The sequence below is a fragment of the Chionomys nivalis genome, chromosome 13 (assembly GCF_950005125.1).
Source record: "Chionomys nivalis chromosome 13, mChiNiv1.1, whole genome shotgun sequence".
Classification (NCBI taxonomy): Eukaryota; Metazoa; Chordata; class Mammalia; order Rodentia; family Cricetidae; genus Chionomys; species Chionomys nivalis.
In genome coordinates this window covers 50,591,651-50,735,829 of record NC_080098.1, presented here as the reverse complement: position 1 = coordinate 50,735,829, position 144,179 = coordinate 50,591,651, and the positions used below count along the sequence as shown (strand labels likewise).

The following is a 144,179-nucleotide window of genomic DNA, read 5'->3' as shown; positions in this document are numbered from 1 at the left end:
TACAAGCAAATTACAGTTAAAAGCAACAGTTTTCAGAGTCAGTAGCCCTGTTGGCTTTGCCAGACAGAGTTCCTCCCTCTGAGAATAATTTCTCAGGTGGGTTGACACCTGAATTATCAATTGCTATAAGCTATAATTGTGTCATGGCCCACAGCAGGTCATGATAAATGCTCCCAACACCACTGAATGACCAAAACCCACCCAACCCCACCTCTTGAGAATGTGGGTGTCATGTTCTTAAAATCACTTCCTATTGTTTGGGGACAACAACATTTTTAGGGGAGCCTGAGAAAATTGAGATAATGGTTAAGTCCTGGACGAGCTAGCTGTATTATTTGTTATCTAGCTCATGTGTGATGGGGAAGGGAAGAAACTTTCTGAAGTCCTGGCTGAAGCAGTCTGTGAGGTTGAACCATCTTAGCTGACTGCTTTGAGGTTGCTGTGGATCCATCTTTTCTTTCTGGAAACTGCAACAAAGAAATTCAGTCAAGATTTTCAGGAGGTCTCCCCAGTCAAATCTGATCTTTGTTAATTTTGAAGAAATCCATAGCTTTTTGTTTTCTGTGGAAAACAAAGCATAACCTCTCCCCCAATGCACCACATTTCCTGCTCAAGTGCTCAGCTGCACCGCAGGGCCTCTTAAGGAGCTACACCTTGTATACCAGGAGCATCGGGGCTGCTTGAGGGACTGCAGTTATTAGGGAGCCCTGTCTGGCTCCATGTTTGGAACTTTTTTCAGCTTTCTTAGACCCTATGTTGATATGCATGGCCCCCATGTTGTCCGCCAAATATAGCAGGACTTCTTTGGACTGCCAGTTCCTAAATGATACAGAGACTTTTTATTAATATTGAATGATTGGCCTTAGCTTAGGCTTGTTCTCAATTAGTTCTTAGAACTTAAATTAACCCTTTTATATTAATCTGCATTCTGTCACATGGCTCATTACCTCTCCTTCATACTGTATGCTCAACTCCCTCTGCATCTCCCTAGCAAATCTCTCCCTCTCTGATTCTTCCCCCAAGTTCTTCTCTCTCCCCAGAAATCCTGCCTATCTTTGCCTGCTTAGTTATTTGGTGTTCAGATCTTTATTAAAGCAGTCAGAATAAAATAATGACACATTTTTACGGTGTGATCAAATATCCCACAACAAGTCCGTCCTTAAGATTGAAAGACAACTGACTCTAAGAACAAAGAATTTTAGTTTTATCATTTTACTAGGTGAACCACCTAAAATGCTATGTTTGGTTTTTACCAAATGCTGTTTATATTCTTTCTGAATTTCAGACAAACACTACCATACCAACAGGAGGAATCCTTTACAAAGAATTAACCATTTTAGTACATTCTTGCTAAATAACAAATATTTAAATAAATTTGTAAAATTTACCTTATTACACAGAACTTTCATTGTTTCTGTCATCTTTGGTTCTCTAGATTGCTGACCAACAAGACTGATGGCATTAACTGTCAAAATTGGCTAATGGTTTCAGCTCCTTAACCCAAGACACTTCCATTAGTGCTTTTAAGATCTACCGCATCTCAAAAACACCCATTAGCTTCTAAAAAAAAAGTACTAAATATTTCACAAAAATCAAGTATCCACCATGTCTATTAAAAAGAGACATCTACTACTGTAAGGGACTTGAAAATACGGCAACAATTTAGAAGTGGTTATAGGTTCTTTCCACAGTGAGCTTCTGAGAAAGGAGAAACCAAAGACATAAAAGCTTAGAACCAGATGATTTCACATACTGGAAAAGGACATCATATCAAAGACTTCTATTACTTGGAGAGAAAATACTTTATGAGATGCCTCTGACCAACACCTATGCTACCAGACTTTAGAAAATAAACTCGTAATTTTTATGTTTAAACATTAGTTATTCTATATTTTGAGATTATAATATAATCATATTATTTTCCTCTTCTGTTTCTCCCTCCAAACCCTCCAATCTACCCCTCCATGCCCTCTTCCAGATTCAGAACCTTCTTTTTCTTAATTGTTGTTGTTGTGTGTGTGTGTTTCTAAATACATAAATACCTCTTGCTCAGTCTGTATAATGTTACCTGTGTGTATGTTTTCAGGACTGACCATTTAGTATTGGATAACCAATGTTGTGTTTTTCTGGGGAAGACTATTTCTCCCACTTTCAGAATTTCTGGGTTGTCTAAAGTCTTTTGTGTGTGTGTAGGGTAAAGACCTCATAGACTTTCCCCTGTTTAGATTAATATTTTTAATCGAAATTGTGTGTGTGTGTAGTTTTTCAAGACATGGTTTCTCTGTGTAACAGCCCTGACTGTCCTAGAACTTGTTTTGTAGATCAGGCTGGCCTCGAAATCACAGAGATCCACCTGCCTTTGCCTCACAAGTGCTGGGATTAAAGGACTGCACCACCATTGCCCAACTTTTAATTGAATTTTTATTACATTTATTTATGCACTCTGTGGTGTGTGTGTGTGTGTGTGTGTATACATGCACACACTCATGTCATTTGTGCATGTGTGAAAATCAAAGGACTACTTTCAGGTGACAGCCATCTCTTTCTACTGTGTGGGTTATAGGGCTCAAACTCAGGTTATCAAGCTTGGTGGCAAGCACCTTTATCAACTGAGCAATATCAGCAGCCCTAGATTCCTATTTCTTACCTTTGTACCAACTTTTCTGAGGACATCATCTAGGTTGTGTGACACTTATTTCCAACTGCAATGACCTTAAGTACCCACAGTAGCTATGCAAAACACACCTTGTTTAAGTTGCTTTCCTGTTTCTGTGATGGAATATCCTAACAAAAAGCGAGTTAGTGAGAGAGGAATGGGGGGGAGGGAGGGAGGGAGAGAGAGAGAGAACAGGAAGTGGGGTCACTGTTCTTTCATCTTTCTGTCTAATTCAAGAAACTAAATTAAAATATAGAATAGACCTCTTGGCTGAACAAACTCCTGATTGCCTTTCCCATTCTCTTAGTGTCTGTTATACATTTCTGTTATTTTCAAATCTGCTCTGTATCTTTCTTTGACCTCCCCCTTTATTGAGCCTTCTGGTACGATCGCTATTTTTCTTGACTATAGGACTTTAAGTTCTAGATGGTGTTGCGGGATATTTGATTGCACTGTGAAATCTTGAGACTTTGTTAATAAAACCATCCTTGGATTAGGAAGCAGAGCCAGTGACTAGTTGACAGGAGTTATCCATAGAGAGAAAGGAGGAGCTGGGAATATGGATAGAGAGTTGCACATGAAGGAATAGGGAGGGACATAGTAATTCCCATTCTTTTTTGGTCTGGGACAAGTAGGAAGATGGTCTCTTGCTGAGTCACTGGCCAAAAGGAAGATCAGCTGGTTTCTTTTGAGTTTATCTTATCTAGCTGATCTAGCAGGTTTTTACCCCCAACATCTGTCTCCTGAGTCTTTATTTGTAAATAGAACAATGTAACTAAAAGCAGTAAGGTTGTGCTGGCTCAGGGACATTAGCCATCGCTTTAAACTTTAATATCTGCTTTCAGGTGCTAGGGATCTTTTTACCTAGTATCTTTCTTTACCTGATCTCTAGGCTTCTGAGACAGTTAATTTATACTTCTAAAGTGTTCTTGAGCTTTTAACCCTTAAAGTACCTTAACCTATAACAAACAAAGGTTTTTTAAAACCTATAACCATCCCAAGGTTCTTCGGCATTGCCTCTACTAAGTTTTGAAGGAGCTCCTAAAGACAGTTTCACCCTTTTTAATGATTCAACTTGGCTGATTTATTGGGGGGGAATGTGGATGTTGTTCTGGAATGATAGTTTTGTAAGTTATTTAACCTCAGAACAAGGTTGCTTTTGGCTCGGTGCAGCCTGGAGTTAGATGCAGGCCATTGATGTCTCTGAATAGGATTAGAAACTATTAACCATAACGAACTCTGCCTTCAGTCTGTCTTAGGGTGGTCTGATACAACCGTGGAGAATTTCACTTTTGAAAAAAACAGGCTTAGAACCTGAGAAGTTTGACCCCATAGTGACCCCCGCCTCTCTTGCACAGATAGCTAGTCTCAAGAAGAGAAAATAGACTGTAATACTTATTCCTCAGCAAAATAATGAGATATCTCCATGATCATCAAGATCTGAGTCCTACACAGATGTCCCACTAAATACGACATAAACACCTAGAGTACTGTGACATTAAGACACTGCCTAACTCACCATGGAAAAGGTCCCCATCCATAAAAGGAGCCCAGCGGAATGCCTTTGTATCATTTCTGTCCAGGAGCACTTCTTAAAATGCTATAAGCAGTGTGGCTAGGACTAAGACTGCTTTGCCTTTTGACTCTACTCAGTCCAACATGGTGGAGGTCCATTTAGTGGCAGCTCTGCGAGCCATGATCACAGCCCCATTTCCAGGCACACAGTGGGCCTATGTTGCCATTAAGTAAGCACTCTGCTCACAAACCCAACCCCTTGGTCTCCTGAAAAAGCCAGAGCTGTTCGTACATCAAACATGAACTAGGAAGCCTTTTTAAAGGAGTCACTCAATTTTTGTTGCTACCACTGAGTCAGGAAGCCTTCTCTTAGAGGAGCCCCACCTCTGATCACTGCTAGCAAACAAAGTCTTTCCAGAAAAAATATGTGGCTACCAAGAAGCTACACTAAACTCTGTTCTTTTCTGTCTAGAATTTCTTTTCAAGCTCTCTCAGGTTTTAGGTGGATATAGTCAACTCACATTGATGCACCATTCTGTAGGCAGAGGCACCTCATTTGTTTCTCAGCTGCCAACCCGAAATAATCAGACAGAATCTATATTAATTACATTACTGTTTGGCCAATAGCTTATGTGTATTTCTATCAAGCTCTTACATCTTAAATTAACCCATTTCTATTATTCTGTGTATTACCATCAGGCTCGTTGTTTACTGGCAAAGTTTTGGGGCACGTCTATCTCCTTCAGCAGCTATATGGCATCTCTCTGACTCTGCCTACTCTCTCTCTCTCTCTCTCTCTCTATATATATATATATATCTTGCAGCCTGATTATATTCTTCCTTGATATTGGCCCAAAGAATCTTCTTTATTAACCAATGGTAATAAAACATATTCACAGCATAAAGAGTGGAATCACACATAACCTCATGGCTAAGGATACTCTTAAAATTTCAGAATAACAGGATTCTCTAAATTTAACTTAGGTTTTACATGCGAGGGAATAATTCAAAAGAAATAATGGAAACTCTGGTCATGAAAAACATTTAGCTCAGAAACCTCTAGTACAGTAACATAGATGGACAATGTGGCTATCAACATTGGGAAATCTCTCTTCCTGTCTTCCAGGTGGTAACTTACTGTGTAGGGCTGCGAAGTTCAAATGCCCTCTGAACTGTTCAATTAGAGACAGCCTAAAATAGCAAAAAGTAATTGTCAAGACATAAGTAATCACTGTTAGTGACCTTGTCTGTGTGGGACCTTTTGTCTCTATGGGAAACACCTGAAAGAAATGGTTTCAAGAAAAAAAGATTTTGATTCTTGGTTTCAGAGGTTCTAGGTAACAGTTTTGGCTTACGGCAGAAAGAAACCTTATGGAGAAGGGCCTGACAGAGGACGAGTATTCATCTCATCTTAGCCCCCAAAACAGATGTGTAACAGGTCTAGAACTTAGCAGGCCCTGAGACCTTAGCACAACTGACTCCATGATGGACGTGCCATTCAGGATGTAAAACTCAGCACATACATAGCACCACCTGCCAAAACTAAAGGAAAGGACTGATCCATCGAAGTCCACAGTTCTGGGAAAGTCTCAAAATGTACCAATCTTCCTTTTTAGCTTCTGTAGGTCTACTTCTGGCTAAATGTTCTTGTTAACTGAAATATGTCAATCCAGAATATGGTTTCTGAGCTTAAAAGCTCATCCTGAAAGACTCCGCGCTACACTGGGTGCACCCACTGCAGTCACCAGCCAGCCAATAAAGACTTTCTCTTGGCTTAAACCCATGTCTGGGGTACCATCCCTGGTGAATACCCCACAGCAATGTATCTGCCAATCAAGGCCCTCTTTGTATTTTCCACAACCTCCTAAAAATGCCATCAGATCACACACATCAAAGAGTGATTCTGTTGATTAGGTGAAAGCCTCTCATCCCCCACTAGAGGGAGACCGTGAGCCACTGTGGGGACATTTCATATTCAAACCACAACACAGATACAGCATAGTGTATGTTCCATTTCCTCTACAGTTCCTTATAAATCCCCCTATGACTCCTTTTGCAGTTGTGACAAATTTTTTAAAAAACATATTGGTTTTTTTCCCCCGCGTGTGTGTAGTGCAAGCGGATGAACCTTGGTTCTTATGTATGGTAGATAAGCACTTACCACTGAGCTATACTCTCAGCCCTTTAGAACTGATTACGTTACTGGTTTAAATCCAACTCTCTAAAGTAAGATTTCTTTTATTTCTCAGACAGACACTGCTCAACTTTGCAAGTCTTGTGACAGGACATAATGAAGAACTGAGTTAAATGCAAAAGCAGAGCAAAGAGGAGCACTCAGGCTAAGCCTTTATTTGGTGAAGTTGGCTGAGGAAACATGCTGGATATTTGTTCAGTCTTAGAAGGGATTTGTGACAAGCACGAAACATGGGAGGAGAAAGGTGCTCACCTTGTTTAAACAGGTAAGCTCTTTTCAGTAAATCACCCATGGAGTGGGGAGCAGGAGGGGCCCCTAGCTTGTTCTCATTAGCAGAAGGGGTTTAAGGTCCATCCTAATGTCATTCAAAAGGAAATGCAGAGATTACTAGAGTCCCCTCTGCTGAGGCATCTATGGCTGGTGAGAAACAGAAAGCATCCAGTTATGGGTTCCTACTTATTGTTCCAGAAGTTTCTCTGGGATTGGAAACATTGAGACCTGAGCTTTTCAAACACTTTTCTTCTGGGCGAGGTGACCACCACTTCTACCTCTCACATTGAAGCCACCCAACTGAATTAAAAAGAAACTTTGGACTCAGGGGTGAATCTGTAGATCAGGTTGACATAGGTTGTAGCCCCAAGGTATCCTCATTCTTATCAATCCAAGGCGTGAAAGACCAAGCCCAGTTTTGTTCTCTCTTGACTCTGTTCCGTATCTTAATAATCCTTCCCCACCTTCTTCTCAGGTTAAGGAAATGGCACGATTAAAAGGAAGTTATAACAGGGATCATCTTTGTGGATTCCCGAGAGTCTCCCTGACGTCAGATTTCTCCCCAGCCCCCAAATGGGCCCCCATCAAGATACCTGTTCCATTACTCTCTCACACTCTACCCCAATCACTCCAACCTGATCCCACATGTTTCCATCCCCCATCTTCCCATCCCCAGTTTGCCCAGGAGATCTCATCCATTTCCTCTTCCCAGAGAAATACAGTGTGCTCGGATTTAGAGAAGGACAGAGCCATTGTCCAACTCCAAAGCCAGCTTTGATTTTTTAAGTGAGTCATGACTATTATTCAAGTTTATGTTCAGTGATTCTTACCCTCAGATGACCTGTTTTTATAAGTTATAATTCCTTTACTTGGTGGTCCTATCTGGAAAATTATCTTGTCCTCTTTAGGCATCTAGATGTCCAGGTCTTTTGACTTTTTGAAGATGAGTATTTTCCTGCAAAGACAAGAACAGAACCCTGCCCCAACCCTCATGAGGTTTCCTTACCACCTGTGTGATTGTCACCTCTGTGGATAAACCATCATTTCTCTTTATCAAGAGGTTTATCTTTTTCAAATCAAATCTTTATTAATCTTGATGGTATCCATAGCTTTTCTTCTTCCGTGGAAACAAGAACAAAACCCCTTCCCCAACATAGCACATCTCCTGGTTTCCATTGTGAGGTCAACAAATCCTTGAAATACACCAGCTGATTTAATTCAGAAGTTTTTTCTATTACCCACTGTCTCTCTGCTGCTGCTGTTCCTTTCTCATTAACATTAAGAAACTTCAAGGTTAATAAAGCATTATGTGATCTATCTCTAGGGGTATTTTTCATCCCTTTCTGTTTGCTTAATGTATCCTTTATAATTTGATTTGATCTTTCTATAACTGCCTGACCTGTAGGATTGTTTGGTATACCTGTAATATGCTTTATATTATAATAAGCAAAAAATTTCTTAAAGACATATGCTGGACCATTATCTGTCTATATTTGTGCAGGTATACCCATGTTGGCCATAACTTCTAATAAATGTGTGATTACTGAATCAGCCTTTTCTGAGCTCAAAGAATTTGCCCAATGAAAACCGGAATAAGTGTCAGTGGTGTGGTGTACATATGTTAATTTTCCAAATTTTGCAAAGTGGAACACATCCATCTGCCAGATTTCATTTTTTTAGGTACACTTTGGGTTACTCCCTGTAGGTAGTGGTGTTTGGTTATAGAAAGAACAAGAAGGACATCTCCTTATAATCTCCTTTGCTTGTTGTCATGTAATAGAAAACTTTTTCTTTAAACCTTTGCAATTGACATGATGTTTCTTATGGAATTCTGAGGCCTTCATCACACTTCCAATCAATAATCAATCAATTTCTGCATTACCTTGTGCTAGGGGACCTGGCAGACCCATATGGAATTGGTTGTCTGTTATGTTTATGGGACAAAACTTATTCCTGATTATATCTTGAACTTGTATGAATAATGAAGTTAATTTTGTATCATCTGGTATAAATTCAGTGGTTTCAATATGCAAGACAACTCTTTCTGCATATTGTGAGATGTTCTTTGAAATCCTTTAGTACAATGAGAACGGCATATAATTCTGCCTTTTGGACAGAATTATAACGGCTTTGTTCTACCTCATTTAAATCTTCTGATTTGTAACCTGCCTTCCCTGATTTATTTGCATCAGTATGGAATATACAGGCTCTAATTATTGGTGTGTCACATATAACGCAGGGAAGGAGCCAGGTCGTTCTCTTTATAAGGTTAATTCTATCACTGTTGGTATAATTGCTATTAATCTCTCCTAAAAAATGGGCATAAGCTCTTTGCCAAGGTTTATTGTCTTCCCATAATATTTTTTTATTTCATCACTAGTAAAAGGCACTATAATTTCTGCTGGATCTATTCCTGCTAGTTGATGAAGTCTCCATTTTTCTTTTATGCTTAATTCAGAAACATTTTCCACATAAGATTTTAATTTTTTACTTTGTTTATGTGACAAAAATTTCCATTATAAGAAAATATCTTCCCTTTGCATTAAAATTCATGTAGGGGAAATTATGGAAGGCAATATGATTAGAATGCAATTAAGATTTGGATTCACCCAATCCACATGTGCCTCCTATAATTTCTCTTCAAAGACAATCAATTCCTTTTCGCTTCCGCTGTTAATTCCTGGAACTATTTAAGTCTTTGTCACCATCTAAGGTTTTGTTTAAATGAACTATTAGATTAGGTGTTATCCTAACAGCTGGTTGTGGATTAGAAATGTCTCCTAACAATCTGTGAAAGTCATTAAGAGTCCATAATCGGTCTCTCTTAATTTGTGCCTTTTGTGTTCTAATTTTCTGTAAACCTATTTTATCACCTAGGTAATTGACAGAATCTCTTGTTTCTACTTTTTCAGGAGCAATTTGTAATCCCCATTTTGGCAAAACTTTTACTTCTTCAAACATTCTTTCTAAAACATCAACGTTTGAATCAGATAGCAAAATATCATCCATGTAATAGTAGATTATAGATTTAGGAAATTTTTACGTATTATTACCAATGGCTCATTTACAAAGTATTGGCACAGGGTGAGGCTATTGAGCATTCACCATGAGAGGATGGTCCACTGGTATCTCCTAGTGGGCTGAAAATTATTATAACTAGGTGCTGTGAAGGCAAATTTTTCTCTGTCCTTTTCTTGTAAAGGTTTAGTGAAGAAACAATCTTTTAAATCAATAACTGTAAGAGGCCATCCTTTTGGTAATAGAGAAGGCAGAGGAATTACAGATTGTAGAAGGCCCATTGAATTGCCTTGTTGGCAACTCTTAGATCTGTCACCATTCTCCATTTACCAGATTTCTTTTTTACAACAAATATAGGAGATTTTTTTTATAGGCATGACTTTTTATCAATCCTTTATGTATCTTAACAGTTTAAATTTGGTCTTGAAAATGTTTGAGCTTCTATTATTCTTTTACTAATCACCTCTTACACTTTAGTTTTTAAAAGATCAAGTCTTTGAAATCAGCTGTCTGTTATTTAAAACATTTGACACTTATTGCCTTAACAGCTTCAAAAACCACACACATAAAACTTCATGATACAGTGGCCAAGTTTTATCCTATTGTGAAGTTTACCCATTTGATTTCTGTAATTGTATATAGTTCTGTCATTTAAAATATACCACTTCATTCTTCTACACTTCGAGAATGATCTTTAGGAGTAACTAAGTATATTTTCTGTGGAGTTATTTCTGACAATATTTTTCAGAATACAGGATTATATATGTATATTTATACTCTTGTGAGTTCAAAGTCTGTTTTCTAAAACTTTCTGTATATACCTATAATTTTTTGCATGATTTTGTGATAATATAGTCCCCCCCAAAATCATTTTTAAATTATATGCTAATAGTCAATGGAAGAGTTTCAAGGAATTGTTTATATGGTTTTGCATTTGTCATTTCAACCAGGCACAGGCCCAACGACAACTGGCCGAGGCTGCTGCAGCCTCGGTGCCTTTTTCATTGACCTCCACAACACTCTTGTGAACAAACTTGGACACACACAGGTCTCTCTCTGGAGACATTGCTGATGAATCAGCCTTGCTTCCTTGGAAGACATCCACCATTCTCAAGTGCTGAAACATGGACCCCATGTCATAATTCTCTTCCATTTTAAATTTTGGAAGGAAAACCTTTACATTAATTCTCTTCATATAGTCTGGTTTGGTCCAGGCTGTTAACTTCTCAAAGGTAAGATTGTTTTCCACCTGAAAAATCAGATTTAGAGACTGTCAGATTCACAGTTGAGGTCTTACCCAGAGTTTCATAATCACTTCCTGCTCACAGACTCCGCCATCATCCCACATGGGGCACTGTCTCTTCACATGGCCAGACAGTATAAGTGTTCCACTGTCCTGCTAGTGTGTGGCTCCCCTGATGGGTATGGAGGCCATCAGCCTGAGGGTGGGAAGATCTGGCCATCTTCTCCTAAACTCACTGGAAGGGAGGTCTATTCCAGATTAGATTCTCTGCGTTTTGTGGGTTGTGTGAATTAAATGTGAAACTCCTCAAAAGACTCTCATCATGAATGCTTGCTCTGTAGCTCTTTTTACTTTTATCTTAGGCATCAGGGGGATCTAGAAGAATGAAGGAAGCAGTTCTTGGAAGTTACTTATGAAGGAAATCCTTGGTTCTTTGTCCCTTCTTATTTTTCTGCTTCCCGATTACTAAAAGGCCTATAATGTTTGCCAAATGCACCTGCATCAATGGAACTATAAGATGCAGACAGGTAATTTGAAATGAGCTCTCTCAATCTGTGAGCCTACAAAAATCCTTTCTCTCCTACATTATTTTTGTCAGGCATTTTATCAGTGATGAAAATCTAACTAACACTACAGATGCCATGCCACCGTTAGGGAGCTGGATGAGAAGAAGGGAAGCTGTTCTGATTACAAAGACCCCTTAGATCTTTCACACTGCACTGCTCTCTATCAGAGTCTGGCTGACATATTGTGGGGCACCCAGCTGCAAGGAAGAGCAAGATGTCCCATAATGGTCTTCCTGACTCTTCTGTCTGTGGATGTCGCTCCTCCTCTTCCACTTTGTTAGGTTAAAGTGCAATATTTTTCTGCATATTTTATGTTCTAGTATATTAAAATAAAATAATAACAAGGATCATGATAAAGTTCTCTTTACAGAGGGGTGTTATTTTCCAAGCACTATGCTAAGTTTGCTGCCTGAGTTCCCCTCATTTCATCCTATCAGGTAGTGATCATCACATCATATTCTTGTGATGAAGTTATAATATATGGCAAAGTCACACAACCCGCAATGGGAGTCTTAAACACACTTTGGTCCCAAAACCTCGTGCCTGGACACAATTCGAAGTTCAGTCTGTTAGTACTACCCACTCTCCATGAAGTTGCCAGGATGAAAACATTAAGTTTTCTTCTTGATGTACGAGGTGAGGTACGCTGTGAATATGTTTTATTACCAATAGTTAATAAAGAAGCTGCCTTCGACCTGTGAAGGGCAGAAAAGTGCTAGGAGGGGAAACTAATTAGAGGGTGGGTGAGAGGAGGCAGAGTCAGGAAGATGCCATATAGCCGCAAGAGGGGGAAAGATGTAAACTGCCATCTGAAAACTTACTAGTGGTCCATGAGCCTCATTGTACAATATAAAATAATGGAAATGGGTTAATACTAGATGTAAGAACGTTTAAGCTATTGGCCAAACAGTATTGCAAATAATACAGATTTCTGTGTGGTTATTTTAGGGCTGAGAGGATGAGAATGAAAAAGCAGACTCCACCAACAAATTGGCGTCCCAACATGGGGCTGACTAAATCCATGTAGAACCTGAGAATGCGTGGAAAGGAATCTTAGATCCCCCAACATCTTCTAATGAGAATAGACACTGGACTCTTCTAGAAGACATTTAGAGTCTAGAATAATACAACCTCTTCCGCCTCACCTGGCTGAGGTCCACACCATCATCCGGGAGCAGGACCACAAAGCTCAGCTCCAGGCCCTCATAGGGCATCTCCAGCACCTGTGCCTGTACTTCCTTCACGTAGGCGTGGTTGAATCTGTCTTCCTGATACATCATCTGCACTGGTCTTTTCTCACTCTGAACAGATGAATCCAGGACATAAAATACATTATTGAGAGAGGTCAAAAGGTTTCCAAATGAGCTGAAGTTAATGCCAAGAGTGTTCTCATCACTCACAATGAAAACACTAATCATGGTCCAGTGAACACTTAGTTAATGTCTACCAGTCTCTTCCTGCTTTCATTAAAAATAGTTGTAAGCAGATATGGAACTGTAGTAGATAGGATTCTACAGCAGTGGCAAAAGGCCTTGACCAAAATAGCATGGGAGAAAAAGGGTCTTTCATCTTACAACTCTCGGGTTACATTCTATCCCTGAGGGAAATCAGAGCAGGAACTCAGGCAGAAGCCATGGAGAAGTGCTGCTTATTGGCTTGTTCCTCATGGATTTCTCAGTCTGCTTTCATACACAGTTCATGACCTCCTGCCCAGGGTTGGTGCCCAACAGACTTGTCTCAAGGCCAATCTTATGGAGGCATTTTCTCCATGTAGCATCAGTCTCCTCAAATGGCTCTGATTTGTCTCCAGTTAACAAAACAGCAACCTAGCAGGGACTTACTTACGGAACATCATGTGTTATCAGCAGGAGAAATGTGTCATTCAATTATTAATATTTTAAAGTCATAGTTGGGTCTATAATGTTCCACAAAGGCTCATGTTTCAAAGCCTTTGTCCACAGGTTCACACCTATTGGGATCTGGACAAAAACCGTAGGAGACAGGGCCTATTAGAGAAAAGTTAGGTTTTGGAGAGGGGCTGCCCCTGAAGAAAATTTTGACAATACATTCCCTCTTTCTTTTGCTTCCTGACTGCTGTGTGGTGACCAAACACCACCATGCATTTTCAAAGCATGTTGTACTGTACCACCAAAACCCGGAGTGATTTGACCAACTGACCCAGACCAAAAATTCTGGACCCATGAGCTACATTAAATAATTCCTAATTTAAGTTCATCATCTCATATAGCTTGTTACTCTAAAGGAAAGATGGCTACCAACACACCAGAAATAGGATTTTCACCATTTATAATTTTCAGTCATTATACCTAAGGAAGCAGCATAATCAATTATAGATAACAGAAGAGTTTTCATAAATTAGACTGGGATATTTTCATAGCAGTGTAAATGATACTGCAGACAGATACATCCTCTCAGAAAACAGGCTGTTAACAGGAGCACACAAGCTCAAAGATTTACTATATTTCACAACCTTCTAACTCATCACAAAGTAGAAAGTTCCAGAGCACAGATACTGACAGGCATAGGTTGGAGCTACATTCTGATAGCCAATCAGAGTGAATTAATTAAATTACTACAAGTTGGAGACCCTCTGAACAGATCTCCATGTAGGTTTGTGATGCAATTATATTCTGATGACCCATCACAGGCAGAAAGTCAAATCTTTAAATGGTATATTAAACATTAAAAGATTATTAGAGAACATCTATATTAATTATATAAATTTCCAAATAAAAGAAGCCATGGTTTAAAAGACTTTAAAGTACTCCTAAGAAAAAAGAGAATGGACAGTTTAACATTGCAAAATTCATTAAATTTTATTTGTTTAAAGATTGAGCAAACTATTCCAAAATGCAATTAAATATACTGCAATTAAAATGGAGATCACTGAAATTGAATCACTATGTTTCATTGTTTACAGAGACCTGTAAATACTGTTTAGTAATGATAAACTGGCCAATAGTTTAAAATGTTTAATGTAGTTATAAAATACTTTACCATAGTAATGTTTGTATATTCTTTTCTGCTATGCATCATGCTTAATATATATTATACTAATATATTGTAAGCAGTTACATTTTGGCATTCTTGAACATAAGGAGAATTTAGGTTAGAATGAGCTAGAAACTGAAGTCACATAAGAAGTTTTCAAAAGCAGCAATTGCCACCAAAAAGATGAAAAATAATATAGGCAGTTAATGTTCTATATTCCAATCATTTGTCTACGTTTTAACCTTTCATTCAGAAATATTAGTTTCTAAAGGTTTTCTGTGCTTTCCCGTTCTCTTTCTTTCTAGGCCGAGGATCAAGTCCAGCAATTCACAGGACATTGGATCTGTTACTGAGCCCCTACACATTCACCATTCCACATTTCCATGCAAGTTCTTTGTCACACTGGCATGAACATTTGTGTATTGTTCCTTACTTGGTTTATTTTAAAGGGCATTTCCCTTGTGCATGTGTTTTCAAACTGTTGATGCCACTTTCCATTGAAGTATAAAGCATTGACAAGAACCAACCTCGTCTCTGAATCAACTGCCTCCTGACAGCAACTCTGGAATTTTCCCTTTTAAGAAAAAAGAGACTTCATTCAGGTTCATTTTGTACACATGTGAGAAATAAGTTGATGTGACATCTGGGTAGATTCAAGAATCACAGCTCCAAATTTACTGAATTTTGTTAAAAAATGAAATAAAGATACCCAACATCCATGTATGACTGGAGATCGTGTGCACCAAATGACCATCCTCAAGTTGAGGATGCTGAATGACTTCCAAGTCTCTCAAGAAGAACAGGTTTGGGAAAAGCAGAAAAAGTGACTCCAGGATGGAGAACAAAGAAGTAGGAAATGTGGAAGGGGTCACAGGGAACTAATATTTAACCTTGGATGCTCTGGTGGTTACTATCTTGACTGTCTGAATCAACTAAGAGACATGTCTCTGGGCAGGCCTGTGAAGACATTTCCCAGGAAAGTGACTAAGGGGGAAGACGCTCTCCAGACTGGGCAATGCCTTCCTGTGCTGCCCCAACTAAAGGACTGAGGGAGAAGGAGCACTGCTATTGCCTGCCTGCCTTCAGCCCTTGCTGGTGAGTGCGTCTATGCTCTTTGTGCCCTATGACTGCCAGTTTTAGCTGACACTGGGACTCAGTAATTGTGGCCTTCATGTGGACAAAAACCAGTGGCTTTCCAGAATATTCTAGGTTTTCCATGCCAGCATTAGTCTGATAAGGTCTCCAGACTTAGAGACAATGGAATAGCTCTCAGATTCCCTAATTCTCCACATGCAGTTGGTCATTGTGGGATACTCAGCCTGTATTTTGTATGCCAATCTTTAAAATCCCATCTGTGTTATATATTCATTCTATTCCTCTAGAAATCACGGAGTAATACACTAATGTTAGGCACAGAGTCTTATCTAGAATACCATGGCCATGCCCAGTTCTACCATAGCACAACATGTCAGAGACTCAAAGGCAGAAAGTAGTTTGTTGAATAGCTACTACCATTCTACACTCTCCATTGATGAAAGAAACAACATAGGCAAGAGAACAGATTCCCTTCTTCTCCATTAAGGGAGATCCCATCGATGGTCAAGAGAATCCTGCTCATTTATAATATCAAAAGTGTAGAAGAGGTAAGATTCTAACAAAAAAAATGGGCAAATAATTGTAGAGTCTTTAAGAAGAGATTCTCATTCTTATTGTCACTCTGTTAGCACGAATAGGAATGTACTTATTGGTACAGAGCTGTTTGGTTTACCTATCAGACAATGGTGTCAAAGATCTCTGAGACCAATTCTCAAACATATTATGCTTGAAATAAAAACAAATAAGGTTCAACCCAAATGAAAGGTTCTTTTAGGTCAATGTAACTGAGCAGCCCTGATAGAGTATTTTCAATGGAAATCAAGGCTGGTTTCACCAAATGTAAGTGAGGGATCTGAGGCAGGAAGGGTGAAATCAGAAACCGGAATCCTCTTAAGACACAATGGTGGTGGGGGCCAGTGCCATAGAGACTGTAGGAAGAAGGGGCCCAGGGAAGACTTTTGAGGAAGATCTCCACATGAATCTCCGAAGTAGAGTCACATGAGCTGCAGACCACCCTTGTCTTATAATGTAAGCTGCTCGACTAGAAATCAGGCCCATGAGTTCTCATGACATTTGTATCATCCCTCTGTCCTGAAGAAATATACAAATAACTCTATTTTTAAAAACTAAGTGTCTGAGTAAAACCTCCATGAATTCACTGAGGTCTGAATTATACTGCATATAATGATGTTAGTCTGAATCCCTTTGATTTCCTGAAATAACATCTAGTCCATGGGGTGGGGAGAGAAGGGAAGCTAAAAAGAAAGAGGAGGAAGGGAAGAAGAGTGAGGGGTAGATGGTAAGGACAAGAATGTGGGGTGTGAAATAACTTGAAATTCTGACCTTCAGTCTTTTTGGAGACCCACGTGTTTATGTGCTTCCTGGACTCCTCTGGATCTTTGGCAAAGGACAGCTGCTCCAGCTCCGAGTGATAGAACTGAAGACAGGACTCCTTAAAGGTCTTTGGAGAGAAAATGTTCAGGGAAATAACATTGCAAAATAAATTGTTAGCTAGCAAGCTTCCCAATCACCTGAATATAATGGCAAAGACCAAACATCTTCATGTACGTGGCCCTTGTAAGTGAGAATAATAAGACCCAAATAAATGAAAATTTCAAGTAGTCAGGCTTGAAATATTTCGAGGTATAGTTTTAAAATTGTCATCTTTGGGCAAGTTTACGGAGTTTAGTTTCCTTGTATAGCTTAGGTTGGCTTAGAACACATGACCCTAATGTCTCATCATTCTAAAAGCAATTGTTATAAATATGGATCATGACATTCGCTAGAAATTGATTTTTAATTTTCTCAAGCTCTCTAGACCTTCAATAGAAATCTATAGCAACACATTTTTAAATTCAATTTTAATCATCCCACTGATACAACTTACTGGGGGTAATTCGCAAGTGTTCTCTGCAAAGATTCTATTGGCCATTCTAAGCAAGTACTTTCTGTCTGGCTTGTTCAGGTTATTGAGAAGACACTGGAAGCCCCGATGAATGTCTTCCTCTGTGTTTAAACCAAGTGTCTGTTAATGAAAACAATGAAATAGTATGACATCAGTAATAAAACATTTTGGTTGTAAAAAGAATTTGCAAGCTAAAGAGATGGTTAAGGCAGTGATGTACATAAGGTTCTGATATAAGTAAGATTTATTACTTATATCAATTAAACAATTAAATTATAAAACAATTAAACAATTAAAAACAGGTATTAGCCTTCCTTTCCAATAAATAATTACAAAATCTATTGCTCTAAAAATTGAATTCTATCTAAGAAATTGGTGTTTCAAATATTTTCAACATCTTTTTTTTTTCCCCAAATAAAGTGTTTGGGCTAAATAGAAGGCCTTAAACTTGCTCCAAGAGTCCTACAACTGAGTTGTAATTGCAACACCCTCCTTCCATGGATTACACAAAGAAACAAACAAGCCTCATTTGGAACTGAGTTGTGCAGGTAACCTTGAACTTGTGATCATCCTGTCTCAGTCCTCTTAGAAGTTTGAATTTATCATGTGTGACTCATGACCTAGCATGAATCTATTCATGAAGCATTTTCTAAGTGAAATCTGGATAAAATTTTGAGATCTCTCAAAAAGATTACTCATGAAAAATCATTGCCTTAAAGAAGTATTACTGGAGGAGATTCTCTTCCTTCCTCATGAAACAGAGTGTGGTTTTCTGACCCTCCCTTTTCAGCAACTCTTAGGTAAGTAAAACAGGGTCAGGTGACAGGGAACTTACCTGAGATATCTGGACTGCAGTGTCTCCCTTCGCCCCCAAGAGGACCATAGCTAGAGCAGAGGAGATGCTCACAGGAGAGTAACATACATTTTTTGAAGGGTTGTTCTGACAAAGGATCTTTAAAAGATGGATGGCAAAGGTGCCGTTTGCTTCAGACAGAGTGTTCATGATGCAGAGTCTGGAGACAAAGGAGAAATGGTACTCAGTACAGCGCTGGAGGTTCACTGATCTGACTTGGGGAAATCTGGGACTCTGCTCTTGGTTCTCATTTCAAAACTCCTAAGTACTTAATATTTCAAATTTAAGTTTTATTCTCAGTCGCAGTCCTTCCAATTTTAAGGTTATTATCTAGGTGTGGTCACGGAAGCAGACCAAACTAGCATCTGTCCATCTGCATATATAGAAGGTCAGATCGTCAGGATTGCACACACAGAACACAGCTCAGAGAGGTGGACTCTCGAATCTTCCCATACAATCCAGTTCCTCTCTCTGAATATGGTGAAGTTGAAGATAAAGAGGAGGAGGAAGAGAAGAGGAGGGGAAGAAACAAAACAGCTATGTGTATCTAGGTCTTCTAGCCTGACTTCAGCAAAACTGTATTCTGTGTGTGCCTGTGAAGACTCCTCTGAGATGTCCAGGTGTGCATTAGACAGTGTCTCCACGTTTGCAGTTGCTGCAGGAAAGACCCTGAGATGTTGAATGAGACCCTAAGACAATCTGGTGTCATCAGCTCTGTTGTGCAGCAGGGAACATCACCTGCGGTGGCTGCGCAGAGGGCAGTGATCAGCTGATTCCACCAAGTCTGCTTCTCTGTTGAGCATGCCTCAGTCCCGGATAAATGGACAGCTTAGTCTAGACTAAATGACTTCTCCTAACTTCCTAATAAAGATCTGAGTCCATGCACATCCCATGACTGTGCTCTCCTTGTCATATGACCCTTGAGCATTGGAAGCTTGTTCCAGAGTACTTTCTTCTGTGTTAAAATGCAGATCACATACCCTAGGGAGATTCATAACATCACAACTCATACTTCTACCTTCTGCCTAGTCAGAAAGACACAGCATCTTGAGAGAGTGCTCAGGTCATTTTATTCTTCCTCTATTCCCCCCAAAACTCTTCAGGGAAGTTGGGGCTGCTTTGTTTCAATGACTTACCGTATGGTCTTCTCTTCTGACCTTTTTGCCACCCCTACTTACTTGCCCATCCTTATGTCCCTTTAAAATTAAATCTGAGTCCCCAAAGTGGTGTTTATTCCACTGAGAAGGTCATCTACCCCATCACTATCAGTGAGTTCAAGCTATTCAGTCATCTCTCCTTCATCCTTAGGGTCTCTGTTGTGTTAGTCTAATCCTCCTGCCTCAACCATTTCTTTCTTCACTCCTAAGTGCACTTCTTTCTCTTACTGATAGTTCTCCCCACCATGTAAGTTCTCTGAAGGAAAAGGAGATGTCTGGCACCCTGATGCTAAGCGCTTGAGGCATGCTCAGGATAAATTTTGGGGTTATAGTCAACATGTGCCATTTCAAAATGGGAAATGAGTAGCTCTCAGATTGGAGTAGAGCCTGTAGCTCTAAAGGGGCCCAGAAGTAGTAGACACTATTTTGCAGATCCTTGAGTAGAGGGCAGAGTTAGTCAAAGGGGCTAGGTAGTAGGACCTGAGAGGAAGCAGGACAGATGACAGTGGAATAGGCCACTGAGGTTCTGCTGTACCTATTCCTGACTGAGGTGGATCAATACAGCTCCAGGATCCCAGCAATAAGATCAGCATTGCTACCACTGCCCAACTGGGGTTCCTAGAGAAGTCGTCTCTATAAAGACCCACCAGACACCACCTTTCCTCTATTCCTTCTAATTCTAAGGTCCTGGGATTCCATTCCTGGACATAGTTTGGGCCTTCTAAAGGTGGCCTCTACATCACCCACAACCTTGGACTGAGCCAGAAACCCTCACCTGCCAATATCACAGTCTCTCAGAACAGTGTTCAAGGCTTGGTGTCCTAGAGTGCTGCTTTGCTGCCTACCCTGTCCAGGAAGCCTCTTTATTCTCTGCAGGGTGTGGACTTCATGATCAGAGCCCCAGGCTAGGGGAGGAGGAAATGACCTGGCCTCATCCAGGTCTGGCCTCTGCTTGGTTGGGACAGTTGGGGGTTGGGAAACACATGAGTCCTGGAGAAAGAATAATCTAGTGAGAACCTTACGTCTCTGGTGGGCAGGGTACCATGGGAGTAAGTTCATAGGATGCAGAGAGCACACAGTGGCTGTCCATGGTTGATCCCAAACTTCTGTTCAGTCCAGGAATTCAGCTGTGAAGGTGTTTGCTCCAGGTGTCCTGTTAAGTCTACCCTAGGGTAGACATACAGAATTCAGATGCTAACTTCTAGAGGGGACTGTTGTGGAAATTTTGATTGTATTCTGGTACTCCATAGCCTGGCAATAAAGCTTATGTTGAATCAGAGTTTTGAACTAGCTAATAATTTACCAAAATTAGCCATAGAGGCTTTGGGAACCAAGGACAAATAGAGACACACAGGAAAGAGAAGGGAGGTATTTAGAAAACTTCTCTTTTGAATCAAGGGTGGAGAGAGAAAGAAGCTCGCTGTTCATTTCTCTGCCACTTCTCTGATTATTCATGATTTTACCCCAGTATCTGATTTCCAAGTTTTAATTAATAAATAAAAATTAGATAAATACTTCCAACTACTGGGGTATAGACTGCTGCATTGGAAGAGTCCTCCCAGCAAACTGACAGAAATAGACACTGAGTCAAATTAATCCAGGACATCATTTGCTCTGTCCCTAGACAGGGCACATTGCATTTGAAGGTCCCCCCAAAAGGAGATCTCCTCAAATTTGGTATCTTAAGTGTTCCAACTTCTTTAGTCTTCTATTTTATTTTTATTATTTTTTAAAATATTTATTTATTTATTATGCTTACAATATTCTGTCTGCGTGAATGTCTGCAGGCCAGAAGCGGGCACCAGACCTCTTTACAGATGGTTGTGAGCCACCATGTGGTTGCCAGGAATTGAACTCAGGACCTTTGGAAGAGCAGGCAATGCTCTTAACCACTGAGCCATCTCTCCAGCCCCTTCTTTAGTCTTTTAAATTAATATAATGTATTTTATGTATGTGGGTTTTTCACCTGCATGTATATCTGTACACCAGGTGTCTGCCTGGTGCCCACAAAGGGTAGAGGATAGCATGAGATCCCCTATAGGAGATTGTTTATTAGATTCTGGTGATGTTTGCTCATCTGTTCATGCTGACAGAAGATTAGAAGTCAGTCCCAGGACAGATGCATTTATATCAGAAACCCTTGTTTTCAAGGCACTGATTCATCCTTTAAAGCATACATCCAATGGCTTTTAGTATTCTTACTGATCTCTGGTCATTTGAAATAATGGCCCCTCTGTGGGTCTGGGTGCTCCCGAGTTTGGGACCTCTGAGGGAGTAGATTGGAGCCAGAGACCCTTGCAGGACCAACCACAAGCCAGGGACCTCTTCAGGAGCTAATCCAGACGAGGGCTTAAAGAAACAGGTCACAACCAGTAACCTAGGCCAGAACAGGCCTGAGGCTACAGATTCCACTACGCCAGTGACCTGGGTCAGAGTGGGCCTGAAGAAACAAATTCCACAGGAGTGACCTGGGCCTGAACAAACCTGGAACAGTGAACTCCATGAGAGTAGGAACAGATCCAGACCAGGGTCATTTGCAGAAGCAGGACTGGATCAGTGAGTGACCTAGGCCAGAGCAGGACTGAGGCTGTGAGCTACACGGGAGTGGGATTTGCCAATTACCCAGGCCAGAGCAGGCCTGAGAAAGTGCGTTCCATAGGAGCAGGAGTTGATTCAGACCCGGGACATTTATAAAAACAGGTCTGAGTCAAAAACCTAGGCTAGAGCAGGCCTGAGACAGCAAACTCATAGGAGCAGAAACAGGAGCAGAGCAAAGCCTGGGAGCACTGAGTGACCTCCAGGAACACAGAGTGACCAACAGGGTAGTTAGAACCATGGCACTGACTGTACCTCAAGGAGCAACCATCTGAGCTCAGATTTACTGGCACCTTTGTTTATTTAAGGAAAAGGTATTAGTGCTATAACTAATGAATCTATGGAACCAAGACACATAAACAGACTTCACCATATAAAGATGCTTTGCTGGGAAACAGAACCACTAGAGACTTCACAAACACAAGATCAGCTCACACCATCTGCAGGAGCACACATCTAGTTCTCCCCAAGGTCATTTCTGAGCCTGGGAGCTTACTCAATTTCCTACTCCCTATGTCACACTCAGTCTAGAAAGCCTTCCTCTCCATGTGCTCTCCTTCCTGGTTTATGGATACTCAGCTTTCCACAAATCTCTTCCTCCCAGAAGTTTTCTGGCGCCATTGTCTTCTTCGGGGCGCTCATTTTCTGTGGCTTGGCTCCATGTTTCCACAGAGGCTGCTCACACCTCTTGTCTTCTAACTCCTGACCCAGCAGGAGTAACAGCAGCTGAAGGGACATCAACTTGAGGCTTTCTTTCTCATCTTGCTTGAGGGAAGGGTTGGGTCCTTTACGTGCAGCATCTGCTTCCTCAGTCACCCTGTGTTCTCCACTCTGAAGGAGATTTCAACTGTCCTAGGTTCCCTGCTTTGACCAAAAATGAAATCATCTGTCTTACTTATTGTTCTTGGGGACACTTTTGGTTCTGGTACCACATCGTTGAAGCAGTTGGCCCATAGTTACGGTCTATCTTTATCCTTGTATTTTCTGACACAGTGTCTCCTTCTGTAGGCAGAGAATGCTTGTTTGTTTTCCAGCCACCCAGATCTGAACAATAACATAGAAATTATATTAGTTAAAACATTGATTGACTTATTAGCTCAGGCTTCTTGTTAACTAACTCTTACATCTTAAATTAACCCATTTCTTTTATTTTTTATTTTACCACAAGTCTCATGGTTTACTGGTAAGGTCCTGGGGTGTCTGTCTGTTTCAGCAGCTATGTGACATCTCCTTAACTCTGCTTTCTTTTCTCCTTTATCTTTGCTTGGAATTTCTGACTTGCTCTATTCTGCCTGGCCATAGGCCCAAAGCTGCTTCTTTATTAACCAATTGTAATAAAATATATTCACAGCATACAGAGGGAAATCCCACATCACCCCATTTCGTATGCTGAGGCTGCTTCTTCATTTCCTGGCCACCTAGACTTGGAATAATCACACAGAAACTGTATTAATTACAACACTGCTTGGCCTATTAGCTCAGGCTCCTTATCAACTAACCCTTATATCTTAAATTAACCCATTTATGTTATTCTGTGTATCACTACAAGGCTGTGGCTTAAAAGGTAAAGTTCTTGCATCTGTCTCCTTTGGTAGCTACAGAGTATCACCCTGACCCTTCCTTTCTTCTCTATCTCTTGTGGAATTCCTGCCTTGCTCTATTCTGCCATTCCATAGTCCATAGCATCTTATTTATTAATCAGTGGCAATAAAACATTTTCATAATACTGAGGGGTATCCAACATTATCCTTTCTATTATACTTCTCCCTGTTCCTTACTTCTGCTTCCTCCATAGTCTTTCTTGCCATCCTCCTCTTCTTTTTCTAACAAGTCTACAATATTTTTGCTTCTGTTGTTGAATGCTCTCACTTTTGGGCATATTGTTTTCTATGTGTAGTCTGTTAGAAAATGGTTTTGTACTTTAAAATAGTGATCACTTTTAAAAACAGAGATCCAAAGTAATACAACCTGCCATCTATTTTATCTTCTCCATCTAAGTCATTGGCATCATGTTCACTGTAATTTCTACTTGATGGCACATAGTTCCCATCCTTTTTTATTCTAAAGTATCATTTGAATTCAGGTTTTTGTGTGTTGCTTTCACTTGGGGCTTGGAAGCTACCAGACTACAGGAACTGCCTACCCCCACCATCATCAAAGTTCTAAACATATATAAAATTCAATTCAAACTGCATCAATGACCTAAATATGTTAGTCACAAGCCAGGAAATCCTTGGAGGAAAAGATAGAAGCAGTTCTTTGTGACCTTAAATTTGGCAGTAGGGTTCTAAGCTGTGGCAGGTATAGACTGAGTGACAAAAACAATATTAAATGAGTGGGACTTCATTAAAAAAATCAATGTATGTGTAACAAAGGATATTACCAAGAAGCAAAAGAGAAAGTCTATTTAAAATGACCAGAATAGGTAAATATACAGACACTGAGAGAAGAGGTGGTTACACACAGAGAAAGGAAGGATGGAGAGTGATTGCTTGATGGTTATACAATGTGTTTGAAAGCGGATTAAAAATGGCAATGGCATGTCTCTGACAGGCACTTAAATTCCTCCCTCAATACTATTGGTTTTCTTACAAAAGTAAATGCAATAAAATGATAAAAAAGATAGAATTAATAGGTGCTATCCAACCATTAATAACAATCACAGTACTTTTTATTGAAAGTTTATTTTAAAATTTATTTGTATGTATGTGAGTCTGGTTGTGGATGCATGCGTAATGTGCATACAGGAGCCCACTGAAACTGAAAGAGAGCATCAGCATCTGTAAAACTAGAATTCAAGAAGGTTGTGAGCAGCCAGTGAATAGTAGAATGTTGACTTGGGTCCTCTGCTAGAAAACCAAGTTGCCCGAACTTCTAAACCATCCCGCTGGCGTGTGAAGCCCAAAAGTGGCTCAGTTTCCATCTGGAGTCTATTCTGACTTATAAGTCATTTGAGTTCAAGCTTGTTTGATTCAGTCTCCTTGATGGCTGTGAGAAAGTCCTGATTAAACCCATGGGAAAGAACTCGTGATCTATTACACAGGTTGGTGAATGCCAATTGGAGGCACATCCAGATAGAAAGAGAAACTGCTTGCTGCTACCAGGACTCACATGGTAGGTAGTGAGCCTGCTTGTGCTTCCTCCCAAGGAGAGTGCAGGGGGTTGGTTACTGGACTGCTTTTTGTCCGGCCTTCAGCCCTTAATCTAAATAAAGAAAAGTTCTGAAATAAACTCTGGGCTTTTTGGTGTTGGTTAACAGACCTCCCAGATCTATCCCGTGTCTCTATCTCAGTTTCTTCCATCTGCAATTTCCTCAATCCTTGCTCCTTGTGCCTTCTCCCAGGTACCCATTAACTCATTGACAGGCTCTGACAAGTGGCATCCATTGTGGGGCTAGATATGGAAGATTTTCATGAAGAACTCAGTTTCTTTCAACTTCTATTTCCTCAATACTTTTTCTCCCCCCGCCCCCCCACTGCCAGGTACCCAGGAGGCAGGCTCCAACACTCCAGCCCCATTATATCTTTCTTACATAGTAAAATATTGAAAACTTTCATGGCCTGCCTTAAACGTCTTCACTCAGGGTTCAAAAAGAGAAGCCACAATAAGCATAGTAACTAAAGTCTGAACACCATAGAAAAAGAATTTTCTCATATACATTCTTTCTATTCATGTGCGCTTTATTTTTTCTCCTGATTCTACTTGATTCTACTACTTCTATCATAATTATTTTGCCATAATTATTTATAATTTCTTTGCTCTAATTCTCTATCTCAATTCTCATTCCAATTCTCTGTTACAATACCGTTCCGATTTATTATTGTTCTAATTACTCTACATTTTTTTCTTCTTCTTTTACTTCTCCATCTTATTTCTTCTCAATCTATTTCTTACACATTTTGATTTCTGTAACTATATATTTATTCTACTTCTGCCATTACAAATTCCCAAGCATGTGTGTGTGTGTGTGTGTATATATATATATATATATATATATATATATATATATATATATTCATTAGCAACTTGATAGTAAAAAAACTACAAGGAAAATTCTCAAGGACATAGGTATTATTTGAAGATATGTAGCAAAACTTAACAGCTAGTTTGTAGCTCTTCTCCTTTAAATAGGAGACTATAGCCTTTAGGAGCATGATTATTCATAAAGTATTATAATTTATCCTGACAAAAAAACGCAGCTCCCAGATACAGAGCCCAAAATGTATCTCTCTCCATTAATCTCTCTTCTTTACAGAGATCAGCAGTCAGTGATGGGTTTAAAGATTCTTCTTCCCAGATGCCTAAGACAGCAGCTTGCATATATGAATGCCTGTTCCAAAGATGGGAAAATTTGGATAAATGAAGAGGTCTTTGCCCAAGCCAGGCGTGATATGTCTGTTATGTTGCAGAAGCACAGCTTTTATTAAAATTAATAAGAGAGAGTGGATTGTAGGCCCATATTTCTATATGGCATGGCAGCCAAGCCATTAAGCCATAGGCCACACCTGAGATTGGTCATGTATCCTGCCAAGCAGGCTGTCACTGCCCTAACAAAGGGTCAGGGTGTTGCTGCTCCTTTATTTGTAATTTGGAGGATGTGTTATAGAGATGCTGATTCAAGCCTGCATGACAGATAGCACACAGAGCAGACAGGTAGATGCAGACATGACAAAAAGCCTCTCACCTGGTTACCTAGGAGACAGAATGCTAATGTATTTCCCCTAAGTTAAATTTTGGAATAAAAGGCTGTTTGGAGAATAAATAGAGAAATTCTTCAGGACCCAAACTCAGGACTTCATGAGGGACTACTGAGAATCTCCCTCCTGATAAAGCCATGTGAGTCATGTCTTTGTTCCTCTCTCCTCCAGGCCAGTCCAGAGAGAGATAGTTTATGTTGGGGTCTGGTAGAGAAATAATTTATGGTCCGGGCTAGCACTGGACCCTGACAACCATCCACAAATATGTGTGCCCATAAGATTGAGATATAATCATGAGATTACATTTACACATTACATGAAAATGCATGGTAATGGGGAGATATCATAGCTATTATTGCACAAGCAAAATTACAGATGAAAACAACCATTTTCAGAATCAATGGCCCTGCAGGCTTTGCCAGGCAGGATTCCTCCATCTGAGAATAATTTCTCAAGTGGGCTGACATCTGAATTATCAATTGCTACAAGTTGTAGTTGCCTCATGGCCCACAATAGTTCATGATAAACACCCCTGACAGTGAAATCACTTATGATTGCCTGCAAGTGCCACAGCCTGGGTTATGTGGCATAGTTAGATATAACCATGGACACTGATGACCATGGAGTCTAGTTGAGAGAGTATTCAAAGTACAGAAAGTTAACAGGTAAAGAAAACCACCTTAAGAACTCCAAAGAAAATTCAAAATGCAACATGCTTGGTTGAGAAAACAAAATTTACTTTGAAATGGCCTTTACATAGAAATCAGTTGTCACAGCTGGTGTGGGAGAAGCACAATAGTCTACAGAATTACAACTTCTGCAAGGGAAACATGTAGTAATCTAAGCTAACTGTCAAGACAGCTAGATAAGTTGAAAACAAGACCACACTATTTGTATCTGTCTCCAAACCCAACACAGTGTTGGGCTCATAGCTGCTGAGTAGTGGACAGCAAAGAAGACAAATTGAAAATGTGCCTTACAGGATAATCACTAGGAACTCTGCACTGGCATCCACAAAAACATTTTTTATGATTCAGACAGGTTATGGAAGGTGGGAGCTGGAGTGGAGGAGCCAAGAAAGCACAGTGTATTTAACTGGCATGGACTGTCTGTGCAGAGAACTTTGTTGGTTAGCTTGTGGAATTTGTTTGTCTCCTAAATACAACAGGGTATGCAAACCTGCCACAAAACAAGAGGCTATTGGTTTTCTTGTGCTTGATGAAGAACAAGAAGGGACGGTCCACACAGAAAACTGGGACAGTGTCTCCCAGACACAACACTGGCCTAATTACTTTGACCGAGGTTGCTGCAGCCATGCCGTCTTCACTGACCTCCACAACACTCTTGTGTACAAACTTGGACACACACAGGTCTGTCTTTGGAGACATTCCTGATAAGTCAGCCTTGTCGCCTTGGAAGACATCCACCATTCCCAAGTGCTGAAACACGGACTTCATGTCATAATCATCTTGCAGCTTAAATTTTGGAAGCAAAACAAAAACTTTAGTGCTCTTCATAATGATTGGATTGGTCCAGGCCGTTAATTTCTCAAAAGTAAGACTGTTTTCCACCTGACAAAGAAGAATTAGATACCATCAGATTCACAGCTGAGGTTTTACCCAGAGGCTTATAGGCATTCTTCACTCACAGAACCCTCCATCACCCTACAGGGGCACTGCCTTTTCACATGGCCAGGCAGTGTGAGGATCCACTTTCCTGCTAGCTTGTGTGTGGCTTCTCTCATGAGCATGGAGGCCAAGCAAGGAGAGGGGTAGGAAGATCTGGTTGTCCTCTCCTAAATCCCTTCTAAGACGTCTCTTATTCTGCTAGTTGATTATGGTTTAGATTGTGTTTGCTTTTGTTTCTTTACTAGACTTAGTTTTGAAGATGTAAATCATTGCTGCTAAAATAACTATTGGAAATTGGGGAAAAAAAGATTTGATGTGAGCAACACCAGAAGGGATATCTATCCAAGGTTTGTTCCTTTGTCTTACTGTTTCTTAAATATTAAATTACACCAAAAGCATCATATTCTGAAACCTTGTTTGGGAGGCAGCTAAAATTTTAGGTAAATTTAGCTGCATGAGCGAAGTAGTTATTATTGGTGTTCCTCTAAAGGTCATTATTGGTGTTTTGTCCTTTTCCCTGTCTCTGCTACTGGTTTATGTCCTGTAGACTCTCCCACATGTACCTGTCACCATGGAAACCATTGGTGGGCCAGGTAACTTGAATTGAGCTCTCTGAAATTGTGAGCCAAAGGAGATACTTCCTCTCTTATGTTATTCATGTTAGGCATTTTGCCAGTGATTAAAACTAACTAACACAAGAGAAGCAATGCCACAGTTGGGGAGCTGGATGGGAAGAGCCAGGGGAGCTGTTCTGCTTACATAGACCCCTTAGGTCATGCACATTCCACTGCCCTCCATTCGTCACATAGCTGACACAATGTGGGACACCCTGATACAAGACCAAGATGTGTCATAATGATGTGCCTAACTCTGCCCTCCCCAGCTATATCCCTCCTCTTCCTCTTTATTGCCTTAATTTTTTATCTGTTTTATGTTCTCAGATAATAAAATAATATAGTAACAAAGATATGAATCAGTTAATATTTGTGAATGGGGGTACCAATTCCAAGCACTGTGCTGAGTTTACTACCTGAGTTGCCTCCATTTCATCCTATCAGGTATCCATCGCCCATTCTAGGATGATGCTATGTCACATGGCAAGATCACACTGCCCAAAATGGGAATATTGGACACAACTTGGATCACATATCCCAGTGCCTGAACACAGCTTCGAGTTGAGTGTAGAGATATTTCATTTGTACTTTAATAAATGAAGCTTACCTGAAGATTAGAGAGTAAAATGGCCACACTGGTCAACCATACAGACCAGGCAGTAGTGACACACACCTTTAATCCCAGCACTAGAGAGAAATACATGATAGGAGGAGACAGGTCTCAGTCAGTCTCTTTCTGAGGCTTTATGGAGGCAGGATTGCCATTTCAGTCTGAGGTAGAGTTAAGAACCAATGGCTGGCTGTTTTACTCTTCTGATCTTTAGACTGAACCCCAATATCTGTCTCTGGGATTTTATTATTCATGCTACAGCTGAGTTTATAAATCCATGCTCTCATATGGAAGTTGGAAAAGTAAAAGCATTGAATTCTGTTGTAATGAGAAAAGACAATGGGGGCATTGCAGTCTTCTCACAGACATTCAGAGTGGTGACTGCTAAGGACTCTCCTGCCTCACCTTGCTGAGGTCCACACCATCATCCGGAAGCAGAATCACCAAGCTCAGCTCCTTGCCTTTATAGGGCATCTCCAGCACCTGTGCCTGGACCTCATCCACATAGGCGTGGTTAAATGTGTCTTTCTGACACATCATCTGCACTGTTCCTTCCTCCCGCTGAACACATAAAAGATCATTGAAAGAGGTCAGAGTTTTTCCAAATGAGCTGCGGTTAATGTCAGAAATGTTTTTAACACTCACAATGAAAACAGTATTCACATTCCAGTGAATCCTCAGTCAATGTCTGCCCACTGCTCTGTGCTGTTATAAAAAGTAATTGTTGTAAACAGATATGGAACTGTCGTAGATAGGGTTTCTACAGTTTTGATAAAACACCATGGTTTGGGGGAAGAAAGGGTTTATTTTCTCTTACAACTCTCAGGTCACATTCCATCCCTGAGGGAAGTCAGAGGAGGAACTCAGGCAGAAGCCATGGAGGAGTGCTTCGTATTGGCTTATTCCCCATGGATTTCACAGCCTGTTTTTTTTTTGCACAGCTATAATCACCTTCCCAGGGTTGGCACTGCCCACAGTGCGATGGATTCACACCAATCGTTAAATAAGAAAACACTAAACAGACTTGCCTTTAGGATATTGTAGGATATTTGAACCCTATATAAAAATGTATTGTGGTGATTAGTGCAAAAAAAAGCTAAATGGCCAATAGCTAGGCAGGAGGTATAGGCAGGACATCTGGGCAGAGAGAGAGAATTCTGGGAAGAGGAAGTGGTCACTAGCCAAGAGAGAAAGGAAACAGGAGGTAAGAGATGTAAGAGATGCACCATCACGTGATAAAACATACATAAATGGGTTAATTTAAGTTACAAGAGATAGTTAAAAACAAGCTTAAGATATAGGCTGAGCTCTCATAATTAATAAAAAAGTCTCCATGTCATTATTTGGAAGCTGGCTGACAGGACAGAGAAATACTTATTACACTAGACAAATCTTATGGAAGCATTTTCTCAAAGTGGAGTCTTTCTTTTCAAATGGCTATTATTTGTGTCAAGTTGCTAAAACAATAACCAGGACAGTGATTTACTTGGGAAAAATGATACATTATTCAGAAAAAGACATGTGTCATTCAAACATTAATATTTAAGTACTAGTTGAATCCAATGTTCCACAAAGACCTTTCTCTACAGGAAAATTCTCTATTGGGAATTGGACAAATCTTTAGGGTGTAGGATCTAATGGCAGAAAATTAAATATTGAAGAAGGGGAACTCCTGGAGGTGATATTGACACCATGGTCCCTTCTTGTTTCTTTCTTTTGCTTCCTGACTGCTGTGAGTTGAACAAGCCCCCATCATGCATTTTCACTACCACCACAACTGGTTGATTAGACCAACTGACCCAGACTGAAACCTCTGGAACCATGAGCCAAAATAAATATTTTCTCCTTTTACATTGACTAGCTCAGATAGTTTGTTACTATAATGGAAAGGTGACTATTATATCACATGTAGGATTTTGATCATTTAATAGGGTCAACAATTATATCTAATGAAACAGCATATAAATAACAGAAAATTTTTTCTCAACCAGACTGGAACACATTCATAATGGTTTCAGTGGGACTGCAGGCAGAAGCATCCTCTCAGAAAATAGCCTGGCAAGAGGAGCACACCAGTGCAAAGGTTCATGATGGCTCAGAACCTTCTAATCCAACACCAAGCAGAAAGCTCCAGAGCACAGAACTCACAAGCTTAGGATGGAGCTACATCCTGAGAGCCAATCAGAAACAAAATCCCAGTTAAATTACAAGCTGTGGGCTGTCTAGACAGATTTTCATGTATCTTTGTGAATGCTTTTACAGTCTGATGGCCCATCACAGAAAGAAAGTTCCTGCCAGCCCTTTAAAAGTTAGTGAACCTCTGGAAGAACCTCATGTGTCTTTCTATGATTTAATCCAGTTCTTTCCATTCTTATAGTCCTTTGGCATATTTTAACTATAGAAGTGGTACACATGGAAAGATTTTAATTACAGTGGTATATTAAATACACAAATTTGATACAGATAATCCATAATAAAGATTAAATTAAGAGAACCACTTTTTTTTAAACAAAGTTTTTTGTTTTGGTTTTGATTTTGTTTTTGGAGACAGGGTTTTTCTGTAGCTTTGGAGCTTGTCCTGGAACTAGCTCTTATAGACCAGACTGGCCTCTAACTCACAGAGATCTGCCCGCCTCTGCCTCCTGAGTGCTTACAAAGTTTTAAAAATACTGTTGCTATTAAAAAGGAAATAGGGATTTTAACATTCATAAGGTTCCAGTTATACTTGTATAGATATTGAGCAAACTATTCTAATATCTCCTTTAACTCAACTTAAACTCTAATTATGACTGAAATTTAAATCACTATGTTTCAATATTAGAAAGCTATAATTGATAATTAATAATGATAACTTGACTAATAAGTTATGTTTATTTTAATTAAAATTACTCTATCAAATACATTTTTGTATATTTCTTTTTACTTTGCATATCATATTGCATACATAAATTGTACTCCCTTAAATTTTGACATTCTTGAAGCTAATGGAAAACTTTGTTTCTAGATGAGGTAGAAACAATGGTTTTATAAGAAATTATCAGATGCTGTACAAGCCAGCAACAGAAAGCAAAAAAAAAAAAAAAAAACCATGGACAGTAAATATCCTTTATTCCTAACATCTTTAACTGAGCTTAACCTTCCATTTATAAATATAAGTTTCAAATGATTTTATATACTTTTTTGTTTTCTTTCTTTCTGGGCTAAAGGTCAAGTCCAGCACCCAACACAGAACATATGATTTCTACCAACGAGCCCCAGAGCTACAAATTCATGGTTACACATTTTCATGCTATTTCTTTGTCACACTGGCATGCACTGTTGTATACTATTCCTTACCTGGTTTATTTTAAAGGGCATTTCCCTTGTGGAATCTAGGTTAAACTGTCGCCGCCACCTCCCTTTGAAGTACAAGGCATTGACAAGAACCAGCCTGGTTTCTGAATTAACTGAGTCTCTTGACAGCAACTCCAGAATTTTCCCTTTTGAAAAATCAGAGACTTCATTAAAATTCATTTTATACACATGTGAGAAACAAGCTGATGTGACACCTGGGCAGATTTGAGCATCATGCTTTCAAATTTGCTGAATTGGGATGAACATAGGTTTTAAAAAAACATAACAAGCGACAGCGGCACTCCCTAGAGGTCTACAGCAAAGCGAGGGTGGCGAAAGACTTCCATATCTCTCAGGAAAAGTGACCCCAGGATGGAGAAGGAAACAAGCAGAAAATGTGGAAGGGATAGAATGCGGAGGGGGATAAAAGGGGTTGATTACCCACTGGGTGCTAATGTTGGTTGTCTGCTTTATTGGAGTTTATAATCAACCAAGAGACATGTCTCTGGGCAGGTCTATGAGGACAATTCTCAGAAAGAGTAACTAATGGAGAGGACGCTCCCCAGAGTGGGCAATGCCTTCCTGTGCTGCCCATCCATAAAGGACAGAGAGAAGCAGCACTGTTTTTTATCTACCTATCTTCAGTCCTTGCTGGTCAGTGCATCTGTTTTTTTTTTCCTCACATCATTGGACCTGCCATTTTCATCTGATATTGGAACACAATTGGTTTGGCCTTCTTGTGGACCAAGACTAGTGTCCATCTGGACTTCTCTTGCCTTATAATGCCAGATTAAAACTGATAAGGTCTCCAGCCTCATAGACTAGCAGCTACCAGTTCTTGGCTTCTCTCCATGCAGATGGCTACTGTCTGACTACTCAGTCTGTATGTGTACGCCAGTCTATTAAATCACCTCAATAACGTGTACTCATTCTGTTCCTCTATAGTACTCTGATTAATACACTAGTGTTAAATACAACATCTCATCTAGCACTCCCTGTTATGTCCAGTTCTTTGGAGGAGGTATTACTACTCTATACTTTGGAGTGCTGTCTATCCCTGGAAGAGATAATTCAGTAAAAGGACAGATTCCCTTCTTCTCTAATGAGGGGTAACTATTCAATGACCAAGAGAAACCTTACTAACTTATGGCGTCAAGACTGCATAGGAGGTAAAGACTCCAACAAGAAATTCACAAACAATTGCTGAATCTTTAAGAAAAGATTCTCAATCTTACTTTCTCTCTATTAGCAGAAACAGGAATGTACCTAATAGTACAGAGACATCTGAAAGGCTTAAGTATCAGACAATGATCCAAATGATCTCAAAGACAAATGCTGGAACATGTCATCTCTGAAATAAAACCAAAAAAGATTCAACCCCAAATGGGAGGTTCTTTTAGGTCAGTGTAACTGAGTTTCCAGACAGAGTATCTTCAGTGGAAGTCAAGGCTAGTTTCACCAAGGAATCTGAGACAGGATATGAGGAAGCAGAAACAGGAGTCCTCTTCAGTGGTAAATGTGGTAGGGACCACAGGAACACATTGTAGGAAGATGCAACCCCAGATCAAGATTATGGGGAAGGTCTACTCGTGAATCTCCATCTCAGAGATGGTGGAATCCCTTGACCTGCCACCAACTTGTGTCTTTTAATATAAATTGTTAGACTGGAATTCAAGTCCATGAATTCTGATGAGATTTGTATCAGCCCCTCTGTCCTGAAGAAATATACAAATAACTCTGTTTTTAAAATCTAAGCGTCTCAGTAGAACCTCCATGAATTCACAGCTATCTAAATTATACTATGTGGCCTAGCTAGTCTGCATCACTCTGACTCTCTGAAATAACAGTGAGATAAGTCCATGGTGGCAGAAGGGAAAAGTTAAGAGAAAGAAGTGAAAGGGGTGGATGGAAAGGACAAGAATGTGAGTGTGAAATATCTTGAAATTCTGACCTTTAGTCTGCTTGGAGACCCACGTGTTTATGTGCTTCCTGGACTCCTCTGGATCTTTGGCAAAGGGCAGCTGCTCCAGCTCCGAGTGATAGAACTGAAGACAGGATTCCTTAAAGGTCTTTGGAGAGAAAAGTGTTCAGTATGCTAGATCTTTGCAAGGGGTTAAACTAGACATGAATAAATAAAAATTAACAGCCGTCAATTTTAAAATATTTCAAGGTATCATTGCAGAATTTGTCTTTGAAGAAGTTTATTTTAGGTAGTTGAGTCTCACTATATAGCCTAGGTTGGCCAAGTACTCATGGCCCTGCTGTCCCAACTCTCTAAATGCAGATATTATAGATGTGTACAATCACAATAACTAGAAGTTTCTTAATTTTCTCAAGTTCTATGGGGTCCTTCTCCTGGATCTATAGCAAGAAGTATTTGAATAAAATGGTTATCATTCTACTTGATACAACTTACTGGGAGGAATTCACAAGTATTCTCTGCAAAGAGCCTGTTGGTCATTTTAAGTAAGTACTTTTTGTTGGGCTTGTTCAGGATATGGAGAAGCCACTGGAAGTGCTGATGAATGTCTTCGTCTGTGTTTAAACCAAGTGTCTGTGAAGAAAAAGAATGAAATATTATGAGTGCAGTGATGAAACATTTTGGTTGCAAATGGAATTTGCAAGCTGAAGAGATGGCTCAGGCAGAGATAGCTCAGGCAGTGAAGTATACAAGACTCTGATGCAAGATAGGTTGGTGTTGAAACAATTAAAGACAGGAGTTAACTTTCTTTGCTATTTTAGTTAGGATTTCTATTGCTGTGAAGAGACGCCATGACCACACCAATTCTTTTAAAGGAGAACATTTAATTGGGGGTGGCTTGCTTACAGTTCCGAGGTTCAGTTCATTATCAACATGATGGAACATGGCAATGTGCAGGCAAACATGGTACTGGAGAAATATCTGAGTCCTACATCTTGCAGGCAACAGGATATGGACTGTGACAATGAGTGAAGTTCAGCAAAAGAAATCTCAAAGCCTGATCCCACAGTGAACTACTTCCTGCAAGAAGACCACACCTACTTTAACAAGGCCACACCTCCCATTAGTGCCACTTATAGTGGCATACTTACAGTGCCACTCATATAAGTTTATGGGAGCCAATAACGTTCAAACTACTACAGTTGTCTGATGTGGGATCCTCCTCTGTATGCTGTGAATATATTTTATTATCATTGTTGAATAAAGAAGCTGTTTCGGCCAATGACTTAGCAGAACAAAGCCAGTTGAGAAATCAGAACATTGATATATAGAGAGTAGGCAAAGTCAGAGAGATGCCATGTAGCCACCAGAGGAGCTTTGCCAGTAAACCATGAGCCAACATGGTAAAATGTAAAATAATAGAAATGGGTTAATTTAAGGTATAAGAGCTAGCTGGAAATATGATTAAGCTATAGGACAAACAGTATTGCAATTAATATAGTTTCTGTGTGATTATTTTGGGTCTGCGCAGCCAGGAAATAAACAAGCAGTCTTCATTTACACTTGCCAATGAATAATTACAAAGTCTGTTCCTCTAAAAATAAGATAGATCTCAGCAACCTGTATTTAAATAAATTCAACAACTTTTTTTTTCTCATTCAGTTTTTGGATGAAATCTATGGCCTCAAGCATGTTAGCTCTACCACTGAGTTATAATCACAGCACACTTCCTACACACACACACACACACACACACACACATTTATTAAATCTGTGTATCACCACGTGACTGTGGCTTACCGGCAAGATTCTAACCTGAGTCAGTCTCAGGCAGGAGATTCATGGCATCTCTCTCTCTCTGACTGCTTTCTTTTCCCCAACCTTCAGTTCTCTTTTTCATGCCTACCTAAGCTCTTCCCTATCAAAAGGCCAAGGCAGTTTCTTTACTCAACCAATGAGAACATCACAAATACAGAAGGACCTCCTACACCAATAGGAGACTTTTTCTTAAATCCTCTTTAGCCTCTGGCCCATGAAACAGTGTGTGAATTTTCCTACCCTCCCTTCTCAGCAACTCTTAGGCAAGTGAAACAGGGTCAGGTGACAAGGAACTTACCTGAGATATCTGGACTGCAGTGTCTCCCTTCGCCCCCAAGAGGACCATAGCTAGAGCAGAGGAGATGCTCACAGGAGAGTAACATACATTTTTTGAAGGGTTGTTTTGACAAAGGATCTTTAAAAGGTGGATGGCAAAGGTGCCGTTTGCTTCAGACAGAGTGTTCATGATGCAGAGTCTGGAGACAAAGGAGAAATGGTACTCAGTACAGCGCTGGAGGTTCACTGATCTGACTCGGGGAAATCTGGGACTCAGCTCTTGGTTCTCATTTCAAAACTCCTAAGTACTTAATATTTCAAATTTAAGTTTTATTCTCAGTCACAGTCCTTCCAATTTTAAGGTTATTATCTAAGTGTAGTCAGGGCAGCAGACTCAACTAGTGCTTGCCCCATCTGCATGGGTAGAAGGTCAGCGCATCATGTCTACACACACAGGACACTTCTGAGAGAGGGGGACTCTAGTCTTTTCTATGCAGACCAGTTTCTCTCTCTGAAGATGGTGAGGTCAAGGATGAAGAAAAAAAGGGATAAAAGAGAAAGGGAAGAAAAAAAAACAGTCATGAACATCCAGATCTTCTGGCCTGGCTTCAGCAAAGCTGCATTCTGTGTGTGCCTGTGAGGACTCCTCTGAGATGTCCAGGTGTGCATTAGACAGTGTCTCCATGTTTGCAGTTGCTGCAGGAAAGACCCTGAGATGCTGATTGGGACTCTAAGACAATCTGGTGTCATCAGCTCTGCTGTGCAGCAGGGGGCATCCACCTGCAGTGGCTGCTCAGGTGGCCTTGATATCCTGCCCAGACTGCTTCTCAATTGAGCATGCCTCATTCCCTGGTGAATGGACGGCTTGACCCAGACTAAAGGACTCCTCCTAACCCCCTAACCGAAATCTGAGTCTGTGCACATCCCATGACTGTGCTCTGGCTGTTATATGACCTTTGAACACTGGGAGTTTGTTCCAGAATGATTTTTTTCTGTGTTAAAGTACAGATCACTTACCCTAGGGAACCTCAGAACATCACAACTTATACTTACCCTCTCCCCAGACAGAAGGACACAGGATCCTGAGAGAGTGCCCAGGTCATTTTATTCTTCCCCATAATTCTCCCAAGGCTATTCAGGAAACTTACCCTCTGCTTGGTCCTTTCTTCTGACCTTTTTGCCACCCCTACAAACTTTCCCATCCTTATGTTCCTTTAGCCTTAAATCTGAATCCTTAATGTAGTGTTTATTAGCCTGAGAAGATTTATCCATCACTGTCAGTGAGTTCAAGTTATCCAGCTGTCCCTGTTTCAGTGGAAAAAGACAACTTCAGGGTCGCTGCTGTGTGACTTTAATCTTCCTGCCTCAACCATTTCTTTCTTTACTCCTAAGTGCACTCCTTTCTCTTATTGATTGTTCCCCCCCCCCCATGTAAGTTCTTTGAAGGCAAGGGAGATGTCTGGCACCCTGATTCCAAGCACTTGAACTACACTCATGATAAAGGTTGGGGTTAGAATGCTCAGACAACATGTGCCATTTTAAAAGTGGGAATGGGCAGTGCTCAGATTGGAGTAGAGCCTGTAGCTCTAAAAGGGCCCAGAAGAAAGAGGCATTAGTTTGCAGATCCTTGAGTAGAGGGCAGAGGTAGTCGAATGAGCTAGGTGGTAGGATGTGAGAGGAAGCAGGACAGAGGACAATTGAGAAGGCCACTACGACCCTGCAGCACCTATACCTGACAGAGATGGATCAGTGTAGCTCCAGGACCCCAGCAATAAAATCAGCGTTGCTACCACTGTCCAGCCGGGGTTTCTAGTCTGCTCTATAAAGACCCACCAGACACCACCTTTCCTCTAGCCCTTTCCTAAATCCCAGGTTCTGGAATTTCATTCCTGGACTCAGTTTTGTCCTTCTAAAGGTGGCCTCTACATCCCCCACAACCCTGGACTGAGCGAGCACCCTCACCTGCCAATATCACAGTCTCCCAGAACAGTGTTCAAGGCTTCATGTCCCAGAGCGCTGCTTTGCTGCTACCCTGTCCAGGAAGCCTCTTTATTCTCTGCAGGGTGTGGACTTCATGATCAGGGCCCCAGGCTAGGGGAGGAGGAAATGACCTGACCTCATCCAGGTCTGGCCTCTGCTTGGTTGGGACAGCTGGGGGTTGGGAAACACACGAGTCCTGGAGAAAGAATAATCTAGTGAGAACCTTAGGTAACATGGGAGTAAGTTCATAGGATGCAGAGAGCACACAGTGGCTGTCCATGGTTGATCCCAAACCTCTGTTCAGTCCAGGAATTCAGCTGTGAAGGTATTTGCTCCAGGTGTCCTGTTAAGTCTACCCTAGGGTAGACATACAGAATTCAGATGCTAACTTCTAGAAGGGCCTGTTGTAGGATATTTTCATAGCACTCTGATACTCCAGAGACTTCCAATAAAGTTTACATTAAATCAGAGGTTTGAGTTAGCTAATAATTGACCAAAATTAGCCAAAGAGGTTTTGGGAACCAAGGACATATAGAGAGACACAGGAAATAGAAGGGAGGGATTTTGAAAGATTCTTTTCTGGATTAAAGAAAGAGAGACACTTTCTGGTCATTCAGGTTCTTACCTCAATATCTGATTCCTGAGGTTTTATTAATAAAGAATAATTAGACAATTGCTTCAAGAGACTTTGCCAACTGTGTAGGGATGGGGGGTGTAGACTTTTCCATTGGAGGATTCCTCCTTGCAAAATGACAGAAACAGACAGACACCGAGCCAAATTAGTACAGGGCATCGTGTCCTAGACAGGACACACTGTATTTGCAGGCCCCCAGGAAAATAGACCTCTTCTAATTTGGTATCTTAGGTGTCCCAACTTCTTTAATTTTTAAAATTAAAGTAATATATTTTATGCATTTGGATGTTTTGTCTGCATGTATGTCTGTGCACCAGCTACATGCCTGGTGCCCAGAGAGGGCAGAGGACAACATGAGATCTCATATGTGAGAGTGTTTCTTAGATCCTGGGGATGTTTGTCCACCTGGCCATGCTGCTAAAAGCTTAGAACCCCAGTGTCAGGACAGATGCATTTAGATCTGAAACCCTTGTTTTTAAGGCACTGATTCATCTTTTAAAGTATATATTCAGTGGCTATTAGTTTACTTACTCATCTCTGGTCGTTTGAAAAAAACAGCCCCCAGAAGGAATGGCATTATTAGGAGGTGTGGCTTTGTTGGAGTACGTGAGGCCTTGTAGGAGGAAGTGTGTCACTGTGGAGGCAGGCTTTGAAGTCTCAGATATGCTGAAGGCATGCCTAGTGAGACAGACCACTTTCTGTTTCCTTCAAGAATCTCAGCTACTTCTCCAGCTCCTTAAATGGATGCCTTCAAAGTATTGCTTTTGAGGAGAAAATGAACACCAGGAAGTGGAATGGAGCTAAAGCCCATGTTTAAAGAGCTAGATAGACTAAGAAATATAAGAAACCGAGTGGTGAACTTAAGGCAAGATCCTGTTCAGCTAAGTTTCCAACTTGTGAAAAGGAATTAATGAGAATCTTAGAGCTGGGTGTGGTAGTGCATAACTTTAATACCAGCACTGCAGAGGCAGAGGCAGGCAGATCTATGAGTTCAAGACCAACCTGGTCTACAGATCGAGTTTCAGCCAAGCTTAGGGAGTAAAGATGGAAACAGAAAGCTGGTGAAGCTGTAATTGAACATGTGGCTGTTTTTATCCCCATCAAACAGCAGAACTTGTCACCTTCAGCCTCGTGGTTCTGCCTTTAGAGTTAAGGATAGAAGAAAGGGGATATGCCCCAGAGAACAATGAAAACCATTGAGACCAGGCATGTGTTAAGGATGTCCCCGAATGGACGCCTAGAGAGAGAATTGTATGAAGCTTTGAAGGTGAAGCCTGGATTGCCTTCGAAAACCCAAGATACTGGAAATGCCAGAGTTGTGGGATACCTGATGAAGAGAGCTTCTAACAGTGAGTAGAACCAATCCAAGAGAAAGAAGTGTGTTGCAGTCAACAAAGCTGGATGGAGTTGGAGATTTGAAGAGCATTGACATCAGACATGGAGATGCAATTTTTCCCAAGTGGTTTTCAGTCTTGCTTTGGTCCAGTATTTACTCACTCTGCTCCTTTGCCTGTATTTGGAAGGGTAATGTATATCCTGTTCCATTATGTGTTGAAAGTATGTGACCTGTTGTTTGATTTTGATTTTATAAGATATTACATGAATCTCAGAAGATACTTTGAACTCTAGACTCTTAAGTAAGTTTGAGACTGTTACATGCTATGGAGACTTTTGAAGTTGGACTGAAAGCATTTTTGCATTATGATATAGCTATGAGCCTTTGGAGGCCAGGGAGAGGGATGTGATGTTCTGAAAGAAAATGGGCCCCATAAGGTGTGGCATTATAGAAGGTGTGGCCTTGTTGTAGTAGGTGTGGCCTTGTGACACACTCAGTCTAGAAAGCCTTCCCCTCCACGTGCTCTCCTTTCTGGGTTATGGATGCCCAGCTTTCCACCAATCTCCTCTGCCCAGAAGTTTCCTGGTGCCATTGGCTTCTCCAGGGCGCTCATTTTCTGTGACTTGGCTTCATGTGTCCACAGAGGCTGCTCTCACTCCTTGTCTTCTAACCCCTGGCCCAGCAGGAAGTGACTTCAGCTGAAGGGATATCAGCTTATGACTTTCTTTCTCATCTTGCTTGAGGGAAGGGTTGGATCCTTTACGTGCAGCTTCTGCTTCTGTCACCCTGTGTTCTCTATCCTAAGGGGATTTCAACATTCCCTGTCCTGTCTGTACATGACCAACAATTTCTGACTTCTTCTTCTTCTTCTTCTTCTTCTTCTTCTTCTTCTTCTTCTTCTTCTTCTTCTTCTTCTTCTTCTTCTTCCTCTTCCTCTTCCTCTTCCTCCTCCTCCTCCTCCTCCTCCTCCTCCTCTTCCTCCCCTTCCTTCTTCTTGCCATTGTGCTTTCTTTGTGGCAAAAGCTAGTCATTAGGGCAAGAAACTGCCCCCGCCTCACCCTGACAGTATGCCTACCCAACTGGGCAAGCAGACACAAATAAAAGTGATTGCTGAACTTTGTCAAGACAGGGTATGACAGTCCTTAAAATTTTCCTGTTTCACAAAAAAGTCTATCAGATGTTTTAGGCATGTAGCCCAAAGACGGATGCCCCAACTTTACAGAGGAATTCTGTCATTTCTCTTAATTTTGGCAGTTGATTGCTATGCATTTCCTACTTACTCAGGTAACACTATATCCTTCTCAGGACTTTGATGGGGTTGAAGGCTAGATAGTTACAGTCATAGTTGTTCTGAATCATGGACAAATGTATTTTAGGTACAAAACTTTGGGTTCTTCTGGAGAAGACAACAAATGGAGTAATCTTTCTAAATTTGCCAGTTACATATGGACTAGACATTGATTATGTCTCTCTTACTTGATAATTGCTCTTGTTGTATGCAGTTTCATTTGTTAAGGTTATTACCTTTTCTTTCTATTTTGACCTATTTGATAATAATTCTTATAGTATATAGTTTTACTATGTTAGAACCTTTCCCTTTTTATTAGACAAAAAGGGATAATTGTTACAGGATTACTGTTTATATAGCCAGTTCATTGTTCAATTAAGAAGAGTTGGAATTTCCATTCAGCTGGCTCTGGAATGGATCTGTGAGCCTTGGAGGACCCAGGAGAGAAAGAGTGTGTGACCCAAAAAGAAGAGGTGGGACTGGAAAGTGGCATAGGTCCTTTTCAAGCCTGGAAGCAAGTATCAGCAGGTATTCAGGGTAACTTGTGATTTGGTTCAGGTTTTTCAACATAATCTTGTATATGAAACTCTACATTGAAGAGCAAGCCAGCTAGTGTGACTCAGCAACTTCTCAAGCTGACACAAAAGGATATAGCACATCTTTCTAACTCCTCTTCAGCTTTCAGTATAAAACATGCTTCCTTACCTACTAGTGAAATGGATACCAGATTCCATTTTTTTTACTGCTACAAATATGGCTATAGACAGCATCCAAGGCACTGTACTTTCTTGGACTAGAGGGTGGCATCACTAGTATAGTGACACATTATTTGTGCTTTAGTAAATAAAGCTTGCCCAACTATCAGCGGGCAAAAGCAGTCACACTAGCCAGCCATACAGACCAGGGAGTTGTGGCACACACATTTAATCACAGGATGCAGGAGAAAGAGGCAGATGGATCTTTGTGAGTTCAAGCCCACCCAGGCAGCACAAAATTGATTCTGTCTAAAAGAGAAACAGAGCTCACACAAAAGTTACCCCAACACTTGGGATCACATGCCTTTAATCCCAACATTAGAGAGGTGGAGACAGGAGCTGTATGACCAGGTGGAAAGAGGAAGATAACGGGGGAATAAACAGTAATGCAGTGGCGTGTAAAGTCCGAGGATTCACGGAGACAGGATCTCGTCCTTTCGGTCAGAAGATTTGGTAGAGGTAAAAGGTCTCTCTAGTGGTTGGCTGCTTTGCTGTTCTGATCTTCACATTGAACCTCAAAGTCTGTCTCTGGATTTTTATTATTCATGCTAAATTTGGTGCCCAATATTTGGGGTACAAATTCACAGGTGGTGGCGCACGCCTTTAATCCCAGCACTTGGGAGGCAGAGGCAGGCGGATCTCTGTGAGTTCGAGACCAGCCTGGTCTACAAGAACTAGTTCCAGGACAGGCTCCAAAACCACAGAGAAACCCTGTCTCGGGGAAAAAAGAAAAAAAAAAGCTGTTTCCCTGTGGCTTTACAGCCAGCAGCACAGGCCAGAGCTAAAAGCAGCCAGGGTCACTGCACTACTGGCTAGGTTTTCCTTTTTTCTCTCCTGGCAGGCTCTTCCTGAACCCTCTTCTCAGGCTGCTGCCAAACTAGGTAGCTGTCTTGAAATCTTGTCAGGCTTTTGGTATATATTGGTAAGACAATTGGGAATTCTTTAAGAGAGAAATTATTTAAAAGAGAAAGTTTTTCCCACATTAAAAATGGAACAAATCTCAACTATCCCACTCCCCCAAGCTCTCCCCAATACTTCCCTTCTCCCCCTCCCTCCCTCTCTCTGTCTCCCCCAGGACAGATATGGGAGCAGGGAAGAAGATATCTTGGTTGAGGGAGCCATTTTGGGGTTGGCAAGAGACTTGGCTCTGGAGGGGTTCCCAGGAGTCCATGGAGATGACCCCAGCTAGGACCCTGGGCAGTGGAGGAGAGGGTGCCTGAACTGGCCTTGCCCCATAGTCAAACTGATGACTATCTTGAATATCACCATAGAACCTTTGTCTGGCAACGGATAGAGACAGAGACAGAGACGCATATCAGAGCACTGGACTGAGCTCCCAAGGACCAGCTGAAGAGAGGAAGGATGGAGAATAGGAGCAAAAAAGTCAGGACCATGAGGGGTTCACCCACTGAGACAGTGGGAACTCACCAACTCCAGCTGGACTCAGAATGAATGAGCATGGGCTCATACTGGTCCCTCTGAATGTGGTTGACAGTTGGGGCAGACTTAGGGGCCAATGACATGGGCACTGGGATTTGTCTCTACTGCATGTACTAGCTTTTTGGGATCCTATTCTCTTTGGATGCATACCTTACTCAACCAGTATGTAATGGGGAAGGCCTTGGACTTCCCACAAGGCAGGGTGCCTTGCTCTCTCTTAGGACTGGAGGGGGTAGGGTGTGTGGGGAATGGGAGATAAGAGGGAGGAGGGGAGGAAGTGGAAATTTTGATTTATATTATTTTTAAAGTAATAAAAATGGAAAAAAATCATTACAATGGAAGGATTTAGGTTTCTATATGATAATATGCTAGACAGTTTGAAACTGGCACAATTAAATGAGAGTATAACTTGTCTAGATGGATTTTATGTAAAGTCAATTATAAATATTATTAGCATTATAATTTTTGTTTTATCATTGAAAAAGTGAGTTAATCTCAGTGCTAAAATATAGACCTTGGGAAAACTTAATAAAAAAATGATAGATATATTCAAATCCAGACAGGGATTTAATGGAGAACCAACCTGAGTGTGGCATAAGAAGAATAGGGAGATCTGCTGTTATGCCCCCATTTTTATTTCTGATTTTGTTAATTTGGATTTTCTCTCTCTACCTTTTGATTAGTTTGGATAAGGGTTTGTCTATCTTGTTGAACCAGTTCTTTGTTTCACTGATTCTTTGTATTGTTTTCCTTGTTTCTGTTTTATTAACTTCAGCCCTCAATTTCATTATTTCCTGTCTTCTACTCCTCCTGAGTGAGTCTGCTTCTTTTTGTTCTAGAGCTTTCAGGTGTGTTGTTAAGTCACTAGTGTGAGATTTCTCCACTTTCTTTATGTGAGCACTTAGTGCTATGATCTTCCCTCTTAGCACTGCTTTCATGGTGTCCCATAGGTTGGGTATGCTGTGCCTTCATTTTGTTGATTCTAGGGAGTCTTTAATTTCTTTTCATATTTCTTCCTTGACAAAGGGGGTGATTCAATTGAGCACTTCTCAATTTCCATGAGTTTGTAGTCTTTCTGCAATTAGTGTTTTTGTTGAATTCTAACTTTTTAACCATGGTGCTCCAATAAGATACAGGGGGTTATTCCAATTTTTTGTATTTGCTTTGATATTTTTGTATTTGCTGTTGAGATTTGCTTTGTTACCAAGTGTGTAGTCCATTTTAGAGAAGGTTCCATGGGGTGCTGAGAAGATGGCTTTGACACATACTGAATCTCTTACCCAAGTATTGTTGATTTTATTACATGAAAGAATACAAGCAAAATATTTAAAAATGCACAATAGTAGGTATTACATAAACATTGATAAAATGTTACTGCATTCTTCACTTAAAATTTCTTTATTTTTAAATTTGTCTGTCTGTATGTGAGTCTGAATAAGTCGCATTCACCATATGCATACAGGCATCCGATTTCAGGAGAAAGAGGGCCTCAGTATCCCTGAAGCCTGAGTTAGAGGAGGTGATTATCTGCCATATAGAGAGTGGAAAGTGTTCCTGGCTCCTATGCAACTGCAGCAAGCTCTCCAAAATTCTGAGCCTTCTCTCAAGCCCAATTATGGCACTCTTATATAGGAGAATCATTTATGCCACCTATAAGTGGTATAGCCTGGGTTATATGGCATCCTTAGATATGACCTTGACCATTAATGACTATAAGGTTTAGTTAGGGGAGTATATAACATGTAGAAAGCAAACAGATAAATTAACCACTGTAAATGACCCAATTAAAATTCAAAAACCAACATGGTTGATGAGAAAACAGACTTTATTTTGAAATGACCTTTAAGGGCTTCAGAGAATTATTATTACAGTTGGTTGTGGTGAAGCCCAATTGTCTACAGAAGCGTGACTCCTGTGAGGGAACATGTGGTAGTCCAAGCTAGCTGTCAGGACTCTTAGATAAGTTGACAACAGATAGAAAAGGCCCGCTGTTAGAGGAGCACACTGTGTGCACCTGCCCCCAAGCCTAACGCAGTGGTGGGCACACACCTGGTGACTGATGGACAGCAAAGAAAAGTAAAGTTAAAATGTACATTAAGGGCCAATCACTAGGAAATCTGTGATCATCATCCACAGAAGTATTTACTATGATGTGAACAGGTTAAGGCAAGTGATGGCAAGAGTTGAGGAGCCAGGAAAGCACAGTGTATATAGCAGGCATGGCTTTTCTGTGCAGTGTATAGGATGCTTATTAGGGTCACCTTAGATAACCCTATAGGCTACCTTGTTGGAATTGTTTGGCTCCTAAAGACAACAAAAAAACAAATCACTCTGTGGTCCCGTAACCTGGCAAAGGGAACAGATGAATGTCAAGATAGGCAGAGAGGAATATGGGCATCATTAGATGAGGCTGGCAGGAGGATAGTGCTTTCGTACTCCTACATGCCCGTCCTCACAGAATTGTAAACTGTTTCCCAAATGGTAACTGGGCCTTTATGGAGAGGAGAACCTGCCACAGAACAGAAGGCTATTGGTTTTGTTGTGCCTGATGAAGAAAAGGAAGGGGTGGTCTGCACAGAATGTTGGAACATCATCATCATAGTCACAGTAAAGTACGTCTTTTCCAGCAGAAGCTGCTGCAGCCTCGGTGCCGCCTTCGTTGACCTCCACAACACTCTTGTGAACAAACTTGGACACACACAGGTCTTTCTCTGGAGACATTCCTGATAAGTCTGCCTTGTCGCCTTGGAAGACATCCACCATTCCCAAGTGCTGAAACACAGACTTCATGTCATAATCCTCTTGTAGTTTAAATTTTGGAAGGAAAACCTCAACCATAGTGCTCTTCATAAAGTCAGGTTTGGTCCAGGTCATTAACGTCTCAAAAGTGAGATTGTTTTCCACCTGATAAAGCAGAATTAGAGACTGTCAGTTTCACGCCTGAGGTCTTACCCAGAGGCTCATAGTCACTTCCTGCTCAGAGAACCCTCTATCATCCTACAGGGGGTACTACTTATTTACATAGCTAGTTTGTGTGTGGCTTCCCTGATGGGCATGGTGGCCAAGGAGCCCAGGAGTAGGAACACTTCGTTGTCATCTCCTAAATCTCTTCTGAAACATCATTTATTCTGATAGGTGTCCATGTCCAGGTAGGTGATAATGGTTTAAGTTGTGTTTGCTTTAGTTTTGTTTTGTTTTAACTAGATTTAATTTGGTGCTTTGGGATAATGCTCTTGTATGCTCTAAAGATTTGTCACTCATATTAGTTTAATAAAACACCGTATGCCCAGTAGCCAGTCAAGAAGTAAGAGCAGGGCAACCATACTAAGAGGATTCGGATATGAGGAAAGGTAGAGAGTCAGTCACCAGTCAGACAGTGAGGAAGCAAGATGAGTATGCCTCACTGAGAGGAGGTACCAAGCCACGTGGCTAAACAGAGACAAGAATTATGGGTTAACTCAAGTTGGAAGAATAAGTTAATATTAAGCCTGGTTAACAAACCAAACAGTTTATAATTAATATAAGCCTCTGTGTGTTTCATTGGCACTCTATGGCTGAAAGACTGGATAGGACAGAAGTTTTTATCTATAGTTTTGAAAACAATAAACCATAGAAACTAAAGCCATTAAAAAATGGTCAAGATAGGAATTGGTGTGAGCCATCCTGGAAGGAATGTCTATCTAGGATTGGGTTCTTTGTGTTTTGTGGGCCGTCGGGGCATGAATATAAAATTACACCAAAAGCCTCGTATCTGAACCCTTGTTTGGGAGGCTGCTAAGATTCAGGCATGAGGGGTTCTAGCTGAATGAAAATAGTGCCTGGAGGTATATCTCTCAAGGTCATTCTCAATCCATATACATTCTTTCTCTGCTGCCGGCTTACTGAAGGTCTGAATTATCTGCCACGTGCACCTGCCTTAATAGAAACCAAGGATGTGCCAGGTAACATAAAATGAGCCCTCTGAATTTGTGAGCCTACATAAATACTTCCTCTCCTAGGTTATTCATGTCAGGCATTTTGTCAGTGGTAAAAAACTAACACCAGAAGTGATGCCACAGTTAGGGGGCTGGATGGGAAGAGCCAGGGGAGCTGTTCTGCTTACAAAGACCCCTTATGTCATGCACACTGCACTACCCTCCATTCAGAGGGTGGCTGACACACTGTGGGTATCCTGCCCCAAGGAAGACCAAGATGTGGCATTATGATGTGCCTGACTTTGTCCTGCCCAGCTGGCTCCCCTGCTCTTCCTCTTTCATGGGTAAAAGGGCAATACTTTTCTGTCTATTTTATCTTCTCCAAAATTAAAATAAATTTTTAACAAAAATCATGATATAGTTATATTTACAGGGAGTTAATTATGTTCAAGCACTATGCTAAGCATCTTGCCCGAGTTGCCCTCCTTTCATCCTTTTGGGTACCATCTCCCTAGTGATGAAGTTATGTCATATGACAAGGTCACACCACCCACAATGGGAGTCTTGGACACAGATCTGATCACAAAATGCAGAGCGTGTACAGAGCTGGAAGCTGGGTCTGTAAGCACTAAACACTCAAATGGCAGTTGTCAAGTTGAAAACATTGAGTTCTGCTCTAATGAGAAAGGACTCCAGGGACACTGGATTCTCCCTGAAGACATTTAGTGTAGTGACTGCTAGGGACTCTCCTGCCTCACCTTGCTGAGGTCCACACCATCATCCGGGAGCAGGACCAACAAGCTCAGCTCCAGGCCCTCATAGGGCATCTCCAACACCTGTGCCTGTACTTCATTCACGTGGGCGAGGTTAAATCTGTCTTCCTGACGCATCATCTGCACTGGTCTCTCTTCCTTCTGAACACACAAATAAAGGGCATAAAAGATGTTATTCAGAGAGGTCAGAATGTTTCCAAATGAGCTGCAGTTAATGTCAGGAGTGTTCTCAGCACTCACAGTGAAAACACTATTTGTGGTCCAGTGAACACTTAGTCAATGTCTGCCAGCCTCTTCCTGGTTTCATTAAAAATAATTGTTAGAAGTAGATATTGGATTGCTCTAGATAGGGTTTCTAGAGTTGTGATAAAATAACATGAGCAACAGCAGCATAAGGAAAAGGGTTCATTTCATCTTACAACTCTCAGGGCACATTGCATCACTTCGGGAAGTCAGAGCAGGAACTCAGGCTGAAGCCGTGAAGGAGTGCTGCTTATTGGCTTGTTCCCCATGGACTTCTTAGCCTGTTTTCATACACAGCCATGACTACCCACAGTGGGCTGGGCCAACACCAATAGCAAATCAAGAAAATACCCAACAGAATTTCCTCTAGGTCAATCTTATGGAGGCAATTTCTCAATGCAGAGTCCTTCATTTCTAATGTCTCTAGCTTGTGTCAAGGTCAAAAAAACCACAACCTGCACAGGGGTTTATTAGGGAAAGATGATGAATTATTCAGCAGGAAAAATGTGCTGTTAATAATATTAATATTTTAAAGTCATAGTTGGGTCTAAAGTGATTTACAAAGGGTCATGTTCCAAAGCCTTTGTCCACATACTGGCATAATAACACAGACAGTAAATACTCTGTTTTGTATCATTTTTGTGGAGTTTAACCTTTCATTCAGAAAATTAAATTTCAAATGGTTTCTGTACTTACCTGTTTTCTTTCTTCCTGTACTGAGGTTCAAGCCCAGCATCCCACAGGACATGCGATCTCTGCCACTGAGCCCCACAGTGATTACACAGCTGATTACAACTCTAAATGTTATTTCTTCATCCCACTGGCATGAACTTTTGGATGATGTTACTTACCAGATTTATCTTAAACGGCATTTCACGGGTGTCTTCTGTGTCAAACTCTTCATGCCATCTTCCTTTGAAATATAAGGTATTGACAAGAACCAGCCTGGTCTCTAGATCATCTGAGTCATCTGACAGCAACTCTGGAATTTTCCCTTTTGAGAAAACAGAGACTTTATTCAGGTTCATTTAATACACGTGTGGGAAATAAGTTGATGTGACAACTGGGCAGATCCAAGCATCATGTTTTCAAATTTCCTGCTTGTGGATAAACATATTTTTTTAAAAAAAAAACATTTAAAATACAATACCCATGTTTGACTTGATGTCATGCCCACATGGCCAAGATGAGGATTACAAAAGACTTCTAAGTCTGTTGGGAGTTGAGGACACGGGTTAAAGAATCTAAGGCCAACTCCAAAATAAACCAATTATATTTTCTTTATTATAAGGGACAAACTCACGAAACAGAAATGAGAAGTCCAATCTCAGCTGCGTAGTGTGGGAACCAGAGAGAGAGAGACTGCATGCTGGGTGGGTTGGCAGTTTTCTCTAGGTACCCAAAAGGTTACACCCTAACTTGATCCAACCTCTTAAAGGTTAGTGGCTGACAGCGGTTCCTCATCACCTCCTCTTTTGTCTAAATAAGAGAGTTCCAAACCCAATACAAAACTCTATACACTAGGAACAGATATCAAGTTTATAATTAGGATTACAACCAGCATAAACAATATTAAGCAAGAAACACATGCTAAATGTTTTAATAAACATTCTATCCTGAAGTCTTGCATCAGAAATGGCTTGGCTAAATCAAAAGAGGAAGGTAACCATGATTATCTAATCTTCAACCCCACTGAAAGCCTGAGAAGGGAGATAATATTACTTGAGTAGGCAGGAAGTACAATCAAACAGCTTCCAAAATATGCGGTATATGACAGAGACAACTGGCTACCTGAGCAATCACCTAAAGTCTCACTATTGCATTTGGGTATTTGGGCACTGACCCTTCCCACCTGCGGCTTCAGCCAGCTACCACTAAGGATCTATAATTTGCACTGACAGAACACTCTGGATTTTCTCTTTATCCAGGTCACCAACTTTTGAAATCACTTTGATTGCCTTAATGACTACTCTTAATTTAAGCATTTTTCAGTATCTAATGTGCTAAAACCAATTCAAACTATTCAAGGCTTACATTTCCTGGGCACACGGCCACAACTGTGCCACCACAACCAGGAAGATGAGCCAGGAGAATCACTTGAGTCCAGGAGTTCTGGGTTATAGTGTGCTTTGCTGATTGGGCGTCTGCACTAAGTTCAGCATCATAAGTCTCAAGGAGAGCAGGTTTGGGAAAAGCAGAAAAAAATGACTCTAGGATGGAGAACAAAGAAGCAGGAAATGTGGAAGGGGCCACAGGAGACCATGGTTTTCCCTGGATGCTAAGGTCAGTTGCCATCTTGATTGGGTTTGGAAACAACTGAGAGACGTGTCTCTGCTCAGGTCTGTGAGGACATTTCTAAGTGAAAGGACGCTACCCAGAGTGGGCAATGCCTTCCTGTGCTGCCTCGACTAAAGGACTGAGGGAGAAGCAGCACTGCTTTTGCCTGCCTGCCTTCAGCCCTCGCTGGTGAGTGCATCTGCACTGTTCACACCTCTGCACCTGCCATTTTCAGCTGACACTGGAGGCCCGTAGCTTTGGTCTTCATGTGGAGCAAGACTAGAGCCTCTCTGGAATCCTCTAGGCTTTCCATTCCAGGCTAAGACTGCTGAGGTCTCCAACCCCATAGACCGAGCAGCTACCAGATTCTCAGCCTCTCCACATGCAGATGGTCCTTGTGGGACTACTCAGCTGGTATTGTATATGCCAATCTACTGAATCCCTCTAGTAATACGTATTCATTCTATTCCTCTAGAATACTCTGACTAATGTTAGATACAGTATCTCATCTAGCACTCCAAGGTCATGCCCAGTTTTGAATAGCACAACACATCAGAGACTCAAGGACAGAAAGTAATTTGTGAAGAAGGTATTGTTATCATATACTTTGGAGTGCTGTCCATCCCTGGAAGAGATAGTGCAGGTCAGAGAACAGATTCCCTTCTTCTGTTTAAAGAGCATCCTTTCAGTGTAGAAGAGAATCCTCGCTAACTTACGATGTCAAGTGTGCCCAATAGGTAAAGACTACAATAAGAATTGTCCAATATTTGCTGAGTACACGTAAAAGAGAGATGGCTCAGCAGTTAAGAGTACTGCCTACTCTTCCAAAGACCCTGAGTTCAATTCCCAGCAACCATGTGGTGACTCACAACTATCTCTAATGAGATCTGGTACCCTCTTGAGGAAGAGACCTGGTAAATGGTAATCATCAATTTAGACCATGAAATCTCATATGGACAAGTTCAACGAACTGCTATATAATGGGCTGCCCATACATGCTTCAGCATGACCAGGGTATATATTTCATTTCAGAAAAAATAATGTACCCAGAGGCATCTGAAATGTTCAACTACCAGACAATGATCTCAATGATTTCAAAGACCAATTTTGGAGCATGTCATCTCTAAATTAAAAACAAATAAAGTTCAACCCCTATTGGAAGATTCGTTGAGGTTAATGTAACTGAGCAGGCCTGACAGAGTATCTCCAAGGGAAGTCGTGTCTAGTTTTACCAAAATATAAGTAAGGGCTTTGAAGCAGTAAATGTGAAAGTAGAAACAGTGGTAGATGTGGTGGGAGCTCAGACAACACAGACTGCAGGAAGAACCAGCTCAGGGTAAAATTATGGGGAAGATCTCCACATGAATCTCCATCTCAGAGGTGGTGGAGTCACATGACCTGCCAACAGTAGGACCGCTCCTGTCTTCTATTTTTTATTGTGACATCAATATATATATATGATGAATTCCACAGATAGACTGATTCTAGATCCATACCAACAGCTCCTCTCCAAATACATTTTACTTAGGTAAAATGAAATTCACACATGAACCATTAACAGCCACACACAATGATATCTTTACACATGCTAATCTCTTCTGGCAAACACCTAAACCACTACTGCCACGTGTTAACTGATGGACTTTTTCCCAGAGTGCCTTCTTTCTGGGAGAATGCCAAGCTTGAGTGGTAGGAGCATGTTTTTCTCATGTTCTGCACTGCACTGGAATTGCAAATTTAACTGTTTTCATGTCAAGTGTGAGATCTATGCCCTAGTCCACAGGGCTTCAGACTACAAGTCCTTTCCCTGTCCGTTGACATCCCTTTTCCTCTTGACCTCATTGAGAAGCCTATCCCAGCTTCCCGAATGTTGGGATTATAGGCATATCCTACCACAGCCAAATAACCCCTTCTTATCACTGCTGACCCCACAGCCACCCCTGCCTTCTAATGCAAACTGCTAAGACTGGAAAGTCAGGCCCGTGATTTCTTACGACATTTGTATCAGCCACTCTGTCCTGAAGAAATATACAAGTAACTGTATTTTTTAAATCTAAGAGCCAGAATAAAACTTCCATGAATTCACTGAGGTCTGAATTATACCACACATAATGATGTTAGTCTACATTGCTTTAACTCTCTGAAATAACATGAGATTAGTCCATGGGGGTGGGGAGAAGGGAAAGGTAAGAAAGAGGAGGGAAGGAAGAAGAGGGAGGGGTGGATGGAAAGGACAAGAATGTGGGGTGTGAAATAACTTGAAATTCTGACCTTCAGTCTGTTTGGAGACCCACGCGTTTATGTGCTTCCTGGACTCCTCTGGATCTTTGGCAAAGGACAGCTGCTCCAGCTCCGAGTGGTAGAACTGAAGACAGGACTCCTTAAAGGTCTTTGGAGAGAAAAGTGTTCAGAGAGGTAACACTGAAAATTAAAGTGTCAGCAAGAATCCCAACACTCTGAATACTAAGGCATTAAGAAATAAACTAAAGTGAGTGTAGATATATCACTTTAAGTAACAAATGTCTTCATGTACAAGGCCTTTGTAAGTGGGAATGACCAGACATAAATAAATAAAACTTATAAGTGTCAGATTTAAAATATTTCAACGTATCATTATAGAATTGTCATCTTTGGGGAACGTTATGGAGTTAAGTACCCCTATATAGCCTACCCTGTCCTGGAATTCATGACTCTCCTGTCTCAGCCTCCTAAATGCAGATGTTACAGATGCACATCATAACACTAGCTAGAACTTGTCTCTTAATTTTTTAAATTTCTCTAGAGTCCTTCAATAGGAATCTTTAGCAATAGGTAATTGAATAAAATTGATGTCATTCTACTGATACAACTTACTGGGAGGAATTCATAAGTGATCTCTGCAAAGAGCCGGTTGGCCATTCTAAGCAAGTACTTTCTGTTGGGCTTGTTCAGATTACTGAGAAGCCTCTGGAAGCTTTGATGAATGCCGTCTTCTGTGTTTAAACAAAGTGCCTGTGGAGGAAAAGAATGAAACACTGTGAGCTCAGTGAGAAACATTTTGATTTCAAAGGAATTTTCAAGATAAAGGGATGGCTCGCATAATAAATTACATGAGTATAATACATAGTAATTTACATGAGTATCTAATGCAGGGTGGTTTGGGATTTAAAGAGATAGGATTATGAATTAACCTTCCTTGCCAATAAATATTGAAAATATATTGCTCTGAAAATAAGTTAGAACACAGCAACCCATGTTTCAAATAATTGTAACATCTCTTTTTCTCATTAGTATTGTGACTGAACCTATTTCCTCAGTTATGCTAGGCAAGGGAGTGGAGTTATAATCCCAACACTCTCCCTCCATAACTAAACAAACAACCAAGAAACCAATAACACAAAGACCATTTCTTTTGAAACTGACTTGCCCACACTAACCTTGGCCTTGGGATCCTCCTGTTTCAGTGTCCTTGGCAGTTGGGATTAAAGTCTATGCCACCAGGTCTTAGCATGAAATTATTTATGCTCCATTTTGTAAGAGAAATCCACATGATCCCTCAAAGTTTTACTCTGGAAAACTCAATGTTCCTTAAAGAGATCATACTGGAGGGGACTATGGTTCCCTTCATCTTTGGTTCCTGCCCCATGAAACAGGGTGCACTTATTCTGACCCTCCCTTCTCAGCAACTCTTAGGCAAGTGAAACAGGGTCAGGTGACAGGGAACTTACCTGAGACATCTGGACTGCAGTGTCTCCCTTCGCCCCCAAGAGGACCATAGCTAGAGCAGAGGAGATGCTCACAGGAGAGTAACATACATTTTTTGAAGGGTTGTTTTGACAAAGGATTTTTAAAAGGTGGATGGCAAAGGTGCCGTTTGCTTCAGACAGAGTGTTCATGATGCAGAGTCTGGAGGCAAAGGAGAAATGATATTCAGTACAGCGCTGAAGGTTCACTGATCTGACTCGGGGAAATCTGGGACTCTGCTCTTGGTTCTCATTTCAAAATTCCTAAGTACTTAAGTGCATTTTAAAATTCTATTCTCAATCACAATCCATCCAGTTTTAAGGTTATTAGCTAAATGTGGTCATGGCAGCAGACCAAACTAGCACGTGTTCCATCTGCACAGGTAGAAGTTCAGACCATCAGGACTGCATACAAAGACACAACAGAGAGAGGTAGACTTTAGTCTCCTTTCATACAGTCCAGGTCCTTTCTGAAGATGGTAGAGTCGAGAATAATGAGGAGGAAGAAGAAAAGAGGAAGGAAGAAGAAAACAACCATGAGCATCCAGGTCCTCTAGTCTGGCTTCAGCAAAGCTCTGTGTGTGCCTGTAAAAACTCCTCTGAGGTGTCCAGGTGTGCATTAGACAGTGTCTCCACGTTTGTAGTTGTTACAGGAAAGACCCTGAGGTGCTGAATGAGACCCAAAGGCACTGTGGTGTCATCAGCTCTGCTGTGCAGCAGGGGGTATCCTCCTGCAGTGGCTGCTCAGGTGGCCTTAATCAGGCAATACTATCCAGACTGCTTCTCTATTGAGGGTGCCTCAGTCCCTGGTGAATGGACGGCTTGACCCAGAATAAGTGACTGCTCCTAACACCCTAACCGAAATCTGAGTCCCTGCACATTCCATGACTGTGTTCTCGATGTCTTATGACCTTTGAACACTGGGAAGTTTGCTCCAGAGTGCTTTCTTCTGTGTTAAAATACAGATCACTTACCCTAGGGAGCCTCAGAACATCACAACTCATACTTCTACCCTCTCCCCAGACAGAAGGACAACACATCCTGAGAGAGTGCCCAGGTCATTTTGCTATTCCCCATAATTCCTCCAATGCTTTTCAGGAAAGATGGGGCTGATTTATTTTAATGACTTACCCTCGGGATGATCCCCTCTTCTGGCCTTTCTGCCACCCCTGCATTCTTGCCCAACTGGACTGATGCCTCTTTAAAATTACATAGAATCCTTGAAGTGTTTATTTCACTGGGAAGTTCATCTACCCCTTCACTGTCACTGAGTTCCAGCTACTCAACCATCCCTCCTTCATAGGGAAAAGACAACCTCAGGGTCCCTGCTGGGTTACTCTAATCCTCCTGTCTCAACCATTTCTTTCTTCACTCCTAAGTGCACTCCTTTCTCTTACTGATTATTGGGGACAATAAGAGGCAGAGCTCTCTGAAAGCAGTGGAGAAGTCTGATACCCTGATTCTAAGCTCCTGAAGCATGCTCAAGATAAAGTTTGGGATTAGAGTGTTCAGTCAACATGTGGTGGCATTTTAAAAATGGAAATGAAGAATCCTCAGATTGGCCTAGAGCCTGCTCACCTAGAAGGGCCCAGAAGTAAGAGACACTATTTTGCAGATTCTTGAGTAGAGGGCAGAGTTAGTCAAATGGGCTAGGTGGTAGGACCTGAAAGGAAGCAGGACAGAGGACAGTGGAGAAGTCCACTGAGCCCCTGCAGCATCTATGCCTGACTGAGATGGATCAATAAAGTTCTAGGACCCCAGCACTAAGATCAACATCATTACCACTGCCCAAATGGGATTTCTCAAGAAGTCACCTCTATAAACACCCACTAGACATCACCTTTCCTTTATTTCTTTTCCTAATTGTAAGGTCCTGGTGTTCTATCTCCTGAACTCAGTGTGTGCCTTCTAAAGGTGACCCCCCACAAAACCCACAGTCCTGGACTAAGCCGGGCGCACTCACCCGCCAATTTCGCAGTCTCCCAGCAGAGTGTTCAAGGCTTGCTGTCCTGGCGTACAGCTAAACTGCCTCCCCGTTCAGGAAGTCTCTTTATTCACTGCAGTCTGGAAACATCATGATCAGAGCCCCAGGCAGAGGAGGAGGAAAAGGCCTGACTTCATTTGGTCTGGCCTCTGCAGGGTTGAGACTGGTGGGGGTTGGGAAACACATGGGTCCTGGAGAAAGAAAAATCTAATGAGAGCCTTGGGTTTCTGGCTAGTAGGATACCATTGGAGTAAATTCATAGGATGCAAAGAGCATATGGCAGCTGTCCATTGTTAATCTCAAGCCTCTTTCCAGGCCAGGAATTCAGCTGTGAAGGTGTTTGCTCCAGATCTCCTCTTAAATCTACATTAGTGTAGCATGCAGATTTCAGGTGCTAACTTCTAGAAGAGACTGTTGTGGGATGTTTTGGTTGTACTCTGACACTCCTGAGACTGCCAATGAAGTTTTCTTTGAATCAGAAGGCAGAGCGAGCTAATAATAGACCAAAATTAGCCATAGAGGTTTTGGGAGAGCAAGGACATATAGAGAGACACGGGAAGTAAAAGATTCTCTTTTGGATCCAAGAAAGAGACAAAGGAGGTCACTGGTCTTTTCTCTGCCACTTCTCTGATCATCCAGAGTCTTACCTCAATTTTTGACTTCCGAATTATTATTAATAAAGAATAATTAGATAAATGCTTCAAGAGACTTTGCCAACTGCCAGAGTTTAGATTGCTCCATTGGATGAGTTCTCCTTGCAAAATGACAGAAGTAGACACTGAGTCAAATTAGTACAGAATGTCGTGTCCTCCATCCCTATACAGGACACATTGCATTTACGGACCCCAAAGAAAAGAGACCTCTTCTAATTTGTTATCTTAGGTATCCCACCTTCTTTAGTCTTTTAAATTAAAATAATGTATTTTATGTATGTGGGTTTTTCGCCTGCATGTATGTCTGTGCACCGGGTGCCTGCCTGGTGCCCACAAAAGGCAGAGGGCAGCATGAGATCCCCTATACGAGACTGTTTCTTAGATCTCGGTGATATTTGCCCACCTGGCCATGCTGACGGAAGCTTAGGAGTCAGTTCCAGGACAGATGCATTTATGTCAGAAACCCTTGTTTTCAAGGTGCTGATTCATTCTTTAAATCATACATTCAGTGGCTTTTAGTATTCTTACTAATCTCTGATTAGTTTGAAAAAAAGACCCACCCCCCAGGGGGAGTGCCATTATTTGTTGGTGTGGATTTGTTGGAATATGTGTGGCCTTGTAGGAGAAGTGCATCACTATGGAGGCAGGCTTTGAAGTCTCATATGTGCTCAAACCATGCCTAATGAGACAGACCACTCCTGTTTTCTGCAAGAATCGCAGCTGCTTCACCAGCTCCTTGAATGCCTTCAAACTGTTGCTTTTGATGAGAAAATGAGCACCAGGAAGTGGAATAGAGCTAAGTCCTCTGTTTAAAGAGATAGAAAGATTAAGAAATGGAATAAAGGGAGTGGTGACCTCAAGGAAAGATCCTGCTCGGCTAAGTTTCCAATTTGTGGAAAGGAATTAAGAGCTTAGAGCTAGGTGTGGTGGTGCACACCTTTAATTTTAGCACAGGAAAGGTAGAGGCAGGCAGATCTCTGTGGGACAATGGTCTTGTACCCTGTAAAGATTTGTCATTTGTTTTGGTTTAATAAAATGCTGATTGGCTAGTAGCCAGATAGTAATTATAGGTGGGGTGTCCAGAATGGGAGAATTTGGGGAAGATGAAAGGTTCAGTCTGCAGTCATTACCCAAATGCAGAGGAAGCAAGATGACAATATCTCACTGATAAAAGGTACCAAGTCACATGACTAACACAGACAAGAATTATGCATTAATTGAAGATGTTAGCATTAGCTAAAAATATGCTTAAGGTATTAGCCCGTGTTGTAATTAATATAGTTTCTGTGTTTTTGTTTGGGTCTAGATATCCAGGAAATGAACAAACAGTCTCCACTTACAAAAGGCGACAATTTGGGCAACTACATTCACATAAAACCTGAGAAAGCCTAGGAAGCAATTCTAGACACAGAAGAACAAAGTTAAGCATTGCTTCTTAGTAGCAGCATTTTCTCAGGTGGGCCCTATTTGCTAGAGGCAAGCACGTCTATTTAAGAGAGACTTCCTGACTCGGCTTTAGCTGCAAAATTCTTGTAGCTCTTTTAAGAGGACCCACCACCAAGCACTTAAATGGTGTTCATGAATAGCCAACAGCATGCTTCTTGGTGGCAGCAGGGACCTTGAAACTCGATAAAGTTGTGACAACAAACATGGTTCTCACCAGTACCTCTGCCATGAAGCTAGACTCTCAGAAAGGTAAGGAATGGGGTGAATCCAGCTGTCAAAGCCATAGCTTTAATCTTGCAGCTTTGGGTCTGCAGAACTGGCCCCTTCACATGCTCCAGCAGATCATAGATGGGTTGGATGTTGGGGTGGGTCAACTCAAAGTCCTGGTTCTGGTCAACCTGCCCCCTTTCCGTCATCCTTACCATCAGGGCAATCTCTCCAGGACTGCCCCCAGTTAGCTCACCCTATACAACAAGCAGCAATGGGCAGGGTCAGTTTTCCTGCTCTCGAGTCCTCAGGGCCAACTCACCCACATCGACACCACCAGGACTAACTGTTGACCAGGTAAGGTCCAGTTGTAGTCAGATTTTTCTTTGGGCCACCAACCCACAAATAACAACAAGGAGACTTATTATTAATTAGGAGAGTTCAACCTTAGCTTAGGCTTGTTTCACTAGTTCTTTTTTTTTTCTTTTAGTTTGTCATCAATTTTGTCTTTTTTTTTTTTTTTGCTTTTTTGAGCTACCCATTTTTGTGTGCTCCTTTTTCTTCCTCCCCTCTCTGCTTCTACCCTTTCCCATAACCACCATATTCCCAATTTACTGAGGAGATCTTGTCTTGCTCTCCTTCCTATGTAGTTCCATGTATGTCTCTCTTAAGGACCTCTTTTTTTGTTGTCTGTATTCTCTGGGATTGTGATCTGTAGGCTGGTTTTCTTTTCTTTATGTCTAAAAGCCTCTTATGAGTGAGTACATAATATATTTGTCTTTCTGGGTGTGGGTTATCTCACTCAGGATGGTTTTTTTCTAGATCCATCCAATCTGCCTGAAAATTTCAAGATGTCATTATTATTTACTGCTGAGTATAATCCATTGTGTAAATGTACCACATTTTCTTTATCCATTCTTCGAAGAGAGGGCATTTAGGCTGTTTCCAGGTTCTGGCTATTACAAATAATGCTGTTATGAACATAGTTGAGCAAGTGGTCTTGTGGTATGGTTGAGCATCTTTTGGGTATATGTCCAAAAGTGGTATTGCTGGGTCTTGATGTAGATTGATATTTAATTTTCTGAGAAATCATCAAACTGATTTCCAAAGTGGTTGTACAAGTTTGCACTCCCATCAGCAGTGCAGGAATGTTTCACTTACTCCACATCCTCTCCAACATAGGGTGTCATTAGTGTTTTTGATCTTGGCCATTCTAACAGGTCAGAGTTGTTTTGATTTGCATTTCCCTGATAGTTAAGGATTTTGGGCCCTTCTTTAAGTGTATCTTGGCCATTTAAGATTCTTCTGTTGAGAATTCTCTGTCTAAATCTGTATCCCATTTTTAATGGGGTTATTTGGTATTTTGATGTCTAGGCTTTTGAGGTCTTTATATATTTTAAATGTCAGTCTTCTGTCATATATGGGGTTGGTGAAAATCTTTTTCAATTCTGTAGGCTGCTGTTCTGTCTTTTTGACCATGTCCTTTGCCTCACAGAATCTTTTTAGTTTCAGGAGGTCCCATTTATTAATTATTGATCTCAGTGTCTGTGCTACTGGTGTTATATTCAAGAAGTAGTTTCCTGTGCCAATGAATTCAAGGCTATTCCTACTTTCTCTATGATCAGCTTCAGTGTAACTGGATTTATGTTGAGGTCTTTGATCCACTTGGACTTCAGTTTTGTGCAGAGCAATAGATACGGATCTATTTGCATTCTACTATGTGCTGCCATCCAGTTACACCAGTACCATTTGTTGAAGATGCTTTCTTTTTTCCATTGTATATTTTTGGCTTCTCTTTCAAAATCAGGTGTTCGTAGGTGTGTGGATTTATGTCAGGGACTTTGATTAGATTCTGTTGATCCATGTGTCTGTTTTTATGCCAATCCCAAACTGCTTTTATTACTATAGATGTATAATAGAATTTGACTTCAAGGATGATGATACCTCCAGAAGTTCCTTTATTGTACAGGGTTGCTTTTGCTATTCTGGATTTTTTGTTTCTTGCATATGAAGTTGAATATTGTTCTTATGAGGTCTGTGAAAAATTGTGTTGGGATTTTAATAGGGATTGCATTGAATCTGTAGATCGTTTTTGGTAATATTGACATTTTTACTGTTAATCCTACTAATCCATGAGCATGGGAGATGTTTCCATTTTCTGATCTCTTCCCCAGTTTCTTTCTTCAAAGACTTAAAATTCTTGTCATATAGGTCTTTCATTTATTTGGTTAGAATTACTTCAAGATATTTTATATTATTTGTGGCTATTGTAAAGGGTTTTGTTTCTCTGATTTCTTTCTCAGTCCATTTATCATTTGTATATAGGAGGGCTACTGATTTTTTTGAGTTAATTTTGCATCCAGCCACATTATTGAAGGTGTTTATCAGCTGTAGAAGTTCCCTCATCAAATTTTTGGGGTCACTTAGGTATAGTATAATATCATCTGAAAATAGTGAAAGTTTGACTTCTTCCTTTCCAATTTGTATCTTCTTAATCTCCTTTTGTTGTCTTATTGCTCTTGCTAGAACCTCAAGTACTATAATGAATAGATCTGGAAAGAGTGGACAGCCTCGTCTTGTCCCTGATTTTATTGGAATCACTTTGAATATCTCTTCATTTAATTCGATGTTGGCTCTTTACTTGCTGCATATTGGATTCATGATGTTTATGTATGTTCTTTGCATCCCTGTTCTCTTCAGAACCTTTATTATGAAGGGTTGGTAGATTTTGTCAGAGCTTTTCAGCATCTAATGAGATAATCATGTGGGATTTTTTCCAGTTTGTTTATATGATGAATTACATTGATAGATTTTCATATGTTAAACCATCCCTGCATCTCTAGGATGAAGCCTACTTGATCATGGTGGATGATTTTTTGATGTGTTCTTGGATTTGGTTTGCCTATATTAGTGACAATATTAATGCGTATTTTTGCATCAATGTTTATGAGGGAGATTGGTCTGTAATTCTCTCTCTTTGTTGCATCTTTGTTTGGTTTGGGTAACAGGATAACTGCAGCCTCATAAGAAGAATTTGGCAATAATCCTTCTGTTTCTATTGTGTGAAACAATTTGAGGAACATTGGTATCAGCTCTTCTTTAAAATGCTGATAGAATTCTTCCCTGAAACCATCTGGCCTTAGACTTTCTATTGTTGGGAGTCTTTTAATGACTGTTTCTATTTCCATAGGAGTTATAATTCTGTTTAAATTGTTTGTCTGTTCTTGATTTATTTTTGGTATATAGTACCTTTCAAGCAAGTTGTCCCTTTTTTTTTTTTTAGGTTTTCCAATTTTGTGGATTACAGGCTTTTGAAATATGACCTAATAATTCTCAGTATTTCTTCTGTCTGTTGTTATGACCCCCTTTTTTCTGATTTTTTTAAATTTGGATATTGTTTCTCTACCTTTTGATTGGTTTGGATAAAGGTTTGTTTATCTTTTTGATTTTCTCAAAGAAGCAACTATTCGTTTCATTGATTCTTTGTATTGTTCTCTTTGTTCCAATTTTTACTGATTTCAGCCCTGAGTTTGATAATTTTCTGCGTTCTACTCCTCCTGGATGAGTTTGATTCTTTTTGTCCTAGAACTTTCAGGTGTGCTGTTAAGTCGCTTATGTAAGATTTCTCCAAATTCTTCATGTGGGCACTTAGTACTATGAATTTTCTTTTTAGCAATGCTTTCATTGTGACTCATAAGTTTGGATATATTGTACATTCATTTTCATTGAATTCTGGGAAGTTTTTAACTTCTTTCTTATTTCTTTCTTGACCCAGTGGTAGTTCAGTTGGGAGTTGTTCAACTTCCCTGAGTTTGTAGGCTTTCTATAGGTTGTGTTGCTGTTGAATTCTAATTTTAACCCATGGTGGCTCAATAAGATATAGGGAGTTATTCCAAATTTTTGCATCTGCTGAGATTTGCTTTATGATTATGTGGCCAATTTTAGAGAAGGTTCAATGAGATGCTGGGAAGAAGGTCTATTCTTTTGTCTTTGGGTAAAATGTTCTGTAGATATCTATTAAGTCTACTTGAGTCATAATATCTGTTAGTTGCCTTGTTTCTCTGTTAAGTTTCTGTCTGGCCAACCAGTCCATTGTTTAGAGTGGAATGTTGAAGTCTCCCACTATTAGTGTGTGGGACTTGATGTGTAATTTAAGCTTTACTGATGTTCCTCTTACAAATGTGGGTGCCATTATTTGATACATAGATGTTCAGATGACCAAATTTGTATTTATGCACTGCACATTATTCTAGTCATGATACAAGAAAAAGAAAAGTCATGGCTCAGAATTATATGTGCTACAAGTAGGAGAAAAAGCATCATAAATCTTTGGAACAGGAATGGAGGGAAGGTCACAATTGAGGGATTCAGAGTGGGGACAGCCTCCAGGATCTTTATATATCTTCACAATCCATGTTGCCTGCCTGCCTGGAGTTAGCTTCAGTCCTCTGAGACCAATCCTCCTTTCCATTTAGCCATAGGAGAAAAGAAAGGACCCAGAGGAGTTTTTACTTATCTCTCTCTTCTCATACTCTGGCCTGTCTGCACACACCAGTATTACAGAGTTCTCTTTTCTCTGGCTTTTTGTTTCATGACCATGAGGAAGGAAGCACACACACAAACAGGAGCAAGTTTTTCTTCAAGCAAATGGCCTAGGTGTTTCCATGTCAGTCAATAATGTAGAATATTTATCACAAGCTTACAACCAGTCCAGCCACCAAAGCCAGATAACTGAGACCCTGATGGGGTAAGGCAAGGAATCAAAGGAGAAGCAGGTATCGGGGTAGATGATGGACAAATTTAACCTATAAAGAGAATGATTGAGAGAGAGAAGGGACAGAGGGAGAGAGGAGGAAGAAGCTATAATAAACTCAAAATTATAATGCAAAAGTGTAACTGGGTATTACTTAAGCCAGACTAGTGGCATCTCATATCACACTCTTCTGAAATCTTCTTGTCTTTTTAAAAAATAAGTAAACATTATTTATATAGACAAAGTTCCCTCCATTAAAGGCTTAGTACCCAGTAGTTGCTACAACCACCTATCTTCCTTCTGGTCATTTTCTGGCTTCCAGGAACTTAGCAGTTTCCCATACTACACCTTCCCTGCCATGATATGGCATGCTGTCACAGGCTCAAAAGTAATTGAGGCCAGTGAACCTTAGCATGACACCTCCAAAGTCAACCCAAATAAGCCATGTCTCTTTATAAGTCGATTAGCTGGAGTGTTTCTTTGTAGGCATGGAGAGCTGACTAACACTGTGAAGTTGGGAGACAAAGTTAAGCCTGCTTCAGAATTTACAGGTAGCAACAAATTGATAAAATCAGGGTTGGAGCCCATGGATTGTTAGAGAGCCACCTACATTCCCAAGTAAGGCATAACTCCCACTGCTGTCTAGTTCTTTCTGCTTGATGTTCTTTTTTCTCTGATGAGGTCACACAGATGGACAATGAGTTACTACCCTCCCATTTGCTTTTCTGTAGAGAGCACTTTAGCCATATGGTATCCAGGGACACGGTCATCTGCTCTGTTGAAAACACTGACTCTTCCTTGACCCTTCAGATAATGGGTGACAGGAATGGATGCAAAGGTTTGGTCATCACATTGCGTTATAACCTTTGCTGCCTTAACCTTTGAGTAGAGACTTCTGCTCAGTTCTGCGTGTAGATGTGCTGATCATCGCTGGGAGCGCTTCCTTCTAAAACTGTGAATCAAGGTTAATCACCTAGACTTGACCCTCCCACTTCAACCCAATGACACCAAACAGCTGTCTGACAGGAAATGACAGGCCACAGAAGGAATGTGGAAAGGTTGCAGGAAGATCTTTTCTATTCCCAGAACACACACACACACACACACACACATACACACACACATACACACACACACACACACCTCCTTTGTTCACTTGCCTTCTTCCCTCCCTGATCTTCAAGAGACTGATTTTTAATTCATTAATCAGGTTGTAAGTATTTATAATGTTTCCATGCTTTGTTTATTAGTGAATATGCTGCCATGAGCTTTGTGCACCTGTTTTGGTGTGGATAAATACTTTGAGCTTTCTTGAATACATACCTGAACTGGGATTGTTGGGCACTATGAAAGCTCCTTATTTAACACTCTGAGGACCTCTTAGATACTTCTCTAAAGCCAATGTGGAATTTGACATTCTCATGGAGACATCTTTCTAACATATATTATTAGATACTCCCATGTCATATTTTACTTTTTGAATTAGCATACCATGTAGATAGCATCAAGGTATATATAGTACATTACATAGCATTATGCTGCTTTCAAATAAAGTATGTTTTAATACTTTCACCTCTTTTCCTCCCTCCCCCACTTCTCTGACCCCTTAATGCAAAGCACCCCCATCTCTTTCATGCTTTTACCTTACCTATGTCCTTGAGGCCTCTCTTCCTTAGCACCTCTTTTTATGCCCCTTTATTTCTTCTCTACCACCCATAGGCTTTACCCACATTTACAAACATTCATATATAGACACATTTATATTTCAAGCTGTTTTGCTTTTCTGACCTTCAGGTTGAACTCCGATTTCTGTGTCTGGTTCTTATTAATCATGCTACACCTTTTGGGTTACTTCATGCAGGTAGTAGAGTGTGGTTATACAAAGAACAAACAAGACTTTTCCTTATAATTTCCTTGGCTTGTTGCCAAGTGATAGAAAAATCTTTCTTTAAGCCTTTGCTATTAATATGGTGCTGCTTACACAATTATGAGGCTTCTATCAGATTTCCTACCGATAGCTGATAAATTTCATCATTGCTTCATGTTAGAGGGACTGGTAGACCCATATGGGATCTGATATGTGTGTTATACAAGGGATGATTTCTATTTCGGATTACTTGCTGTAGTTGAATACATACCAAATTTAATTCTGAATCATCTGAAATAAGTTCAGCAGTTTCACTATGTAAAACAACTCTTTCTGTGTATTGAGAGTCAGTAACTATATTAAGAGGTTCTAGAAAATCTAATAATACCATGAGAATAGCATATTATTTTGACTTTTAAATGGAATCCTAGGGCTTTGAGCCACTTTGCTTATTGTTCCTGACTTATAACCTACCTTTCATGATTTATTTTCATCCATATAGAATGCAGGGGTTTAGAAATAAGTGTTCCTCACGCCAACTGAGGGAGAATCCAATTAGTTATTTTTATAAACCAAAGTCTCTTGTTGAGAATAATTTTTATTAATTTCTCCCAAAAGTTACTGCAAGCTTTTTGCCAATGTTCATTTTTTTCTCAAATGAGAAAAAAAATTCATCGTTAGTAAAAGGTACCACAATTTCTATTGGGTCACTTCCCATTAACTGATAAAATCTCAAATATTTAGAATTTATTCAGAAACTGTTTTTATATAGGTTCTTAATTTTTTACTCTATTTTTGTGACAAAATATCCATTCTAAAATATTATCTCCTCTCTGCATAAGAGTCCCTGTGAAAGAATGCATAGAAGGTAAAATAACCAGAATACAACCAAGTTCTGGATTCAAGAGATCCACATATGCATTCCGTTATTTATTTTCTACCAGAGTCAATTCTCTCGACCTCAGCTAATAATTTTCTTGGACTACTTAAATCCTTGTCACCATGTAAGGTTTGAAATAAATTCCTTAGTTCTTGAGTTGTTAATCTGATTCTAGGCCATAGCCAGTTAATATCTCCCAGCAGTTTTTGAAAATCATTAAGAGTTTATAATTGATCTCTCCTAATTTGTACTTTTTGTGACTGTGTTTTCTATAAACCTATATTATCTTCTAGGTAATTAATAGACTCTCCTCTTTTTATTTTTTTCAGTAGCAATTTGCAATCCCCAAGAAGGCAAAATTTTCTTTACCTCTTCAAACATTTTTTTCCTATGGTATCTGAGTCTGAATCAGCTAATAAAATATCATCAATATAAAGGTAAATATAGATTGAGGAAACAGTTTACAAATTATTTCCAATGACTGTTGTATAAAACATTTGCACAAAGTGGAGCTGTTTAACATCTGTGGAATAATTTGCAATTGAAACCATTTAACAGTCTGGGAATTATGATAAATATGCATTATCAAGGCAAAATTTTCTCTATTCAGGTATAGTAAAAGTATAGTTTTAAAAAAAGACATGTTCTCTGAGAGAATCTGGGGTATGGGCAATGCTCTACCACCCATTATCTGACTTGGGAACCTACACACCATGATGGCCTGTAACCAAGAAGTGTGAGCTGAAAACATACCCTTCATCATGGTTATCTGTGTATTATATTATAACTAAAAGAAAGAAACTAAGGCATTTGGTAAATTACAGGCAACAAAACTCACAAGGCCTATGAATTTTTCTATTATTATTATTATTATAATACTTAAAAAATATCAATCCAAATTCCCACTCTGTCACTCTGGAGGAACACTAGTGAGTAAAGCAATTAATCCTACTTGATTAATTAAAGTAAAATAAATGCCCCTGTTGTGTGTCTGTCAACGATGGAACTCTTTAGGGTGAGAGAGCTATTTTGGCACCCGTTAAGTTAACCAAATGATTTAAGCTTTTATTCTGTCTAAAAGAAATGTGACATTGATTTAATCATGTTGTATCAATTTTATATTCCTGGGATAAACTCACACTGTCATGTGATCCTTAGATTGTCAGGGCTAGGCTTACTGTACGTAGTGAATTAATTAGCATCCCTATCACTGTGACGAACCTGAGGCAGTCACCTCATGAGGAGGAGAGTTTGTTCCAGTTCCTGGTTTAGAGGTTTCTGTCTATGATCAGTTGGGACAGAGAATCATGGTGCAACAACACAAGGTATAGGAAGCTGCTCAGCTCCTCTCAAGTGGTGGTGGGGGAAGAGAGCTTGAAAAAAAGGCAAGGTGAGCCATCACTTCAAGTGCATGCCCAAGTTATCTAAGCTTCTTCTACTAGACCCCAACTCCTAAATGTTTCAATACCTCTCACAGGGGCCTCATTTGAGACTGAATCTTTAACACATGAATCATGGGAGAGGGACTGGGCAAAGGTGGTGGGCTGACTCAGCAGCACCCTCTCTCAGGGAGAGGAGAACCGGCCACAGAACACAATCCCCTTGGTCTTGCAGTGCTGGATGAAGAAAAGGAAGGGGTGGTCGGCATAGAAGTAGGGGGGCATACACTTAAAAACTACACTGGAGGTGGCAGCCGCAGCCTCTGTGCCCTCCTCATTGACCTCCACAAAGGACTTATGCACAACCTTGGACAGAGACAAGCCTTGCTTGGAAGATATTCCAGAAAAGTCTGCCCCATTATCAAAGGCATCAGTCATGCCCAGCTTGCACAGGAAGTCCTCCATGTTATAATTCTCCTCCAGTTTAAACCGTGGGAGGAAAACCTCCACCTCTTCTTCATCCATCTTGTCCAGCCTCGTCCACTCTATGAACTTCTCATAAGTTATTTCCTTTTCCACCTAGAAGAGAGTTGAACACTTTAGGACAATGTTGTCACCCGGGGCACTTGAAATGATGGGGAGGCTCTACACTGCCCAGGGATGTGTGGCTTTAAGTTAATATAATAGCTGGGAGGGGCTAGGATTCAGTTCAGTAGTGAGTGTTTGTCAAGCAGGCTCCAGGCTCTGGGTTCCACCCCTGCCTCACAAATGAATGGAAGATAAAAATATGATCATGGGAGCCTAGGAGAGTCGCCCCTGAAGAAACAGAAATGCCACTCTTTCTCCCTCACAGTTCCATCAAGATCTCATGATCATTACCATTTTCAGTTCAACGTGCTCATCTGGAAGCATGATGATCATGTTCAGCTCATTGCCAGCATAGGGAAGCAACAGAATTGCAGTGGATAGCTCTTCCACATAAGTCATCTTAAAGGAAGACTTCTTAAACATCATTTGCACAGGTTTCTCCTCATTCTGTGAAGGATGGATAAATATTAAGTTGAAACAAGATACAATGAATACTTTGGGCAACAGAGGCAGCCACTCTATGCCTCCAGGAGCACTTTGATAAAGCTTCCAGAATATTCCATCAGCCCCTCAACCTTTGGAGTAATTTAGAACTTACATGTGCCTCAAAAAAAATTTTTTTTAAGGCTTGGTCCTCAGAGTAGAGTTTTGGGAGGGAGTAAGATATGGGGTCTAGTAGGGGGTATTTAGGTCATTGGGATGCGCCAAAGGGATTGGACAGATCCTGACCTCTTTTTCCTCTCTTTCACTTTCTGTCCTTGAGGTTAACCCTTTTGCTCCCTATCTGATCCCACCATCACTAGTCAGAATTCCTATTACAGGCTTAAATCATGGATTCATCTCATTTCTCAGGAAATGGAATCCCTAAAAATGAGTCAAATGAACCTTTTCTCTTCTTAAACTGATTATCTCCATATCAGTTAATACAGTGTCAGGAAACTGATCAGCCCAGTCTCCAAATAAATCTGTTGTCCTATGCCAACAATTCTTTTCTATGGGGGATCTCATTTATTCTCATGACTTTGAACATAATTCCCAAATTCACTGTTTTAGCCTAGGGCTCCACACATACATTTACTTCCTGTCTGACTTTTTCACTTAGAAAGAAAATCCCAACTTAAGATGTCACCACAAGCTCTGTACTTTCCTTTGCAAATCTGATCTCCCTACAACTATTCTCTGTCTTAGTCAGTGTTTTATTTCTGTGAGGAATAGAACTGCAGCAACTCTTATAAAGGAAAATATTTCACTGGGTCCTACAGGTTCAGAGGTTTAGTCCATTATCATCATGGTAGGAAGCATGGAGGTATGCAGGCAGACATGCTGTTGTAGACAGAGCCAAGAGTGCTACATCTGGGTCAGCGAGCAACAGGGAGAGAGAGAGCCTCTGGGCCTGGCTTAGGTATTTGAAACCCCAAGGTGACACACTTTCCCCATCAAGGCCACACCTACTCCAACAAGGTCACATCTCTTTTTTTCCAGTTCCAAAGTTTTTATTGGTTTAGAAAATATGGTCCATTCATTCTGGGGAATGAAGAGCTGAGCCTAGGGATCCACCAGTAATGCTAAAAAGGATCCAGAGCTATCCACCTCAACTCATACACCCAGTCATGAGCACGAGACTTACAGTCAATCAGTTCTTCAAGCTTAAACCATAGACTGATCTCCTTCTCTGCATCTTACACTTGAATCACTGCCATGAATGATGATTCTGCCAACCTAAATGCAAAAAATCCCTTGAATGGTGCCTGGCTTAGAATCAGCTGGATTGGTCTCTCCCAGCATCATTTGGCCTGACTTCACCACATTGAGCCCCTCCCAGCTCATGGCCACCACAGGCCCCAAGTTCATGTACTTCCCCAGCCCCAGGAAAAAAGGATGGTCTTTCAGGTCAATGTGGTGCTGCTTCAGGTGTTTCTCAGAAGCCCGAAGGAACGTCATGGCCACCAGGAAGAACCCCTTTTGTTCGAGGAACTTGATGCTTTCACTCACCAGGTCATGCTGCATGCTGTCTGGCCTAATGGCCACAATGGTACACTCGAAGTTAGCCATGGTCCACAAGTTGGCTTCCGCCAGTGTTAACAATGAGCAATGGGAGCAGAAACCAGAGCCAAGGCCACACCTCTTAATAATACTCCCTAAACATTCAAATTTGAGTCTGAGAAGGCCATTATTATTAAGCCACCACACTGTCCCTCATAGTCCTTCTAACTGACAAAACCATTATCTGTCTGTTGTAGGAATTTAGCAGAGTCACCGTATCAAGTGCAAACACTAGAACAGAATACTTGCTTCTTTCTAACTGTATCTAAAATAAATATCAGAACGAACAGCTGTTTTCTAGAAGGACTTTGACCTTGAAGAACTCATGGTGGAAATCAGTGATTGCTTTCTGTGATTTATAAAGATACTTTTCTGAAGCAGCGTTACAGCCGTTGCATGATTTTAGTCACAAGACAGCCCTGGCGCACCTGGGGCTCTTGGATTGTTGGATGCTGCAAACAGTACACAATAAAGACTAAAGGGGAAGGGGTGTGATGCTTTCCTTCAGAAAAACATACAGATTAGATCAGGGACTTTGCTATGATGAACTTGTTTATCCAAAAAACAACTCTGTGTAACCATCAATAAATATGCCTTTGAACGGAGGGTCAAGGTTCAGTACATCAGAGGCCGTTCCTCCTTGCTGCCAAGGCCTAAAATTCATCTTGGAGTGATCATCTTTCTTTTATCATCTCATGCAACAAGGAACATATGACATCATAATGTAAATATCTGATATACAAATATCATTCCCTTCTCACACTCTGCATCTGCCCCATTCCCATATTACAACATCTGTCCTTTTGAAATAGAATCAAAATCTGACATTTTAAAAAACTTCACTGTCATCAGCACAGCCCTTCTTGTCCCTGACCTCAGCACATCAGCCAGAGGTTCCAGCACAAGGCAAGGGTTTAACACCCCAGTATGGCAATGGCTAGTGCAGTGGGTCTCAACCTGTGCGTTGGTACCCCTACAGTGGTTGCATACCAGATATCCTGCCTATCAGATATTTCCATTATGACTTATAGCAGTAGCACAATTACAGTTATAAAACAGCGTCAGGGGCCATGAGAGATACAGTAGGTGATAACTAGTATTCAACAAGCCAACCTACCAATGGTTGTTCTCTAATAGGGAGGCCCACCTGGTAAGGTCATGGACTTTCTGGCTGTGAAAGCCAGTGTCTCCGTCTGTAGTTTCTCTCATGAGTCACTTTTTTCTTCCCTAAGAACTTTATTTCTTCCTTAAGAAAACCTTTGGGTGTTTTCCCACTGTGTGTGTGTGTGTGTTTACCTCATGAAAATGTTCCCTCTACTGGGCACATATATCTGTGGGTGATCAGGAAAATGGCTTTTCATTTGGCTGTATCATTTTGATATATAGAAAATATACTAGGACATGCTTCAGAACTGGATCTATTTGTCCTATGAAGACTGTAGACACATAAGAACCTGCTTTGTTCCTTTTTACTCAGAGTAATGTCAAAAATTAACAATGTCTTCTCAGTCTAACACAAACTTCACACAGTTAGCTAACTTCTATCTCAGAACAAGTTTAAACTAGACTAAAAGGTTTTTGTGACTAGATCTGTAAGTCCCAGTTTCTGGCCTCCATCTTTAGAGGCCCTGTCCCTGTGCCCACCAAACCTTGACCCCTCCCCGAAGGAGGGTCAAGGCAGCCCGCCAAAAACTTGACCACGTCCCCAGTCTATTTAAACTGCTCCCCTGGAAAGTCCCCTTGTGGCCTTGACCCCCTTCACCCACTGTGGTCACATTTGTGGCTTCCTGGTTTCCCTTGGGGCCACCCAAGAGCACAGGAATCCCATTAAACCTGGATACTCTTTAATTTGGCTTGTTAAGATTTGGCTTGTTGGAATTTTTGTGTTGGCAGAGAGCTCATGTTAGGAAAATCCCTAGCAATAGCAAATGTTTGAAACCTTACAACTATGTAAGGTCAGAAACGCAGATGTCCAACCAAGGTTACTAAGGAAAGCCTGCCGAATCCTTTGCTTGCCAGTCTGTTAACAAAAGATCTCTGTCAAAGCTTATCTCACTGTACCTCCGTCCGCTGGTCACTGTCTCATTTCTGTAACCTTGCACTCTTGTGTTGTCATGGCAATGGCTCACCTCCCTATCACTTGCCTTAGGAATGTGCTCTTGACCAAAAGGGAACAACTCTTGTAATTTCTTTATTGCTTCAGGGCTCCTGAAGAAGAGTTTTTAGAGTAGAATAAAAAGAAGCTAAGAGAAGAAGCTAGGAAAAGTTAGAAGTAGGATAGAAGGATTAGGATAGAAGCAGAACAATAAAGAAACTGATATAGAAAAGTATGCAGTGGAGAATTCATTTGCCCTCAGATTTTTCTAAGTCCCTTCACTTGTCATAGCGTTCTCTCTGAACCCTGAGGGGCACTGAGACTGGAACTTAAAAACCCTTCTGAAAATAGCAACAACAAAAAAAAATTTATGGATGTCAGTCACCACAACATGGGTTGTATTAAAGATTCAAAGCCTTAGGAAGCTTGAGAACCACTGCTCTAGTGTGAGCATAAGTTGATAACCTTAGACCAACCTAGAATCCCAACACAAGCTTGCCCTGCTTGCACTCCCCCTCACCTCGAAACACGGAACCTCAGATCCTTATATCCTGGTATCTGCTCATCCATCTTCCCAGTGAAGGCTTCCTTCGTATCTTTCATCCGTAACCACACCCTATTCTAGCTAGTTTGATGTCAACTTGACACAAGCTAGAGTCATCAGAGAGGAAGGAGCCTCAGTTGAGAAAATGCCTCCCTAAGATCAGGCTGTAAGACATTTTTTAACTAGTGATCAATGGGGGAGGGCCCAGCCCATTGTGGGTGGTTTCATCCTGGGCTGGTGGTCCTGGGATCTAGAAGAAAGCAGGCCAAGCAAGCCAGGGGAAGTAGGTCAACAATCAGCCCAAGCACAGCATCCTTCTAGCTCCACTGTATGTCTCAGGAGCCCTTCCATCAACCACAGTGTTCTTCCTTATTTTTACCTCTTATTGCTCTGCCTCAGGAAAAAGAACTTCATGTGTGTGGGCATACTCAGCCAGTTAATGCAGGCTCTCAGGTCACACCTGATGACTACATTAGTGACAACTAGTGAGCAACAATACTGAGGGCCAGGCAAAATGAACACCTTACTAGAAAAAAACAAAAACCAAAAAACAAAACGAAACTGCAGTTGAACCAGAAGTGACCATGCCCTCTATCTGTCTTCCTCAGTTCTTGACCATTCTTGTGATCTAATGCTAGAAACAACTACAAAATTTACTGAATATTTTGTGACCAACACAGCAAAAAGCTCTTTGCAGTTACAGTTCTCTGGCATAGCACACTCTTCTGAAACAAACGGAGCAAATGTTCTATCTTCGCCATGTCATGTCTGCCTGAGCTAGCCCAGAGTCAAGCAGCTTCCTGGTCTTGTATCTTCTGTCATGTCCCTGGCCTGCAGCTAGAACACATTACCAGGATGTTTGGATTGTTGATCCTGTGGCCCACACAGTTTCTGACACAACCATGCTTGTCTGCTGCTGGAGCATCCATCAATAACAAGCAGGACTGTGTCCTAAAGAAATTCTGGGAAAATGGACCTGGAATGGCTTTTGGCCATAACCCACAAGGAGTTGATCTCTGCCTTGTGCAATTTCTCCCCAAATGTCTCCAGTACCTAAAGCATCCAATATAAAAGTAATTTAATGATTCACTGATTTGTGTCTGTAATTCCTATCCATTTAGTAATGTGTGGAATATAAACAAAAATCTGTTTCAATACAAAATCTTGTGGTTTTGGTCCTGCAGCTACTGCAAGTACATTATACTGGTAATTATCATGTGCTGTTTGAACTTACTCTCTGGAAGAGATGTTGCCTCTCCCCTCCACCCATGTTTCCAAACCAAACATGTTTATGTCCAGTATTCTCCTAGGCTCCTGGTGTATGATCAGCTGTCCCCTTCCTCCCAGATCTGACAGGAAATGCAAAACAGTCTGGGAGTATAAACACTGTGCCCCTGAGAACAGTTAGAAGGTAAGCTGCTTCCAACAGATGTTTCTAGTATTTGTTCCATGATATAAAAGTACCCACAGTGGGAAAGAAAAGTTCTGACATGGGAACTTCAGCCATGGAGAGAAAGCTCAATTGGGGTTCAGATGACTGCTTCAGCTTCCCAGGAGGCTTCTACTGGGTGTTTTAAGCCCTTATTTGGTGGTGTTATCTCCATCTGTTGTTACTTAATCTTTTACTGTAAAGCCTTACAGAGGGCACATTCTGTTCTGTCTGGGACTCTCAATGAGGAACTCTAGCCGGCTAATTTATGGGACACCCTGCTCCATCTGCAGTTCCCTCTCTTGGAAACGCCAGCTGATTGCTTTATTTAGTGGGGGCTTTCCCAATCAATTTCTACATGATGTTTTGAGTTCCTGATTTGATGGTGGCCATTCATTCGTGCATCCATTCACCCGTCTACATCTATCTCTTGTTTTTTGTCCTTTTACTTTAACTGGCTGTTAAGCTCATTCATTCAAAATAAGAAAAAAAAATATGGCTATTATAGCTTATTCACTAGACTGGCAGCATGCACATATGGATTGCAGTCAATCTTCACTGTAGCCACAGCTGCGTCTTTCTCTACTGCAGAGATAAGAAATGAAAATAGAATAAAATGCATTAGAAAGATTTCCTTCTGAATGAAAGAGCAGGGGCTCAATGGAGAGACTTCCTGCTCTCCTTCCTCCCTCTGTCCTTTTCTGTGTTCATACAACATTAAGGCCCAAGCCATGGTGTCAGCATGATAAGAAAGATCCTCCTGGAATGGAGAGATGGCTCAGCAGTAAAGAGCACTCGCTGCTCCTACAGAGGACCCAGCTTCAGTTCCTAAAACCCATACACCAGCTCACAACCATTCATTTTAGAGCCCTTAAATGATGTACTCTCTGAACATCATGGGCTAGAGGTAAGTGCCCATATGTGCATGCATGCAAAACACTAATAATGGACAGGAAATAAAAATTACGTGTGTGTGTGTATGTGTGTGTGTGAAGGCCATATGTTGAGAAAGCAGAACAACAAAGGAGAGCCTTCAGCAAGTGATAGCCTCCAAGACGGAGGTTGTTAAACTTAGAGTCTATCTTGCAGACACATGCCTTTGTTTTCTTATTGTAAGCAAGAATCTGTACCTGCCCCATCAAATCCGAACTGAATGTCATTCACGGTTACAGTGTTTACTGAGTAATGTTTATAAACTAGCCACTATAAAACAATTGTCTCCCTTCAAAAGTAGTGACAAAAGTGGTTGACTGCTGTGTTGTCTTGTAGAGACAGGCAGGAAGTGTGGTAACAGCTTGAAGAATAGGGATATACAATGGGAGTTTTGTGGAGGACAGTGCTGGGAATACAGGGAATCGGGAAAGATGGGCAAGATCCAGGGGTCTAAAGAGCCTTATACACTGTATGTAGAAAGTTGAGGAGTGCCACAGACCCAAATGAGTAAACAGAGAGCAGTGCCATAGATTTGTCCTGTATGCAGACACCAGCAAGAACATAACAGGTCACAGTAGCAGGGTACTGACAAGAAACTGGGGAGCAAGCAGGTATGCAAGTGGTACCCTACAAGATGAAAAGGATGAGAGAAAGGCCCCAAAGGTTAGCAAGGAGTCCTTGCCAAGATACCCAAAGCCATATGAAGCACAGGCTACATGAGACAGCCTTCTTGTACGGTTTAGAGGCCAGTAAAGGACCAATCAGCACTCACCGTGGAGACTTTGAAAGGCATCTCTTGGGTATCCTCTTTGTTAAACTGCTTCTCCCAATTTCCTTTGAAGTAGATGGCATTTACAAGGACCAGCAGAGTGTCTGAATTCACTGTGCCTGGAGACAGCAGCTCTGTAATTTTATCTGAAGGGAAGAATTAAAAAGCCATTGAACTAAGAGAGTTGGCAGATGCATGTAAAGGGGCCACCTGCTTGAATGGTCAAGCATACATTTAAGGGAATTCACTGTCCCTTAAATATAAGTCAAGTATTTGTCCCTAAAGCCATCACCACAAAAAGAAGACACTTTTCAAAGGTTATAAGAAGAAGAAAAAATTAGACAAAAGAAGATGTTCAGGAAATAAAAATATCGCTGTTCCTATGAATGCATAATGTATGAGTCAACGCTAGTGCATCCAGTACAAAAAACTCTTAACACATGAGCTAGAAGGAGACCACGCATGTCTTAAAGAAGAAACTTAAAGGGCTTTTATTTTTTTAAAAAAATTGAGGAGGTGCTAGGAAGATAGCTCAGGGGTGGAGTGCTTACTGCTCTAGCCAAGGACACTGTTTCTGTGTCAAGTGGCTCTCAAATACCTGTGACTCAACTACAGGGGATCTGATGCCCTCTTCTGACCCCCTCAGGTGAACACATTTACACACAGTCATAGACATACACATAATTAAAAAGTACATCTTTAAAAAGTGTTTTGTATATAAACTCAAATCACTCAGTCATTAAAGGGTGTTCTTTGCAAGCACAAAGACCTGAGTTCAATTCCCAGAACCCACGTTAACAAATAAATCCAAACAAGTAGATGTGATCTTGCATGTCTGTAATCTCAACCCTTTGAAGGTAGATTCAGATGGATCTGTTGAATTTATTGAGCATCCAGCATAGCCTACTTGGTGAGTTCCAGTCCAATGAGAGACTTTGTCTTAAGAAAAATAATGGAAATGATGATGAGACGAACAGTGCCTGAGAAACAACATATATGCACATGCATCCACACGTGAACACACAGGTGGACCTGCACTGCACACACACGTGCCCACACGCACGTGCACGCGTACACATACACACACGCAATAATATCTGGATCAATAAATATATTAACCTCCTATCTGAGGAAGATTATATGTGTTACAAGTAACACAGAGCCCCATACATATGCATTATTTCCTGTGTCGGGCTTTTAAAATTCGATTTAAAAGTAGATGAACAGCTATGCAGCGTTCCTAAACAGCTTACGATTGCAGTGTTGCATAATAATCTTTTTGTACACTGTGAAAACTTGTCACTTGGATTGGTTTGACAAAAAGCTGAATTATCAATAGCTAGGCAGGATTTGGGGGGCAGAGAGGATGTTGGAAAGCAAAAGGGCAGAGACACAGAGAGTCACCAGTCAGAGACGGAGGAAACAGGAAAGCAGTATGTGCAGAGCAGAGCAAAGATGATAAAATCACAAGGCAGAAAGTAAATTAATAGAAATGGGTTGATTTCGTTATAAGAGCTAGTTAGAACCATGCCTAAGCTGGTGGCTGAGCTTTCAATAGCTAATGATAATTCTCTGTGTGATTATCTGGGAGGTATGACAGAAAGAGCCACCTGCACCACAGGTGAAGGAGGGCAGGGCCAACCCACCTGTAGGGATGCACTAGAACTATAGAATTTGAGCCACATTAGAGCAGGATCCTCCTAACTCAGAGTACAGACTGTTCTTCAGTCTATTCCTAAAGAGACTAAAAAAAACGAAAGGAGGCAGAGCGAGATATAAATGGGAAGGAAGGGAAGAAAATGGGGTCTGGAAAAGCAATCTAAGATACTGGGAGACATCACAGACACACTGGTTAGAACAGGATAAATCCAGACAGCATGTCAGATACTGTTAATTTATCAAAGGCAGGACTATAAAACTTGCATCAATTTAGAGCAAAGATTCTTCTCCACCCTCTCACTTTGAGACCAGTCTTCAATAAGTGGCCCCGTTTAGCCAAGAACTCATTATATGTAGATCAAGTGTATAGACCAAGTTGACTTCTAAACTCACAAAGAGCCCTCTGTCTCTGTCTCTGCCCACCAAATACTGGGAATAAAAAACTACACCACTACACCTGGTTGTAGAGCAAAGTTTCTTAAAATGGGGGCCATGATCCCATCATGTAACCGAATGAAGTAGTAGCCAAAAAATTGCAACAGTAAAAGGTATTTGAATGTACAAGGACCAAAAATTACTTTGAAATCAAACATATCTGGTGTATTGTGGCATTAATGGACTGCATTGCATCACATGGATTCTCTGCAGCCATGGTTTTGAACACACATATGTGCACTGTACTATGCACCTTGTCATTCCTATGACACAAACCTGCACTACCTAAAGCACTGTGGTTCAGACTCAAGACTCTTGAGTGCTGGGAACTGCAGTGTTTTCCCACACATGCTTTCTGCTCTTATACAAACACAATGGCTTAATCATAAAAGATACAGGCTTCTCATATTTTCCTATCATCATTCTTCAGTGACTAAATACCAAATTATTATACATATATTTGGATCTTGTTGGGTTGGACAATACAATCTCATTAGTATGCAAATGTGTTTTAATCTTAATAAATGATCACATATGTATACAAAATAATTGTTTTAAGATCTAAATGTCCGCTTTGTTAGACACTTGATGCTTAGTCACGTAAGAATATCTTAAGTGAAAAGAGTCACAAACAAGAAAAGCTTAAGAGGCTCCACTTTAGGGCTGGGCGTCGTACTAGTTCAGTAGTGCAGGCCTTGCCATCTTGTGCAAAGCCCTGGAGTTGATTCCTAGCATGGCAAAACCATAAAATAAAAAGGAAGTATCACTGTGGTGGTTTAAAAGAAGATGGCCCCCAAAGGGAGTGACACTATTTGATGTGAGCATGTTGGAGTGGGTGTGGACTTGTTGGAGGAAGTGTGTCATTGTGGAGGCTTTGAAGTCTCCGATGCTTAAGCTATGCCCAGTGAGACAGTTTTCCTGCTGTCTTTCAATCAAGATGTAAGGACTCTCAGCTCTAGCACCATGCTTGCCCACATGCTGTCTTGCATCCCACTATGACGATAATTCACTAAACCTCTGAACTGTAAGCAAGCCACCCCAATTAAATGTTTTTCTTTATAAGAGTTGCCCTGACCATTATCTCTTCACAGCAATAGAAACCGTAACTAAGACAATCACCTTAAAAAACAAAGAGTTGATGTTCTTCTGAATGAGAGGATAATAAGACTATTAATAGTGGCTGACCTTGACTAGGAAGTAACTCCGTAATAGAGAGCCTTCTATCGAGCATGCTTAAGGTCCTGGGTTCGATTCCCAGCACCAAAACCAAACAAATGAACAGAACAGAACAACTCTGTGTTCACCTTCTGTCTTTTTGGCGACCCAGGTGTTGATGTGCTCTCGGGACTGTTCTGTGTCACCCTTAAAGTCCAGCTCTTCCATCTCTGCTTCGTAGAACTTGCGGCAGGAATCTTTAAAAGACTGAGACCACAGAGCAACGTGATTACACAGCCACGAAAGTGATCAGCACCAGCAGCCTCCTTCCCTACGCACAGAAGCAGGAAAGCATGAATTCAAGGATGTACAGAGGCACTTGCTATTAAACAGGAGGGGAAATCAAAAATACATTCTGTATTCAACTCTTGAATTTTAGTTTTGATTGAGGTGGGAGAGTGGTCTTAAAATGTCACAAGCTGAAAATCCTGCAGGCAGTAGCTAAGACTGACTGAGCTCACTGGGGAAATCCTCAGATGCAGTAACTGTAGGGCCTGCAGAGTGACAGCCTCACAAGAGCTACAGCAGCACTGCAGTGTTGCAGGGACACAGGACACGGGAAGTCACTCTGCACCAGTCTTTCACACAGCCTCCTGTGAGAACAGAAAGCTGAAATTGGCACTATTCAAGCCTGATGTCACTTAGGGCCACAGACTGCTTCAATACAACAGAGGAAGTGAGGAGACAAATTTATTTTATTTTAAATTTTATTTTACTTGATGACTTGAATTGTGAATAGCTACATGGGTCTAGTGCTTACCACACTGGGTGGCTCAGCCTCCCACTGAGCACATTATATGAGATGAGAGTGATGTTAATGATTGCCCACAATCTGCCATGTTAGAACAGAAAATGATGCAGCACAAATGCGCTGGAACATGCATTATGTTGATAGCGTATAAGGAATGATAGTAAGTAATAACAGTAAAGCAATAATGAAGAAAGAAAGACTAGGGAGTCTTTCTTCCAAACTGCTCATGGTTATATATTTCATTTGTTTTTCAGGGTACTGGTTTTATAATAGAACTTCACAATTCTCTTTAGGTGTGAGAGGGAGACAGCTTCTAAGAGGGTCCCTGTAGGTCCAGTGGGAGAACAATTAACAATGCATATTACAATCTCAAAGCTTCACTTTCTTTCTTCTACAAATACATCTGGGAGCAAATAAACAATGCATAAAGTCATAATCAATATCACATGGTTGGTGATGGCGCAGACGGGGTACAAATTAAAATCCCTCCGTGAGAAAATGGCCTTTTATGCCATGAAACATGTATGCTCGTGACTGTCAAAGGATGGCTAATCATGGGGGATGTGGCTCAATGTTGGAGTATATGTATGCTTAGCATGTGTGAAGCCATGATTCCAACACCAACATCAGTAATAACAATAAAGTAATAGTGGGACAATAATAAATAATGACATAATAAGTTGTAGTACAACATAAATACAAAGAATGAAAGAAACAAGTTGTGAAACAATATGTATATTCTAATAGCTGTATGCAGAAAAAATATTCACAAATAAATTTCTGTATATGCAGGAAGATAAACATCAACTCTATAGTCCTTATCCTTGGTGACATGGAGATTGGGAAACAGGTTGAGGAGGGCTTGTGCTTTGCTGACTTAATTTGTATTCTGTACAATCCAAAACAACACAAATGCACATGACCATATACAATTGCACCGGTGCCCAGATAGTTGGGGACACCCAGCTCACACACTCCCTGCTGTACCATATATTTCCTCTCTCATTCATGAAAACTGCGAAGACTTACTGCTAGGATATCAAGAGTCTTTTCACCGAAGAGCCTGTTGGCTGTTTTGAGCAAGTACTGTGTGCCAGTCTTGTTCACTTCGGTGAGAAGTGACCGGAAGCCCTGGTGGACACCTCCACCGCCATTGCCGCTGCATTTATCCAAAGAGAGTGCCTGAAATCAACACAGAATTCCAGTAAGTACAGCTTTAGGAAAAGAGTCAACAGTAAGCTCATCCTCAGAATTTTACCGATCCCTGCTGCCACTTAAATCATCACCTAAAAAGACGACAAAGTTGCTTTGAAAGTTCCCTCTCTAATGTCCTTTTTGAGATTCTGTTGTCCCTGGACTGAGCAGAAATTGACCTCCAAAAACCTCAGCTCTTCATGCTCACTACTTAATATCTGGCTAAAATCATTAGTGCCAACCCAACCTCTAATGGCTCAAAGCAGGCAGCTCCCGGCCTGAGACCTTGGCAGTCTCTCCTCTGCCTTTGGGGCTAGGCCGGCTTTCCTACTGCCTGACTGTGCGAGTTTTATGTCAACTTGACCCAAGGTAAAGACATCAGAAAGGAGGGAGAAACTCAGTCAAGAAAATGTCTCTAAGTGGGTAGTGGTGGTACACATTTAATCCTAGCCCTTGGGAGTCAGAGAAAGGTTGTTCTCTGTGAGTTTGAGACTAGCCTGATCTATAAAGTGAGTTCCAAGGTAGTACAGAAAAACATTGTCTCAAAAAAAAAAATGCCTCCATAAAACTGGGCTGGAAGCAAGCTTGTGCAGCATCTTTTCAGTGATTGATGTGAAAGGGCATTGTAACTAATGCCCAGCCCTTTGTGGGTAGGTGCCATACTTGGGTTAGTGATTCCAGGTTCTATTAGAAAGCGGGCTGAGCAAGCCATGTGTAGCAAGCCAGTAAGCAGCATTCCTCCATGACCTCTGTATCACTTCCTACCTCCAGGTTCCTGCACTGTGTGAGTTCCTGCTTTTACTGTTCTTGTTGGCAAACTGTTATACGGAACTGTAAGTGGAAATAAACCCTTTCCTCCCCAAGTTGCTTTTGGTCATGGTGTTTCCTCACAGCAATGGCAACCCCAAGACACTTACCAACAGTATTCGGAGGTGATACTCTTCCAGGCGTGGGTCTTTAAAGACCCAGCACCTTATCTGTGTCCAGCTAGTCTCATGGAAAGAAGAACAAACTCTCCTGCTGCTGTCTGCGTGGAAACCTCTGGAGTAGGAACTACCATACATAGTGACTTGGAAGAGAACCAGAGCTATAGCCAACAGCTGGCACCCCAGACATGAGATCAGCCTCAGGGGATCTTTCAGCCCTGCTAAACGAGCTCTGTCTGGTTCCATCCCCAAGGAGAGAAACTCCTCATAGGACCCAATATTCTGAGAAGCATTGTTAGTGTTGCTTCCATGCACTGCATGTCGACTGACTTAGCTCGTTCTAGAACAATCGATGAGGCTCACAGCAATCCAGAAATCTAGTTCATGTTATTGACTTTAGACTCACTAGCTGGCAAGGCAGGAGAGTGAAATAATGACCACTGGGGTCTGGAGAACAGGGCCTGTGGTTTGGTGTCTATGGGCTGAAGTACTTTTTGTGGTAATAAGACATATGAGACCTTGTCCCTGTGACCTTTGTTATCTGTCTAAATAATGGTGACCATATTTGGAGATAGGCCTGTGCAGGAATACTAAAGTTAGAAAGAGGCTGTAAGGGTGAACTCTAAGGCAGTCTGATAAGTATCACTATAAGAAAGGAGATCAGATCGCAGAAAACAGGAAATACACAGTGAGAACATGGAGAGTAGCTGCTATCTGTAAGGCATAGAAAACCAAAATGTCAACCTCTTGGTTTTAGACTTCAGCCTGTAGAATAGTAAAAATAAAACTGTGTATTATTTAAATCACCTAACCAGTGGTGTTTGTTACATACATGTGCCTACTAACACATGTCCCCATCCCCATTTCTGAAGAAAGGGGGCAACCCCGCATCCCTCACTGTCTCCCCATGTTATTCTGGGCAGATTGTCTTTCACAAACCTCTGCACCTAAAGTACTATACCCAGAAGGAGTTGCAGTTGCTTCTGTTCCTGACCCAATGTGGGAAGAAACTTTAGGGTCATGGAAGGGATCAGCCCAGTGTACTTTCCTTGGAGGAAGGCTGAGGCCCATAAGGAGTCAGAGAACAGATAATGGGGGAAAGGGTGGACTTGGTGCTGAACCTTTGACGTTCCTGGCCCAAGTGATCCCCAACCTTCCTATTAACGCTACCAACATTCACCCCACTAGCACTAATGGGTCAAGGTGCTCATGCCAGGGTCCCAGCAGGGATAGCAGATACTTTCATCACATATACCCACATCCTGGTGTCACCAACAGTTGTTCATCAAGAGCAGTCACTTGGAGATTTGGACCAGCTCGACTGACACTCCGTGGTATTCAGCTGCTGTGAAACGGTGCTGCTTACCTGAGCCATCTGGCTTGCAGTATTTCCCTTTGCCCCCATGAAGACCATGGCCAGGGCTGAGGAGATGCTCATGGGTGAGAAAAACACATTTTTCGAGCTGTCTTCACCCAGGATTTTCAAAAGATTTAAGGCAAAGGTGCCATTTGCTTCCAGGAGAGGATCCATGATAGCTAGCCTGAAAAGAGGGGTTAAATCAATATCCTAAATAAATACAGGCTGGTGTGCAGGATGCGTCTTCACTCTCACTCACACAGTGATGCTGGGGCTCAATGAACACGGCACACACAGCATGAAAGGTAAAGGTTACATGCATCGAATGATACCGTCCTGCTGGGAGCAAGCAGGTTAACTCAGGGCCAGCGCCTTGTCTTTCTACTGTGCAAGAAATCAGTAATTACATGACGATCCAAGAGTCAGGAGAGAGGACAAGAGGCAGCAGTAGACTCACCAGCCCACAAATCTACAAATGTAGCAGAAAAGGCAGGAAGCTTGAAAATGTAGGAGCCGGGCCTGTCTGCTCTGACATCAGCCACAGTTACCAAACTCCCATTTCTGCAGCCTAACAGTCTTGACATTCTAAGAGGCTTCCAGTGAAACTCTGAATAGTGTGTGAGAAGATACAGAACAAGAAAAGAGGAAAGCAAGTGCCTACCAGCAAGGGAAGGTAACCCAGCTTCAGCGCAAGTGAAGAGAAACAAAGAGAAACAATACAATCTGGCTGTTAGCTGTGCTTAGCCTGACACAGGTGCTGAAGATATAATCCCAGGTCCCAACCCTTGAACTTACATACTCACAGCCTTTACAAACTATTTCAGTTTTTTTTTAAAAAAAATTATTGATGCTCAGAACTATCCAGTTTTGGTTAGTGAGGTTCTCTTTAAACTGTTTACTTTTCCTTTTTTTTTTTTTTTGGTCTTAAACATCCTGGCTTTGTAACAATAAAATGGCCTTCCATGCGATGCTCACCTCTCTAGCCCAGGGACACAACATCGCTCATCTCTTCATTCCTGTTGATAGGAGGGTTGTGAGTGCAGCTGTAGCGACAGAACTGAGTGAAAACCCAGCTGCTGCTATTGAGCACACCAGCACCAAGCTGGGAGGCACACTTCCCTTCACTGCCCAAATGGACCACGCAGTAAAGGCCATCTTGAAAGCTCCCATGCACTTGACTCTTCTGAGACACACTGACACTCCGGGGCAGTCACCAGCGCCCAGTACATCATTCTTCTGTTTTATTATGCAAATATGTTACGCAACGGGTATTCTTGGACCGCATGATTTACAGGACTCCATTTTGGATGCTTTTGCTGTAAGTGCTGCACAGCTCAGTCCCCTCCACCCGTGTCATCTGTGCTGGGCCCTAAGAACTTGCTACTTCCTGCTTCACTCCCTCACTCTGATGGCACATGCTGTCCAATCCGGTGATTTATTGATTTTCTGACAAGATCACTGTCCTTCCTTTCCACAGAGACCTTAGCAGCGGCTATAATAGGCCGGGTATGGTTTTTGTATTTGAATCTTGGAGCCTTTGCTTAACTATTTACAGCCATCAGCTTTGCTGTTGAGAAGTCGGGTGGCATTTGACCCTAGATTATTGCCTTTCCTTCCCTTGTGCTGCACTCACCCCTGACTCTGAGGGACTTCTCCTTCCAAGACTGCACCTGTGGCCCCTTCTGAGCTTCTTCTTCCCTCTACTGAAACTGAGAAACTTCCTCCAGCAACATGCTCCCTGAAAACATCTGCAGGCCTGGCCTGCCCCTCCCTCTCTTGTCTTGACCTTGTTCGAATGGCTTAAGATTGTCTCCTTGATTGTTAGTTTAACATGGCTTTCTGAGAACAAGGAGATAAAGTGCATATAGGACAAACTATTTCTGTGACCAGAATAACTAAACATCTGAATGCCTAAAAATCCACACATTTTTACTCCCTCTTATTCCTCACATTTTTAGTGAAATATGTCAAAACCTTAAGTAAAATTCTCACTCATCCATCGCTCTAAATTTGAAAAGAATATATTGCAAAATAATGAAACAATTTTCACTTCCACTTTGCAATATATAAATTTTTAGCAATCAAGTACTCAGAGACTAAAAATTTTTAATGCATACCCCTAACATGTGCTAATCCTTATATAATATGAAAGTGTTCACTACCATATAAATACTATTCCTGGAGCAGACAGCACAGTAGTGGCAAAGCCCTTGCCTGGGATATTTCAGACTCTGGGGTCAAAACTCACATTGTACAAAAAAGTCAGTTACTATCAAAAATGAAAACAATTTTTAATCAGGGATATAAACCATATTATTAGTGTGGTAGTATTGCACAGTTTCCTGTGCTGCTAAGAGCAGCTCAACAAGCCTATTCCAGAATCATCTTCACTTGCAGCAGCGTTGCCACCTTTGGGTACCAACTGGGTTCTAGGCATCGTATGTTCGTAAGGCAGGAGTCTCCACTTCATTGTGCTTCTTGATCTCTGTAAGCATAACTTCATTTCCTCACAAACTTTGACCATTTAAATGCTGGTTTAATGGGTCCTTGGACTTTTGTTTGGTTCCCACCTTTCCTTTCCTGGTCGGCCAGTTTCCCAAACCATAACCACCACCATAACCACCACAATGCCCTTCTGTCAGATATGGAGAAACTGTTGATTCCAAACCCTGCTCTGATTTCATCTGCTGTTTCTGCAGTGAACTAGTGGAGATTCACTGAACTGTAATAAGATACTTTGGACTGGAATAGGCCTGGTAGAAATTTAAATAGCCTTGTCTACGTATCTGAAGACCATTAGTTTAAATCTGAATATTTGATCAATTCTTTTTATAAACATAGTAGGCTGGGCATAATGTTAAAGGGTAAAGCACTTGCCTCACAAGCAGGACAGGAGCTTGGGTCCCAAGAACCCACATGAAACCCAGACAGATGCCGTAACCTCTGGATTCCCAGTCCACTGGAGGAAAAGACAGTGACTGCCCAAAGCAAGCTGGCTAGTCAAAATAGCCAAAATGGCCAGTCCTATGTTCACTAGAAGTACACAGCGGGGAAAGCATAATAAAGATGTCAGACATCAACCTTGAGACTTATGTGCCAAACACCCCCTCTCTGTGCGATGACAGAAGGCATAGCCGATGCCCTTACTCAGGGAAGTCCTCAAACACTAACAGCCATTCCTGTAGCCACATGCATATATCCACGAGCCTCAGCACTGCTCGCAAATGATAGTCAGAACCCATACCACAGCTATCCACAGGAGGAAGGGGGCAGCCGTGCGTACAATACTATCACAAGCAATGACTTCCCGGGCAATTTGAAACCAGTGAAGAGCCAAACCTCACCAGCTTCCTAACACCAAGTGAATGTTAGATTTCCATATTTCTAATTATCAAAACAAATTCAAGGAGGAAGGTGGAACAACATGCTTGTGGCTGGGGCTGGGGGTGCAGAGGGAGGGGTGAGCAAGCGTCCAGTAGTACAAGGCTGGGAGTCCATCGACAAAACAAAGAGGAAGAGAGGAAAAACAAACACACATTCCAATTTCATCTGGCACAGAAATCATATCAAAACTTTGCCTATGTCTTATTAGTCCCGCAACATTTCCCAGACATGAGTTAAATTTTAAAAAGAAAGAAAAATCTGTAATTGTCCTCAGTGTCAATCCTCTCAGGCATATGAGTTTATAAGTTCTGAGGGTCTGGGCAACCTGAGAACAGTCCAGCCCAGAAGGAGACCTCGGGGCTCCCTCCTAACTCCACGCCCACTCCTCCCATCTACGTGGGTGCCCCCAGCGCCCCGCCCCACAGCCCCACCACAGCGGAGCTTACCCCGGGATCCTAGGTTCAGGCAGGCAGCAAGTTGAACCTAGGGGAGAAAGAGCCGGGTCTCTAATACCGGCAGGGCGGAGTGGTGTGAGTCAGGAAGTCCCTAGTGGGAGCGGGAGAGGGGGTGGGGGGTGGGGGGCGACAGAGGTGGCTGTGGGCTGTCGAGGTGAGAAGGAAAAGCTGGAGGGCGGAGGCGAGATAGTCTCTGCTCTTTGATCAGAATCTGCAGTAGGGACCAGCAGCAGCAAGATTCAGGCGGGTCTGGTATCGGTTGCTCTGACTATACAAGCTATGGGGGAAAAAAAAAAGGAATTGAACTAAACCAGGAAGGAGCTTTTAGGACGATGTCCACTAGGGGAAAATGTGCCAGCTCTTAATGGGGATAAATTAGACAGAATTGAGCAGGAATTTTAAAAGCGGGGAGGAGGCATTTAGGATTATGGCAAGAGGTCAATGCCTGCCCAGAAAGCACAAAAACAAACAAAAAAGCAGAAGCCACCATGGTCAATGCTGTGTCAGACTCCACTACTCTTCGAACCCTCAGGTATTGACATTTTATGTAAATGGCACTGAAAATTCTGACACCTCACATCTCTCCGGGGGAGCAAGATGACCCGGTGGGGAGATAACTGGCCAGGTATAAAAGACTGTGTCGTCGTCCCCCCGCCCCCCCCCGCCCCCCCCCCCCCCCCGTGGTTCCTCACCTCCCATGGGTATGTATGTTACACAGACTCACAAAGTCCAGGATGGTTTCAAGGAGCCCTAGCTGAACTTAAATGTGCTTTGTAGCTGGGTATGACCTTGAACTTCTGATCTATCTGCCTCTATCTCCCAAGTGCAGGAATTACAGGCCTGTAATATGAGGAAACACGGAGCTGAGAGAAGGCCAGCATGAGATCCAGAAACAATGTGGTATCTATGTACACAGACAAGGCAGAGTTCTTCTGGCTCAACTGTTGCTACTAACGTGGATCCAGCTGCTGCTTTCTAAAGCCCAGGACAAGACCCATCTTGAAAGCAGCAATCAACACATGGACCAGGGTACAGTGGCACAGCTTGATCACACAGTCCCATCTCCTACCTCTCCTACATTCTGTTTCCTCTGTTCTCCGGCAGCCGCTGCTCTGTGGTCTGTGGCAGTGATCTGTGGATGGCCCAGGTGAGCTTCTGTCTTCCTGCCTGAGAGGCTGAGCAGTCTGCGGTCTCCCATCTGGCCTCACCATGTTAGCCATACTCACAGGAAGCCACACAAGCTTCCTCCCCAGCTCACTATCAAATGACTTTTTTTTACATACCGTGAGCACACAGCTGACTTCCAAGTAAATATTGATATGAGGTCCCCTCACTGAGAGCTTCACATTTGATCCCAGGGCATCTCGTCTTTGCACTCTATAACACAAATGCCCTTTGAATAGCTGTCTGAGGAGAATGTGTGGGAATACAGTTAGACCCTGGGCTCTACAGCCCTCCCTGTTCCCCAAGAGGAGGAGGAGGGGCCTATGCTTCAAGGCAGAGCTGGCTTTTTAGACTAATTCTCCTGCTTTTTCTTCAAGGACAGATAAATGATGGTCTCTGACCTTCTTTGTGATGAACACGGAGTTATCTGTGGGAGGAATTGGCCAAGAGACGCCACAAAATAAGACATGAAAACCAACAGGAGGCAGTAGTCGCTCTAGCTGAACCCAAGATATTGTTGTTGCCAGGTCAAAGGAAACTCCAAACTTCCCCACATTCCAAAAGACTGATGGAACAGATGGCTATCGTGGTATCTATTAGCATACCAAAGTACATGCTGGCCTCTCCGTATCATAAGTACCTGTTCCACATTTCAAAGTGCATGCTGGCATCCTGGCTATTCTCAGCTGTTTTCCCTTTCCTCTTCCCCTAAATTCCGTCCAGCTCAGGAGTGTCCCTTACCCCAGTCACTTACCCTCCTTAATTTCAGCTATGCTCTCTCTTTTACACACATTCTCTCTGCCTTTCTCTCTCTCCCTCCACCTCTGACTCTCCTGCACTCTCCCTTTCTCTGTCTCTGGGCTTTGTTCCTGTTTCTCACATGGCTAGGTCCATTCTGGTGTCCATGTTCAGTATATACTTTCTCATATCTGCAATAAAAACAAAAAGCCTTCCCCTCATTTATACTAAGGATAACGGGTCCTCTATACAGTAGAGACTCGGGGGCTCCGGTAGTGCAATTGACTAGTGTGAGGTACTGATACAGCAGAGACTTGGTGAAACAGAATACATGGAGCGCTGCATGGTGCTGGTTCGGCTGTATCAGTCGCAGGGACTTGCTGCCAACCTTGCAGGATGTCCCACTCTAGAACTCCAAAAGGTCCCCGAAGGCCCTTAGTCGTTGTCTCAAGCCTGCAATTACCTTGGATTCCAGAAACAACAAAACAGCTAAACATTTTCATGAGAAGTGACAAAAACCACCTCAGAAGCCAGAGCACTCAATTCTCTATTTCTAGGCTGCCCCTGGAGCTGAAACGGATGCTGCGTGCCTAAAGCAATGAGAGCTTCCTCGAGGCTACTTTCGAGATAAAGAGCAACTGGCCTCACCCAGGCCAGAACTGATGAACTATGTGGCCCTCTCGTCCTCCTGTTTAAATAGGGTTCATGTCAGTCCCCTGAAGAGGAACTTGAGGTCACTGGAGCTCCTTTTCTGTTCCTCTCCCCTGCTTTGATTAGTTAAATCTCTGTTTCTCTGTGTTTCACCATGACTGTGTCTTCCTTAGTTCTCTTTTTACGACCCTTAAACCTGGGCTATTTGTCATAACACTCCAGTAACATTTGCCTGCGTCAGCCCCATCTATCACCGTGAGCTGGGACTTGAAATGCACACTGTATATGTGTGTGTGTGTGTGTGTGTGTGTCTGTCTGTCATCTGTTGATTCTGAGAGAGGAAGCTAGTCCCAATTTCCTTCAAACTTGCTACTATCTGGCCAGCTGAGAGACAATCGCAGGCAGTATGTCTGCAAGTGGTTCCATCCTGGAATCCACAGTGAAGGTACCAAAGTAAAAAGGAGCCAAGTGTCTGAAGAATTTCAAGGACATTGTAATCAATGGACTGTCAATGATGTGCTTTTGAAATACACAAATGTACACATTCACATACAGCAACACATACATGGCCATGCACACACAGATACACAAACACATCCAATACACATAAACATATTCATACACTCACATTCTTTCACATATACACCAGTACAGGTTTAAGTATGACTCACCTGAGTGGCGAAGCCCTCTCTCTCAGAGTCAACAAATTTAAATTTACTGGTGTAACTATGATCTCAATTTTATTTGACTCTCTTTACATGGGTATCTTTTATTCCTGCCATCTTCTATTGGGTTCAGAGCCTAAATAACATTGTTTGGCCCCTAGCTTTTAAGTTTCTTCCCTTTCTCAAGAATGAGGTAAGATGGGAGATTGAGCACAGGGAGCTAGATCTGACTTTCAACAGTTACTAAGTGACACTGTTAGTCCCACCAATTAAGACTAAGACCACTACCACATTTAAAGCCAAATTCTCAGGAAGCTTTGCTTAAATACTGGCCAGATAGATGGGCTCTAGCCAGGTCCATATCCAGGCTCCTGGGAAATAATTCAAGAATCAAGTACGGCGAGGGCTTAACAAGGAAAACCTATAATGCATTGCATTCCCCATCGGGGTCAAGCATACATCCTAACGTACTTCCAGTCTATACCCAATCAAGGGCAAGCATACATCCTGACTTATTTCCTGCCTGGGAACCTCCTACCCACCACACGTGATCAAGAGAGGTCCAACAAACTTGTCTAGGGAAGTAAAAACCACGTGACTTGTTATCTCCCATAAATAATGGCCTCCAGCACTTCAGAAACTATTCGTCCTTGAGCAAGAGACTTGCAGATCAGAGACATTTTGTTTTATGGGTCTCTTAGTCATAATAATTAAAACTTAAAATGTAACTTTGTCTCTCACAATAACAGATACATTTTAAGCATTTTTGTTTCCAGAATAAACTGTTCGTTATGAGTTACAGAGTTAAAGACCACCAGGAAAGGACCACAGACTCAATTCAAATTATAATTAGATGAATTTATTAATACTACTAGCAGGTGGAGAGCCTTAAGGCCAAATCGAAGGGTGAGCACCCAGAAGGGGCTGGGGGAGACCCTGACTGTCTCTTTTCTGTGGAACTGGCAGCTATAAGAGAGACTACTTAACTCCCCTTGGCTACAGGAGGAGCTGCCTCTCTCCTCTGCACAGTGATAAAACTGTCCTCTTCCCCTGCATACAGTGATAAAGGGAGCTGACCCCTCTCTCTGCACACAGTGTAAAGAAGCTGTGCCCTTCTCCCCTGCACATAGGGATAAAGGAGCTAGGAGATGTCTCACACACTGCTGCACAGCCACAAGCAGGATTACAAAAGCCTAAGAAAGGGGTTAATTATCTTGCAGGAGGTACTTCATTCTGGGGAGAGTTCATCTTTCAGGAATTTAGGTTAAATGTCCATGGCCACTAAGAGACTGCTTGGAACAGTGAGATTTCTTAGCCATCACAATGTGTAGGGAACCGTTGTGAAATTATACTGTGATTATTTTTTCTTGGTTTATGTTTTCATCCATTGTGGGAAACTTAACAGAATGTCCCTTGTTGGGCTATTGTTCTATACTCAGAAAGTGACTTTGATCTTTTAGACGTCTATATTTTGTAAAATGTGGGGTACTCCCTTAATAAATAAATAAATCCTGTTTTTAGGTGGGATCAGTGGATTACCATCTTGGTGAGTGTAAAGACAATGTCAAGACAGAGAAATCAGAGAAACCCTCATTGCCTATAGCAAGGACAGCCCAGGAGACACAAACAAAGCATTGCCCATGACACTGGTCTTCAGAGAGCCTGTGCAGATCTGAATGGGAAGGTGTCTACGGTGTGGGCACATTCCCAAGCAGGCTCGGCTAAGGAGTTATATTCCTAAATATGTTCAGCTGAAGGCCATAACGTAAGCAAGAGAGATGACAGACACACAACGTAGGGCATTCTTTGCTCAAGGTGATAGAATACACTGTTGAAAGGTTAAGATGTCAGGAATGCCTGTGATCATGTTCAATTTACGTCATACTGTTTTATCTGAAAATGAACAAAAGGACACTTTGAAGGCACATTTATGTAGAACTTTAGTTAGGTTTCATAACCATGGCAACTCTTATAAAGGAAAACATTAAACATTGGGGACTGACTCACAGCTCAGATATTTAGTCTATTATCATCATGGTGGGAAGCATTATGGTATGCAGATAAACATGGTCCTAAAGAAGCAGCTGAGAGTTCTATATCTGGACTGGCAGGCAGCAGGAAGAGAGTGACACTGGGCCTGGCTTGAGCATCTGAAACCTCAAAACCCACCCACAGTGACATTCTTCCTCCAACAGGACCACACCTATTCCAACAAGGCCACACCTCCTAATAATGCTATTCCATATGGGCCTATGGTGGCCATTTTCATTCAAGCCACCAAAGAGAGAGAAAGACTGGGCCTAGCATGGAGTTTTGAAACCACAAAGCTCAACCCAAGTGATATACCACTTCCAACAGTTCTACACCTACCCCAAAAGTCATACCTCCTAATTCTTCCCTAAGAGTTTCACTAACTGGAGACCAAACAATCAAACATACAAGCATATGGGGTCATTTTCATTCAAACCACCACGTATGCCATACATGTACAATAGAAGTTTATTCTGTTATAAAGACAACTTAATATTGCCAAAACATCAACAGATCTCAAAAGTACCATATTAAGCAAGGTGATCCAGTCTCAGAAAAGCAGAAACATATTCCTTCTCATATGGCTATCCTAGCTTGAAACATAAATGTTTGTGTATATAAATAGATTTAAATGTGGGCAAATCCAAAAAACAAAAGTGACACAAAAAAGAGATAAAGAGGCAGATAAAAAAAAAAGAGTGCTGAGGAGGTGGGGTCTCAAGGACATTTGTAAAGAGAAAGCATAAAGGAAACTGGAGGGAAGTTATAAAGAGAAAGGGTGAGAGACATGGGGAGAAAGGGAGGAGGTGAACATACTAAACCACAGTTTGCTGAAATAATGATACCTAATGCATTGTATCCACCATGATGCAATAGAATACATTGCATGCTAATTTAAAAAGAAAACTGGGGTGGGGAGTGTAGGAAGACAAATAATAACATGTGTAGAAATAATGTCTCCATGAAAATGTGAGATGGTACATTGGCCTTAGAAACTGGCCTTTTGAGTACCTGGACTCCAAAACTTCTTCCTCAAGAGTTAAATACATTCCTGTCATTAGTGCTACTACATTGAAGCCCAGGGATTAAATTCCACTGGAGATAATTGTGATTATCAGACTGTCTTTCTTTGATGTTTTTGTTTGTTTGTTTACTTGCTTGTTTGTTTGGCAACTTGACAGAACACAAACCAAAGTTATTTGGGAAGAGGAATCTCAACTAAGAAAAATGCCTCCCTCAGACTGCCTAAAGGGAAGTCTGTACTGAATTTTTTTTTATTATTACTAATGATTGATATAGGAAGACACAGTCCACCATGGGCAGTGCCACCCCTAGGCAGGTGTTTTGGCTGTTAGATAAAAGCAGGCTGATCAAGCCATGGGGAGCAAGCCAGGAAACATGATTCCTCTGTAGCTTCTGCTTCAGTTTCTGCCACCATGGCCCTGACTTGAGTTCCTGCCTTGATTTCCTTCAGGGATAGAATGTGACTTGAGAGTCGGACGCTCACACAGGTTGCTTTTGGTCATGGTATTTTTTCCCGTGATAAAAGCCCTTACAAAGGCACTGTTCTTTAAGGAAGATACAGCAGAACCCAGACACAGTACGATGTGGTCAAGAAGACTGTTGGTGAGAAATAGTACTTTCCATTAACGTGAAGTTTCACGGAAAGCATGGTGAGGTAAGGCCTGACCGACGTTATCACTATGACATTTTACGTGCTTTCCTGGTTCTGACGTCAGCGATGCTGCTCCATTGTTCTGATCTTGAAGTTATGATTCTTGTCAAAACACACTTTAATTCAGTGTCATGAGCCCAGATTCCTGTTTCTCCCCTGGAAAATACTGGGAAGTCAAAGAAAATTTCTCCTTTGACCTCAGTTTATCTACCCTCTGAAAAAAGTCCTTAAAAACAAGCCAGAGAGGGAAATGTTTTTATAGATTCTGTGATGTACTGAGGATAATACAGTAGGGGGAGATTTTGAATGGAATGATAAAAAAATCTATTCTTATTCTCTTAAATTATTCATTCTTTGTGAATATGCTTCATGTCTCTTGTGTATCACTTTTATGAGGGGCATAAGAGATAAGAGAAGCTAATTATTCTTGTATTACTAATCTATTTTATTAACCTTTGGCCAGATCTAGTTTCCAGCACTAGTCATAAAATTTGTAATAAAAGGAATTTCCACTAAGCTGTGTAATGCAGAGATAGCCAACATATTTATGTTATTGTATTTTTCTATCTTGGGGTAGTTTAGAACTTGCGGGCTCCAGTGACCCTCCTGTCTCCAGGTCCCCAGTAGCTGGAACTCCGGGCAACATCACCACAGCTGACTTCACACCATATTGCAATGATCGACATTTACTAAGCCCCTTTTTTCCAGTGTCAGCAGCAATGTTAGCTGTTCGTTGCCTTAAAATCACTATCCCACAGTTCTGACCACAAAAACGTACTGCTGGATATTAAAGCAAACTCTAAAGACTTCTCTATACTTCCTGTGAATGTCAAACAATGAAGGTCCAGATGTGGAGTGGTTTGCCATCAATTTATTAAGAGCACATATCTCAGATATGCTAAAGGATGGCATAAGCTGGTCATGGTGGTCACAATCACAGCACAAGATAGTTGGATGCTTTGGTTTTGAGATGAGGCCTCTGTTTCACGTAGGCAAAACATTGAACTCCTCATGTCAAGGTCTACTCTTACTACATCACGAGGAATACAGACACCTGCTGGCACTTTACCTTGAGGTGAAGGATTCTTTAGTGCATAAGGCCTCATGAAGGTGTTTACCAACCTGTTTTCTTTCCCATTCATGTTTGAACTGTTGGGGAAAACAGACAGATGTGATTCAGGTGATGGAACTGCTGCATGCAGGTAGAGAGCTGAGCATGGCTATTCTCTCTTTCTGGACAACAATCATTTATCTGTGATGGACCCTGAGCAAAGGGACAGAAAGTCTGTGGGTCCCAGCTGGGGTGACTCAAGAGCACATCAAGAATTCCCAAACTTAGGGTGATCACCAGGAGAGACTGAGGATTTCTTAGCTGAAATTATTGACACCAGAAGGGTTGTGTGTTGTTGGTTGTTTTTATCTTTGTTCTTTGGAGGGGGGGCTTGCCACCTAGCCCTCAAATAAATTACACATAGAGGTTTATTCTTTCTTAGAAATGGCCAGTACCCCATTTACCTTTTGCCTCTGGGCTTTTTTTACCTTTATTTCTGTATAGCTTTTCTTTCCTTCTTATTTATCATCTGGCTGGCTGGCTGTGTGGTAGGCCCCTGAAGTCTTCCTCTCCTCCATTTCTCATTCCTTAATCTCCTTTCTCTCTTTTTCTCCTTCTGTTTTTCTCTCTGCCTGCCAGACCCACCTATCCTTTCTCCTACCTTGCTATTGGTCATTCAACTCTCTTGTTAGACCAATCAAAGTAACACAGCTTCATAGAGTTAAACAATGCAACATAAAAGAATCCAATATGGCCCCGCGATGGTGTGCACTCAGAAGGCAAAGGCAGGTAGTTCTCTGTGAGTTCAAGGCCAGCCTGGTCTACAAGACCTAGTTCCAGGACAGGCACCAAAGCTACACAGAGAAACCCTGCCTCAAACAACAACAATGACAAAAACAAAAAAGAATGCAATACATCTTTGCATCATTAAACAAATGTTTCACAGCATAAACAAATGTAACACATCTTCAAATACTATTCCACAAGATGTGGTTTCTAGTTTTTTGAGATGTTGGAATATTTGCATATATCAAATGCAAATGAAACAAATCAAATAAAAATGAAATCAAATCAAATACAAATGAATATTTGCATATATCAAATATTCAGACCTTGGGGTCTGAATATGAAATTAATTTATGATTCACATACATCCTGTGCCCATAGCTGGTGGCAATATTGTGTGGTGTTTTAAATGATTTTGTAAAATAAATATGAGTTGGACATGAGAGGTTTTGTCTTTCAGAGAAGGGATGCTTATCCTTTGGTGCTAGATGAACACTATCAAGTATCTCTGGTGAGCAAGGGTGTGCATGGACATTGAATACCTTAGTGAGGACCAGTGTTGATACTTACAAGAAAGAGTTCCACAAATACACAAATATCATTCTACATTCTGAAGGGAGGGACAAGTTGAGGTACTCATAATTATTGGACATTATCATGTATTTGAATCACCATGAGCTCAGTTATGTCCCTCCATATTCATATTTCTAAGGCCAAATTCTTGGTAACTCAAGAAGAGAATGCTGCATTTGGAGATGGTCTTGGTGGAAGTGGTTAAGTTTTTTGTTTTGTTTTGTTTTGTTTTAAAAAAAAAGGCAGGATGGAGGAGTCTCACCCAGCATAAGTAGTGAATTTACAAGATCGTTGACTCCTATGGTGCTCCAGAGTTTAAGAATCAGTTGCAATTCCTGGTAGGACCTGCTTCCAGCACATCACAGTGCAGGACGCAGATTCCTGGTTTTTGTTGTTAGTTCACAGGCTCTTGCCATTAAGCCGAGTGATGAGATCTGCCATGGTTACTCGAAAGAATTAGCAGAGGCCAGCAGAGCTGATGTGCAGGGTAGCTATGTGCTGGTGAGGCAGAAGTCAGGCTAAGTCTCACAACAGGGCGTTTAAAAGCACAACGGCTTGGCATCAGCGGAAATGTTGCCACAGGAGTCAACCTAAAAGTTATGCCTTAAACCAAACTTCCCTATTTCCATGGTGGATAGGCGCTACAGTCCCTGGATTCTGCTATCTTATGGATGATAGGCTGCCTAGTTTTGTGTCAACCTGACACAATGCTCTCACTGGATTTGCCTGTGAGCAAACTTGTAATGCATTTCCTAAGTTAGGGATGGATGGAGGAACACCTTGGCCGTTTGATTGAAGAAACACTTGCTCCTGTTTGTGTGTGTGCTTCCTTTCGCATGGTCATGGAACAAAAGGCCAGAGAAAAGAGAACTCTGTAATACTGGTGTGTGCAGACAGACCAGAGCCTGAGAAGGGAGATAGTTGAAATCCCTTCTCCTTCCTTTCTTTTCCCCTTAGAGCTATTAAATAGAAAGGAGGATGGGTCTCAGAGGACTGAAGCTAACTCCAGAAAGTCAGGCAACATGGCTCTAGAGGATAGAGAAAGATCCTGGAGGCTGTCCCCACTCTGAATCCTTCAACTGTGACCTTCCCTCCATTCCTGTTCCAAAGATTTATGATGCTTTCCCCCTACTTGTAGCACATACAATTCTGAGCCATGACTTTGCTTTTTTCATATTATATTATTTAGAGTGATGTACAATGCATAAATATAAATTTGACCAGTTAGTCATATGAAAACAATAATTAGGTACCCAATTTGGTGACCCCAGTCTTTGATCCCAGTACTGAAGAGGCATAATGTTTCACTATGTAGCCCTGGCAAAGTGAATTCCAGGCTGCCAGGGCTACATAGTGAAACATTATTTCCAAACAAACAAACAATATACATATAAATATATATCTGCATTTAAAAAAGAAAAGTAGGGCAGAAAATATTTTTTAACCATATTTGTATTAGCTATTCTCCAACTCCTTTACTATGGTGCCAATAAAACAGAAGAGAAAATGAAACTTAAGGCACATTTATACCAAAAACATCTACAGACTGCCTTGAGTCAGAATTCACTATGTATTACATGGGCATCTGATTCAGCAAGGGAGAGGTATTGTGGACACATGATGTCATCTGGATTTTAAGATTTGACTCTGCTTTTCAATAAAGAAAAATCACTAACAAATGAGAAGCTGAGCCTGGTAAATATAGGAGAGATAACAAAATGAAGTTTCCTTTCCATTTAGAGGTTAAACTTGAGAAAAACTAATATGGATGATCTTATAACTCTGATCTTTCCAACCTCTTCCTTCCTAGTGCTGGGATCATAGGCCTGTACCACCATACAGCTTAGGGAGCTCTGGGGATAGAATTCAGAGACTCTGCATATGCTAGGTTACTGTTTGACCAACTCAACAGCATCTCCAGCTTGGGTTTTTTTTTGTTTTGTTTTGTTTTGTTTTTTTAAATATTGAAAGCCTGGTCATTCTGAGGAACCTAAAGCCAGCATTTCTGGAATGCAGACTGGGACCCATGTTCATCACCATGATCATGAAGAGGTGCTTTTCAAAGCCTATGAGGAAAGCCCAGGACAGAGAGCTACGGAAGTGGACAAAATGCCCAGAGGCAGGAGAATAGAGTAGGGTTTGGTAAGATCACCTTTCCTCCATTTGGAAACTAACTTCTGAGCAAACCGGCAGCATCTTCTACTGTGGTAGGTTCTCTTCTCCATCAAAAGGTGAGTGCATTCATGGGTGTCCTGCTCCCTCACTTCTTGTCAGAGCCCATGGATGTGGATCTGTTCCATCTTGACCAAAGGTCAGAGAGTTCAGGTCTATTATTGCTCCTTCAAGGTTATGACAGGAGGTTTGACCCAGGGAGTAGCTGCCTACAGGATGCTTGGCCTAAGGTGTGGCCACTGAATGTCCTGCCGAAACAACAGAATACTTAACTCAAGATACAGTCACTCAATGTTTCAAGTATTGAAGAGGTAATTACTTTGCTCGTCCGTTGTTTGCATCACGGTAAATAAGTCTTGCCTTTCCCCCCCTTTGTGACTGGGGTATATAAAACATATGGAAAATAAACACAGGTGAATTCAGTATTCACTGGGTTGCCCTCCTGACTCTATTCTGTGTTTCTGTCCTTTTCTTTTGTATCTCTGTTTGTTCTGCCTAACATTTCTAATCCATACGCCCCTATCCTGGAATGCAGGACCCCAACAACTTCCTTTGTTTCAACCTTGTACAATCAACTTTTTGTAGTTTGAATGGTCTAATGAGTGTGTCCATTGTGTGGTTTGTTGGTAGCTGTACCAGCATCAGAGCCCTGGAGAATAATAGAGGCTCATATGGCTGAAGTTTCAGAGTAAGGACATTTGCAGCAGTCTTGAAGGGCTCTGTCTTTATCTGTACACCCTGACTGTAGGCACATTTGTATGCATCCTTGCAAGCTTTCTAGAATGCTGCTCTATATGCTACTAAGCGCAGCAAAAATCTCTTGATTTTGCTCTCAGGGTGTCTGGGGTCGCCACTAGAGTGGTCTGTCTACCTCCTCTTGCTTACTGTGGAGTACCTGTTTTCTCTGAATTGAAGTACCTTCCTTTGGGAAGGTTCATAAGGCTTAAAAATTATAAATAAAAATTAAATATTAAAATTGTTAATCTTGCTTCCTTTCATTATCCAATGTTCTTTATTTTGATTTAATAATTGACAGTTTATTGGTTGTTTTGAGCAAAGCAGAAGACAGTCTTAAAACATGGAAATGGCTGTGATCCCATCTTCTCTTTAGCCCCGGCCTTTTTAGGGAAACGTTTTCTAGTAACTGGAAATGGGGTGCAGTTACAGTTGCATGGTGTGATGTGTTCTAGGAAAAGAAAAGAAAAAAGCTTTCTATACACCCCAGCTCCCCGTGGCTTTCTCTGTGCTCCATGCTCTTCACATTGACCATTATTCCCTAAGGCTGGGTGACATTTTCATGACTTTGGCCTTTTCAATGGTTTGGAAGTTTTTCTGAATTTGTGCAATGACCTATGTTCTCATCATTGTGTGTGTGTGTGTGTGTGTGTGTGTGTGCATGTGTGTGTGTGCTTTAGGAGAATTCAGTCGCAGTTATAAAATAATCCTTTGCGTTTTCAATTTTTCGTTATTTTAAAAACAATCAATTTCTAAGACAGTGATAAAAGAAAACAGTAGATTTTTCTTTAAAGCTATTTAAAAATAATTATAGGATAAAAATGTAGGAGCCAGTGAAAGAACTAACAGAGTTGGTCTCTGACCACGGTAGAACTCCAGCCCTTAGAAAACTGACCTCAAACTTATGAGTCACCTGCCTCAAACCAACAGGAAGGTGTTGTTCAGGCAAGCTCTTGCCCAAAGTGACTAAAGTCAAGAGGTTTCCTGGCACTAACTGGATGTGTTCTAGTCTTGGTCTCTACTTTTATTCTTTTTATGACTTTTGTTTCAGACAGAGACCTATTTTTTTTTCCAAGGTTGAGGTGTTAGAACCAAGAGGAAGACTATAACTGGCCCGCCTGCCAAAGTTCATAAATAAAGTTTAGATTATTCTAAAAAGACATTTGTATTTCACTTTGGCTAACAACTATTTAAACATCGTTCCCCAAAGAACTTCCATTTATGCAGGAACATCATGCTGGTGGAAGCAAAAATCCCAGAGTCTTCCAGAGGACAATTCAGCTCCAAAGTGAGAGCATTTTCAGTCTTTGGAACCAGTCAATCCTGAGAGAGATTTTTCAGGGGCCCAATCACGTCTCCGATAATTAAGTTTCGTTAAAGGAGCTCAAGTGAGAGGTATGATGGCATGGGAGGAAGTTTTCTTAACAGAGGCCATACGGGTTCTAGGCAGGGCAGACAAAGGTTCTCACTAGGGATAGGAGGATGTTTCCATTAATCATTTGTCACGGAGATGGCAGAGTCACCTGACATGTGCCATAGGGAGGATTTAGAATTTACCATAGAGATGAAGACATTAACCCGAACAGAGACAGAATTACAATTTGGTGTCATGCTCTTTAATGGCAATGATGATGATTATGGTAACCATCTAAATAAAAACAGGAAAAGGAATTTACATAGACATTCTTGTAGAAGAAGCACATGAATTTATGACTGACATCAGGGAAATAAAACTCAAAACCATGAGTAACCACTTCACACCCATTGGCTAAAATAAGAAGCGATAAACCACACAGTGAGAAACTAAAACTCATACCTTGGTGGTGGGACCGTGAAATTGCAAAGAAGCTTTTAAACTCATTAGGTAGGTCTTCAAAATGTTAAATGTGGAATTGCCATATGACTCAGACATTCCATTCCTTGGGCTATATCTGGGGTAATTCCAAGAAATCATATGTCTATCCATAAATGTTCATTGTAAACTTAAGAGTAGATAAAAGGTAGAAACAATCCAATGCTGGCCAATGGAATAAAATTTATTATAGACAATATCGTTAATAATATCTTTAGCGGGGAAAAGAAATGAATGGCTGACAAATGATGTATTGACATAGCACAGAAAACCCAAGAAAGTTAGGGAGGTTCAGGAAAGAAGCCCTTCACCCCAAGTCTGATTGAAGAGTCTCATCAGCCCAGATAACACTTCCTGTGAAGGTTGGCAGGATACACACAGTGCTCCTTCTATACAGAGATAGTTCAAATGAGAATATTAAAACAGCCATCATGTTTTAATCTAAGCATGCATGGTCTTCCTCCTCTTCTAGGTATAAACCTGCAGTTTCCTAGGAATCTTTCAAGAAACCTTATTTGTCTAACAGCTTTGTAATCCATGCTTTTATCGTCCCATAATACGGTTCTCTTGTAAGGCATCCCTAAAGTCACGCTCAGGTATGAAAACCAGGACTAGGTAGATCTTTAGTGTGGGGGTAGAGGGAAATTGCTATAGCCTTGAGGGTTACAAGCCCCAAACAGAAGCAATATGGTAGATTTTGCCTTCAAAGGATTCTCCAGGTGGGAGAAGAATGAGAACCATGTGCCACCAAGCAGAAAGTACAGTGAAAATGATGCCAATGATTTGCTTAAGAAAGACGAAGTAGATGGCAAAGATCTGTGGGGTGTGTGCTCATAAGAGTGAGCATTGTGAGTGAGAGAGAAGATGGCAAGCCCATCTTCTGACAGACTACACATGGAAAATGAAAGAAAATGAAAAGGCCAGAGCGTTCCAGCCAGGAAGAGAAAACAACATGGCTTCTTGTTAGAAGATGTAGAGAAAGATGGCAGGGAAGACTCTGGAGGGAGTAGGGGTGAGGAAGAAGAAGCAGAGCAGGAAGAAGATACTGTCAGGGGACACAAGGACAAAGAGGGACAATAACTATGAGCCAGCTGCGTCAGCGGTGCAGGGCCAGAGTGAAAAGTGTCCCCAGGAACACAAGACAGGATGTGATCAGAAGTTGTGTCAGAGCAGAGGAACTAGAGAAACCCTAGGGACAAAGGAGGTTGAAAGCCCCTTAGGGTGGAGAACACAGGGTGACTGAGGAAGCAGATGCTGCACGTAAATGATCCAACCCTTCCCTCAAGCAAGGTGAGAAAGAAAGCCTCAAGCTGACGTTCCTCCAGTTGCTGTCACTTCCTGCTGGGTCAGGGGTTAGAAGACGAGAGGTGTGAGCAGCCTCTGTGGAAACATGGAGTCAAGTCACAGAAAATGAGCGCCCTGGAGAAGCCAATGGCACCAGGAACCGTCTGAGAGGAAGAGATTGGTGGAAAGCTGGGCATCCATAAGCCAGGAAGGAGAGTACATGGAGAGGAAGGCTTTCTAGGCCCAGTGTGCCACAAGGGAGTGGGGAATTGAGTGAGCTCTCGGGCTCAGCAAATAAAACCTTGAATCTTGGGGAGAACTAGATGTGTGCTCCTGTAGATGGTGTGAGCTGATCACGTGTCTGTGAAGTCTCTAGTGGTCCTGTTTCCCAGCAAGGCATCTTCCTATGGTGAAGTTCTGTTTGTGTGTCTTGGTCTCAGCTTCATTCATTGTAGCACTAATATCTTCTCCTTAAATAAATAAACAAATAAAAAATTGAACCTCTATTAAATAAAAATGGAAAAGTGTGTGTGTGGTGGGGGTCCTAGCAGCTTTGTAAGATGTAACTTTTGAGAGTCACCAAAGCCACGTGTGTAGCTACCGCTAAGACACCGAAGCTGTGCTCTCCCTTGAGACACCTGCATGCTTAGGTGTGTCTCATCTTACTAGGCCTCCTTTTGCGTGTTACTTGTGTTTAAATAGATATGTTTTTGCTTCTTAATAAATCCAGCTCTACTTCATACTAGCTAGTCTTGAAGTCCCTTTTTGGGGCAGGGTCAAAAATTGTAGCTTCACCTGAGTTGAGGTCTCTGAAAAGAACTCAGACCTTGCAGGAGACCTTGGGTAGCATGAATGTGGCCCGTGCCCCAGTCCTTGATGCCTTAAACCCTTATGCTAAGCCTTGGAAAAATCAGGCTCATAAGAGGACCTCACAGAACCACACATTTCATTCACAAGAAATGCTCGTGACTGGGAAATACAGGCAGAAAAAGGACTGTTGTTTTTCCTCCAGAAAAGGAGGGTGGGGGTAGGGAATGAATATCGATAATAGGCACCCCGCTTCCCGCCCCTCCCCCACGCGTGCCCCCTGCCCCAGGGAGCTGTTAAAATCCCAGTAAACCTCCTCCCCTTCCTCCTCTCCCATCCCCTCCCCTATCCTCCTTCCACCTCCTCCCCAGCGGACTCTACTTTCATTTTCATTTGCCTATCCTCTTCCCTGCAGAGGCCAGAGACAGCTGCTGTTGTCTCCCCGCCCTCCCTCAGAGAGCTCTGAACAAGAAGAAATCCCAGCCAGCGGAGTCGGCCAGGCTGCTCAGCTAAACCAGCAGGACGTTCAGGCTGCAAAAGCTGCATTGAGAGGCCGTGAAGGTGCTAAGTGAAGGCTCCTGTCTCAGGCTGGGACCGTGGGACCCACAGAGGTGAGCGAGGTCCAGATTGAGTTCAGGAGGGAAGCCCAGGATTGCAGTTAGGAAAAGAGTAAGCAGGTGGTATTTGTTATGCCCAAATCCGCGAAGTCCCCCCAAAAGCCAACAAGGAGACCGAGTCCCCGTATGTAAAAGCAAAGAGCCTTTATTTTATGCAAGTTTGCAAATTCGGTCTCTCCGCAGGTCCAACGTATTGGAATAAACGGAGAGCCCCGATCTCATTTAGAGTTGAGTTTTTATAGTAGTAAAGGTGGGGATGAGGGGTTTCTGAGGTTCAGGACCCCTGATTGGCTGACATTTGTCTAGGGGTGTCCTGGTGAGTGTGTGCTGGCTGGTGATCCTATCTACAGCAGTTGGAACGTTAGGCATTTCCTTTGGATGGTCTGTTCTTGGGTGGTGCTCAGGTAATCTAGTTTGTGGTCCTTCTGAAACCAGGTATTGCTTCAGGGTAAACTACTGAGACTCAGGCCTCTATTAAACTTATTGAGAGCTGAGTCCTACACTGGCAGGTGATAATGGTTGGAAGTAAAGAACTTCCTTTGGGTGATCTGTTCATATTTAGCTTATCATGGCTGGTTCCTACAGTATTGATGGACATTTAAAAAGGGATCTTTAGAAAACCCAAGCTGGCCAATGGCAGCAAGGCTGGTCCTAGGTCTGGTGTCCTAGAGCTGCTTTGGCCTCTCCTCAACCGCTGCTTCAGGGGTCAGCAGCATCCTTCTCTACTGGCCTCTTTCCTGCTTCCTTTCAGGTTCTACTACCTAGACATTTGACTGCCGCTGCTCTCTCCTGGCGGATCTAAAACATGTGTCTATCCTACTTCTGGGTCCTTTAAAGTGAGCAGTCTCTAGATGGAGTTGAACACTCCTCATTTCCATTTATAAAATAATTCACTCCGTGTTGATAAAGCCCCCCTTTATCCAGAGCATGCTTCCAGGTGTTTAAAATCAGGGTGCCATACATCTCTCCTGCCTTCAGAGAGCTCTGGGTGTGGTGGAGACCACAGTCAGTAAGAGACAGAGTGCACTTGTGAGGGATAAAAGGACGGGGCTGGGGCAGCTGCCCTAGCTTAGCAGAGCAGAGGCCCTGAAGTTGTCCTGTCCCAGTGAAGGACGGAAGGGTGAGTAGTTTGAACTCAGTGACAGTTATTGGGTAGATGACCTTCTAGATAAAATAAACAGTTCTTCAAGACTAGAAACAACTTTAAAAGGACATCAGGATGGGCAGGAATATAGTGGTCACAAGCAGATTTAGATGAGAGGACCCTCCAGAAGGGAAGTCGTTGAAATAAAGCAGCCCCACCTTTCCTGAAGGGAGTTAAGGGGAGGAGTCACAGGATCTAGGCACAGTCCTGGGATGCTGTGTCCTTCTGTCTGGGGAGTAGGAAGAAATGTGGGTTGTGATGTTCTGAGGCTCCCTGTGCTATTTGATCTGCATTTAAGCACAGTAGAAAAAATTCTGGAACTCACTAAGGTCATACGACAGCGAGAGCACAACATTTGGATGTACAGGGACTCAGAATGGGGTTATTGTGCCTGGGGCAGTCAGATAGTCTGAGCCAAACTGTCTATTCACCTGGGAGAGAGGCAAGCTTTACAGAGAAACAGCCTAGGAGCCACCCCCTGATCCAAGGCCCCCTGAGCAGCCACTGCAGGTGGACACCTCCTGCTGCACGGCAGAGCTAATGACACCAGCCTGTCTTGGTGTGTCGTTCAGCCTCTCGGTGTCTTTCCTGGAGCAACTGTAAATGCAGAGGCACTGTCTAGTGCACACTCGGACATCTCAGAGTCTTCGCAGGCAGACACAGAACACAGGTTTGCTGAAGTCAGCCCAGAGGACCTGGATGCTCATGGCTGTCTTCTTCTTCCCTTCCACTACTTTTCCTCCTCCTCTTTAGCCTCAACCCCACCATCTTCAGAGAGAGGAACTGGACTGTATGGAAGGAGACTAGAGTCTCCCTCTCTCAACCGTGTCCTGTGTGTGCAGTCCTGATGATCTGACCTTCTACCTACACAGATGGGACAGACGCTAGTTTGGTCTGCTGCCGTGACCACACCTAGATAATAACCTTAAGATTGGAAGGACTGTGACTGAGAAAGAATTTGTAAAATCCAATTTTAAGTATTTAGGAATTTTGAAATGAGAACCAAGAGTAGAGGCCCAGATTGCCCCAGGCCAGATCAGTGAACCTTCAGCGCTGTACTGAGTACCATTTCTCCTTTGCCTCCAGACTCTGCATCATGAACACTCTGTCTGAAGCAAACGGCACCTTTGCCATCCAGGTTTTAAAGATCCTTTGTCAGAACAACCCCTCGAAAAATGTATGTTACTCTCCTGTGAGCATCTCCTCTGCTCTAGCTATGGTCCTCTTGGGGGCGAAGGGAGACACTGCAGTCCAGATGTCTCAGGTAAGTTCCCTGTCACCTGACACCTGTTTCGCTTGCCTAAGAGTTGCTGAGAAGGGAGGGTCAGACTATGCACACCCTGTTTCATGGGGCAGGTGCTGAAGAGGATGGGACAATGAGTTTCCCTCAGTAATAACTTAAAGAAACTCTCAAAATTTTGTCCAGACTTCACTTAGAAAATGGTGTGTAAGTAATTTCATGCTAGACCTGGTGGCACAGGCCTTTAATTCTAACTGCTAAGGAGACTGAAACAGAAGGATGCAAGTTCAAGACTAGCATGGGCATCTTAGTTTCAAATAAAAAAGAGTTTTTTAAAAAGTGGGGGCAGCCCCAAGTACAGCACTGGAAAAAATAGGAGTTGAGATTATTTGAAACATAGGTTGCTAAGATTTATTTTTACAGCAGTAGAGTTTGTAATTATTCATGGGCTAAGAAAGGTTAATTCCTCTCTTAACTGTGTCTAACCTGCCTTGTGTCAGCTGAGATACTGACTGGACAAATGTCTGTGGCTGGTCCTCATCCTGACCAGGCACTGCGTTGGTGGCTTTATGAAGCATCCTATAAGCATTACAGGTGATAAAGGATGGGTCTCTGACCTCAGGGGTTCCAGGGCAGGCAGGAGGCATTGGCCTGAGAAAAAGCCCTCTGCTTCACTGTCACAGTGGGAAGCAGTCACTGTTGCTTTGAGGTTTGCCAGAATTTTCTTTCCCATGAAGAGCCTTTCAGGTATAACTGCTCATTTTTATCATTTCCAAAGGTAGTGAGTGCATGAGGACATGAAGGCGATAATGTAGAGGGGTCTTCTTCATAATTATTCTCTCTAATATTTTAATAAACACAGAGAGCTTGTGCATGCATATAGCAGGTATACGTGTGCGTGTGTGTGTGGACGCACGTTTGTGTATGTGTGTTTACATGCCCATGTGTGCTTCTTTAGACAGAGGACAGGAGTAAATGCAGGTGTCTTCTTATCCCAGTGCTGGGATTACAGTCATACACTACGGAACCCATCTTTTTATGTGCATAGTGAGATCTAGCTCAGAGCCTCATGTACTTCGCCACCTGAGCCATTCCCTCAGCTTGCAAGCTCCTCTTTGCTACCAAAATGTTTCATCACTGCGCTCATAATGTTTCATTCTTTTCCTTCGCAGGCACTTGGTTTAAACACAGAGAAAGACATTCATCAAGGCTTCCAGGAGCTTCTCAGTAATCTGAACGAGCCCAGCAGAAAGTACTTGCTTAGAATGGCCAATAGGCTCTTTGCAGAGAATACCTGTAAAATCCTCCCAGTAAGTTCTGTCAGTAGAATGATATCAATTGTATTTAAAATACTTGTTGATGTAGATCCCAGGAGAAGGATCCTAGAGAACTTGAGAAAATTAAGGATCTAGTTCTAGTCAGTGTGATGATCCACATCTAAATACCTGAGACAGGAGGATCACAAGTTTTAAGCCAGCCTTGGCCAAATAGTGAAACTCAACTACTCAACTCCTTAAACTTTCCCCAAAGCCACAATTCTATAATGATACTTTAAAGTATTTCAAATTTGACTACTTGTTATTTTTATTCAATCATGTCTGGTTATTCCCATGTACAAAGACTTAGATATTTGCTGCTTAAAGTGACATCTACACTCATTTTAGTTTTTTCTTGTTTTGTTTTTGACATATTATCAGAGAGTTTGGAAGCTTGCAAACACTTTATTTTCCAATGTTAATTTTCTGAACATTTTCTCTCCAAAGACCTATAAGGAGTCCTGTCTTCAGTTCTACCACTCGGAGCTGGAGCAGCTGTCGTTTGCCAAAGCTCCAGAGGAGTCCAGGAAGCACATAAACACGTGGGTCTCCAAACAGACTGAAGGTCAGAATTTCAAGTTATTTCACACCCCACAATTTCTTCCCTTCCACCCACCCCTTCCTCTTCTTCCTTCTCTGTTCTTTCTCTTAACTTCCCTTCTCCCCCATGGACTAATCGCATGTTATTTCAGGGAGTCAAAGGGATGCAGACTAACATCATTATATGTGGTATAATTCAGACCTCAGTGAATTCATGGAGGTTTTATTCGGAAACTTAGATTTGAAAAATAGAGTTATTCGTATATTTCTTCAAGACAGGGGGATGATACAAATGTCACGAGAACTCATGGGCCTGATTTCCAGTCTAACAGCTTAGATTAGGAAGACAGGGGTGGTCTGCAGTGTTGGCAGGTCAGATGACTCCACCATGGAGATTCATGTGGAGGCCTTCCTCATTCTTCACTGGGCTCCTTCTTCCTACGGTCTGTGTTGCCCTGGCCCCCACTATCATTATGTCTGAAGAGGATTCCTGTTTCTGATTCCACCCTTCCTGCCTCAGATCCCTCACATTTGGTGAAACTAAACTTGATTTCTTCTCAGGGCCGCTCAGTTCCATTGATTGGCCTACAAGAACCTCCCATTTGAGGTCAAACCCTATTTTATTTCAGAGATGATATGTTCCAGCATTAGTCTTTGAAATCATTGAAATCACTATCTGATAGTTGAACTCTTCAGATGCCTATGTACCACTGGATACATTCCTATTCTAACAGAGAGTATAAAATGAGATTTTTTTAAAATAAAGACTCAGCAATTATTTGACAATTCTTGTAGTCTTTACCTCTTGTGCACTCTTGGCATTGTAAGTTAGCGAGGATTTTCTTCTCTACTGAAAGGATGTTCCTTAAGACAGAAGAAGGGAATCTGTTCCCTGACGTGCATCATCTCCCCTAGGATGGACAGCACTCCAAAGTATATGATAGCAATACCTCCTCCACAAACTACCTTTTGTGCTTGAGTCTCTGACGTGTTGTGCTATGCTAGAACTGGGCATGACCATGGAGCGTTAGATGAGATACTGTATCTAACATTAGTCAGAGTATTCTAGAGGAATAGAATGAATACATATTACTAAGGGGATTTAGTAGATTGGCATATACAATACAGACTGTATAGTCTAACAATGGCCATCTGCATGTAGAGGCCAAGAATCTGGTAGCTGCTCATTCTATGGGGTTGGAGACCTCAGCAATCTAAGTCTGGAATGGAAAGCCTAGAGGATTCCAGAGAGGCTCTAGTCTTGATCCACATGAAGACCAAAGCTACTGGCCTCCAGTGTCAGCTGAAAATGGCAGGTGCAGAGGTGTGAACAGTGCAGACGCACTCACCAGCAAGGGCTGAAGGCAGGCAGGCAAAAGCAGTGCTGCTTCTCCCTCAGTCCTTTAGTTGGGGCAGCACAGGAAGGCATTGCCCACTCTGGGGAGTGTCCTCTCCATTACTTACTCTTTCTGGGAAATGTCCTTGTCGACCTGCCCAGAGACATGTCTCTTAGTAGATTCCAGACCCAATCAAGTTGTCAGCTGACATTGGCACCCAGGGGGAGCCCTGGTCCCCTGCGATCCCTTCCACATCTCCTGCTTCTTTGTTCTCCACCCTGAAGTGCCTTTTTCTGCTTTTCCCAAACCTGCTTTCCTTGAGGGACTTGGAAGTCCTTCAGCACCCTCACCTTGGTCATGTTACTCCATGGCCATGACATCAAGTCAAACATGGGTGTTGGTATGTTGTTTTGGCTTATTTTTTTCCATGCTCATCCACACTCAGCAAATTTGAAAGCATGATGCTCGAATCTGCCCAGATGTCACATCAGCTTGTTTCTCACACGTGTATAAAATGAACCTGAATGAAGTCTCTGCTTTCTCAAAAGGGAAAATTCCAGAGTTGCTGTCAGGAGGCTCAGTTAATTCAATGACCAGGCTGGTTCTTGTCAACGCGTTATACTTCAAAGGAAAGTGGGATCAACAATTTAACAAGGAAGACACAAGGGAAATGTCCTTTAAAATTAACAAGGTAAGGGACAGGATAAGAATTCATGCCACTGTGACGAAGAACCTGCATGGTGATGTGTAACCGTGAATGTGTAGTTCTGGGACTCAGTGGTAGATAGCGCATGTCCTGTAGGGTGCTGGGCTCGATCCTCAGTCCAGAAAGAAAGAGCATAGGAAAGCACAGAAAATGTTTGAAACTGAAAGAAATGCTAGCTCCATAGAAAAATGATAAGAATAAAGAATATTTAATACTTGTGTTATTTTACGTTGTTTCTGGCTCTTACATATCCTGATAAATCCTCATAAAATCATTGCTTCTAACTCACTCTAGAAACTAAATTTTCCTGTAAGTTCAAGAAAACAGAAACTTATGTGTTAAGGTAAAATAATGCATGTATGGATTATGAGGTAGAGTAGAAAGGAATATACAAACATTTATGTAATAGAGTAATTTTTAATTAAAATAATCATTTAAAATTGTTGGTCAATTTATCATTATTTAACACTATAGCATTTTAATATTGAAATTGAGTGATTAAGATATTCATCTTAATTAGAGTATAATTTGAATTAAAGTAGACATTAGAATACATTTCCCAATCCCTATAAAATATAATTTAATGCCGTTTGGAGTCTTGTGAATGTTAACCTTTCCCATTCCTTTTTATTAGTAATAACTGAAAAAAATTGTAAAAGTATGAGTTATTTTATTGGGAAATTTAGTATGTATTATGTATGGTCTATAGCAAATTTTTATGTTTAATGTACCACTCTAATTAAAATCTTCCCTGATGACACACTTCTATATTTAAGAAATAATGTTGGACTCATAGTACTGAGCCAACTGGATTAAATCACATGAGGTTCTGTCCAGAAGACCCCTAACATTTAAAGGGTTTACAAGAATTGTAAATGATAGGTTATCAGATTGTAATTGTATCACAAAAATCCATGGAGATCTGTCCAGACAGTCCCCCCACCCCACTTGTAGTAACTTAACTGGGATTTTCCTTCTCTCTGATTGGCATCAGGATGGAGCTGCATCCAAAGCCTGTGAGTGTCTGTGCTCCTGAACTTTCTGCTCTTTGATGGGTTAGAAGGTTTTGACCCACTGTGAACCTTTGAGCATGTGTGCTCCTGTTTGCCAGGCTGTTTTCTGAAAGGATGTATCTGTCTGTGGGCCCATTCACACCACTATAAAAATGTTCCGGTCTACTTGATGAAAACTTTTCCATTATTTATATGCTGTTTCCTTAGATATAATTCTGAGCATATTAAATGATCAAAATCCTACATCTGATAGGATGGTCCTTTTTCCATTAGAGTAACAAGCTGTCTGAGATAGTCAACTTACAAAAAGGAAATGCTTTTTTTGACTCATGGTTTCAGAAGTTTCAGGCTGGGTCAACTTGTCCGTCATTCCAGGTTGTGGTGGTGCAGTACAGCATGGTAGAAATGCATGGTGGGGGCTTCGTCACATCACAGCAGTCAGGGAGCAAAAGAGGAAGCAGGAAGAGGTTGCAGAGCCCATATCCCCTTCAGGGCATTTTCTCCCCAGTACTTAACTTTGTTCCATTAGGCTCTACCTCTAAAGGTTTAGCTAGATCTCATTAGCGCCCATCTGTGGAGAAAAGCTTTGAAACATGATCCTTTGTGAAATATTTTAAACACAAGTAGGACTTTAAAATATTAATATTTGAATGCCATATTACTTTTTCTGTATAACGCATCATCTTTCTATGGTTAGTCCCTGTCCTGGCTGGTTGGGGGTTTTATTTGTTTGGTGTGTGTGCGTGTGTGTGTGTGTGCATGAACTTGACACAAGCTAGAGTCATTTGAGAAGAAGTGGTGTACATTGAGAAATTGCTTCCATAGGATTAGCCTAGAGCCAAGTCTGTAGAACATTTTCTTCATTAGTGATTGGTTTAGACCTAGTCCACAGTGGTTAGTGCCAACCCTGGGAAGGTGGTCATAAACTGTGGAAGAAAGCAGGCTGAGAAAGCCATGGGGAACAAGTCAGTAAATAGCATTCTTCCATGGCTTCTGCCTGAGCTCCTGCTCTGACTTCCCTCAGTGATGGAATGTGACCTGAGAGTTGTAAGAGCAAAATTAACCCCTTCCTCCTCATGTTGTTTTGGTCAAGGTGTTTTATCACCACTGTAGAATCCTATCTACAATAGTCCCATATCTGCTTACACTCAATTTCTTAAATGAAACCAGGAAGAGGCTGGCAGGCATTGACTAAGTGTTCACTGGACCACAAATAGTGTTTTCATTGTGAGTGCTGAGAACACTCCTGACATTAACTTCAGCTCATTTGGAAACCTTCTGACCTCTCTCAACAACATCTTTTATGCTTTGGATTCTTCTGTACAGAAGGAGGAAAGACCAGTGCAGATGATGTATCAGGAAGACAGATTCAACCACGCCTACTTGAAGGAAGTACAGGCACAGGTGCTGGAGATGCCCTATGAGGACCTGGAGCTGAGCTTGTTGGTCCTGCTCCCAAATGATGATGTGGACCTCAGCAAGGTGAGGCAGGAGAGTCCTTAGCAGTCAGCACTCTAAATGTCTCCTAGAAGAATCCAGGATCCCCATTATCCTTCCTTATTAGAACAGAACTCATTGTTTTTACCTTTCCAATTGCCGTTTGAGCAAGTGGTATTCCCAGACTGAGCCTCAAGCTGTGTGCAGTTTCTGTGTTTGGGGACCCCCCCATAGTGGGCAGTGTGACCTTGTCATATGACATAACTTCATCACTAGAACAGAAGATGCTACCTGATAGGAGGAAATGGGGGCAACTCGAGCAAGAAACTTAACACAGTGCTTAGAAAATAGTCCCTCTCTGTAAATAGAATGGTATCGTGATCTTTGCCAGTGTTTTAATGTCTGAGAATGTAAAACAGGCAGAAAAAGTATTGCAGTTCACCGAAGACAGAGGACGAGGAGAGATGCCAGCTGGGCAGGACAGAGTCAGGCACACCATAATGGCTCATCTTGGTCTTCCTTGCAGCAGGATACTCCACAGTCTGTCATCCATCCTCTGAAAGGAGGGCAGGGCAGTGTGCATGACCCAAGGGGTCTATGTAAGCAGAACAGCGCCCTTGGCTCTTCTCATCCAGCTCCCTAGCTGTGGCATCGCTTCTCTGGCATTAGTTTTTCATCACTGACAAAAATGGCCTGACATGAATAACCTAGGAGAGGAAGCATTTTTTCAGGCTCACAGATTCAGAGGACTCATTTTAAGTTACTTGGCACATCCTTGGTTTCCATGGTAACAGGTGCATGTGGCAGAGATTTCAGACCTTTTAGTGAACAGGAAGCAGAGAAAGGAGAAGAGATATGGACTGAGGACCAAGGATGAATTTCATGGGCACACTTCCAGTAACTACTTGCTTCATTCAGCTAGAGCCCTCATGCATACATTATAGAATCCTCCGAAAATGTTGTTACCAGCTTCAGAATAAGAATTTACTATGTGAGCCTTTAGACGGAATATCTCATTAAAGCCATAGCAGTTCACAAAATACATAGCATCTCAACCTAGATAGACTTTCCTTCTGGTGTGGCTCACACCAAAAGTCTTTTTCAAGTTTTATTTTATTATTTTTGTTTTAGCATCTGTGGTTTATTGCCTTCATAACTAGGTATAGATCAAGAGAACAAAAGCAAATACAACCTAAACCATAAACACGTGGACATAGACGCCTGTCCGAATAAAAGATATCTTAGAAAGAAAGGAGTTAGGAGAGGAGAGCCAAGTCTTCCTACCTCTGGGCTGTTGGCCTCCATGCCCACCATGGAAGTCACATGCAAGCTAGCTAGAGTTGGACACTCACACTGTCTGGCCCTGTGAATAGGCAGTGCCCCATGTAGGATGATAAAGGGTTCTGTGAGCAGGAAGTTATTATGAACCTCAGGGTAAGACCTCAACTGTGAATCTGACAGTCTCTAATTCTATTTTATCAGGTGGAAAACAGTCTCACTTTTGAGAAGTTAATGGCCTGGACCAAACCAGGCTTTATGAGAAGCACTGATGTTGAGGTTTTCCTTCCAAAATTTAAACTGCAAGAGGATTATGACATGGAGTCTGTGTTTCAGCACCTGGGAATGGTGGATGTCTTCCAAGACAGCAAGGCTGATTTATCAGGAATGTCTCCAGAGAGAGACCTGTGTGTGTCCAAGTGTGTTCACAAGAGTGTTGTGGAGGTCAATGAAGAAGGCACCGAGGCTGCAGCAGCTTCTTCAATCATAGTTCGAGCTTGCTGCGCCTCCATTGTTCCAACGTTCCGTGCAGACCACCCCTTCCTTTTCTTCATCAGGCACAACAAAACCAATAGCTTCCTGTTCTGTGGCAGGTTCTCCTCTCCATAAAGGCCCAGGTACCATGTGGGGAACAATTATCTCTTCAGCATCTCCACCACTCTTACAGCTAGCTTTGTGAGGATGACGTAGGAGGGACACCAAGTTCCAAGATGAGGGCTCTTTCCTCCCCTGCCAGTCTCATCTGACAATGACAGCATTGGTCTCCCCCTCTCCTGACTTTCATCTGTGCCCTTTGTGGAGTTGCAGGACTTTAGAGTGCTTTGGTTTTTGTTATGGAAACAACAAAGAAGGCAAACTAATCCCACAAGATAGCCTATGAAGTTCTCTAAGGTGACCCTGAACAAACACCCCCACTTCCTGCAAGACAAGCCATGCCAACTATATAAGCTGTACTTTCCTGGCTCCTCACCTCTTGCCATCACTTGCCTTAACCTGCTTGCATCCTAGTAAATGCTTCTGTGGATGATGATGGCTACTGCAGTTTTCCTAGTTAGTGGTCCTTAATGCACATTTTAACTTTAGTTTGCTTTGCTGTTCGCTGCTCACCAGGTATATGCCCACCACTGTATTAGGCTTGGGGATGTGTGCGGACAGTGTGGTCCTCTAATTGATAACCTTGAATATCTGCTTTCAACTTATCTATCTAGCTTTCGTGACAGCTAGCTTGAACTACTACATGTTCCCTTGCAGAAGTCACGCTTCTGTAGACTATTGTCTTTCTCCCTCACTATCTATTATAGTTAAATTCTATGAAGTCCTTAAATGCTATTTCAAAATAAATTTATTTTTCTCACCAACCATGTATGCATTTTGAACATTAATTGGACCACTTAGAGTTTTTGTTTTATCTGTTAGCTTTCTGCATCTTAGAAAACCTCCCAGCTAGAAGCTATGGTCACCAAGGGCTTGGTGGAACACTCATGGAGGAAGATGAGAACTGATTGCAGCAGGCTGACCTCTGACCTCACTGTGAGCACCACAGCTTGCACACACACACACACACACACATAAATAATTACAGTAAGTCAGATAAAATGAATCAGTAAGTTCATAATCAGAAAAATACACATAAAACACCATCAGTTTCCTGTCAGGAAGTTAATCTTACCAGAAGCCAGAAAGTAGGGTCATAGAGGCCTATGGGATCATGAAAGTGATAAGGCTAACCCACGACATACTCTGGCACTATCCTCAGTCAGCATGTGTCATGGGTTCCAGAAGATTCACTCTAGGACATATCCCAGTGATGTCTCACACAAGTCCATGAAAAGCTAGTGAGTTGGATGCTCTCTGTAGCCACATTTGTAGCAGCAAATAATGGACCCAGGTGTCCAACAAACACAGTTGATACAGAAAGATGTACACTAAATACTGAATAAGTGCTGGAAAATTGTTCTGATTGAATCACTGCTGAGTTCTTCCAGACCCTCAAAGAACTGGAACACCAGTGTTCCTCAAACTATTATGTAAATAAAAAAGGAAGGAACTCTACCAAGCTTTTACTTAGCGCTAGCATTATCTTGATACCAAAATGAGATCAAGACAGAAAACAGATACAAAAAAGAAAATTATGGACGAATAGGTGAATGCAGATGCAAAGAAAAACAAAACAAAACAAAAAGAACAAAACAACAAAAACCTGAACAAAATCCTTGCAAACAGAAAATATCAAGAAGACCATTTATGGGGATTAACAGGTTTGTTCCAGAGATTGGTGATGGTATGCTGCTTAGTTTACATCAACTTGACAGAAAGCAGAATCACCCAGGAAGTGGGACCCTCAGTTGAAGAATTACCCCCATCAGATAGGCTTGTGAGCTTCTCTGTTGGACATTTTCCCCTTTTAAAATTGTTTTTATTGAGTTATTGAGCTGTATATATTTCTGTCCACTCCCCTCAATGTCTACCCTCTCCCATGATCCCCATGATCCCAATTTACTCAGGAGATCTTGTCTTTTTCTACTTCTCAGTTATATTAGATCCATGTATGTCTCTCTTAGGGTCCTCTTTGTTGTCTAGGTTCTCTGGGATTGTGAATTGTGGGATGGTTTTTCTTTGTTTTCTGTCTGAAAGTCACTTATGAGTGAGTACATATGATATTTGTCTTTCTGGGTCTGGGTTACCTCACTCAATATGATGCTTTCTAGATATATCCATTTGCCCAAAAATTTCAAGATGTCATTATTTTTTTCCACTATGTAGTACTACAATGTGTAAATGTACCACATTTTCCTTATCCATTCTTCAGTTGAGAGGCACTTAAGTTGTTTCCAGGCTCTGGCTATGACAAATAATGCTGCTATGAACATAGTTGAGCACATGTCCTTGTGGTATGATTGAGCATCCTTTGAGTATATACCCAAAATTGGTATTGCTGGGTCTTGAGGTGGGTTGTTTCCTGATTTTCTGAGAAATTGGCATAGTGATATCCAAAGTGGCTGTACCAGTTTTCACTCCCACCAGCAATGGAGGAGTGTTCCCTTTACCTCTACGGGACATTTTCTTAATTAAGAATTGATGTGGGAGAGCCCAGAGCACTAGGGGACATGCTACCCCTGAACATGTGGTCCTGGATTGTATAAGAAAGCAGGCTTAGGCAGCTATGGGTAGCAAGCCAGTGAGAAGCTTAGCCAGTCATGGGGAACCAGCCAGTGAACAGTGTCCCCCATAGTTTCTGCTTCAGTTCCTGCCAGAAGGAACTTCTTTGAGCTCCAGCTCTGGCTTCTCTTATGATGTAACCATGTAACCTATGAACTTTCCCCCAAATTGCTTTTGGTCAGTGCTTTATCAAAGCGACAGAGAGCAAACTAGAGCAAGTAGTTCAATACATTCAAATCAACAGCTATAATCCATGACATAAATGGACATGAGGACACAATCATGTGATCATCCTGATAAATACAGAAAAGGCTTTTGACAAAAACCTATATCCTATCATGATAAAAGTCCTGAAGAAACACGAAATAAAGGAAACCTATCAGAATATAATAAAGCCTATATCTGCTGGACATGTAACTAGTATTATGCTTGAGAATATTAATAATAGCATGGGAAAAAAGTATTTGTACTCAAATCAGGAATGTGGTGAAGGTGTCCACTTGCTGCATCTTGTCAATATAGTATTGACAATACTAATAAAGCAATAGAAGACAAGCAAATAGAAAGACCATAAATAGGAAAGGAAGAAGTCAAAGTACTAATTTTTTTTTTGTTTGTTTTTTTTTTGTTGTTGTTTTTTGGTTTTTTTTTTTTGGTTTTTCGAGACAGGGTTTCTCTGTGGTTTTGGAGCCTGTCCTGGAACTAGCTCTTGTAGACCAGGCTGGTCTCGAACTCACAGAGATCCGCCTGCCTCTGCCTCCCAAATGCTGGGATTAAAGGCATGCGCCACCACCGCCCGGTGTGTCAAAGTACTATTATTTGAAGATGAAATGATTCTGTATGAAAGAGATCCTAAAGAATCCACTAGAATGTTCGTTTTTAAACTTGTTCATTGTTTGTAGGTGCATGAGTGTTTTGCCTGCATGTATGTCTTTGCACCAAGTACATGCCTGGTGGATTCCCTGGGACTGCAGTTACAGACAGTTGTGAGCTACCATGTGGGTGATAGAAATCAAACCTGGGTCCTCTAGAAGAGTATCCGGCGTTCTTAATCATTGAACAATCTCTTCGGCCCCCAGAAAGTTCCTAGAGCCTGTGCATACTCTCAACAAAGTGGCAGATTAAGAAATTAGCATTGAAAATCAGCATCGTTCTTATCTGCCAATAACAAAGATGCTGAGGGAAAAAACCAAGCAAACGATCCCATTCAAAACTGCCTAAGAAAATGACTCGGAATAAGCCCAACGGAAGACGTCAATAACCTCTCTAATGAAAACTTTAAAGCACTCAAAAGGGAAATCGAAGAAGACACGAGAAGATGTCTAGCACTCTTCCAGGCTCTTCGGAAGCATCAACAGTGTGAAATGTTCATCTCCTATAGGCTTTATTATGTCCAGATAGGTTTCTTTTATTTTGTGTTTCTTCGGGACTTTTATCATGAAGGGGTATAGGGTTTTTTGTTGTTGTTGTTTAGTTTTGTTTTGTTTTTATCAAAAAGCCTTTTCTGCATCTTACTGAATGAATCATACAGATTCACTGAAATCCCCATCAAAATGCCAACACCACTCATCAAAGAAATAGAAAAAAATTATCTGAACAATTTGGAAACACAAAAGACCTATGATAGCCAATGTAATCTTGAACAAAACCAGTAATGTTGGAAATATCACAATAACTAATATCAAGTTGTACTACAAAGGACAGGGTGGTATTATCCCCCCGAGACAAGTAGATCCACAAATAAAATAAAGTACCATGCAGCTATAGCTACCTGATTTTTGATACCCAAAGCATATGTTAGAGATAGAGAATGCTGGGGACACCTGGCATCTTCATGTAGAAAGGAGACAGCAGATTTCTTTGACCTTACACAAAAATCAACTCCAAATAGGCCTTAGTGTAAGACCTGATTCTCTGAAACTTCTGGAGAAGAAAGTGAAGATTGCCTTCAGAATGGGAGGCAGAACATTAATACCTAGAATAAATAAAGAACTCAAAAGCTAAACAAGAAAGGATTTTTTTTTAAAAAAAAAAAAAATCAACTAAGGAGCTGAATGTGAGTTTTCAAGAAAGTGAAATGAAGAGTCAGTGAATACATTTGGGGGTTTTAAACATACTTGGATAGCAGGGAAATGCAACTAAAACTACTTTGAAATTCCTATTCTTATCGATTTGACTGCCATGAATAAAACCAATGCCAACAAGTACTGGTGAGGATGGAAAAAGAAGAGCCCATATGCCCTCACTGTTTGTGTGATTAGAGCAGCCACTATAAAAATTAGCACAGCTTCCTCAAAGAGCTAAACAGAGCGACCATGCAACTCCCGGGCATATTCCTACAGGACTCTATGTATTCATAATATCAGGGAAATGGAATCAGCCTGGATGCCCATCGAGAGATAGGTTGCCAGAACTATGAAATTCCCAGTTCCTCTTATGTTACTTTCTACAGCAGTGTTATGTGCTCTGGTACAGAGGTCACACTACCACTGACAAAGAAGTTGAAAGTCACAATCATTCCTTTAGGCTTTTCAGTGCAAACCAATAGCTAAACACCAGAGCCTGACTTTCCTTTGGTGGTGTCATGTGAACATCCTGAGTCAAGTTCATGTTTCAGGGAGTTGAACTTTCTACCTTTTCCTTCTTGTTTTCAGTGACATCTGCTTCCTTTTTATATTTTTTTATGGGATGTCTTCATTTTTTTAGCATGCAGTTTTCCTCTAGTCTTTAATAAATGGTATTTTTTAGTCTTTATTTTCTTTTTTAATTGTTTTCTTTTTATTGAGCTATATATTTTCCTCCTCTCTCCTCCCTTCCTCCCCCTCCCCTCTGTCCTCCCCCCTGCTTCCTTTTAAAAGAGCACTCCAACCCAGATGACTTGTCAAGGGGCTCAGGTTTCAGGTCCCTACACAGGAGACTTCCTTGGCACTGTGCCCATGTATCCCCCTGGAAAACGCTGCCTTCTCGCCACTTGCTCATGAAGATTAGGAGTAGTTTGCTTAAAAACGGAAACAATAAACCACAAAGCACATTAAAATTTTAGGGAGCATATTTGAACCTTCATGAACTGGGGTTAGACCTCACCTGGAGAGACTGATGGGAAATACAGAAAGTATCTGCAGAATCCAAATTTTTTTAAAAAAATTAGTTTCCCTGGATTAGAGTGGAAAGCTCTACTTAGAGGTTAATTAACAGCTAATAAAATTCCAGGTTGTTGCTTATTGGAGAGGAGTGAGTTCTTGGTCTAGGCCCTAACTATCTTCACCTGAGTGGCCTGGGTCCTGGAATGTAGACTTGGGACAGCAAGAGAAAGAAGAAAGGACAGAAATATAGACACATGTTCATAAAAGCTGGTGTCCAGTAGGGTACGGATACTCTGATGGAGCCATACCTGCTACCATGGCAACCCAGAACCTCAGCATCTTTATCATGTACAGCACAGGGAGAGGGTTGGCTAGTGGAGGTATGAGATCTCTGCAAGCAAGCAGTCTCAGGCTGCAATTCCCTGGCAGGAAGAAGCTGCCATTGTTTGTTTTTGTACGCAGTGGTCTTATGCTTGCACACAGGCTCGGGAGGAAAGCTTTGCCGTCCCTCCGAGCCTCATCCAGGTAAAGCTTTGCTCCTGTCATGGTTCTGAGACACTGGGGTCCTTGACACATAGCCATGCCTATGTCAACAATACTCATTCATTCGGGGCTCTACTAACACAAGACTTCCTCCAGTCCCCATCCTAACAGAGCAGATGAAAAATCTAGATGGGGTCCGCCACAGTAATCAAAGCTACTAAGCCAAATTTAAGTTGCCATCTGACCTTCAGACAAAGCAGGAGAGAAAGATAACAGCCAAGCTTCCCAAATGTGCACAGCCATAAAGTCCCTCTGCTTTGAGTCTTACAAAAGGAAGTCAACTTTCTCTGCTGTGACAGAATCAACAATTAAAACAAAAACAAACAACAAAACTACCACTGTACTTGAAGGCCAGGCTCACTGTGAATCGCAGTTTCAGAGGTCCGGATCTGTGATTGCAATAGTTTGGAGGCCCGCAGTGCAGGAGAGCATCATGGCAGAGGTGCAGGGTGTAGGAAGCTGTGCCTCCACAGTGAGATCTAACAGTCCTTCCAGCATACCCCCAATGACCTTCAGATTTTTTCCTCTAAAGGTTCTGTCATTGCTCAGTTGTGCCACAAGCCAGTGACTAAGCCTTTGGGGTAGAATTCAGGTTCAAACCCTAGCACTGGGGTTAGCCTGTCAGTTAGTTTTCTACTTTTCTGTCTCCTTGTCCCTGGCTTATCAGGAAAATAACTTTGAAATGACTAATTTGCTTTTAGTTCTATGTTTATTCATTTTTTATCTTGTTCTTTGCCCAGGAACCCAACCTCCTCTGCTCAGCTTTTCAAAATTCACGTGACTTCTAGGAATGAGGAAAGCTGGACAACGTGGAGATAATTAGAACATGTGTTACTCTTCAAGGAGTATGTTGTCTATTTCAAAAGAAAAACATGCCTGTCTATCATACGAGCTGTGGCACAGTAAGGCTGTGTGTAGAGCATGTCTACAACAGGAAGTGCAGGTCTCTGAGGACAATAGTCGGGCTCAGCTCAGATGTTCTTCACCCGAGGACTCAGGTACCAGACAAGCAACTGTCGCCAAGTCAGCCTGGACAGTTGATTTGAGTGTGTTATCTGCTGCTCGTGATGACTAAGAATGAACACACCACACACACACACACACACACACACACACACACACACACACACATACACACACACCCTGGCAAACTTACTTGTACAAATAACTAAAGGAAAATAGAGGAACTCTGCAGTAGAAGGGCTTCCAAACTGAGGGAAGCACTGAATTGCTTGTGTGAGAAAATCTTTAAAGGGCTTACGGCAGGAACCAGTCACAGACTGGGATAATTCCTATCGAGGTTATTTAGTTCTTTAATCAACTAGCTCATGGGTGGAGCTAATGGGAGCCAACAGACTCTGTGCATATTCCTCTGGCCCAGGCAGGAAGATGAACAAGTGTTGTTTATACACTGCTCATCCAACAGTAATCACACAGTTAAGCCCCAGTCTGACTGTCTCTGGATTGCTCTGCCAGCTGCTATTTTGGCTCTCTGTTGGCTGCTATCCTTGGCCAACATTGCCAGTCACTGCCTTGCAGTTCTGGCTGGTCTTTGACCTTGGCTGGTGTCTTGCTGATCTTTAATTGAACTAGGCTTTCTTTGCTCTCACATTTATGCACCAACTTGTGCTCTTACTGTGGGCCTTTCCTTTACTCCCATGGGGACAGTGATTCCTGCCCCAATGGACACCAGAGTGCATGCCTGCCTGTTGTAATGATCTCTTCTGTCTTTTTAAGAAACAAGCCATGCCCACTCCCTCCCCCATCTGCTGAGACAGGCTGATCTTCAGCCTCCACCCTGAGTTTCCTCTCTTTTCCATGTCTCCCCCTCAAAGAGGCAGCTTCTGCCTCTCCCCACTTCTTCTCTTCCCCTTCTATCTCTCCTCTCTCTCTCCCCCCTCCCCTTCTCCCCTTCTCCCTTCCCCCTCCATAACCCACTGAATAAATATCCAACCTCACTCTGCATGGCGTGCCTATCCATGTCTCTGTCTCTTGCCCGCCGCCACGTGTCTCCCTGCCCTGGACCAGCCACCGCTCGGGGACCTGCAGCCACTCGGGAACCTGCAGCTGTCCCTACCTGGGACTGGACTGGCTGCTCTCAGGGCCCGCTGCCTGCCACCACGTGACCCACTGCCTGCCACTGTCAGGGATCCTGCAGCATTTTTAATTTTTCCATTACACCTGTCACCACAAACTCCAGAAGATAGAGAGCACGGAATGCTTCTTCTTCATTACGGATTGAAATGTTGCCTGATTCTAGCTTAAAAATAAAGCGAGTCAAGATTTTTTGAAGTAAATTTGCTGAAAGTTTGCTTTTGACATTGACTTTTGTTTGGTGAGGCTTCCAATTTTTACTTGTTGCTGTTGGGCTTTGGTTTGCTCACACAGAGACATAAAGGATGATATCTATTGGACTCTAATAGCCACTCAATTAGATTCTTTTCAACAGTTTCAAACTTCTATATAGCTTTTAATTCACAGTGTTTGATTTTCTGATTCAACTTAGCATACTAGCTTCTGGGTCCCATTCATGGTATTAAAACATGCAGGGTTTCTTTCTCTTTAAGGCTGAGCAGGGTTACATTGTTCCTCTGCACACACATCATGCACTATTTTCCTGCATGCCACCATGCTCCTCATCATGACAATAATGGCCTGAACCTCTGAAACTAACTATAAGCAAGCCACCTGAATTTAATATTTTCTTTATAAGAGTTTCTATGGTATCTTCTTTATTTTAGAAATAAAAACCCTAAGAAAATACGGTAGCCCTACTTTCAATTTTTGGAGCCCACTCCATATTGTTTTCTGTAATATCTGTACAGATATATGTTCATACATATAAAGGTTTTATATGTAGTAAAGGTTTTCTTTTCTTCTCATCCTTAAAAACATATTATCTCTATCATTTGGGTTTTATTTTTTATTTATGTATAAATTTTAAAATTTTTATTGTACATGGTACTGTGCTAGACAAGGACACTTTCACACATATGTATTGACCATTGCGCACATTCTCCCTTCTCCTTGTCTTTATAGCAACTTGAAATCACAAAGGCAGGATTCATATCTTCTTTTTTTGTATGTGAGGAACTGAACGGGGAAAGGAGTAACTTGTCAGATCAAACTAGACACTTGTCTAAAATCATATGGATTGTAGGCAAAGGTTGGGATGTAAGTTTAGGCATTTGACACAAAAGATACAGGCAGGAGACAGAAGAAGGAAGTCAAATTCCAAACTCATGGAAAGCGTTGATTGTTACAGAGAGGAGCTGGCTGCACCCAGGGTCAGCAGGAAGACTCAGGGGGAGTTGGCAGGCGCCACACAGGCTGTGCTTGCATTGAATTTCCTGTGCCAACAGGGTCACTGCACAGCCTCACTGAAAACTGGAACAGTACTCCCCAATTCCAGGCCCCAGCTAGTTTTCCTGGCATGTCCACTGAAGTATTTAATGAATAAACAATCCACATGCTGACTCACAGAGGGAAGAGACTGGAGGGCAACTGGGAAGCAGAGATGAGGGTGTAGGAAATGGAAACCGATAGAAAATGAGGTGTCCCACCTACTCAGCAGGATCGCAGTGGTTTGACAGAGAAGTCACATGCAGTCAATTAGTGAAACAGAAGTCACATGCAGTCAATTAGTGAAATAGAAGTCACATGAGTCAATTAATGAAACTAAGTGAGTTTTTGTAGGCCTTGAAGTGGAACTGATTCTTTTTCTAGTTGTCTGATGAAGGAAGAAAATAGAGAAAGCAGAAAAGAGAGAACAAGGGAGGGGAGGGTGGATGTAAACTTCTTCCAATTTCCCTTTAGTCTTGCCTTTCTGGTCATAAACACACCTGAGTCTTTAGGAACATCACCCTCCCCCATACTTCTTCAGGGGTAGTCTCTCCTGTTTCTGAAACTGAAGTCTGTTCTGGGAACAGACTTCACAAAAGGGAAAATCCTTCACAAACCCTTGTCTAGGTCTGCTGTCTGATATCTTGAGTTTCCTTTCCTGAGGAAGGCTACCACACCCTGCCTGTCCTAGGCTCTTGACCATGTATCTCCTTAGCCCTGAGTCCCCCATTCATACACATTGCACTCTCTCTGTTGTTTTTCTGATTTGTGAAGCCCTACTAACTGAAAGCGTATTCCATGGCAGCAAACGTAGGGCCCACTCCTGATGATGCTGCAGAAGCCATCTTCTTGACATACTGGCTTCACTGACTTTGGCTGTGTACCTAAGGGTGGCATTGCTCGATCACATCAAAGCACTATTTTTAGTTTTTGAAGAATCCTGTATTGTTTTCTGTAATGTCTCCATTGATTATATTATCCCCCCAAATACACAGGAGATTCTTTATGTCATGCCTTTCCTATTTTTTTTAGCCAAATCATCCAATGTTTCAAAAACTGCAGACCATCACCTTGTCTTCTTCTTCTTTTTTTTTCTGTTTTTTGTTTGTTTGTTTGTTTGTTTTGTTTTTCGAGACAGGGTTTCTCTGTAGCTTTGGTGCCCATCCTGGAACTAGCTCTTGTAGACCAGGCTGGCCTCGAACTCACAGAGATCCGCCTGCCTCTGCCTCCCAAGTGCTGGGATTAAAGGCATGCGCCACCACCGCCCAGCTCACCTTGTCTTCTTATGTAGAAAAATGTCTTCCCATCCATAAGCACCTTCCCCGGCAGCAAACCTCAAAATTCCCTGTGGCAAGAGGTACAGAAGGCTGCCCTTAGTGAGAGGGTATGGTGGTTTAAAAGAGAAATGTCCCAGAGCTCATGTATTTAAACATTTGGTTCTTAGTTGGTGGCTCTGTCTGGGGATGGAATGGAATCTTTAGGAGGTGGAGCCTTGCTAGCGAAAATGCTTCACTGAGGGCAGACTTCTAAGGTTTATAGGCATACTTCTCTTCCTATTTTCTCTCTACTTCCTGGGTTTGGGTCATGTGATCATTCAGCTTCCTGTTGCTGCCACCATGCTGCAATCCATGTCCTCCCCATCAATCTAGACACCATACATTCCTCTAGAACAGTGGTTCTCAACCTGTATGTTGTGACCCCTTGGTGGTCACATGACCCTTTCACAGGGATCATCAAAAACACAGTTGTAGGATCTTCTTTCTGTCTCCTGGCAGTTCGACCCACATGCTGATGTGCCCACATAAGAGTATCTACTTGATGACATCATCACACCATCCCCATCACATGCACCTGGAACAAATATGAGTGTATGTGACAAGATTGGTGCCCTAATGTACTAATGCGGACCAGTCACACAAGTTTTGCAAGCAGCTGCTGTGTTGAAAGCAGCAGTATTGGAGGTAAAATGACACCTTATGGATTATGACTACTGGGTAAATGTAAAATCATGTACTGTAAAATCATTAATTACTGCAAAAAGCAAGATGCTGATGGGTCTTTTTATATTCTGCTGTGGTTGATCTGAATCCTGCCCCCTTGAGATAGTAACAAAAACGTAAAAAACAAAAATCATAAACAACAGAAACACCATAGCAAATGGTAAATCATAGGAAACTTTAATGAACTATGTTGACTGAACTATGCCATGTATCATATTTTGTATTATTAAAACTAGTTTTATATATTATTTTTATTATAAAACCATCCTATGACAACAGACTGTATAGAGAAGAACATTAAGAAAAGAAAATAAAGTGTAGATTTTTTTGCAGTATAGTTTTGCCCCAATAATTACATCAGAAATTGAAAAACAACAATCTGTTATTTGTTATGGTTTTACCAACTGAACCTATGAAGTCAAACAAGCTAAACCGCCATTCTGATAGCAAGCGTCCAAGCTTTACTGGCAAGGATACCAACTATTTTAGAAGCAAAGCTGATGGACTAAGAAAGCCAGACTTGACACTAGTGGCAAATAAAATGTAGCAACTATTGAAGCTTAATATTTGGAGGCACTCAGAATCATTAGAGCTAAGAAACCTTGCACCGTTGCTGGGGATTTGCTGTTACCAATGGCCAAAGACATTGTTACAGTTATGATGCTAGGTACTTTGTTGTGCAATTCTTATCTAATGACTCTATCCATAGAAGAATGGATGGCATGTCTGCTGATGTTCTTGATCAGGCAATCCAGGAAATTAAATCTGCTCCACTTCTAATGTTTAGTATCCATCTTGATGAATCTACAGATGTTTCAAACTGTTCCCAACTCCTGGTTTACGTGAAGTACATTAATAATGGTGACTTTAAAGATGATTTTCTTTCTTTTTCTTTTTCTTTTTGAAAACCTCTTGAAACAACAACTAATCCATACAATGTATTTGACACAGTTGGTTCATTTCTGAAAGAGCACAAGAGCTCTTGGGAAAAGGTTTGTGGTGTTTGCCCAGATGGCGCTCTAGCTATGCTAGGGTGTCCGTCTGGATTTCAACGTTTGGTACTGAATGAGTCACCAAATGTCATCAGAACCACTGCTCTAGTACCATAAGTCCACATAAACTGTTAAGGTATAGGTACAGCAGGATGACAGTCACGTCACACTGAATTCTCAGTCCTCCTCCAAAGGTCCTTTATAGAAGACTCAGGTATGGAAGGTCAGAAGTAATGAAGTTATGATGTACCCCATGACCTAAGAAAAATGCTTTTAGGGTCAAAAGAAGGTATTGCTTCATGGACAGTGTCCAAGGCCAGATGTGGAATGTGTGTGTGTCCTTCTTTCTTTGTGTTTCATGACCAGGACCTCAAAGCCTGGATCTAAATTATAGTCAGTAGATCCTGCTCCTAAATCTCTGCCACCTGGCTTCCATGAGTCTGCAACCTTCTCTCGCAGACTAGGTCATGAACAGCATGCCTACCTTTCTCTGGGCCCAACAACAAGCCACAGGTTTTTATCTAATTCAATCAATGTTTCTTCCATCATATAATACCCTTTAGATACTGTTTAATTCATTTTTTATATCTTCTACCTCACCCTTTGCAGTGAAGGTAGAGGGATAGCAGAATAGCTTCTAACTCTGAATTTGCAGTGAAGCAGCCCTCCCTCCCCCACCAAGGATTCTTTTCCTGTGCCATATGATGGCAGAAGGTCTCCAAAGATATCTCCACCGTAAGTTCCAATGACCGTGATCTCACCTTTTCCTGTTCTTGCAAGTAGGTTGAAAATAAAGCAACTGGCTTGGTTTTCTATGGAGACCACTTGGTTTCTTTTTTTCAAAATTGGACAAGGCCCAGCTGATTCCACTTCTGCACAAACTATTTAGACCAATCGGCCATAGTCTAAACTTTTTGGTCCAAGTTTCATTTTCATTTTGAGGTGAGAGAAAACACAGTAAGAACAAATCCGCATGGCTGGAGATGCAGACCACTGCAGAGCACTTACCTAATGTATACGAGGTCCTGGATTCTTTCCCTGTCACTGAGACAAAGAGCATCATTTCAAGAACAAAGCTTCCTCAAGCTTCATAATTTCTCAGATACGGGATGTAAAACTTCTCACACATTGAAGATGTGGGCTGAAGAGAGAGACTCTTTCCATTCAGTTATCAAACAATATAACATAGATTCAGGGTTCCAAAAATACACAAAACAGAGCCAGTTAACTAGCTAGTGACTAATCAAATCAACTGGATGCGCATCTTAAATCAGTTTCAAGGTACAAGGGAAGAGAATATTCTTGAGTTTTTGTTCCCTTTTCACTTGTGGTTTACAACAAAATGCACACCTCCCTCTGTGGTTTACAATGAAATTTGCACTTCCTTTCACAGTCCAGACCAGGGCAAGAGGAGTGTTACTGTCAGGATGAGCTGTGGCCCAATGTAGGGCCCAAGCATTGAGTGGTGAGAGAATCAGGGCCTGTAGTTAGAGATGGGAGGTTGGAACTTACTTTAAGTCTCAAAAAAGATTTCAAGGATGGCTAATTATCTAAGTGTTTGCTGTACAAGCACAAGGACTCAATTTTTATCCCAAGTAATAAAAAGCTGGACTGGTGGCACAGACTTATAATCTGGTGCTAAGGAGAAAGTGACAGGTAATAATTCCCTGGGGCTTTTTGGCAGGATAATTTAGCCAAATATGGAGGCTGGGATTCTAGTGAAAGACCCTATCAATGTTGCTGTTGTTGAGGAGGAGGAAGATGAGGATGTTCCCAAGAGGGAACACTTGAAGATGTCCATTGACCTTCACATGAATAGGCATTCCCCACCACCATACATACATACATACATACATATATACATATATATGTACGTACCTATACAAGGACAAAATTAGACTGGAGATTATCTCACAGTCCCAGAGTCAGATGTATTGAAAAGATGAACAACTAGGAATGATAATGCACGTCTATGATGTCAGTTACTTGGTAGGCTAAAGCAGGTCCTTACTTGAGTCCAGCCAGGGCAACAGTCTCAAAATCATATAGCACAGAAAATACTTTCACTGTAAAATTAAGAATGCTCCATGGCAAGTGGAAGAGCTGGCCCCAAGATCACAAAAGCAGGAGAGCTGTCCCTGCCCCTCATCACCTACAGCACTCTGGCGAATGATCCCTATGCCCACGTCCAGGAAACACATTAAAGCTGCCCATGAAGGTGTAGGTGTGGGAGATATGACCCTGGGGACATGAAAGAAGGAGAACTGGTCCCACCCCTTGCTCATCAATGCAAAGGGTGAACTTGCCCAGAGCAGTGTAGGAGAGCTCACCCTGGAGGTGAGGACAAGGGAGAGCTGATGGGATGACCAACGTTGCAACTACCCAGGTCCAGAACCAGGGTGATGGAGGAAGGTCATTGGTTAAATAATAAAGAAACTGCTTGGCCCTCATAGGTTAGAACATAGGTGGGTGGAGTAAACAGAACAGAATGCTGGGAGGAAGAGGAAGTGAGCAGATGCAGGGCAGCTCCTCTCAGAGGCAGACGCGATGAAGCAAGCCACCAGGTCAGACATGCTGAATCTTTCCCGATAAGACTAGTGCTACACAGATTATTACAGATGGGTTGATCGGGATATGAGAATTAGCCAGTAAGGGCTAGAGCTAATGGGCCAAGCAGTGTTTAAATGAATACAATTTGTGTGTTGTTATTTCGGGGCATAAGCTAGTCAGGCGACCGGGAGCTGGGTGGCAGGAACGCAGCCCACAGCTCCCACTACACCAGGGTTATGTGTTGACCCATCCCAACATCCATTTCATCTGTGATTTGCTGGAGCACATAAAGGGACCAGTCCTGCAGACATACTGGGATCCAGCCTCAGCTTGGGTTCAAGTCCTAAGGAGGGGATGAGGCGTCAGTGCAAGAAAAACTTGTGACCACCAAGTGAATCGCACTCAAGTAGCTCCAAATAGCTTGAATTGTCTTTATGTGTACTTAAAGTTTTATTTTAACCATGGCTACAGTTCTGAGTGCCTTGCCCTGAGGAAACCTGTTGGACAGGTAGTCATATTCTGATCTTAGACTAGGTTGCACAGCTCCCAACACAGACCTGAAGCTGCAGAATTTCCACAATACAGAGAAACAGCAGGATACCCAAGAGGAGTTCCTGTGGGAGTCCAGCATTGAGAGTACAACAGAAACCAGAGGCCTCGAACCAGACCAATGACTCTTTGCAATGAGCACTTGCAAGTAAAGATATATGGAGATAAATGGATAAAAGTGTTTATTAAATGACTCACTGTGTCATACAGCTTCCATAATGAGACTGATTTTTCTTTCCCCTTTTTTTCTTTTTTCCTTCTTTTTTTCCCTTAAATTTTATTTTATTGCAGGGGAGGTTGCAATGGCAGAGGGTGGGTACAGAGAGATGGGGAAATGAATAGGATGGAGATGCATGATATGAAAGACACAAAGAAGAAATTTAAAAAGTAAAAAATAGAGAATGCCCCATAAAAAACACTTCATAGCAATGTTTTATAAATCTTATCTTTGGAGATAGCACAATGTTAAGTAATGAATATAAAATTTTAAAACTATGCCACATGGTTGGCATTTATTAAGTCAGCTCATTTTAAAATAATGGCCTTAGGATCTGGAGAGATGGCTCAGTGGGTAAGAGTGCTTGCTTCACAAACAACTGTAAGCAGTCTCTTTGGCTCTCCGTGGGATGCACGTTCCGAAGATGGCATATAGTTCAACCTAAGATTGGTGTTTCTAGCCCTCTGAGAATCTACATGGGCCCAAGTGAGAAGCTGATGGGTTTGACAGAAGTAGCCCTGTGTTTATGCACATATCCTAGGTATTACCCTCATGAGTCACAGACCACACGTGCTATCTACAGCAAAGGTAATAAGAGGCTAATGGCATATAACTCAGCTGTATGCATTTTAAAGCCCACTGAAAGGTGTAATGAATTAAGCCTTGAAGGCTTTCTATAGGCTTTCTCTTGATTTTTCTTAGGTCTCTGGATAAAGATCTTCAACTCAGATGTCCAACCCCTCTAACTATGTCTCAATCATATTGCCAACAGAAAGAAAATAGGTGAAGAGATTTGGGGAAATAGAGCAATCTGTGTGTTTGGAAACTTTTGGAGAATGTCCTTTCCCATTAGGATTGAGCTAATGTGGTTGGTTGGTCTATGCATCTTCTCTTGGATCCCATCTATCTTAGGTACATGCTTCTAATTGGCATTATGGCTTCTATAGTTTAGAACTTAAATAGTGTCCCAAAGCTCATGGATTGAAAGTTAGAGCCTGAGCCAAATACTTGGAGAGGTAGTAGAAAATTTAAGAGGTGGAGCCTAGTTGGAAAGAGGAAGCCATTAGAGGTGTGCCCCTGAAAGATACATTAGCACCTGTCTCCACTCCTCCCTCCTCTTCTCTGTTTTATTTTCCCCTCCTCCTCTCCTTCCTGGATTTCATTAAGTGAGCAATTTTCTCTGCCATGTTTTTCTTGATATGTGTACTTTGTCACAGGCCCAAAGACAACAGGGCTGAGCAACCACAGACTGAAAACAGGAGACCAAAGAGCCTTCTTGTAAGTTGTTTTGCTATAACAACAAAGAATTCTCTCTCTCTCTCTCTCTCTCTCTCTCTCTCTCTCTCTCTTTCACACACACACACACACACACACACACACACACAGATTGGTACTGAGAAATTGAGTCATTAAAGCAGCTAGACCGTATGAGGCATTTCAGAAGCCCTTGGAATGGGCATGCAATAGGAGTTTAGAGGTGTTTAGAGAAATCAGATAGAGAAAGTTCAGGATTTTATAATCAGAGATAAATGGAAATTCTAATGGGAGCTCAGAAGATCAGAATACTGATGCAGAATGTGGAAAGTCAAGGTTGTTCTTTTGCTTTATATAAAAAAAATGAAGATTCTGTTAGGAATTAGATCATATGTCATTCACATGGTATCCTGACAAAGAACTTGTCTACCTATTGTACAAGCCATGAACCTTTGTGTGAGATTACGTTCAAAGGTGGTGTGTACTATTTGTTTTGGGGGAAGACCTTTCATGCACGATAGCTACCAGACAATATTGCTGGCTTCTGTGGACAAGATTTAGAGCGAGAACTAGGAAAGCATAATGGAAGGATTTTTCTTAACTTGCTGCTTTATCAGAAAAGGTGGTGTAGTTGTTGTTAAGGTAATTCACATCACTAAAAAATCTGGTAGGGACTGGGGAGATGGCTCAGTGGCTGGAGCATTCACTCTACAAGCGTGAGGACCTGAGATCAAATCCCCAGCATCTGGGTAATACTTAGACACCGAGTGTGCATCTGTAACCTCTGCCCTGGTGTAGTGGGAAGACAACAGATCCCCAGAACTCACTTACTAGCCAGTAAATACTAAGAGATCCTGTCTCAAAAACCAAATGGAGAGCAACAGAGGAGGACACCAAATGTTGACCTCTGCAGCTAGGCTCTCCCCGATCCCATCCAGCTGCCATTCAAACTACTATCTACACCCCGCCCCCAAACCCACCTACTCTCCTGCAATCTCCATGGAAATCTGAAAGACAGCTTGGTCCAATACTGAGGGGCCTTAAGAGGTGAGTGAACAGTCACACGGCAGGACACCCCACTCTCTAGGACCTCCCCAGTGGGACAAAACTTGGGGGCTCTTATCCAATTTCCACAGCTTCTCTAGCCAGCCAGCAGGGACTTTCCAGCAGCTAGGCTCCCTGAAACCCAAACCCATCCACTGAACCCCCCAAACTACTAACCACATCCCGCCTAAGAACTGAGAGCTGGCTATAATACTGAGGGGACCAAGAGCGTGCTACTACATTGAGAGGATTAAGAGAGAGGACCAAGAGAGCAGCTGTATAGAGACCTCAGAGGCTTTCTGAGACAGACATTGACAGTACAAAACAGACCAAGGAAAACTCCCAAATATCAGACAGTCATAGCAAGGATTGGACCAAGACTCAAAGACACTGCCTGCCTCATTTGAAGGAAGAGATGGGTAGGCACCAATGCAAGAATTCCTCCAACAACCTAAAAAAGAAACATGGTAACCCCAGAACCCAACGGTCACACATCAGGAAGACTTGATCATCCTAAACCAGAAGAAGTAGAAGAAAACGACTTTAAACATAACTTTATGAAAATGATGGAGACCGTTAAAGAGGAAGTGAAAAACTCCCTTAAAGAAATGGAAGAGAAGACAAACAAAAAAAAAAAGGAAGAAATTAATAAATCCATCAAAGAAACCCAAGAAAACCAAGAAAAAAACAAACAGATGAAGCAAACAGTTTAAGACTTAAAGACTGAAATAGAGGTAATAAAGAAAACACAAATCAAGGGATTTCTGGATATGGAAAATCTGGGTAAACAAATAGAAACTACAGAGACAAGTATAACCAACAAAATACAAGAGACAGAAGAAAGAATCTCAGGTGCTGAAGATACTATAGAGGAAATAGACCCGTTGGTCAATGCTGAGGGACCTAAGAGGTGAGTGAACACCCACATGGAGTGACACCCCACTTTCTAGGACCTCCCCAGTAGGACAAAACCCTGGGCCCCTCCCCCAACTCCCTTGGCTTTTCTAGCCAACTTTTTTCTTTACGGTTCATTTCCTCGTGTTTTAGCCATTCCAGCACTTAGAGAACACCACAGCCACGGTGTGCGTTGGCCTTACTCCCACTACTACTGGCTGGCTTCGTACATGTGAGAGGGTGATGGGGTTGTGTAGGCTTTTACTGAGATTTCAAAAGAAAGCTTTGGAGGCCAGTGTGTTAAAGGATCAGTGCCACTTCAAGAAACCAGTCAAACATGGAAGAGCGACGCTGGCGTTCCATACTCCTCCAACTCCCTGGTGCCTCCGCTGCCTACCAAAGCTGTGGACAAAGAGTAGATTCAGCCTCAGAGAGCAAGAGCAGGTGAACTGCGGCCAGCCAGGCCACAGGAATGTGGCTGCTCAGGCCTGTTAGTGCTTGTGTTGTCCAACACATACTCTGGATGCCAGACAGAGCTAAAGGATTTAACCTTTGCCGTGCTGGGTTTTGTGCTCGTTCTAGTCTGAGTTCTCCTTACTGTTTCCCAACCCCTCTTTTTTTGGAAAGGAGTGTGCACTTGTCGCTGTACATTGGACGCATGTGCAATGTTCTTCGTGCTTTCCCACAGCTTCAACACTAAGTGTGTCTTGGGTCTCAAAGGAGACTATGTACTTAGACATTTCCACTGTGTTGGAACTGTGGGGGATTCTTAGTGATAGATTGAACTCATTTTGCGTCGTATGGGGGACATCAGCACTCAGGGACCAGGGATAGATTACCATTTAGTATTTTAAATGTTTTCCCCCAATTTTCTATGCTGAAGTTTGCCTGAAGACAGCGATGTTGGAAGGCAGCGGGACCTTTAGGAGGCAGGGCTTTGCAGGGAGAAGGAGCGAATGAGGTATGTCTGTGAGAGAGGAAGGTCTGCCATCCAGACCGTTCCATTCTGCATCTTCTCCTCTGGTCTCCACAGCATGAGAAGTGTTGCACACTAAGCACCCACAGCCATGACGTTCTGTCTCGTGACAGCACCCAAGGAAAATGAATGAGTAACCACAGACTGAACTTCTGAGGTCACGAGCCCAAATAAGCCTTCCTCTTTTGAGTTGCTATTGCAATCACTTTGTCCCGGTGCTAGAAGTGTGACAGATACAGAAACAGCCCTCCCCCCACCCCCAGGGTGTGCATGCTGTATGTAGTTCACTGTTGAAGCGAGGGCTGGGGGCGGGGGGGGGGGGAGCAGGGAGTGTTCTGCTTGAATTGGTAACCATTTCCGGTTTCCTTGAAAGGCAGAGGATGCTCATACAGAAGTTGACAAAGAACAGAAGTTGGGCCTTTGGTCCACCTTCACAAAGTACAACAGAATGTTTCTTATAAGAAGAAATTGCAGGGCTGGAGAGATGGCTCTGAGGTTAAGCACACTGGCTGCTGTCTCAGGCTTTCTTTTGGGCCACCCAACTAGCTCCCAAATCAAGACACAGAGACTTCTTATTAGTTAGGGATGCCCAACCTTATCTTAGCTCTTATTTTAATACGTGTCTCTCTATCTATGTTTTGTCTTAGGACTTTTTACCTTTATTTCTGTATGTCTGATTTTCCTGCTTCTTGTGGTCTGCTGTCTGGCAGAAACATGGCTTATGACCACGATGGCTCCCTCTTTATTCCTCCTTCTCCTTCTTCCTCTCTCTCCCTCCCCTAGATTTCGCCTGTGATTTATTCTCTCTGCCCATCAGCCCAGCCTATTCCTTTCCTACCTAGCCACTGGCCATTCAACTTTTTATTAGACCAATCAGGTGCCTTAGGCAGGCAAGATAAAACAAATGCAACAAATCTTTGCATAATTAAACAAATGCAGCACAAACAATGTAACTCACCTTCACATAGTTAAAGTAATATTCTTCAGCATAAACAAATGTAGCACATGTTTTCCTGGTTAAATAATATTCCACAACAGGCTGCTCTTCTAGAGGACCTAAGTTCAATTTCCAATATCTACATTTTGCCTCAAAACCATGTGTAACTCCAATACCAGGAAATCAAATGCATTCTTCTGGCCTTCTTAGACCAGGCACACATATGGGACACATGCCACATGTCAGCAATATACACCAAAGCAAAACATAATTAATTTTCTTAAAAGAAGACATTGCAACAGTAAAGATTATTTTCTGTAGAGCTGATATCTCTTTATGGTTTGGGTTTGCATTCCCAAACCGTTATTGATTTTGAAATTTTTTTATAATTTGTCTATTGTAATTTCTTATTTTTCATTTTTATTGTATTGAAAATAATTCTTTTTCATAAAATATATTCTCATTATGATTTCCCTTCCTTCAACTTCTCCCAGAGCTTCCCCACATCCCCTCCTATCTAAATCCATACCCTTTGTTTCTCTTTCTCATTAGAAAAGAAATAAGCACTTAAAAGGCAATAATAAAATAAAAAATAAAATAAAACAACAAAAAAAAACTGGAATGGGACAAAACAAACAGACCAAAGAAAATGCACAAGAAACACAGACTCAGAGACACACACATTCACACACACACAGAGAAATCCTATAAAAGCACAAAACTGGAAATCATAATATATGTACCTAAAATGAGGTTAAAAAAACTGAAACTAAAAATGCCCATACAAAGCACTATGAAACAAAGAACCTCCAAAAATGCCATTGAGCTTCTTTGGTGTTTCCCCTTCTACTGCTTGACATGAGTCCTACCCGTAAAAGTAGTCATATCCCTACTGAGACTCTGCTGAAGAAAAATCATTTTTCCTTTTCAAGTAGTTACCAGTTGGAGATGGTTCCTAGTACATGAATGTTATGTGATATTTTGATTGCATTCTGACACTCCCGAGACTGCCAATAAAATTCGTTTTGAGTCAGAGGGCGGAGCTCGCTACTAGCTGACCAAAATTAACCATAGATGTTTTGGAGAACTGAGGACAGAGAGGCACAGGAAGTAGTAGGACAGAACTTGGTGTCTCAACCGTTTTGGATCAAAAAATGAGAGAGAGAGAGAGAGAGAGAGAGAGAGAGAGAGAGAGAGAGAGATCAAATACATTTTGTCTGTTTGTTTTGTCCCTTTCTCCTTTGAGAGAGAAAGAGGGAGGGATTGAGGGAGGGAGGGAGGGAGGGAGGGAGGGAGGGAGGGAGGGAGAGAGGGATGGAGGGAAGGAGAGAGGGAGGGAGGAAGGGAAGGAGGAAGGGAGGGGGGTTACTGGTTGTTTCTCTGCTACTTCTCTGATCATTCAGGTTCTTACCCTGATGTTTGACTCATGAGTTTTTTATTGATAAAGAATATTAGATAAACACTTCATATGGGCAGGTGCTTGTGTCCTTGTTCCCCTCCCAGCACTGGGACCCCATCTGGTCCAGACCCTCTCAGGCCCTGGGCTTGCCTCCACATACTCTGTTAGTTTATATGCGCATCAGTCCTGCTGTGTTTACAAGGCCTCGTTTCCTCAGTGTCCTTCATCCTATCGGACTCATACAATCTCCCTCCTCTTCTGCAGAGTTCCCTGAACCCTGAGGGCAAGAATTTGATGAAGACATCCAATTAGGACTGAGTGTTCCATGGTCTCTTACTTTCTGCATATTGTCCACATATGGGTCTCTGCATTTGTTCCCATCTTCTTAAGGAAGAAACTTCTCTGAAGATGGCTGACCAAGACACTAATCTATGAATATAGCAGAATGGCATTAAGAGTCATTTTACAATAGCGTTCCTTAAGCAGAACAGTAGTATTTGGTTTTCCTTGGTCCCAGGCCTATGAAAGCTTAGGTACTGTATGGGTAGTACTGGGTATGGACATTGAGCAGATTTGGGTATGAGTTCCACATCATGGAATGGGACTTAAATCCATTCAGATATTGGTTGGTTACTCCCATAAGCTTTGTGCCACTATTACATTAGCTCATCTTGAAAGAATCTCACCATTGTAGATCGAGGGGTATGTATCTGGGTTGGTGTTTACTTTTCTTCTTTGATAGTGTACAGAGTACCATCCAGTACGATGGACACTAGTCAATATGGGTGAAGGCTCTAGGCAGGTACCAGTTCAACTTTTCTTTGTTCAATGAATTGTGTAGGTATTATCTTCAGCAATAGAAACTTACCATCACTTTGTAGATAGCAGTCAGTAGTCTTAGCAGTACTCTGGGTTGTTTGGGGGTTTCCATGAGGTCCTATTGCCAACAACTCAATTAGATGTAACACATTCCCAGAACTGGAGGTGGCTTCATTTAAAAATGAGAGATGTTCAGTTGGGGCTCCATCTTTCCCTTACTTGGAAATTCCACCTAGCTCTCCTTCATATATGTGTATATATTTTGGGACACTATATTAGGTTTCCATACAACGCCTCAAATTTTCCTTAGTTTTATCTGACCCTCTCCATACTCCCTACTTCACCCCCATGCCCATTGGGTCCTCTTATTTCAACCACCATCCCTGCCCCACCCATCTATAATTATCTCTCCTATTTCCCTTCCCTAGGGAATTCCAGACTCAAGTGATTAAGTGCTTCTTAGATGTTCATGTTTCTTCTTTTAAGAATGCTCTGTTTAGATCTGTTCTCGGTTTTCAATTGAGTCATTTGTTTTCTCAATGTCCAAGTGTGTTTAGTTCTACTATATTTTCAATGTTATCCCTTTACCAAATATGTACTTGATAAAAAAAATTCCCATTCTGTAGCCTGCCACTTTGTCTGGATGACAGGGTCCTTTGTCACATAGAAGCTTTTCCATTTTATGAGCTTCATTTATTAATTGTTGATCTAAGTGCCTGTGCTAATGGTGTTTTGTTCAGCAAGTCTTTTCCTGTGCCAATGAATTCAAGGCTATTCCCCATCTTCTATTCTATCAGACTCAGTGTATCTGGCCTTCTACTGAGGTCTTTGATCTACTTGGAGTTGAGTTTTACACAGGATGATAAGTTTGGATCTATTTGCTTTCTTTAATCTTTAGCTATCCAGTTTGACCAGCACCATTGTTGAAGATGCTGTTTTTTTTCCATTGTGTATTATGACTTCTTTGTCAAAAAGTAGGTGTCCATAGATTTATGTCTGGGTCTTCAATTTGATTCTGTTTGTCAATGTGTCTATTTTTATGCTGACATCATACTGTTTTTATTATTATAGCTCTGTATTATTATAGCCATTTAAGATTGGGGAAAATGCTGCCTCCAGTAATGCTTTTATTATTCAGGATTGATTTAGTTATGCTGGGTTTTCTGTGTTTCCATGTGAACCTGAAATTTGTCCTTTCCATTTCCGTGAAGAATTGTGTTGGAGTTTTGAATGGGATTACATTGAATACGTAGATTGCTTTGCTATGATAGCTATTTTTAATACTAATTCTGCAGACCCATAAACATGGGAGAACTTTCCATCTTTGGGTATCTTTTTCAGTTTTTTTCTTCAATGTCTTAAAGTTTTTATGATACAAGTCTTTCACTTGCTTGGTTAGTTTCCCCAAGATATTTTTTGAGGCTATTGTGAAAGATATTGTTTCCTTAATTTTTTTCTCAGTACATTCCTTATTTGTATATAGGAAAACTATTGGGTTTTTTGAGTTACTGAGTTTTGTATCCTGATAGTTTGTTGAAAGTGTTTATCAGATGTAAGGGTTTTCTGGTGGAAATTTGAAGGTCACTTTAGTATGCTATCATATCACCTGTAAATAAACATACTTTGACTTCTTTCCTTCCAACTTGTATCTGCTTAGTCCTCTTCAGTTGTCTTGGATGCAGATAAAACCTGTTTTCATGTCCATCTACTTGTCTGTGTCTTTATGTGGGGGAATTGAGACCCCAATATTGGGATATTGGGAGCTATCAATTAGCAGTGTTTATTGATCCCTGTTATTTTTGTTGTTGTTGTTATGATAGTGGTGGTATGGGTTTCCCCCTCTTTTAATTTTCTGATCTGGAATTATTTATTGTGTTTCTTGAGTATGGTTAACCTCTTCAGGCTGAAGTTTTTCTTCTAGAGCTTTCTGTAGGTCTGTATTTGTTGATAGATACTGTTTAAATTTGGTTGTATTATGAAATGTTTTTCTTTCTCCATTTATTGTGATTGAATGTTTTACTGGATATAGTTGTCTGGGCTGGCATCTGGGGTCTCTTAGAGTTTGCAGAGCACCCATCCAGTCTCTAATGACTTTTGAAGTCTCCATTGAGAAGTCAGGTATTATTCTAATAGTTCTGCATTTATATACTTTATCTTTTTTGTCTTACAGCTTTTTTATAATCTTTCTTTGTTCTATACATACAGTGTTTTAATTATTATGTGGTGATAAGTCTTCCTTTTTTGATCCAGTCTATTTGAAGTTCTGGGCGCTTCTTGTACCTCAATAGGTACTTTCTTCATTGCATTAGGGAAATTTTCTTTAATGATTATTTGACAATATTTCCCTGTGCCTTTGACCTGGGTTTCTTCTCCTTCCTCTATTCCTATTCTTCATAGATATGCTTTTGCCATACTGTTCAAGATTTTCTGGATGCTTTGTGCCTGGAATTTTTTTGAGATTTAACATTTTTATTGACTGAGATATCTGCTTCTTCTACCTTTTTTTCCCCAGTGCCTGAGATTCTTTCATGCATGGCTTGTACTGTGTTGGTGAAGCCTATCTTTGAGAGTTTTGCTTGACTTCCTAAAATTTTCTTTTCTTTCTAGTATGTATTTTCCAATTTTACCTCAGTTTAGATTTTTCCTTAGTGATTCCATTTTCACCTTCATGTCTTGAACTGTTTCTTCATTTCATTCCGTATTTGTAATTTCACAGATTTCATTAATAAATTTGCTCATAATTCCTATTTAAAGTTTTTGTCTTATGTTTCAACAACATCGAGCTCTGGTGGAGACTGATTGTCCTGGGATATTATTGTGATTTTATGTGGTGTCTAGGTGTCTGGATAGGAAGTGAATGTAATCCTGGGTGTTGATATCTGGTCTTGTCTTTGTTGGGTGGGTGTTCTATTGTTCTATTCTTTGTTTTCTGTCGCCTCTCTGATTCTTAGTAGAGTGTGGTGACTGAGCTGCCTAGTAGGGAGTACCTCTGAATCCCTGATAGATGTGGCCACTGGGGGTCCTGGGTAGAAAGTGTTTCTAGGTATTTGGGACTGACAGAAAGGAATGGAGATGAGTTGTGAGAGGAATTGAGAAGGTCTATGGGAGAGGGAAAAGCTGGGCATGCTATAAGGATCTTTAGAGTCCCCAAGGAATAGAGGCAGAGAAGAATGGTGTAAGGAAGGAGGGGTGAGTCTCACAAAGACTGTGGAGTTCCCAGGGAATGGGGGCAGAGACAAAAGAAGCCTTTCTGGAATTTCTTGAAAAGTATTTGTTCATGTCCTTTGCCCATTTTGAATTTGGAGGTGGTAGTGGGTTATTTTATTCAGAGGTTTGGGCAAGAGCTGAAGGAATTCACACAATCTGATGTCATCAACAAGGCAGAGCTTGATAGTATCCCCACTACTAAAGCTGGATTATTACTATTTTGTTGTTGTTGTTGTTGCTGAGATTTTTAAGTCCCTTCCATATTCTGGATATTAATCCTGTGTCATCTTACACTAGCTAGAATGACTATTATTTTTTAAATTCTACACAAATAACAGCAAGGGTTGCTGAGGCTATTAAATTAATGACTCTTACATGGCTGTGGCTAAGATACATAAGAGGCCAACTTATGGAGGAAAGGTGTGTTTTAGCTCACAGTGTCTAATGTCAGAGGTCTGGTCTATAGCAAATTGGCCCTGTGCATTTGGGCAGAATGTCCTGTTTATAAGTAAGAACAAGTGAAAAGTCAACCTGGATGCAGACCGCTCATCACTAGGAACTAAGAATTAGAGGAAGGCTGAATAATGGCTACCAGAAAACAGAATCAATAAGTTCTAGTGTTCTTCTACACAGTGGGGAAACCAGAGTTCACAGTAATCGGTTATATGTTTAATGCATAATTAGACAAGATGAGCCTGAAGTCCTCAAACACAAAAAATGATCTGGTCAACACCTATTGCACGCATATATTGAAATATCAGATTGCAAGCAAAGAGTGCATACAAGTACTATATCTTAATCCAAAATATTTTAATATTTAAGGAGATAAAAATGTTTCCTGCCATCATTGACACTGTGTATACACACCAAACTGTCAGACTCGCCTCCACAAATTTGGACAACTAAAGTCATAATGTAAAGTTTCCTGTGGAAGATTGAGGTTCATTTCGACAATGTACCAGGAAATTTTCTGAAATCTCTGGAAATATTTAAAAATTAATGTTGGGATTTCATACAAAATTTCTAAACCCACGGGCATGACTGCCAAGGTGACTACCTAGAGGGGGAGATGAAACTAAGGGACTTTCTCTGGATGAATCGTGACACCTCTCACTTGATGTCAGTGTCAGAGAGGCCTGGGATCTTCTGCAAGCCTGGAATCTTGTTGATATTAGTAATGGAGCAACAAAGCGCAGGATGGGATGGTGGAGCTATGTCTGCCACTGTGAGTGGGAAAGTTACAGTAAAGAAGACGAAAATCACTTCCTCAGCCACAAGACGTCGTCAATGACAACCACTCATAGTGATGAGATGTGATATGACGACAGTGGCACCTCGTCTTTGTGGTCTTCCCCCCAAACCCACATTCTGGGTTGAACTATGAGAAAAATATCAAACGGTAGGGAGAGTCTACAGCAGACCTCCAGGAAGTGGGGAGGACACACCCTAGCAGCAACTCAGACCTCCCATTCGTCCCCGACTCTTCATGTTCTTGGCCACGTAGCAGTCGCATTTTGTGTCTATTGATCTGTTAACAGGGGAAGAAAATCTAATGAAATTCCAGCCTCTCTGGTTCCTCTTTTTCCTTCTGCATTCTCTGTACTTCCACCCTAGAATTCCCCACAGCACCACATTTACGAAGCCTCAGCCCTCCTCACCTCTGGGGCCTGACCTTGCCTGCTCACCTTGCTATTGGCTGAGTACACAATCTTCAGCTACAAGACCAATCTTTTTGCATAGTTAGTGAATAGCAGCCCCCTTCCAGAGACTTGCTTTTGGAGAGTTTTGACTCAACCCACCTTCAATACCAAGCAACTCAAAAGATGTCGTGCATCCTCTGGGATTATGTGAAAGGTGAGTGGAGTGGTTACAAAGGCACCTGGGCACACACAGTGCCCCTGAACAAGCAGCAGATTTAGGAGGCCCTGGAGCTAACCATATGCTACAGGGAGAGGTTAAAAATGAAGTAAGACCCAAAAGCCATTTCTCTGTTAGGCCATTTTAGGCTTCAATAACAGAGTAACATCGAAAGATTATCCTAATGAACAAAAACCTGTTTGGTACATGCTTCTGAAGGCTGTGAAGTCTGGGTCTAGAAGCTGTGTCAGGTCATAGCC

At 41.6% G+C, this 144,179-nt stretch overlaps 4 protein-coding genes and 2 pseudogenes across 4 annotated transcripts; 1 reads left to right on the top strand and 5 right to left on the bottom strand.

Moving 5' to 3' along the window:
- Nucleotides 1-10,590: 10,590 nt before the first annotated feature.
- LOC130885531 (serpin B9-like) lies at nucleotides 10,591-18,478 on the bottom strand (annotated as a pseudogene).
- Nucleotides 18,479-27,907: 9,429 nt separating this feature from the next.
- Nucleotides 27,908-37,167, bottom strand: LOC130885530 (serpin B9-like). The gene is made up of 6 exons (XM_057787066.1): nucleotides 37,000-37,167; nucleotides 35,379-35,516; nucleotides 34,914-35,031; nucleotides 32,966-33,108; nucleotides 30,035-30,190; nucleotides 27,908-28,348 (listed from the first exon to the last, which is right to left on the bottom strand). Exons 1-6 carry the CDS (start codon nucleotides 37,165-37,167, stop codon nucleotides 27,908-27,910), a joined length of 1,164 nt encoding a protein of 387 aa, XP_057643049.1.
- A 9,736-nt stretch (nucleotides 37,168-46,903) lies between these two features.
- On the bottom strand, nucleotides 46,904-55,492 carry LOC130885962 (serpin B9-like). Its single transcript, XM_057787827.1, has 6 exons — nucleotides 55,325-55,492; nucleotides 54,471-54,608; nucleotides 53,889-54,006; nucleotides 50,192-50,334; nucleotides 49,083-49,238; nucleotides 46,904-47,314 (listed from the first exon to the last, which is right to left on the bottom strand). The coding sequence occupies exons 1-6, from the start codon at nucleotides 55,490-55,492 to the stop codon at nucleotides 46,904-46,906; spliced, it is 1,134 nt and encodes a 377-aa protein (XP_057643810.1).
- Nucleotides 55,493-68,004: 12,512 nt separating this feature from the next.
- LOC130885737 (serpin B6-like) lies at nucleotides 68,005-88,329 on the bottom strand. The gene is made up of 7 exons (XM_057787462.1): nucleotides 88,277-88,329; nucleotides 84,456-84,630; nucleotides 81,999-82,151; nucleotides 80,308-80,425; nucleotides 76,913-77,055; nucleotides 69,388-69,543; nucleotides 68,005-69,087 (listed from the first exon to the last, which is right to left on the bottom strand). The coding sequence occupies exons 2-7, from the start codon at nucleotides 84,618-84,620 to the stop codon at nucleotides 68,695-68,697; spliced, it is 1,128 nt and encodes a 375-aa protein (XP_057643445.1). The 5' UTR covers nucleotides 84,621-84,630; nucleotides 88,277-88,329; the 3' UTR covers nucleotides 68,005-68,694.
- LOC130886069 (nucleoside diphosphate kinase B-like) lies at nucleotides 70,662-71,148 on the bottom strand (annotated as a pseudogene).
- Nucleotides 88,330-104,851: 16,522 nt separating the features above from the next.
- On the top strand, nucleotides 104,852-116,558 carry LOC130885738 (serpin B9-like). The gene is made up of 7 exons (XM_057787463.1): nucleotides 104,852-105,080; nucleotides 107,317-107,494; nucleotides 108,643-108,780; nucleotides 109,234-109,351; nucleotides 111,212-111,354; nucleotides 113,709-113,864; nucleotides 115,302-116,558. Exons 2-7 carry the CDS (start codon nucleotides 107,327-107,329, stop codon nucleotides 115,704-115,706), a joined length of 1,128 nt encoding a protein of 375 aa, XP_057643446.1. The 5' UTR covers nucleotides 104,852-105,080; nucleotides 107,317-107,326; the 3' UTR covers nucleotides 115,707-116,558.
- The last annotated feature ends 27,621 nt before the right edge of the window (nucleotides 116,559-144,179 follow it).

Excerpts from the sequence above, each read along its gene's own strand:
- LOC130885962 (XM_057787827.1), bottom strand. The coding sequence starts at position 55,492 with ATGAACACTCTGTCTGAAGCAAACGGCACCTTTGCCATCCACCTTTTA. Across the intron at positions 54,007-54,470 it reads TCACTTATGAATTCCTCCCA|ACCTTTAAGGAGTCCTGTCT; the intron begins GTAAGTTGTATC and ends TTCTCTCCAAAG. Across the intron at positions 49,239-50,191 it reads TGCCGTTTAAGATAAATCTG|AAGGAAGAGAGACCAGTGCA; the intron begins GTAAGTAACATC and ends TTGTGTGTTCAG.
- LOC130885530 (XM_057787066.1), bottom strand. The coding sequence starts at position 37,167 with ATGAACACTCTGTCTGAAGCAAACGGCACCTTTGCCATCCACCTTTTA. Across the intron at positions 35,517-36,999 it reads CTGCAGTCCAGATATCTCAG|ACACTTGGTTTAAACACAGA; the intron begins GTAAGTTCCTTG and ends TTTTCTTCACAG. Across the intron at positions 28,349-30,034 it reads ATGGTGTGGACCTCAGCAAG|GTGGAAAACAGTCTTACTTT; the intron begins GTGAGGCAGGAG and ends CTTCTTTGTCAG.
- LOC130885737 (XM_057787462.1), bottom strand. The coding sequence starts at position 84,620 with ATGGATCCTCTCCTGGAAGCAAATGGCACCTTTGCCTTAAATCTTTTG. Across the intron at positions 80,426-81,998 it reads AGACTCTTGATATCCTAGCA|TCTTTTAAAGATTCCTGCCG; the intron begins GTAAGTCTTCGC and ends CTGTGGTCTCAG. Across the intron at positions 77,056-80,307 it reads GGTCGCCAAAAAGACAGAAG|ATAAAATTACAGAGCTGCTG; the intron begins GTGAACACAGAG and ends TCTTCCCTTCAG.
- LOC130885738 (XM_057787463.1), top strand. The coding sequence starts at position 107,327 with ATGAACACTCTGTCTGAAGCAAACGGCACCTTTGCCATCCAGGTTTTA. Across the intron at positions 108,781-109,233 it reads ATACCTGTAAAATCCTCCCA|ACCTATAAGGAGTCCTGTCT; the intron begins GTAAGTTCTGTC and ends TTCTCTCCAAAG. Across the intron at positions 109,352-111,211 it reads GGTCTCCAAACAGACTGAAG|GGAAAATTCCAGAGTTGCTG; the intron begins GTCAGAATTTCA and ends CTTTCTCAAAAG.